The sequence below is a fragment of the Amblyomma americanum genome, chromosome 2 (genome assembly GCF_052857255.1).
Source record: "Amblyomma americanum isolate KBUSLIRL-KWMA chromosome 2, ASM5285725v1, whole genome shotgun sequence".
NCBI lineage: Eukaryota > Metazoa > Arthropoda > Arachnida > Ixodida > Ixodidae > Amblyomma > Amblyomma americanum.
The window spans coordinates 91,369,995-91,513,242 of record NC_135498.1 but is presented as its reverse complement, the minus strand read 5'-3'; the positions used below and the strand labels follow the sequence as shown (position 1 = coordinate 91,513,242).

The window sequence follows — 143,248 nt, the reverse complement described above, 5'->3', positions numbered from 1 at the left end:
CCCCCCCGCACACACACACACTAAAATGCTAACTAAAACGGTTTAAACTTCACTCAAAAATTAAACCAGTTTTTGGGTGAATCGTAAACGACGGTGCTTTTATGGATAAAACATTTCAGATAAACAGTAGAAGATTTCTATAAAAGTGAAAATAGTATAGCTCACAAAACGTACCGGCTATTTCCTAGGTATTGAAAGACCACTGTGAAGACAGAATGTTCTGTTCTTGCATAGGTCAGGGCAAATCCGCTCTGAAATCCACTTTATTGGCGTCGGTACCACCCTGAAAGACAACGCATGGCGCTTATGAAGGCAAACTCTTAAGCAGTAATGAGGTGGGAGTTGTAATGTGATGCACTACGGTTTCCTGTGTTTAAACTGATGTAACTCGCTCGGAGCCCAAATTCATCCCAGCGAAATGTTTGCAAACGAGGCATTAGATTCATTATTCTGTTCATCAGGAGTGCGGAATTCCGAAATTTTCGAATAGCGAATCGAGTGTCGTCCTATTCGATCCTCGGAACGACCGAAATAGTGAATCTTAAGAATAGTTCGAAAGAAACCGAATTTGTTCTCGAATATTTTTCGAATAAATGACACAAATTTCTAAAGAGAGACGCCGTAGGTATTTTTTTTTTGACGATTTACACAAAAATGGGGCCCACGCTGACGCCGAACAGCATCATGCAGCGAATGGCCCGCGCTGGACGTAGGGTTCAGCGCCGCGAAGCGGTCTATCCACGCGGCAGTGTTCGCAGTGCTCATACATGGCCTTCAAGACTGGGTGAGGCGGCAGACCTCAGGAAGGTTTAGTAAACCTTGCCTTGATGCTCCTCTTGGGGGCCATGGCTTATATCTCGCCCCTGTTATCTTCCGAGATGTGCTAGCTAATTGATTGTCGTCATGAGTAGCTAAAAGTAGCACACCACCATATCGTCCCTGCTAGCACCTTGCACTTTCGTACGATTAATTGCTTTGTACAAATAGCAGTAGTAGTGGTTATTAAATCGATGTGTTAGCTCCGCTACTGTCAAAACGACTGGGTTAGCGGGCCAGTCAAGTTGCCTTTGGGCAGCTTTTTCCGGAGCCCTTTCATGTATTTATACATGAAATAAATATTTGATTTGATTTGATTTGATGCAGAGAGTAAGAAAAAGATGTCGCCAGCCGCGGCGGCTGTTGTCTAGTATCTTAAGCACCCGAGCTGCGGCGGTTTGAAACAAGTAGTGAATAGTGAGACGTGCAGATATCAGCGAAAGCGAGGAAGGACAGTATGGAATATTCGCAGAAGTCTCAAATATCCATAAAAATATGCGATTTGTATTCTAGTCGATCCAGTGTTTCCTTCACTATTCGTATTCGATTCGGTTTTTAAAAAGTACTATCCGTACACCACTAAATCATATCGATTCGCAAACGCTATCGCATTTAATCGCAGATGATCATGTGAGTAAACATTCACTTGCGTACAAAATGGCTGCAGATATGCAATGGTGCAATGCACGAGTGTGCAAACTGATAGATAAGTAAGATTACGTTTCTACCTCCTACCTTAACAAAACTGATAAGACCACGTTACGACGTCGGTATTTTATCTGGCAACACAGTCATCCAAAAAGTGCTTTCTGAAAGATGCTAGAAACACTCACCATCTGTTCAGCGTTTTCGTGTTCAATTGTACAATGGACACGCTTGGTCAGAAAATTTGTCCTGATTATGGAAGTTTATTACGTCAGATGATATTTACACTGTGGGAAAATAAAACTGACCCTATTTCAATGACTGATGCTTTTTCTGATGACAGATAAACTTGTTTGGCGCAGACTTTGGGCTAGAAAGCAACGCTTTGGAGTTCGGCCATGTGTTTGCTTTGAAAAAAATCACTAGAGCTTGGCTTCTTTTCCACAGGGGCAAGGATGTAGCAGCCGTAGCTGTACCGCACTCTCTCTTCCCCTTTTTGCTGGCAAGGGTTCCCAGAGGTCCTTGATTATCAAAGTTGTGAAACTTCCCAAACAGGCAGGCTATCGAAATCTGGCGCTCTGACTGGACAGAAATTTAGACTCCAGCGTACTATCGCGCCGCCTTCGGTATTCAGATGAACTGCTGAGAGGTAAGTAAAACATGAATGCGAGAAACAAAAGTTGCGGCGAAATCCCAGTAGCTGGCTGCCCAGTTCATAAGCAGAGACGGCCTCCTACACAACGTCTAACATACAGGTCAACCCAGAACGGAAGGGGAACAGCCAGTTTGCGCACACACAAAAAAAAAAAACGAATGCTTCGGGTATTTCTCTACTAAAGCTGAAAAATAACCTTAGGTATTGTAAGTCAAATGCGAAACTAGTTAGCAGACAGAAGCTTGTTTGTCACGCACTGTTAAGTGATAATCATTAGGTGAATGCGCAGACTGCATATCCCTTCATATTGGGGGGTGGGGGTGGGGGGGGTGGGGAGGGGCTGTACCCCGGTGTAACACAAACTCGGTGTTACATGTAACGAGTCTTGTAGGCCCCTTTGAAAATGCTAGGCGTGTATGTATTGTGTGTGTGTTACGCTTGAACTTTATCGCCTGCATCTTAAGTAGGCTGCCGTGTAGATTACTAGGTTAGCATCATAAGTGATGAAAAAGGTCCTTAAGTGCCTAAATCTTTATTCCCTACATCAGGAGCATTGTTTTCAACTGTTTTTAAAACGTAACGAAATGATTAACATGCAGACATGACGTCGTTTTCCCTCTCACCATGAAGTACGCATGAAATCCAAGTCGCTGCCTCTGTTCAACAAGAATGAATATTTGGTGCACATCCGCTTCGTTCAAGTAAACCGCAGGAAAAGCCATGCCGAAGCTCCTCTACTAATGATGATAATTCCTTAGCACGATGAATGCCGACCGAGAAATCTATGCATAGACTGTATTTCGTAATTTCACAATGTTTTGGTGAGCAAGGTACAGATCGCCGAAAACTTAGCGCGTGGTAGAGGGAGCTGCAGGTAATGGTTACGTACGTTCAAGCACTGTGCGCCAGCCATTGCGTTCTTGCATAGTATAATTTTACCACAGGTGGCTGGTATCCAATACAAGCGTCAAGTAAAAACTTGGAGGAAGTCCATCTAATTTGTGGAAATGTGCTTAGGATAACAAGGCGCAATTCAGCGCTCAACAATACTTTACTGATCGACCAATAGCAGCGCTTCTGGACGTAGCAATGCAAATGGCTTAACTGAGCTTCATAAGTCACGGCAGAAACTTCTTTTCTTGCCAGCTCTCATTGGATGCTACAGCTGAAAGATGTTGAGAGCCTGGTTCTGAGACAGGGATGAATTGCTCCTCTCCGAAATAAGTTATTCGTCAGCCGATTCGAGGCCCCGCCGCGGTGGCTCAGTGGTTAGGGCGCTCGACTACTGATCCGGAGTTCCCGGGTTCGAACCCGACCGCGGCGGCTGCGTTTTTATGGAGGAAAAACGCTAAGGCGCCCGTGTGCTGTGCGATGTCAGTGCACGTTAAAGATCCCCAGGTGGTCGAAATTATGCCGGAGCCCTCCACTACGGCACCTATTCTTCCTTTCTTCTTTCACTCCCTCCTTTATCCCTTCCCTTACGGCGCGGTTCAGGTGTCCAAAGATATATGAGACAGATACTGCGCCATTTCCTTCCCCCCCCCCCCCCAAAAAAAAAGAAAAAAACAACCAACCAAACCAGCCGATTCGATACCAAAAGGCGGTGGCCTGCGTAACGTATTATTTGCACGAACCTTTGCTTGTCCACGCTTGAAGGTTTCTGCACGAGTTAGGGCCGGAGCTTGACACCGGGTAGTGTTCAGTAGTTTATAAAGATGGAATTGATTGAAGTACGCTAAAGTTCTTAGCTCTCTGCTCAGGGTTTACAAGTATTAGCATACTTGGAAGAAGGCTTATTTATTTATTTATTTATTTATGTATTTATTTATTTATTTATTTATTTATTTATTTATTTATTTATTTATTTATTTATTTATTTATTTATTTATTTATTTATTTATTTCAGAGTTCTGCCAAAGGCCCCAATAGCGAAGGTAATATAATATGACGCGTTTTTATAATTGGCGCTTTTGAATGAAACAAAACGCTGCTGAAGTGGGCAATGTGAACTGCTGCACACACAAGGCATAAGCGCACTATTAGGTGTTTTCTATTAGATTTTACTTGAAAAATATCGATCAAAAGTAAGCGCTACGCAATGGCGGTTTTCACAAAATAGGCGCCGCGTACATAAATCTACGAATATTGGCGCCCGCGGAACCGCGTATCTTACCTCGTAGTAGTAGTAAGTTGTTTTGTTAAAATAATAATAATACGAAGGTAAACATTTTTGCCAACCCCGGCATCTGCCATCGATACTGAAGCACCCAGCTGAGCTGGGGCAGCGGAAATAAAGGATAGCAGGCAGAATGGAGAAATGAAATGAAAGAGGTGAGGGAACAGGAAGAGAGGATAGGGGGAGATGTAATATAAACAAACTCTTTACACAATAAGAATTCCTTGCTTCGTTGCTTAAGTGGTTTTTCGGCACATTTAGACGTTACAGAGTTTTGCTGCAAAATATACCTTAAGGGATCTGTTACACGGACGTTTCCACGATAACGAGGTACAAAAGTAGCTAAGTGCAATTTCGTGAGTTTTCTGGTGCATATACAGGTATGCTAGCAATACGTAAAGAGCATGGGAATGGGAGGATTCCACATTGCAGTGAAACGCTCACAGGAGCTTGACAGCCCAGCTCTTGTCAGGCAATGAGCCTATATTTAGCTGATTGGCCCAAACTAGAACTGTTCATGTAAAAATGGGCGCATAGTAAGCGCGAAGAGTTTTGCCCATCACTGATTTTTAAATGCCCTTATTATTGCATGCGCGCATGGTGAAACGATGGTTTGTTATCCACGAAGAGCGGGTTGTGATAAGATCATTTCATTGTTTTCTTTTCCCTGTTCCCTATTGCTCTGTACCCTCACTGTGACTGGAACCAGTCAGTCAGACATGCGGATGGAAATAATAGGATAGAATCTGACAGAAAGGAATTATGTCATAAGTGCCTTACATTTATTACGTGCATTTCATCCAGTGGTTGTGAATAAACTGAAATCACAAGGTACGGTTGATTGATTGAATAATTGATTGATTGATTGATTAATTGATTGATTGATTGATTGATTGATTGATTGATTCAATTTTATTTCTCAGCATTCATACAAGGCATGCCTGTGAAAACATCTGGATCCCTAACTAAAAGCTAGTTGGGATCCATGCAATTCAGTTTCAAAGAAAATTGCAGGCATAACTAAAATTAATTACATACATATAAAAGTTCATGAAATTAGAAATACATAAATGGGTACATAGAGCAACAATATTCAGAGCACCAAGCCTCCTTTACAAACGCATACAAACACACAAAAATACATGAAAAGAAAAAACGCTGGCTTCACTCATTGTTTATACTATTTCTTCAATGACTCAGGAAGAGTTTTACTATGTTTGAGTTCACTTGGAAGCTTGTTCCACAGCTTAATACCAACATGGGCCATCCTTCTTTCTCCATAGACATTTTTCGTTTTCGGAAGAAGGAAATTTCTATGAGTGGCGTTGCGAGTGCATAGTGGTGGGATACAGAATAGCGATGAGTGTAACGGGTAATTGTCTTTAAGGCATCTGTGTATTGTCAAGACAGTCCTGTATTCAAGTAATGATTGTAGTGGCAGTATATTGTAACGGAAAACAGGGAGACAGGTCGCTAACCAGCAGAATACAGCAAGCAGCCAGCCAGCCAGCGCGAGACACTTCAACGTCTTCGAAGACACTTCAGCGCCACCTGAGAACACCAGGTGGCATTACTCCCCCTCCAAAAAAAGAAAAACAAAAGCGGGGTTGCAGTATGGGCAGTGGAAAGAGAAAAAAAACAGCACAAGCACACAAAAATGTACAAGGGAGGTGGGCGAAGGTGTCCCACGCGAAAACTAGCAGAACACTGAGCGTACTATCCATTACCGCGTGAAGTAGGGTTTCATGCGGACAACGTGCACAACCTCAGAGCGGGGTGGACGACGCTGAGGCTGCACAGTCCCGTCAGGAAGAACTTCGTAGGTCACTTCGGTGACGCGGCGCAAAACTCGGTACGGTCCAAAGTAACGGCACATCAGTTTTTCAGACAAGCCTGGGCGGCGTACCGGGGTCCACACCCAAACTTGGTCTCCCGGATGGTATTCGACGTGCCGATGACGGAGGTTGTAGCGGCGTGCATCCGTGCCCTGCTGCCGCTGAATGTGAAGACGGGCAAGTTGACGTGCTTCCTCGGCGCGCTGAGCGAACTGCTCGGCGTCTGGCGTGAGTGGGTGGTCATCAGTGCTGCATGGAAGCATTGCATCCAGCATCGTCTGAACGTCACGTCCGTAGACCAGACGAAATGGTGTAAATCGGGTCGTCTCCTGGGTGGCCGTGTTGTAAGCGTATGTGACGTACGGGAGAATCTCGTCCCAGGTTTTGTGCTGCGAGTCTATGTACATTGCGATCATGTCGGCGATCGTTCTGTTGAGTCTCTCTGTGAGCCCGTTCGTCTGTGGGTGATAGGCAGTAGTTTTGCGATGGTTCGTGTGACTGAGCTCGAACACGTCGCGCATGAGCTGTGCCGTAAACGCCGTACCTCGATCAGTGATTACGTGGGACGGTGCGCCATGACGCAGCACGATTTGTTGCATAAAAAACTGGGCGATCTCAGATGACGTACCGCGCTGCACCGCTTTAGTTTCCGCATACCTTGTTAAATAGTCGGTCGCGACTATGATCCATTTATGACCGGCCGATGACACAGGGAATGGGCCCAGAAGATCGATGCCGACTTGATCAAAAGGCGTCCGAGGGGGTTCAATAGGTTGGAGCAAGCCCGCTGGCTTGAGAGGAGGCGCCTTACGACGTTGGCAATCGCGGCAGCCTCTGACGTAACGCTGGACGGCGTGAGAAAGTTTGGGCCAATAATACGCCTGGCGCACGCGTGCAAGTGTGCGGGCAAAGCCCAAGTGGCCGGAGGTCGGCTCATCGTGACAAGCAAGAAGGATATCGGCGCGGAGATCTGCCGGAACGACGAGGAGGTGCGCTCGGTCAACAGTGCTGGAGTTTTTCTTAAACAAAATGCCGTTCCGGAGACAGAAGGCCGGCAGGTTTCTAGAAAATTGTCGGGGTACGACAGAAGCTCGGCCCTCCAGATAATCAATGATAGGTCGCAGGTCTGGGTCAGCTCGCTGGCGGGTCATTAGGTCTAAGGCGCTGACAACTCCAATAAAACCACTCTCGTCCTCTATGCTATCATCCGCTAACCCGACGGGCGCGCGAGAGAGTGCGTCAGCGTCTTCGTGCGTCTGGCCAGATTTGTGCACAATGGTGTAATCGAATTCTTGGAGGCGGAGGCTCCATCGGGCTAGGCGCCCCGATGGGTCGCGAAGATTTGCAAGCCAGCACAACGAATGGTGGTCGGTAACTACTTTGAACGGGCGGCCGTAGAGGTACGGACGAAATTTCATGGTTGCCCACATAACCGCAAGGCATTCTTTTTCTGTGGTCGAATAGTTTGTTTCAGCGCGAGAAAGCGTGCGGCTTGCATACGCGATGACCCTTTCCACGCCACCTTGGTGTTGGACGAGTACGGCGCCGAGGCCGACGTTGCTCGCGTCGGTGTGGACTTCGGTTTCAGCCTCTTCATCAAAGTGCGCAAGAACAGGGGATGTTAGCAGTCGTCTGCGCAGCTCGGCAAAAGCCTCCTGCTGCTCGGCAGCCCACACGAACTGTGTATCATTGCGCGTGAGGTGGTACAGGGGTGCGGCAATCTTTGAAAAGTCGGCGATGAAGCGGCGGTAATATGCGCACAGACCCAAAAAACGTTGCACACTTTTCTTTGTTGCAGGAACAGGAAAGTTGGCGACGGCAGCAGTTTTCTCGGGGTCGGGCTTAACGCCATCGGCACTCACGAGGTGACCGAGAAACTTCAACTCTTTGTACCCAAAGTGGCACTTCTCGGGCTTTAGCGTTAAGTCGGCCGATCGGAGGGCATCTAATACTGTCCTCAGGCGTTCAAGGTGTTCGGCAAAGGTTTCGGAAAATACGACGACATCATCGAGATAAACCAAACAAGTTTGCCATTTTAGTCCAGCGAGAACGGTATCCATCATCCGCTGGAAAGTTGCCGGCGCTGAACATAGCCCAAAAGGTAGCACTTTAAATTCGTACAGTCCGTCGGGTGTCACGAACGCCGTTTTTTCGCGGTCCCGCTCGTCGACCTCTATCTGCCCGTACCCACTCTTTAAATCAATGGAGGAGAAGTACTGGGCGCGACGAAGTCTGTCGAGCGAGTCGTCGATACGAGGCAGCGGGTAGACGTCTTTTTTGGTGATGTTGTTCAGTTTCCGATAATCCACGCAGAAGCGGAGTGTCCCATCCTTTTTCTTCACCAGCACGACAGGTGAAGACCAGGGGCTGCTGGAAGGTTGAATGATTCCATCTGAAAGCATCTCCTTCACCTGCGTTTGGATCGCCTCACGCTCCTTCGGTGAGATACGGTACGGCTGCTGATGGATGGGGCGGGCATCGTCGGGCGTAATGATGCGGTGCTTGAGAAGAGCCGTTTGCCGGACTTTCGACGAAGAAGCGAAACAGGAGGAGTATTCAAGTAGGAGGGCACGTAGTTCTCGCTGTTGAGTCACCGAAAGGTCCGGGCTGATGTCAAGGGATGGGCGCACAGGTCTAACAGCTTCGAACGCGAAACATTCAGAAACCTCCGCTAAGGGGTCGGCGAATGCGATGGCAGTAGCACGAAAAAGGTGCCGGGGCTCGTTAGAGAAGTTAGTCACCAGGAGCTCAGAGCAGCCGTCGCGGAGATGGATGAGACCTCGCGCTGAGCAGATGCCGTGGGTGAGCAAAAGGGACAGGTTGCCCTCTGCGACCGCTGTCCCTTCACGTAGTCCGTCGCAGTGAACACTCACAAAAACGCTGGCGCGTGGCGGAATCCAAACGCTCTCGGCGGATATTCTAAGGGCGGCGCGGCGTGGACAGTCCTCGGAGTAAACATCAGCTTTCTCGGTAGAAAATGTGACAGTGCGCTTTCGGAGGTCAATAATAGCTCCATACTCTCGGAGAAAATCAACGCCAAGGATACAGTCACGGGAGCAGTTCGGTAGAACTAGGCAGCTGACAACAAATGTGGAGCTGCGAATTTGGACTCTTGCTGTGCATAGGCCAAGCGGAGTTACGACATGTCCGCCAGCCGTGCGAATCTGCGTGCCGGACCATGGTGTCATTACTTTTTTAAGAAGCGCCGCTAGCTTTCCGCTTAAAATCGAGAAATCAGCGCCAGTGTCCACCAAAGCACTAACCTTATAGCCATCGAGAAGCACGGGTATATCCAACGAGAATCGATCTCCGAGTTCAGGTACTGCAGTCGTTGCCTTTAAATCGCGGTCGGTCGCTGTTCGCGTTGTCGGGGGGTCTTGTTCGTATCGATTGTATGTAACGGAAAACAGGGAGACAGGTCGCTAACCAGCAGAATACAGCAGGAAGGAAGGAAGGAAGGAAGGCCTCAGACGTTGCTGGCACATACCCACTACGGGGGAGTGGCCAAGACACAGGCGGTTAATTACTGGATACAGGAAATTTTTGACGGGAAAAACAGTGGAAATAGTATGTAGTCTGATAGATTGGAAGAGGGAAGGAAAGGGGTCCAGTTAACTTGGAGATCGAAGACGGGACAATTGCTTAATGTGCATAATAGTACACAATGCCTGTAATGTTGCATTGGCTTACTGACAGAGATCAGGAAAAAGAAATTAGAATGGGAGTCGCTGCGTTTCTTGAAGAAAATTTTGCACAGCAGAGCGCACACTCCTGTCGCTTCGTCCAAGCAAAGAAGCGCCAATGGAAAGAACAACCGCGGCAGACACAGGCAAGCCCAGTTGATGAAATGGAATTTGCAAAAGACGCTTCCTCAAATGAGAAAAGCGGCGGCAGAACAGCAGGAAGTGATCTATTGTCTCAGGTTCGGCACAAAAAGGGCACAGTGGGGAAGCTGCCAGGCCAGATCTGTGAAGGTAGAAATTTAGAAGGGGAACCCGGCAACGCAAGCGCGTGAAAGAGACCTCTAGTCTGCGTGAGCGCCAGTCTTTGCTACTCCAAGGATGCAGAAGATGCTGATATTCGGAAGACGATGTAAGAGCCGAGGCAGCAAATTCCTGAAATATTGTGTAGCTGCGAAACCTCACCGCCGCTGTATATGCACACCATGGTAGGACAGCAACAATTGGGCCGCTGAGAGAGGCTCTTGCTAAGGAATCTGCAACCTCATTTAAGTGAAAGCCCATGTGACCTGGTACCCAAAGCAACCTTACCGAATTTAGATGCAGCGGAATCAGGAACTTAAAGAGGCGTAACGGCCGAGAGTCAGTGGGCGAGGATAAGGAAGAGCAAATGGACAGAGAGTCTGTCATAACCACGACCTGGGAAACGGTAGATTCTAATTTTCGTAAGGCTAAGATTACTGCTAATAATTCAGCCAGAAAAATTGGAGTGAAGTCAGGAAGACGGAGAGAAAAAGACCAATCCAGTGAAGGTGAAAAAATTCCCACACCTGCCTTTTCGCGATCCTGCGAGGCATCGGTAGCAATAAGAACATGAGAGGGAAAGGACCTTAGGTGGTCCAGCAATAGACCCTGAAGAAGCGGGAAGGGCTGCAGCTTTGCATTCGATGGGAAAATGTCATCGAATTCAATCTGGACAGATGAGGAGTTGTTATATATTTGGCGGACATCAGTGAAATGGATATTTATGCGATCAAGGAGGGACTGCACGTAACATATCTGCGGGGTATGAAATCGAGACCAGGCAGCACTAAAAAAGGCGGAAGGTTGACTAAGAAATATTATACTGGAAGCGTGAAGAGGGGAGTCGCACAATTTTAAAAATGTTTGAACTGTTAAAAGGCGAAACCTAGCTGATAACGAAGGCATTCGCGCCTCAAGGTGCAGAACAGCATTGGCGACATATTTTGGAAGCCCCAGACAAAGGCGCAACGCCTCACGCTCCAAAAGCACAAGAGGGCGAAGTTTATAGGCAGGAGCTCCTGAGAATAAAACACACCCGAACTCCAAAATTGGGCGGACGTACATTTTATAAATCATCAGAAGCGTATGCCTTCTCATGCCTGACCTAGCACTACAAAGCCTGCGCAGGATGCCAATGGCCCGAACTCCTTTTGCAGAAACTTGCTCAATGTGTGGCCGCCAGGAGAGAGTAGAGTCGTATATTACACCGAGATACTTCACCGTCTGAACTTGAGGTATTATGTTATTTCTATAGACCAGGCAGATGTTTACAGGAACAGAAACTGGAAATACTAACAATGCGCATTTCTTCACATTAAGGGACAGATGAATTCTTCCTAGCCAGTTGTCAAGAACATTGAGGTAATTTTGCAGGGTTCGATAAAGAGTGTGAATGTCACCTGCTGATGCAAAAAATGCAATATCGTCAGCGTACACATAAGTTTTCACATTTTGAATGCATGGAATTGAGCTTAGAAAAATGTTAAAAAGAACAGGGGAGAGAACTGATCCTTGCGGAACACCTCTTGTCTGTGGAAATCTCCTTGAGGAAATACCATTTTGGGAGCAGTAAAATTCTCTATTTTCTAAAAAAACAGAAATCCAGGCTACAAAATAGCTTGGGAAGTTGAGTTCCTGTAATCTTAGTAATAGAGTCGAGTGCTCCACGCTGTCGTATGCTTTACTGATATCCAAGGTGACAAGCGCAGCAAACTGTTTTCTATTGCGAGCTAATTTAATACGACTCTCAAGATCAGTATGAGCACACCAAATTGAACAACCCGGCCTGAAACCAATTTGACATGGATTCAATACAGCATTTTCTGAAATGAATGACATGACACGGCCGAGAAGGACCCTTTCCACCAATTTCACTAGGTTCGATGTTAACGAAATAGGGCGTATATTGTCTAAAGTTAAGCCCTCCCCTTGCTTTTTAAGCAATGGAACTATTTCAGCAAGACGCCACTCATGCGGTATCCAAGGACCTTTAATAGAATGGTTAATTAGAGCCAACAGGTCTGCAGGAGATTCATTGAACAAAATTTTGATCATAGATGAAGTGACCTTATCGGGGCCAGGAGCCGCTGGGGATAAGCGCAGAACAATTTGCGACAGCTCAGGCATAGAGACCTCAGTGAAATCACTTGAGGTGCATGTGAATATAGTAGGAGAAGGTAAAGCAGATGTAAAGCGAAGCTCTAGGCCACACGCAATATCTTCTAAGGCCTTTGCGATGTCAGCAGGGGACTGAACGAGGGATTCAATGTTGGCAGTCGGAGGAATCACCTTGTTGCGCCTCATGAAACTAAACAAGGCTCGTTTACTTCCCGATTGGGAAAGGAAATCATAATGATTTGTATTCTACTCCTCCTTTGCACGGGCGACAGTGCGCTTAAATGTTGCTGCAACATACTTATAATCCAGCCAATTTTTTGGGCATTGATTGATGAGAAGTTTCTTCCAAGCTGCTTTCCGTCGTCTATATGCACGCGTGCACTCAGAATTCCACCAATTGTTCGCGATTGCACCCTTTGTTCTCTTAACCAAAAATTCAGACTTTTGCCTTGCATGGTCCAGTACTGAACATAGATGTGCAGCCTTGCTTTCGGCACTTATCTGAGCGCGAGTGTCTGAAGTGATTTGGAGGGCTGATTTTAGAGTGTCTTTAAAGCAATTGTAATTTATTAACGTGCGCTGATGTCGCTCAGGAAGAGTTAATTTACACGCAAACTTGAAACTAATCGGTAGATGATCACTGTTTGTTGCACAGTCAACAGGCGCCCAAGACATAACGGAGACTCCTGGGGAGGAAAAAGTTAAATCCAGGGCAGAGCGGCATTGACTGCGAACAAACGTAGGCAATCCGGAATTGTTGCAGATCAAGTTGTTGCCAGAAGCCCAATCAAATAGCCTGGAACCAAAGCTGTCTGTTTTAAACCCCCAAGTCACATGGTGCGAATTGAAGTCGCCAAGTAATAGAACCTGAGATCGGCTACTAGACATGAGTGAGTCAAGGGGCCGAGTGTCACGCACACCAGACGGGAAATATGCATTAGCTACCGTAAAGGGCTGTTGACCTGGGACACTGAGGTCAACCGCAAGGATTTCACATTCATTGTCCGCATATTGAAAAGAAATGCATGCCCTGTGGCAAAACTTTTTAGATACGAGCAATAACAACCCTCCCCCTCGTGATGACCGGTCAAGCCGGAACGGATGGTAATCCTTGAGATGATAATTGAAATTTGGAGTTAGCCATGTTTCCTGTAAAGCAACTAAATCTGGTAGAAGCTGATTGCATAGGCAGTTTAAATCAATTGAAGCTGAGAATATTGATCGACAATTCCACTGGAGGACACTTAAGAACCCTATCTTGGCGGAAGTGCCGCAGCCGCGACTGCCTTTTCTAGAATACTGGTCTTAGCGTTTTGACTTGTGTGACTTTTCTTTGTCTTTGACTGGGGGCAAGATGGACCTGCAATATTGAGAGGAGACCCACTTCGTTTCTGGGCGCGGAGATCACACTCCATATCAATACAATCCATAGAGGATGCGTCCATAACGCTATTCGAAGGAGAGGGCTGAGAGGTCTTTTGTTGCTCACATTGTTTTTGGCCCTGTGGAGCGGAATCGATTACTACAGAAGGAGGGGTAGCTTCCGAAGCCAAAGAAGACAAGAGCGGAGTGGTGGACGCCTGCAGAAGATTGGTCATCTGAGCAGCTATGACCTGCGAAATGCACGTGGACACGGTTTCCATAATGCGATCCATTGCATTTGCCACAGCTTTCTCAACTGCCGCTGTAATTGCCTGGGACAAACTAGAATCCATTATGGGTGGGCATTTGGCGGCCACACTAGAGTAGGCTGAGGCTCTCTCCTTGACTGCGGCAAAAGCCTCTCTCCGCGTGCATCTGCGCTTGTCTATAAGCTCGAGCACCTGAACTTCTTGTGCTCGTGCAGGACAGTCAGGCGAATCAGCAGGATGAGCACCGCTACACAAACAACACTTCTCTAGCTGGTCAGGACATTCCTCTCTGCAATGACGTTCCCCACAGGCACAGCAGCGTAAGGCCGATTTGCAGGCCTTGCCGCTGTGGCCAAATCGCCAGCAGTTTTGACATTGAAGGGGCCGAGAGTTAAAGGCACTTCAGCGCCACCTGAGAACACCAGGTGGCAATATCCATCTGTTTAAAAAGAGGAGCAGTGTGGGCGTTGTATCCTGAATGTGAAATGAATCCAATTGCCCTTTTTTGCAAGGCCCTAAGTGGTTCCAAATAAGATCGGTAGGTGTGGCCCCATGATTCAATGCAATATGATAACTGGCTTTGAAAAATTGAGAAATAAATAATTCTGAGTATGTCATTACCAAAATAGTCTCGGCATTTGTACAGTGCAAAGCATGCTGCAGCTAATTTTTTACAAAGCGCCTGAATGTATGGCTTCCAGTGTAGGTTCTCATCTAGAATTATTCCAAGAGAAGTGATGTTATTGACAAGTGCAATAGGTTTTCCAAGCCATTTCATGGAAGGCAGGTTTTCATGTATGATTTTTCTGGAGCTCCTACATATTATGCATTTTGTCTTATTAACATTTACAAGTTTATTTGAAATAAACCAGCTGCACAAAGTTTCCAATTCTCGGTTTGCGGTGCTAATAAGTTCCGCTGTAGATTCATGAGCACATAGAAGAGCAGTGTCGTCAGCATACATAAAAACAGAGAAGTGTTGTGTGAAATGCGGCAGGTCATTATTATACAAGGAAAAAAAATAGGACCAAGGACTGAACCCTGAGGCACACCAGCCGTAACTGTTTCAAAGTCAGATTTTACACCACTAAGTTGGATAATTTGCCGCCGATTATTGAGATAATTTATGAAGAATTCTAAACTGATACCCCTAAACCCGTAATGCACCAGCTTTTTCAGTAAACTTTCGTGATCAACAGTGTCAAATGCTTTTTTAATGTCCAAGAAAATTCCTAAGACTATTTTATTATCATTTAGGAAAGTGTTGATCGTGTCTGTTAGCGATATGACGGCCGTACCAGTTGATCTGTTTGGTCTAAAGTCGTGTTGTTGAGGAGATAGCAAGGCTACTTTCTCGAGAAATGTTTTCACTCTCTTTGCAACGAGTTTTTCCGAAAAGTGTGTTTATGCAGCTTAATATGGAAATTGGGCGGTAATTCTCAACGTGGTTACGGTCACCATTTTTGTGAATCGGTACTATTCTAGCTAGCTTAAGCAGATCGGGATAGGTGGAGGAATAGAAGGCAAAGTTGAAGATTTTTTCAAGTGGCTCGCATAAGATATCAATGCATTCCTTCAGCGCAATAGAGGCAACGCCATCACATCCAGTGGATAATTTCGATGGAGAATGAGTAGCTGTATATACAATCTCATCCACTGTAATATCATGGTATGCAAAGGTCACTACAATGTTTTGCGGAGGAGGGAGGTACTCTGTGCAGGGGCAAGTATTTCCTATACTAGCACCAATAGTGGAAAAATATACATTGAACATTGTAACTAGATTTTCAATGGAGATCCCCAAGATTTCTATGTCAGGCATAATAAAACGATTTGCTACGGGCTTAATAACAGAGCTAATGATCTGCCACGTAACTTTCGTACTGTGGGCATTTTTCAAAATTAATTGGGAGTAATACTCTTTCTTGCGGGACCTTATGGCAGCAGTAACTAAGTTTCTTGCTCTCCGAAACTTTACTAAGTAATATGAATTACCTCGCTTTTGTTTACATTTGGTATGCCAGTGATCTTTTTCGTTAATAAGTTTCATAATAGCTTGTGTCATCCAGGGACAGATAGGCGTGCTATGGTATCTTTTGATTTGAGGTGTAGAATATTGCAAAACTGCCGTGGTTAGCCTGTCATTAAATTCTTGGTATAGGTCATTTACATCAGCTGAGTTGATCAAGCTAAAATCTACCACTTGAAGACATTCCCTCAACTGAATAACATCGATGCTGCAGTTGGGGTCAGATGTTTTACCCGGGGCAGCTTGTTCCAGAGGAAAAAATATCGCAACAGGATAATGATCTGTAAGGGATCCTTTATATATGGAGCTAGATGATGTGTCGAAATTGCAGAGTATATGATCCAATGACGTCGAAGAAATGGGAGTCACACGTGTAGGGCCTATAACTACATTACTGAAGCCATATGACTGTAATAAGTTAGTATATACCACACTGTTATCACTTAAACAGTCAATATTTAAATCACCACAGATTAATACTTTGACTCTTAGATTAGATAAGTTCATGAGCAGCGATTCAAAATGGTCAAAGAAGAGTGATAGAGATCTACTTGGAGCACGATATACGACAGCAATTGTAAGGTTCATACACTGAACAACCAAAAAATCAAAGCCAGCAGAATATGAATTTGTCAACCCAGAAAGAAGCGAGGAATGCAACGATGTTTTCACGTATAGGCCAACTCCAGCGCCTCTCGTAGAAGTTTTTCTACTACAGGAAAAAAAATTGAACCCTTGGATATTGTGGAATTCCCCTTCATGTAGCCAAGTTTCAGAAACGGCTACGTAGTCAAACGTAAATGAGTGCTCAGCCATTAGACAGCAGACATTATGTATATTCTTATTCAAGCTTCGAACATTGCAATGAAGCAGAGAAGCACATGCATTTTCTTTCATAAATTGGTTTGCTAGATGCACACTGTCCATGATTTACGGTGGATTTTGGTTTAACAGATCAGAGCTATGTCTGCCTCGGAACGGATCTGAATCCCGTTCGAGTTCTCGGCCTTCCTAGCAAGGATCTTTCAATTAGTGACCCAGGTGAACTTCCAGCCCTTTTCTCAGTTTCGTGCAATTGCTTTTCCAAGCAATACCTTGTACTCAGGACAGAGGTGCTCATTAATATAGACTGTGTCTGTGCCTTCGTAGCCAAAGTCCACCGGAGACAAACTGATCTTTTTCACTGCGTGTAGAATTCTACTACGCACGGAACGAGATGTGAGCCTCACGATCACGTTTGGATTTTTCTTGTCCTTTCCGGGTACGCCATGAATCACATCAATATCAGAGCTGGATATTGGAACACCGCGCGTTTCACCAAACTGCATTAAGGCGTCAGCCAGTTTTTCGTCAGTTCTGAGGGGTAGTCCTTTGATTTCGATGTTCTGCTGCCTTGAATACTGCTTTAACTCTACGATCTCAGTTTTTGCACTGTCTGGGCTGCTCTAAGATTGTTGTTTTCTGTTTTCAGTGTCTGTTGTTCCCGCTTCATGTCTTCTACGGTGGACTTGAATTCTTCAAATTTTTCATTTATGAACGACAGCGACTGTTTGATGTCTTGCAGTTCTGACACAACGTTAGCTTTGTGGTCGTCAAACTTTGTGGAAAGTTCTGAGAGCATCTTTGCTACTTCTTTAATAGTTGATGGCTGTTTATCACCCATCTCAAGGCAAAAAAAAACACACACCGCAGGGCAGGTCAGGAGCGCGCTCGGGAAAAATGTACCTGCACAAAGAAATCAATTCGGTCAACGACGTAAGGTGCCGAGGCGCGTGTTCCTGAGCTGCCCGCAGTTGTGATGAGGTCCGGGAACGCAGCTTGCTTATGAAGGCTTGCCCCGGAAGTTCACGCCCGCTTGTTGTGACGTGGTTCCGTCCTGTTAATTGCCTCCGAGAAAAAAGAGAGACGAAAAAGGTGACGTTCTCGAAATTGTTCTCGATTTTCACCTATATACACGATTCTTAATCTAAATTCGTATTTAAATTTGCACGTGATCAATTAAATGTATGGGCACAAAAAAAAGAGCAAAAACGGCGCACAGATACTGGAAAACCTGAGGCAATTAATTCGTTCTAACTTCATTTCATTCTGATTTTTTTGTTTCAATTTCAATTTCTATTGCGATCCCCTCGCTGCCACTGGAGAAGGGCGGATTAGAAGAATCGATTATAATCGGGCGAAAATAAATCTATTTACGAACCCCGATTAATGATAGAACTCGAGAACACGTGGCTAGCTCAAGGGGGCTCCATCTAGCAACCTTGCCCTGCATCATTCAGACCATAAATGCGAAGTGTAGGTCAGACAGATCACGGTGATTGGAAAGGGTAGAGACAAGCTGGTGCGCGAGATTAAAGAGGCGTTGGCGATGCACCATGCTGGACAAACTTGTTTATGTACACCTTCTGTCAGTCTGACAACCAAAGAAAAAGAATTCTTGCGCAGAGCTTCGGAAGTTGTGCTTTATCGCATGTAAGGAAGAACATAACGAGGAAAAGAATATATGTTGTCTTTCCCGTCAATAAAGTTGTCGATAGTGTCAGCGTTGTGCTTCGTCTTTCATGTGTCTGTGTCTGTTCCCATGCGGACGCCACTCAAGCTACGTACCAACCAGCTCAGATACGACCGGTTTTGTATTTACAAACACGCGAGAGCACGAAGCCCGGTTAGACGCTTCGATAAGAGAGTGCACGGGGCCTCGTTGATCTCGCCTCTCAGCTGTAGATATGCATATTCATATCTTTAAAATATCACATCACGAGATTTGCGAGCACGAAAAACACAAAAATGCGCCGCTTTATCAGTTAAGACTCAAGCAACAGCGACTGTTAGCTCGCTTACTTCCAAGAAACCTGACAAACTGACAACCGCTGGGTCTTTTCTAACCAGCAGTAGTGCTGAATGGAGAAAATAGCGCTTCTAGTTTTGTCGCTCAGCCGTTGTACAAGCGCCTTCATCGAAGACGCCGTTGATTTTATATTCATCTCCAAAGCACGCGACGACCATCCACAGCTCTGCTTTCCTGCCATCAGTTTCCAGACGAACCGCGATTTCTTTTTTGTCTCTCTTCTGTTCCTTTTATATGCCCTCGAGAACAGAAAAAAAAACTGACTCGTACCAGATTGCCACTTTCGACAAACAGGCGCGAGGTCATTGTCAAATTTGAAAACAATCGCTATTCTGTCTTCGCTGACCACAGAAGCAGTCCTCCGTAACGCCGCCATAATCCAGGGATGAATTTAAGCGCCCCCTCTACGTCGCGAAAATCGCCGATAACACCCCCACCTTAAAAAAAAAAAAACAGGTGCTACAGCCATCGCATGCGCTCGAAGAGCTTGCTAATCCCTGGCGGAGGCTGCCGTCTCCAGGAATATGCTAAGGTATGTACGCGAAATTGCTGCCAGTAATATTGATAAGTGACTGACTGTAAATGGCGGCGCAGATTGGTTGGATAACTGTAAATAAAGCTCCCAGAGAACGTCCAGAACAAAAAATCTTCCTGACTTTTCCACCTTTTGCAGGCCTACAAGATAACGATAATTTCTAAGTAACCACAGTAACGATAACGCGGACTACGAGACCTCTTGACTGCTGTTCTTTCGGGGATGATCGAAGTAGCTGCCGTGTAACTCGTGTGCGAGTGACTGAAGAACAACATATTACAGAGAAAAAGTGACAAGAACAACGTAGGTTTTCTTTGGTAAAGTTTCAAGATGGGACGACTACAATCGGTGTACTGATCGGCAAGCAGATGCCATCGCTGACGCAGAGGTCTGTCAGACCTCGTATCATCGCAGTGCGGCAGGTTTTCAGGCTAGGGAAGCCGACAAAACCGGTCCGCGGAATGTCGCCCCAAGCCAGATCCTATATTCGGGAGACCCAAGGCAGATCGGAATAACCTTATGCGGATAACATCATACCCGATGACGCATCGGCGCCTGAATAGCTGGGCTTGTCTCCGCCGTATACGTATCAGAAAAAAAATAAAAACGAAACAAGCGGCGACATGTCATATCTTCAAACTTTAGCACAGACGAGTGTTGATCACTTTTTTTCCAGATTCTAAATCTCACCTGACGCAGGCTCGCCGTATCCTTCTGCGACGAGTATGCGCCTAGTGAGTCCGCAGGATTCAGTTGTGATATTTGGGCGATGGCCGATAGCGAATTCACAAGTATCAGCGAATGCAAATGGCCATCGAGTCTGGTTTTCGCCACCGTGACCTCAAATTGACGACTGCTTACATCACAGGGCGCATACCAAGAGCGGGAAATGAAGAGACCCGGTCTCAATGCACAAGGCAGCCGGCGCCACTCGTGGGCATCGTTTCAACTACAATGTAGGCGGTCACCGAACATATTCTTCCGGACGAAACTATTTAAAATCAACTATTGGTATCTAATGGCGAAGGCACATGCAGTTAGACGCAATTAGTTAGTTGCAATTAGATACAATTAACTCGGCTCAAGTGTTTAGCAGGAGGACATACCCAGTAATTATCGATAAAAGCATTTTAGAGCGGGAAGCCGTTTATGAAAGCATTTTTTTTTCTTATGCAAAATTTCAATATAACAATCAATATATCCGCAGATCGCCCGACAGCAGTCTAGTATTTTTTTTTTCTATTGCAGTTTTTGCTATCGTCAAAAGCGTTCCCCACTTGTTTTCTATGGCTGTCTTTTACTACTCGGTGCCAACGCAAGACAAACTTTAAAAACCACGTTTTTCTGCTCATCGGAAGATAATTTAGACCATCGTACATCAACATGGTCAGAACAGTATCTTTTTTTATAATATTCCACAGTTGCCTCACAATTAAAAGTGCCTTCAAAAACAGGTAGACTTGAAAGAACATAGCACAGGGGCGCAGTAGTGATAATTGGAGCATTTCAGTGGGTATTTCGAGCTCGCACGGCGAATGCTAAATATTGTATCGTTATCTTCACGCGCTCATTTAGCGAATGCACGAGTTCTTTGCGTACCAGAAAAAAAAAATTGGAAGGGGCAATTAAGCTCCGCCTTAAAGGCATGACGCGATAGAGTAATGGGTTCATTTCCATATATGCACAATGTCATTCTCTACTTTACATTCATACATACCTGGAAGTCTTCACAGCACTCCTCTCGCAGTGTCGTATCGGGTAAGCGATGCGGCAATGCCCTGCGATGGCAGGTGCTGCCACCGGTGGGCCTTGTGCGATTCGGATTCCTCTTCCCGAGCGACCAATTGTTAATTGATTCGCCGATCAGCCACCTGCCACGTTGCGCAGTATGCTGACAATATGCTGGGTAGGTTATGATGGCGCCGCAATGTCACGTGACCTAGGTGGCCCATATATGCCCAGTAGGTTGTTTCTGTGGGGATTTTTCACGGATTTTTCGCAGATTTCCCGCACACACTCAACGACGCCGACAAAGCCACATTTTCTGCCACACGAGCTCCTTAACGCCGTCGCGTTAAAACTGCGAGCAGCGCATATATTGCCTCGGCAGACGGAACGGTCCCCCATGCGCCAGCATACGTGGCGAAATAGGAGGAATTGCCTATTGGTCAGTGCAGACAGCGTAGCATTAGAGTCGCGTAGATCGACTTCATACTATGAGCTAAACCTGGCATCATTCAGGATGTGGCCGTCCTGGGAAAGGTGCGTTGTAGCGACCACAGAATGGTAAGGTCTAGAATTAGCTTAGACTTGAAGAGGGAACGGAAGAAGCTAGTGAAGAAGAAGACCATTAACGAGTTAGCCGTAAGAGGGAAAGCACCGGAGTTTAGGATAGCGCTGCAAAACAGATATTCGGCTTTAACTGAGGAAGATGGTCTTGATGTTCATTCAATGCACGATAATCTGACATCAATAATTACGGAGTGCGCAGTAGAGGTAGGCGGTAGGACAGTTCGAAAAGATACCGGAAAGCTATGTCAGGTGACGAAAGATCTGATTAAGAAGCGCCAAAACATGAGGGCATCTAACCCTACCGATAGAATAGAACTAACGGAGCTATCAAAGTTAATAAATAAGCGCAAGGTAGCCGACATAAGGAAGTTTAATATGGTGAGAATCGAGCATGCTATAAAGAACGGACGTAGCCTAAAAACAGTGAAGAGGAAACTAGGCATAGGTAAAAACCAGATGTATGCATTAAGAGACAAGCAGGGCAATGTCATTAGCAATATGGATAAGATAGTTAACGTAGCCGAAGAGTTCTACACAGACCTGTACAGTAGCCAACGTAATCAGAGCGTTAATGAGAAAGACAGCAGTGCACAGCAATGCGTCATCCCGCCAGTAACGAAAGATGAAGTAAAGAAAGCCTTAGAAGCAATGAAAAGGGGAAAAGCAGCTGGGGAGGATCAGGTAACAACAGATCTGTTGAAGGATGGAGGGGACATCGTGCTAGAAAAACTAGCCACCCTGTATACGCAATGCCTTATGACCTCGACTGTACCAGAAGCTTGGAAGAATGCAAACATTATCTTAGTTCATAAGAAGGGAGACGCCAAGGACTTGAAAAATTACAGGCCGATCAGCTTACTATCCGTTGCCTACAAAGTATTTACTAAGGTAATCGCTAATAGAGTCAGGGCAACGTTAGACTTTAATCAACCAAATGATCAGGCAGGCTTTCGTAAAGGATATTCCACAATAGATCATATTCACACTATCAATCAGGTGATAGAGAAATGCGCAGAATATAACCAACCTCTATATATAGCTTTCTTTGATTACGAGAAAGCATTCGACTCAGTGGAAACCTCAGCAGTCATACAGGCATTGCGTAATCAGGGGGTAGAAGAACCTTATGTCAAAATACTGGAAGATATATATAGCAACTGCACAGCTACTATAGTCATCCATAAAGTCAGCAATAAAATTCTAATAAGGAAGGGCGTCAGGCAAGGAGACACGATCTCGCCAATGCTGTTCACCGCATGTTTACAGGAGGTATTTCGAGGCCTGAATTGGGAACAGTTGGGAATAAGAATAAATGGAGAATACCTAAATAATCTGCGATTTGCTGATGACATTGCCTTGCTGCCACAACTTCAAGCAAAAAAAAAACTTGTTGCAGCACGATTCGTGGCCGGGAAACTGGACACAACAAATTCCGGCAACACATTGCCTAAGCGCACCTGCAACATTGTGCGCAACAAAGGATCGGTTTTATCACGTAGATGCAAAAATCTTGAGACAACTTGTTTCAGAAACAAATTAGAAAGACCCAAGCCACCCCTTTTGACCGGAAGGAACAGATCAGCTCGACTTGTTCGCTCCCGATTTGAGCTCCAAATAAAAACAGCAAACACTATATGCAGCTTCTGCACGTTTGTTCGGGTAATGAGCACGAACTGCAATACATACCAAGTTCTGGCTATTAAAAATACATTGCACACACTTGCGCGCGCGAAAACAGAAAGGTCATGCCCTTTCCATTCATCCGCTCTTTTCCTTGCACTCTGCGTTATCTCACCCCACAACTCCGTATTGCTTTTATAGTGCTCCAATGGTACCCCCAAGTACTTCACAGGGGAGGTCGCCCATTTAATGTCAGCAAACACGGCAGGTATGCTGTCCCAATCACCGTGCCAAAATTCAATGCACTTATCCCAGTTAATTTTGGACCCACTCTTTTTGCAATAGTCCCCCGCAACTTTCACAACTTCTTTAACGCTTTCGTGATCCGCGCAAAAAACAGCAATATCATCAGCGTAAGCAAGCACTTTTACTTGCACCGACTGAAGAGTGAAACCGCAGATCCCACCATTGGGTAACAGTGATAACAGAAAAGGCTCAAGGTAGATCGCAAAGAACAAAGGCGAGAGCGGGCAACCCTGCCTAACCGAAGAACACACAGGTACAGATTCACTCAGCTGTTTGTTCATTATAATTCGGATAACACAGTTCTTGTACGCCATCTGTACAAGTTGTATTATCAAAGAGCCTACATTGGCATATTCTATAATGGCGAAAGGAATTTCGTGCGACACTCGATCGAAGGCCTTTGCAAGGTCAAGCTGCATCATGGCAACTCGGCCCCCGAAGGCATCGTAACATTCAAGAGCAGTTCTAGCAATGTGCACATTTCTTACAATGGCGCGACTTTTAATACCGAACGTTTGGAGGGGTCCTACAAGGTCCTTTATAACCTTTTGCAGTCTATTGGCAAGAATCTTCATAAACACTTTATAGTGAACGTTGGTGAGGCTTATCGGCCGATAAGCCCCAATGGACAGCAGTTTAGCCTGGTCCTCACTCTTGGGTATTAAAACCACGTGTGCTGTTCTAAATGACGGTGGCATTTTCTTTGTTTCATAAATTTCGGTGAAGACGCAGTGGAGAGCTTGGGTGAGTTCGGCTTTGAACCTCTTATAAAAATCACTATCTAGGCCATCAGGACCGGGAGATTTTCCGGCACTCATCTCTTCGATTGCTCTTCCCACTTCGCTTACGCTGATTGGTACCTCCAGCTCTTGTTTTATTTCGTCTCCAAGCTTTGGCATACGAGACAAGAACGTGTTTGTAAACCCCTCTTCTTCAAGCCGTCGCTGCCCAAACAATTCCAGATACTGCTCAACAAACGCTAACTGAATCACTTCGCTATAATTCGTTAGCTCCTTTCTGTACCTGATTTGTCTTACTTCATTCTGAGTCGCGTACTTCTTTTCATCACTAAGCGAGCGTTTAGTAGGTACTTGGTCAAGCCAGAGACGTTCAGCACGGGCCCGTATCACGGCAGCTGTATACTTGTCTTTTTCTATAATCTTAAGTTTACTTTTTGTTTCTCTTATTTCTTTCTTATATCTTCCCGGCTGGGAACTTTCCAGGCTTACGAGAAAGTCAAGCTGGCAATGTAGTTATTTTTCTTTAACACGTTTATCGTGGCATATAATGCTTGCCCTTTAAATCGCGTTTATTTTCACTTGCTGTTTGAAATCTTCCCACCTAGTTACCCAGTTCTAAGGCTCTGCTGATAGCAATGCTTTAATGCATTCATTAACTTTAATGCCAAAGCGTTCATCCTCGAGTAACTGTGCGTTAAACTTCCACAGGTCCCACGAGAAACGAGATTTCTTGTCTTTTTTTCCCAGGGTAAACGTAACTAAGCTGTGGTCGGTAAATGACATGTGTTTCACATCGTAGCTGTTGCACAAAGGAATCAGATCAAGCGACACATACGCTCTGTCATGTCTCGCGTGAAATTCACCCTGGAAGTGAGTAAAATGCGGCGCTACCGAACGAACATCAGCAACATCATCTAAACCATTTTCTTGCACAATCGAATTCAACGATTCCGCACTTTTGTCACAGAGAAGTCTTTTTTGTAATTCTATCATCTGCTTCACACACGCAGTTTAAGTCACCCAAAAGCACAATTAACCGTTCACAGCACGCATTGTTCAAGGCGCTCAAAATATTCCTTGTGCTCGTTCTCCCTGTTAGAGGCGTACACGCATATGACCCTCCATAGCAAATTGCAATAAAAAAATCAACTACAACCAAACGGCCAGTTCGACGAACAGTTAAATTCTGCTCGACAATACCCAAAGAATTCCTAATAAATACAGCACAACCACCCGATGCGCCAGAAGAATGGCACACACATATATTGTAGCGTGTCGTAAAAGGCTGCACCATACGGTCCGCCTGTTCCTGTCTTTCGACTTTTGTCTCCTGTACGGATATTATGTCTAGGCCATTATCGAGGAACAGCCGGCTTAGTTGGTACTGACGCTTCTTGGAAGCCAGTCCCCTGACATTAATTGCTGCAATGCGCAACGCTCTAAGAGGTGTAGAAGCCATCTAGTTCAGGTACAGGAGCCATATGGTGCACACTTCGGGACACAAGGCGATGGTGCGGGTGACTTGCCTAGTCCAAGGTACTCGATGGGTACGGTGCCTGTAATCCAACGTCTCTTGCACAAGTGCCTCATGTGTATGGACTGGAAGATCAGCCCACGCAGTCCGTCACCGGAAAAGGCCATCTCACGTCCACAAAAACCACTCACAGCGCGCTCACTCCAACTAAGGCGGCGGCTTAGCCGCCGCTCGTTGATCGGCCTGTACATTCGGCCGCGATTTCAGCGTCGGTCGCCTCGCACCAACAGTCTTCTGCGGTAGCACGTCGCCTTCGCTCACTTTGGCCTCTCCATTCGCACTGTGCTGGTGCGGTCGCTTCCCTGCTTGGTTGCTGGTTGACGCATCTGACACTTCTATGCTGTCACCATGCTGGGGAACGACGGGAGCTGACGCCCCACTGCCCAAGACTTTGTCCGTTGACGCCTTAACTTCTGCAGGCTGCGCAACCTGTTGCTGCCGCTTACTGCTGGACTCCTCTACGCTTTTGGATGTTTCCGGAGGAGACACAGCTGGAGATTTTAACTTCTCCACCCCGTCCCCTGCCTCTGCTGCAGCGTCTTCCGCGTCAGCCTCGTCCATGACAAGTTCGGACAAGATGTCAGTGTTGACTGGGACGGCAGCACTCGCGTACGTGCGTACGCAGCTGCTTTCTTCGTGCCCGTAGCGACGACAGGCGCCGCATCGTGGAACCTTGCACTCACGGCGAATGTGCCCAGTACCGTGGCAGCGCAGACACAGCGGAGCTCTGCCCGGTACAACCACGAGAGCCAGCTCACCGCCTCGTGAGGGAGGTCTTCCAGCTTCACGCCAGGATTCATTTTCAATGAAACCAAGTGTGTCGTCGACCCCTTGCTGGCGACACCCTGGACGCGCCACCGCTCCTTGGTGACTTCGCTCACCTTGCCGTACGGAGCAAAGGCTACCCTCACGTCTTCGTCGGGCACGTTGTGCAGCAGCCAGTGCAGCTTGACGCGGACGTCCTGGTTTTCCGGGTCGATGACGAGACAGCGGCAGTCCTTGACTTTCAGTTCGCCGTCAGAAAGAATTTTCGTCACCGCCTCAGCACTCGCGAAAGTAAAAGCCCATACATGGCTCATGTGATAACCTTGGGGAACAGCATCAGCTGAGCCAGCGCATCCCTGAAATCTTCGACCCGATAAGGGCGGACCCGCACGTCAGTGCGCAAAAAAAGTATGTTTAACACAACACGTCCTGTAGGAAGGGTAGGCAGAATCACCGGATATTCCTCATCCAAAGCAAAAGCCCTGTTTCCGCGGCCAGACATAGCCGCCGTAACCGCTCCACTGGAGCCCTGCATGCTGCGTCCGTTCACTCGCGTGGCCGGAAGCAGAATCCTCGGCCATCCTGACAGAACACGGGTGCACTGAAATCGGTGCAGAGAAAAACCTTCCTTTTCGGACTTGTGTGCATAAAAAACGCGATGTCAAAAGTGGGATTCGAACCGACGCCCGGAAGACCGGACTGCGACCTGAACGCAGCGCCTTGGACCGCTCGGCCATCCTTTTTTTTTACTTTATTGCCTGACCGGCGAGACCACAATACACAAATGCACTTACACGGCACAATGAACAATACTTAACACTATCCGCCTGATGGGTTGTGCCTTCGTCATAATAAATGTCTCTAAGCGCCACCAAAAGCTCTACTCTTTCGAGCCACTCGGGAGCTTCGGGAGCGAGTTTCTGAATGCCAGTATACTTCTTCATACACTCCTGAAAATAGATCCGTGCTGGCCGTGCATCAGGATCGCAATGATATCCTGCCGTTCCCGAGCGCCAAATACAGTGCAGGCCCATTAGCATAATAAGGTCGAATGGCGTCCCATCCTCACTCTCTACAGGCAAGTACCGTATTCCATGAGAGTCTAGCGGAAATTCCTTTTTTAAAGTCCTCTGCTAGATGTCCCGGAAGTATACCCGCTCCCAACAATGCAAAAAAACGTGGTCTATAGTTTCCGGTTGTTTACAGATTATACAATGTGATCCCCAAGGTAGAAATAAATGCTTCCCCCTCCAAAAATTTCTTTACTGGTAGTGTTCCGGTATGTAACTTAAAGAAGAATGTTTTTGCACTTGGCGGCACCTCCACCTGCGTCGCGTCCCAGGCCTCCACCGTATACGGCCATGTACATAAGTTGTGGAAGAATTCATCGCACAAATAAATCTCTGTACAACTTCCTGCTAACAGACGACAAATACCCATACGTAAACCGAACAGATAGGAATTGAACACTCGCGACAACCTCTCTAAATTAACCAAAAATACGTCCCGATAAACTTTCGGTTGAGACAACAAAGTCCGGCAGTGCATTTCCGAGCCTTAATTGGCACACAGTGCGCAAGAACGGATAGCTTACATCACGCACAAAAAAAATCTGCTTACAATCTGCCGCAGAAATCACTGTCCCACACTCAGGCCACTGTCCTTGACCCGCATAAACAAATTCGTCCGGCTGCATCGTTCCCAGCCCGCAGCCCACCCAAAAACAGCAAAAATCCGCTGCAGTCTCTGTACGTTCATCCTTGCACAATGCAACACTTGCATCACGTACCACCTCTCCACCTTTTCACGCGTGGCTTGCGTCTGTTCTCTCCAGTACGGTTCGCTATCGCGATAACCGTCTAGTGGGACGCCCAAGTACTTTACTGGGGTCGTCACCCAGGACATGCTTGCAAAATTTTCGGGCTTCGTTGGCCATTCTTCGTGCCAAAGCCCCAGGTACTTAGACCAATTCACTTTACTGCCTGTGATTTTGGTGAATTCTTTTACGCATGCCACGGCCTCGATTACACCTTCCCGATTCACTGTGAATACCGCAACATCATCCGCATAGGCCAGCAGCTTAACTTTCAAACTTAGCCTTTTCCAATCCCAGTGCCCTTTTCGACGGCATCTCGCCGATGGCCCAACTTTCCGCGCTTCCCTGCACTAACGCTTCTCGGTATCTGTCCTCTTGCTACACTGCAATCTGTTCCTTTATTTTTCTAATATATTCTATCCATCTGTGGGGTGCCTTACATTCTTGCTCATGTAGTTTTTCCAGCAAAGCCTTTAGCTGGGTTTCTTCAATTTTCTCCTCATACCGCAGGAAACTGGGCCTATCAAAGGCTTTTATTTTGATCTGGTCCTTGCACATCTCCCACTGCTTCCAAATTTCGTGCAAAGTACCCCGAAATCAGTTTAATGAGTTCATTCCATAGAATACGTCTAAACGGCTCATCGTTAGCAATACGTTGTCATATTTCCATAACTGACAGCTAAACTCATCCGCCGTTTTTTAGTGCCGAGAAAACATGCATTTCACTGAACAATGATCTGTGAATGTAATACGCAACTTGGTGTTCATTGCATATGGGAATCAAATCCAGAAACACGTTAATTCTGTCAAGGCGCGTGGCTTGAACCCTGGAAGTGCGTGTATTGTAAGGCACGCGCACAGCCAAGGAAATTAGCCACATCTTCCATATTCCACTCGTTTCTTAACTGGCACTAGTGTTGACGGTAACCTGTTACAAGTAACGGCGTTACTGTTAACGCGTTACTTTTTTTCCGTAACTTAAAAACGGACTTGTTACCATTTCGGAACTGTAACGGGTAACGTACTTCCGTTAACATTTTTCGCTAACGTGAGCTGTCATGTTACTAGTTACCTATTATTCCAATTGTCCCGCCCCCATCTGCCTCCTTTTTTAGAGGAAAAATGCGAAGAGCACATAAAGCGATGTTGCAAATAAACAAAACGGACAGGTGCTATCAACGACCCTTGCTGCGGCTCGCATGCATGCCAGGAAACACTTGTCCTTGACGACGCACCGAACTAAAAGAAAAAGAATAGCCCCAAAGCACGAAACTCATGCGCGAACACGCATTCACACACTTGTCTTCACGCCGCGGTGACAATGGTTAGGGCGCTCGGCTACTGATCCGAATTTCCCGAGTTCGAACCCGACCGCGGCGGCTGCGTTTCGATGGAAGCGAAAATCCAAGGCGCCCCTGTGCTGTGCGATGTCAGTGCACGTTAAAGATCTCCAGGTGGCCGTAATTATTCCGGAGCCCTCCACTACGGCACCTCTTCCTTTCTTCTTTCAGTCCCCGTTTATCCCTTCCCTTACGGCGCGGGTTCGGTGTGCACCGATATTGTGAGACAGATACTGCGCCGTTTCCTTTCCCCCCGAATAAATCCAAGCCACACTTGCCTTCACCTCCCTCCCCTTCGCAATCCACTCACACAGAAAACTCGCTAAAGAGTGGAAGCATGCCGAGCATTTTGGAACATCACATTTTTCAGGATTACTGTAAATTTGTTAATAATTGGTTTTTGGGGAAAGGAAATGACGCAGTATCTGTCTCATATATCGTTGGACACCTGAACCGCGCCGTAAGGGAAGGAATAAAGGAGGGAGTGAAAGAAGAAAGGAAGAAGAGGTGCCGTAGTGGAGGGCTCCGGAATAATTTCGACCACCTGGGGATCTTTAACGTGCACTGACATCGCACAGCACACGGGCGCCTTAGCGTTTTTCCTCCATAAAAACGCAGCCGCCGCGGTCGGGTTCGAACCCGGGAACTCCGGATCTGTAGTCGAACGCCCTAACCACTGAGCCACCGCGGCGGGTCTGTAAATTTGTTTAGAAATTCAGTGATGATTTCTTTGTGAATTTAGAATTGATGATGGAGTGTCATTTTGTGTTTATAATGTCACATTCAGAAAATGGTTTCACCATGAGCCACAGAGTTATACGTAGGATAAAACTTTAAAAATAAAACAGCCGTTCGTAACAATGGGCCGCCGTCCTCTGCGTCCTGTTTGACTCCGCTAGCTGAACATTAAATGTTTGGCTATATCAAACAATTCGCGTTTCAAAAAGGCTCACAATTGTTTTCTTGTGATAAGCAACTTCTTTAAGTAAAGAGAAAAGTTTAAGCAGCGGGCTAATTTTTCGTCGTGGAGGAATTCTGTGTACGGCGGCTGAATGTGGGCGAAGCTTCACTGCAGACCTAATCCCTCACTGTAACATTGCTAAGCTCGTGCACATTTGTGCAAAGCATTCTCGTTAAATCGTTTTTTGCTCTAGAAGTTTTATGTGAAATATGAGCTTTATAAATTTGTTATCGTGAGGTGTTCTTGCAGCGAAGACGCACTGAATGAAATTTATGGCCATGGAGTAACGGTAACGCGTTACCTTTTTTTTTGTATCGCTAACGTAGGGCGGTAGCGGGTAACTTTTTTTGCGCAACGAGTAACGTATTTAGTTACTTTTTTGGGTAACGCCTACAACACTGACTGGCACAACACCTCAGTACTCTTTTCTCTGAAGCCGCGTGTGCTGGTTTTGTCCCGAGCATTCAGTACGCAGTAAAAATCACCCAGCATTACTACCTGCCTTTCGATACTTAAAGGGGCTGCTAAGGGGGCTCTAATAAAGTTGCGGCATGCCTGGGATGTTGAAGCACGCCGCTTCACGAATAGTGTCCAGCAAGGATTTTTTAAATGCGCTTTGTAGAAGTTGAGTTATCTGTAGTTAAAATCTAAATTTCAGCGTCTTCCCTCTACTCTCGTCATTTTTTTGCACGCTGGAAGGTAGGCGCTCCTTCGCCGACCTATGGTTGATCTATTACGCCCCCAATGATTAATCTACGTACGCCCCCAATGGTGATATACGGTTCATCTGTTACGAACCCAACGCCTCAACGTCGGGGACCGCACCAGCGTTGGCAAGGGCTTCGCGAAAATCCTTGACCCTCTATGGCCTAACTCGCACATCGCCGTGCAGAAAAGCGTGTTAAAAACTACGCGTCTAGTGGGCAAAGTTGGCAGAATAATCTGGTACTGGCTATCTTCGGTGTTCTCAAGCCTGTTTCCGCGGCGGGAAAGGGCCGAGGTCGCCGCTCCGATGGAGCACATGATTCTGCGACCGTTCACAGCGGTGGCCGGAAGTCGAATGACCGCTCGGCCATCGTGACAGAACACGGGACGGGGGCACTGAAATCGGTGCAGAGTATAACCTTCCTTTTTGGTGTTGTGCACAGAAAAGGAAATTATTGTCAGAAGTGGGATTCCAACCCACGCCCGAAAAACCGGACTGCGACCTGAACACAGTTTTTTTTTTTCATTAATGCCGGCTTGGCGAAAAACAAGATTACTGTGCATGAAATGTTAAATGACCTCCCGCATTGGGTGGAGCTTTCATTAAATGTGCTTGCAAGTTCGTCCATTATGCGAGTCCATTCTGGGGGGGGGGGGGGGGGGGGGGTCATTTTGGAACTTGATTGCATCTCTGACATATATAATGCTCTCAATAAAGTACTGCCTCGCAGGGCGAGTATCGATGCCTGCATTCCGGACTGCCATACGCACTTTCCACAGACATTGTAGGCCCAGTAGCATGACCATATTAGGGGTATGCTACCAAGATTTCGGACAGGTAGAAAACGGATGCCGCGAGGTGACAACGGGAGGTCTTTTTTTAAGGTTCTTTGAAGGATGTCCCAGAGGAATATGGCATCCCAACACTCGAGGAAGATATGTTCTGTTGTCTCTGGCCTTCTGCACAGTAGACAGCTTATAGACCACGGAACAAAGATTCCCTTTGCTTCAAGCCAGAGTTTTACCGGCAGTGTATTGCTGTGGAGCTGGAAGAAGAATGTTTTGGCTGAAGAACGAATTGTCATCTTAACTCTATTAAGACGTCTCCGCTTGGACCTGCACTGTATATGGAACGATACAAAGGCATGGGCACCATTAACTCACATATATCCTTGTACAGTTGCTTCTTAGAGACAGTATACAAAAATTCTAGAGAAAAAACGAGCTTTCAACATCTAGAAAGCAGCAACAACCTCAAACAGGAAACCGCGGACACATGGGCGTCGTACGTCACTCGTCGACACAACATAATTGGGAAGGAGTTCACGTAGCCTAACTTGTATAACGCTTCTTAAGAAAGGGCCACTTTGGTTCCGCAGAAACATAAATCTGGAAACGACCTGTCTCAAAAACAAATGGGCTAGCCCCACACCTCCCTCTCTCACCGACCGAAACTCATTCGCTCCCATGTAGAGCCCCACACAAAAACGGCGAGAACTCTGTGCAGTTTCTGTCCATTCACACGCATCATGCACATAACTTCAAGCACATGCCAAATTTTCGCCACTATAAGCATGTTGCATACTGTTGCCCGAGCAAACAGTGACAGCTCTCGTCCTCCCCAGTTTAGTGCTCTCTCGCGCGCTCTGTCAGTTTCGCGATTCCAGTGTTCAGTAGCGTCCTTGTAATGCTCAAAAGGTACCCCTAAATAGTTTCCCAGTTATTCAGTCCATTGCATGTTTTGGAACGATAAAGGTTTGGTCTCCCTTCTCCCGTGCCAAAAACTCAAGTATTTACCAAAATTGGCATTGCTTCTTGACATTCTCCAAAATTTGTTTACAATGCTCCCTGTTTCGTTGATGCTGTCCCTGTCTGTACAAAAATCTGCTATATCATCAGCGCAAGCTAAGAGTTTAACTTCACTCACCATTAGGCGGAAACACCTCACTTGTTCATTTTGAATAACCTTCAACAAAACTGTTCCAAGTATATTGCAGACACAGGACATAGTGGGCATCCTTGTCTCACTGATGTCAACACTTAAAAGGGTGTTATGACGCACTTGTTGACAATAAGGATCGTGAAGCTCTCGGCATATGACAATTTAACGCCTTCCAATATCACCGAACCTGCATTAACGCAGTTCTAATATGCTGAAGAGAATTTTATGCCCGACGCGATCAAATGCCTTTTGCAAATCAATCTGCATCATGGCGACACGTTCCCCACATGCATCACAACACTCCATGAATATTTTGGCCACAAGTATGTTTTTAAAAGTTAATCTTCCTTTAATCCCGCATGTCTGGTGGGGTCCAGCTATTTGTTTCATCACTCTCTCGAGTCTTTTCACCAAAGCCTTCGTGAAAAATTTATAATCCACGTTTGTCAGGCTGATGGGCCGATACGATGCTACTGAAAGCTGTTTCACGGGGTCGTCTGCTTTGGGTATAAGCACAACGTGCGTTCTCCGAAAAGACATGGACAGTCGCTTTTCGTCACAAGCCTGCTTCAGTACACGGTGCAGTGCAGCTGCTAGTTCGTCTATGAAGGACTTATAAGTGTCTATGCCGTCTGGTCCAGGCGTTTTGCCAAGGCTGAGTTCACCAATTGCTGTCCTTGTTTCTTCCATCGTGATTGGCTCTTCTAGCGCAGACGTCACATCCTGATCCAACTTCGGCATGAGGCTTATGGCATCCTCGATCACGCGCACCGGGGCGTCTAGGTGCGCACCTTCTATCGTCTATCAACTGCACCGGTACGCACCCGCCGTCTTCAATCACCGGAAACGCACCCTGCCGGGTCAGTTTTTCGTTGCCCCGAATCGCACCCGGAAAATCGACGGTTCGCAAGGGTGCAATTCCGGCAAGCATTGCGAGTTCCGTGCTGCGGAGAAGCCGCTTAGCCCGTTTTGTGTTGCTCGTGTCTGCGCGCAGTCCCACGCGATGGAGCAGAGAATACGGATGGTTGCCGCCATTGCTGTCAAGTTCGTCTGATAGCGAAGATGAAATCGAAAACGATGGGAGCGGAAGGCGCAGCTTGGCGAGGTAACAGACGTTGTGACAGGAGCACGTGTGACCGGTGTTTACAGTCAAATATGCGCGCCAAAAGAAAGGAGGCTTTAAAAAAAGCGCGCGCTCGGAGCGGCGGAGGGGGGTGCCCACATCGAGGCACCCTGAAGGCGGCGCTGCGTGCACGCGGGGTGCATCTTGTCCTCGATGTTGACCCTCGCCGGGGCGCCAACGCCGCCGTGCGCAGGGAACCGCGCTGGTTTCGGGGCGCACCCGGTGCGAGGTGATCGAGGATGCTCTCAGACATTCGTGTTCAAATCCATCGTCTACACTTCTCTTCCGACCGAGTAAATCACGGTAGCAATCTCTAAAAGCTTGCCGGATTAAATCTGGGCCGCTGGTCACAGAATCCCCTTGCCTTATCTGTTTGATTTCATTCTTTGCTGCGTATCTCTTTTCGTCTGATAGCGACCGCTTCGTTGGTGCCTCTCCTAAAAGCGTTCTCTTGGCACGTGCCCGCACAACGGCTCTCATGTACTTTTCTTGGCCGATAGCTTCTAATTTATTTTTGAGTTCTTTGATTTCCTTCGTATGCCTGCCTGAATGCGCGCTTTCCAAACTCAGGGCAAATTTTAGGTCACACTGCAAATATTTTTCTTTTTAGTAGCGAAAGCTACATTACGGTAGCATTTCGAGCCTTCATCGTGGCGGTGGCTGCACCGCCATCCCGTGGCTGCGCCGCCATGCTGTCATGTGGTTGGCCACGTGATGCGGAGCAGCTGCCGGCGGCGCGGCGCCGTGACTGATCACGTGGTTAGTCACGTGGTTGGTCACGTGACCAAGTTCCACTCGGCCAGCTGTAGCTATCGCGTCACTCCAGGTTTAACCAAAGCTAAACCACAGCCAGTTTTTTCCTTTGATAGTGCCGTAGGAAGCTACTTCTTTCAATGGCTTTTATCTTTATTTGTTCTTGAAGCTGTTCCCACATCTCGATTGATCTTTCTGGCTGAGCTTCCAGTAGAATTTGAATACTTTCCTTAACTTGGTTTAGAAAAATTCGCCTTGTAGCAGTTTGACATTCAATTACCATAATTCCCAGTTGAACAGTGACTTTGTTTGCTTCAATCCTATTGTGGCGCTTACTATACTGTGATCGCTGAAAGATACATGTCTGACTTCACATCGCGTGCACACTGGCAAAAAATAAGCGGCACATACAGTCTATCGAGTCTCGCATGGCTTGTCCGCTGGACGTGCGTGAACTCTGGTATATCACCACTCGATAAAGCGTGATCAATGTCGTCCAAGTCATTTTCAAGCATTAGTTCGCTCAATAATTGTGCACTGTTATCTCGTACGCGTTGCCTACTAACTCTGCCTTCGGCTCTGCATACACAGTTGAAGTTTCCAAGAAAAATAACGTATCTGTCAAATTTCAGATAAGGCCCTACGTTGCAAAAAACACTCTGCGTAATTCCTCCATATTTGGCGCATAAACGCAGATGCTACGCCACTCAACATTTGAAAAAGAAAAATCACATACAATAAATCTATCGTTTTCGCACACTCAATGCTTCAAACTGGACAGCCAAGGATTTGCGAACAAACAACCCACAACCTCCCAAAGCCCCAACAGCAATGGCACACACATACGTCGTATCTTTCTCTAAAACGCACGACCATGCGGTTCGTCTGCTCTTCACTTTCAACCTTCGTCTCCTGCACTGCTATTAAGCAATTGAATCTAAGTTTTTTTTAAAAAAAGCACGTCTCACTTGGTACTGCTTACGCCGCGCAGACAGCCCTCGCACGTTCAAAGTGGCTACACGCAGTGCTGTGATGGAATTTGCTGCCATGTTCGCAACGAGTGAAACGAGCCGTATGGCCTCACCTAGGGCTCGTCTGCGAATAAAGACGCCCCCTGTGCCGCAACATCGCTCCGAAGGTCTAGCAGCTGGCGCCTCGGCAACTGCTTAGGTGTCTCGGCCCGTCACCGACGCTACAGACCCCTCTTAGTTGTTGTTCTGTTGGGTTTAATGGCACATAGGCAGCTAAGGCCATCATGCGCCAAGCACAAGGTATATAAAAGTTTTCGACAGAATTGTATCAAAAATGTGAAAAGTGATCCGTGGTGTAGGTGGCCTAAAATGTGGGTTTTACTACATAGTGATGCCGAACACAAGACATTTTAAAAATGGGCATTAGTGAGGGCTGTACAGAAAGTCGGGTAACCTCTTGCCTGATCAAGGATGTCGAGGCTCCCAACAAATCTAGTAAAGACCTCAGCCGTCTTCTCAGGAATAAGAAATTGGCTTAGGTGTGGCTAAAAAGCCTCTACAATCTGCAATTTGTTTAAAACACCTGCTCTCATTAAAAGCTAAGAGCCTGTGGAATGTCAACGAGTGCATCTTCACTTAAAACTAATTTTGGATAGAATGGTATGTGTTCATTGTAAAACAAACTCAAAATGCTTTTTCCCTCAGTGTTTAGAGTTTCCTTCATGAAAATAAAACGTGGTTTATTGATAGCTCATCTTCGCATAATTCGCATTGCGGCTTCTCTTGTTTTGTCAATAGGAAGTTATGTGTGAGGTCTGTATGTCCTATACGAAGACGGCAGATAATCACTTCCTTGAAACGTTCTTGTTGGGTGCAGGACTTCCATTCTCCTAAAACTGGTTTTACAATGTGTAGTTTGTTGTTTGCTTCATTGCCCCATGTGGACTGCCATTTTTTTTTTTGTATTTCACAATGTGCCAATTTCAGGCAATCTTTAAATGGAATATTTACTTTTTTAATTTGCTTGCCACGAGCCGTCGCAACGCGCAAGTCTTCTCTCTCGTTGCCGCTAATTGCGACATGACTCGTCACCCAGCAAAGTTTATATTTTTTCCTTGAGCTATGACATTTGTTATGTAGCGTATGATGTTCTCCAGGGCGTAGAGCTGTAAGTATAAACAGAGGGAGCCTGTGTAAATAATACTCTTTCTGAGGTTCCCATTTAATATTTTCCTTACGGCTAGGCATACAGCATAACACTCAGCTGTGAAAATAGACGCACACTGTGGAAGTCTGAATCTTTCCGTTTCATCTCCTCGTACTACTGCGTTTCCTACGTAGGCATCCGTTTTTGAACCATCTGTGTAAAAGTCCGTGAAACCATTGTATTTTTCCTCGAGTGCTTGAAATTCTTGCAGTATATGTTGTTGTGGAGTATGCCTTTTGTGAAACTGTGCGAGTGTGAAATCGCATATCACAGGAAAATTGTACCATGGAGGCAGCGGATCTCGTCCATGTGCAATGTTAGGTAATGTATCGAGTAGGCCGAGACTATGGCACATCTCTTCAAAACGAAAGAGTAGCGGCCTGGTAGTTTGCGGTTTGTTTTGTTGTTAGAGTGTTCTCGATGGCCACTTTGTAACTATTTCGTAACAGATATGTTTTGGTAGGGAAAGGATTTTGAGAATATATGAGAATGTAAGCATGCTTTTTCTAGCTTTAAGTGATGGTTCGTTTGTTTCAACATAAAGACTGTTTACGGGTGACATCCTATATGCGCCAGTGGAAAGACGCAAGCAAAATTCACTATAGACACCAATGACTCTACGTCGCCCAGTACACGGGTGCCTTTTGCGTTGCCCCTCCATCGAACGCGGCCGCCGCGGTCAAATTCGATGGGGCGCGATTCAGGCGCCAACCGAGAAGTTACTTACTCGGCCCTTTGACTGTAACAAGGGAGACAATTATCCACCTAGAGCGAGACTGTCACCACACCTTTCCTTTCCTTGCAACCTCATCCTCCTCAAGCGAAATACCATCATATCGGCAATATCATCTGCTGGCAATATTGGCGTAGATCAGCGCAGCGCTTTCTTCACATTTAAACCGAAAGCTTTACTGGCCGCGACCTTGCGATTTCGCCATGGCGGCGCTCCGAGGACGCTCATGACGTCACAAGGCGCGCCTCGCCGCGGAGCCGAACAAGTCTGGCCGGGCCGGCGGCGGCTGGCGCACTCAGCGCGAAATAGACATGTTCCGAAGCCCTTCACTACAGCACCTCTTTCTTCCTTTATGTTTTCAATCCGTTCACTTACGGCGCAGTTAAGGCGTCCGCCGATATGTGAGACAGATACTGCGCCATTTCCTTTCCTCAACAGCCAATTCACTTAAAGCTGTAGACCGCCGGCGTTCATTGCCGTCCGCGTTCACAACGTTCTACACTCCGATGATTTTGAGGAAAGGAAGGCGGATAACTGGCTCCCTGGAGGTAATGGACGTCCCTATCGCGCTTTGAGGTACGTGGCAGTGGTGAGAGAGAGCGGTGTGGGCTAGCTGTATGCATTAGCGTTGACAACACTGTGGCAGACACGCGTCCCTGCAGCTATGGGCTGCAGCGTTCAGTGGGGGACCACCCTCTCGCGATCAACCATTAACTGCCACCTGCCATGGTGAGCGCACTGCCTGTAATTGTTTAATAATCGTTTTTTTTTTCTTGGGGGGGGAGGAAATGGCGCAGTATCTGTCTCACATATCGGCGGACACCTCAACCGCGCCGTAAGGGAAAAGGTAAAGGAGGGAGTGAAAGAAGGAAGGAAGAGGTGCCGTAGTGGAGGACTGGGGAATAATTTCGGCCCCCTGGGGATCTTTAGCATGCACTGACATCGCACAGCACGAGGGCGCCTTAGCGTTTTGCCTCCATAAAAACGCAGCCGCCGCGGTCGGGTTCGAACCCGGGAACTCCGGATCAGTAGCCGAGCGCTCTAACCACTGAGCCACCGCGGCGGGTCTTACTGCCTATCCAGCGTGCGGACCGCACTCAGCCTTACAGGCGCCAAGTAATAATAATAATAACTGGTTCTGGGGGGAAAGGAAATGGCGCAGTATCTGTCTCATATATCGTTGGACACCTGAACCGCGCCGTAAAAGGGATAAAGGAGGGAGTGAAAGAAGAAAGGAAGAGAGAGGTGCCATAGTGGAGGGCTCCGGAATAATTTCGACCACATGGGGATCTTTAACGTGCACTGACATCGCACAGCACACGGGCGCCTTAGCGTTTTTCCTCCATAAAAACGCAGCCGCCGCGGTCGGCTGCGTTTTATGGCCGCGAGTCTAGTTTCCCGATACACCACAGCTTTCGCTCTCCAACCAGGTTTAGCAGTGTTGAACCGCAGATAATTTTTTCTTCTTGTATACAGAGCTTTATTCCTTAATACTGACAGGTTTTCGCGGAATGAATAGACAGGTTTTTGAGATTAAGCATACTATTGTCCTCCGCACATAACGCAAGAATTTATGCTTGAAATTTATGGCAACCTAATTCATCTTCATGCGCTCAGCAGAGCAGTATTCAGAAAAGAACAACCATTGTCGGTCTTTCAGGCAGTAGACTCGGTGATTTATTCGGGCTTAAAATGCAACCAGGAAAGTGGTGGTTTTTGTTATGTAATATCCAATTCTCCGTTGCACATTGCTACAACGGCTATGTAATACCCAATTCTCCGTTGCACATTTTTAAAAACGGAAAAGAATACCTTCTCTATTCAATTGTTACAGGGTGTGACCTCCGGTCTTCTTCCCTTTTAATGCAAAGGAATACGTGTTCTATTCCCACTGCGGCGAAGGGGAAGCACAGTAAAAAAAAATTAATGTGGATTAGCTCAGCTAATCCAGGATATACAAAGCGAAAGATGGCGTTCTCAGTGTTCATTGGCGTTGGCGTTGACAATGTTCTAGACGGCGATGGCTTTGAGCAAGGGAAGGGCGCACAACTGGCTCCCTGGATATGCGGACGCCTCAATTGTGCTTTGATACATGTAGCGGTGGTGAGAGAGAGAGAGAGATAGATATGGCCTGAATGCATTAGCGCTGGCAATGTGATGGCTGACATGCGGCTCTGCAGCAATAGCTAGGCCTCAGCGTTCATCTGGTGATCAATCTCTCACGATCAACTATTAACTGCAAGCCACCTTCCAGGGTGACAGGTAGGACGCACTTCCTATCTAGTGTTCGGAACACAATCAAAGCAGGTTTTTGCAGTTGGACACCAACGCCACGTGCATGAAAGCGAGATTGAGGTCTCCAATGACCCACGGAGCTGGATGTGAGCCTTTCAATTCGTGAAAATGAACAGCCTTTGCAAAGTTGTCAACGCCAATGAACGCCGTCGGCTCAGTTCTTTGGGTTTTTGAGGAAAGAAAATGGCACAGTCACCGCCTCGCATATCTTGGAGGGCACCCGAACCGCGCCGTAAAGAAAGAGATAAAAAGGGGAAGGAAAGAAGAATGAGAAAACTGAAAATAGAAAGTTGGATTTCGAGGGCCCCGTCGCGGTGGCTCAGTGATTAGGTCGCTCGACTACTGATCCGGAGTTCCCGGGTTCGAACCCGACCGCGGCGGCTGCGTTTTTATGGAGGAAAAACGCTAAGGCGCCCGTGTGCTGTGCGATGTCAGTGCACGTTAAAGATCCCCAGGTGGTCGAAATTATTCCGGAGCCCTCCACTACGGCACCTCATTCTTCCTTTCTTCTTTCACTCCGTCCTTATCCCTTCCCTTGCGGCGCGGTTCAGGTGTCCAACGATATATGAGACAGATACTGCGCCATTTCCTTTCCCCCAAAACCAATTGTTATTATTATTATTATTTCGAGGAAAATCGCAGCGCTGCGCAGCGGCAGGACACCTGTGGCTCAGTGCTACTAGTGGCGCATGCACAGTATAGTGACTAGAGAGCGAGAGAGAAACAGGCGACGGAGTCGGCGGCGGCCACGTGCGCCGTGCGTGACGTCAATCGTGCTCCGACATACGCCGGCTCGCGCGAAGCGCGGTGTTGACGAGTGTAGTGAAGCTTTTCGCTTCAAAATAGTTTTTCAACTCATTGGAGAGCCATTTTACCTTACCTCAATGCGGTGGGTGCCCGGTCGCCATGAGGTATGAAATTGTGAGCTGCCGAGTGCTGACGTCACGTCCGCCGTGTTACCATAGCTAAATATTAACCTAATTAGGCGATATTGGTGTGTAACATGCTCTACTCATCGATCCCGTTAAGAATATGTCATTAGTAGGATTATGACGTCATCGGCTAATTGTAAGGAATTGAATCTATACCTAACCATAACAAAATATTAAAGGGGCTCTGAAACACCTTCCGAGGAAAGCACATCAACTAGCTTAATCACTGCATTGTGTTTTCATGAAAACCTGAGCCAAATAATACACTTCTACAGGCAGCAGAGGATCCACAATCCCGCGCGAAAGTTGGCGAGCCCTTCCCGGCGACTGTTTGATGGTCGCATCTACGTATACATGTTGACAGATGGCTAATTGCTTAGATTCTTTCAGACGCTAGGCAGCTACCGTGGCCGCTGCCGCGTAGTTCCGCGTAGTTCCGGTGGGTCAGGAAGCTCTCCCCCGGAGGTGGGGCCAGCGGAGGAGCGCCGACCTTCCAGGGTGCAAAAAGCGACGAGGAGAGGGGAATACGCGCGAAGACGCTGAAATTCAAATTTTGACTACAGATAAATCAGCTTCTACAAAGCGCATTAGAAAATTTATTGCTGGACAGTATTCGTGAAGAGGCGTACGTGCTTTAACATCCGAGCCATACTGGAACTTTATTAGAGCTCCTTTCAGAGCCCCTTTAACTTCATTAGTTAATACTGGTGTCTAACGTGTTCTACTCATGTAGAGAATTCCAAATATCTAATTCGTTTTATGATGACCTCATAATTGCTGATTTATTAGAGAGTAAACGTAGTCACGTGACTTGTTAATTATGACGTCACAAAATCAGTGACCTCACAAATCAATCACTAATTCTATTTGCTAATGACGTCACCAATCAATCACAAATTGCGTTGCTATATCGACTTACTATGGGGGCCGCTGTCTTGAATTGCTTGGACTTAGAAAGCCACACACCGAAGGGAGGTGGTAGCAGACACCAAGAAATCGAGAAACGTGATGAGTAGTACCTAACGGTCTTAAAAAGGCTGTGCGCTTAGAGACGGCTGATGACCGCACTCGGCCTTCGTGACGTCTCTGGGTAGGGGATAAATGAGCAGAGACGCGCTGCGGGCTCTTCGCCTGATCTCGATCTTCTTGACTTCATGAATTAAGTCAGGAGAGCGGGAGTACGGGGGTTACGGTCATCGTCCTGCGGCCGCCTTGGGTTATGGGAATGGGTGGCATGGGGAGCCTCGTAGTGCCCCGGGACAAGAACCCCGGGGATCCAGTGAAGCTTCACAGGTGGGCCTCGTTGTGCGAGCTCGGCTCCGGCGTGAATGTCGGCCTGAACAAGAGGCGAATTTTGAGACAGTTGCCTGAGGCTGTTCGTGAGATAGGGTGACCAGCGGGATGAGTTAGGGGGTAAGTCTAGAGGGTGGATAGGTTGATAGTCATCAGCAGATAGAGCAATGCCGCAGCCTCGGTCTGACTGGCTGTTCAAGCGTGCGATAGAAGGAACCCTGTAGTGTGTAAAGAGTTTAGACAGTGGAAGGCCCGCAGAACATTGGTCGAGATGTCTGCATATTACTCTTGCCCATAACTCTGCTTCAGTGAGGCTAGGGCTGCGAGATGGCGTTTAGCAATGGCTTGACAGCGATCGGTATGCTCCTGTTTGGAGAACAGACGCTGATCTGCAAGTGGCGTGATGTGCCAAGGGCGTGGAAGTGACATGATGGACACATCGGGATAATCAGTGACACCGATGCTTTCCAAGATGTGGCGCCCAGCAGAGCACGCTTGAAGCCGCGAGAGTTTAACCTGGTTGTGCGGCTCACATATGAGGCAAATGTGATGCTCAAGTAATGAAGCAAATGCTTGGCGCATATTAATTTGACGGTGGGTTGAGATTTGCGTGAAGGGGGAGTTTAGTGATCAGTCTTCGGTCTGCGCGTCATAACAGTATTCTAGGCTGGCAATGCTGGCAGGCAGAGTAAGTGTGATGTTCACATAAGGAAAGTACATGATTTTGGATGTGACGAGGGCTCTAATCATGATGCAAGGATTAGTCTCTGCAGGGTCATGTGTGCGGTATGGAGTGTCCGAAGTGCTAGTGAGCCCTTCGCTTACTCCTTTATGGCAATAAGCCACTCCGTGTTTCTGGCGGTGGCCTGGAGGAAAGCGCATAGAATACAGATGGTGTTTTCGGAAGCAATTATTCGGACTCCGAGTTGTAGTGAAAATGCATTTAGCCACTCGAGCTGCATGGAATCGACCAGAAGTGGTCGCTACGTACTCAGTTTAATCTGGCAAAGTCTGCATGTCGATCCCCTGGATGAAGTTTCGCACAGGATCGATGACTTCTTGAATGGAGCAGGTTTGGGTTGTAGTGGTTTGATGATCGTCTGCATATATACGTCGCAAACGGTAGTCCAGGGACGCGTTCCAGGAGGAGCAGAAGACGATGCACGGCAATGCTCAATAAGGTACACCGACATGCGGTTGTAGTGAGGTGTGCTCTTGTTGCCCACGCGGACTGGGTGTGCGATCCTTTAGCAAGTCTTTGACGAAGGCATACATTATAGTTCCGAGGGACAAACGTTCCTGAATTCTCCAAGCATGACGGCACATGGGATTTGATCAAAAGCTACCGCTACCATGGTAGCGATTAGTAGGTTAATGTGGGAGGGGATGTCATGTTTGATGGGGAGACTAATATTTGGGTACATAGATGGACGCGAAAGCCAGCCTACGTCCAGTGCAGGAGGTTTTGCTTTCAAGGTACCAGTTTAGACATTGAAGGGCCATTTGCTTCTACAATTTGTTCAGGTTCGAAGTCAAAGGGATGGGCCTCAGGGCGCCGATGCTACTAGGATGCTTGCAGTGGCTTTGAGAGAAGGATAGCTGTGGCATGTTTGCATATTGGGGGTAGATAATCCTGCTCCCAGTTCGAACTAATGCGGTCGAGGAGAGCTTGGAGATGGTATCTCGACAGGTTTCGGAGGACTTTAAAGGGACCCTGAAATGATTTCGATTGGGCACATTTTAGCGCAACAGATTTGTAGAAGTGGTTTTCGTAGGTATTCGAGTCAAATTTGAAATGTCTGCGTGGATGCTGCAATTTAGAAAAAAAATGTAAAAATCGCTGCTCACAGTAGCTCGCAAGCGATTAGGGCGACACACCTCAATGCGCGTCCCCTACCCCGATGGCGCCAGTTGGCATACGGGGCCAGACTTCAAGCACCATCCTGTCCTGTTTGTTCCTGGTCTTTTGTGTGCGTTTTATTAGTGCTGCCAATGTTTTCTGCATTGTAGGAGGAGGAGGGTATCGCGAGAGGGAAAAAATCCCTCACCGGAAAATGGTTACCGTGGAAGGATGAGGTATGGCGAGGGCACAGGAAGGCGCAATGGGAGGCTAGTTACCACGGGAATCTTCGGGAAGGTGGTTATCGTGGGAGGAGGATGTTGCGAGAGGCGGAGTAATCGCCAACCAGAGAATGGTTAATTATTGTCGAAGAAGGAGGGTATGGCGAGAGCATAAGAAAGCCGAAACGGAGGAATTAAGCTTAGCCATGGGTTGCATTCGCAGGGTGGTTTTGATCTCCTGTATCAGAGTCTTTCAGTTTAAATAGTTGACCTCCAAGCTGTAATTTACCTTCAGAGTTTTATTGTCCGTCCTGGCTGCACAGCTGAAACAGCTGGCAAAGTTTCACTTTTTCAAAAATTGGCTCTTAAGTTCAGGTTGGTTTACCAGTTAGAAATTTTATTGCAAATGAACGTCTGACTGTGGTTGTCCATGTGTGGATCAGATTTTGTGAGCATTAAAATTGGAATTTTGATTGCTCTTCAAGAATGTTATATGTGTGCCAGCTATGGTACCATGGTGAAGAAATTTAAGCAAGCCGGTGATCACACAATGGTTCTTATAGCTGCAGATGGCTTCCGAGTAAAAAACAAACGAGAACATTAGATTCCAATCGAAAGTCCTTTGGAAGCGAATGATTTCCTTGAATACGATTTGTATATTTCTATCTACAAACACAGAACAGTGAACTTCAGATTAATCCAATTATAGAGGTTAGCAAGTTAATTTGATGAAATTTTGATTATTTCCACTATCATTGTAGCCGGGAATAAATGAAATAACTTCACTCAACGGAGAACTGCCACTGGATCCAGTAGGAGGGTCCCACGAATGGGGTTTATAAGTAGGAAGATGAGTGTTTTATAGGTATAAGATTGACCCTATGTAAGAAGTGCGATTTTGTCCATAGCATGTGATGCATGCAAGTTTTTTTGGCTTGACTTCTGCGAAAGCATGACATTTTCATAATATCAATTCCCTTGTAAAATATAGTCCATCCCAATTCATTCAGTCGATGTAATTGGAGGCCATTTTCCAAATGAAAAGTCGCTTGTTTCCATTTCCGTGGTCTCCTCCGTTTCGCCGCTATCGAAACGCGGCCGCCGCATTTGATCTCGCGTGGAGGACTCCGAATTATTTCCTACCATAGGTTCGTTATTTTATTCTTAACTGATTAAAAATAAAGAAGCGAAAGGGAGAATTGCAAACGCGCCATGCGACTTCTTAATTTTTGCGAAACGTATACTGTCGCCATCAAAATATTGCAGGACGCCTGTTATCAGAAAAAAGTTTACTGCAGCTCTATCGTTATCCAGTCACGCGAACGATTTATAGCAGACCGGAGACTTATGCCAGTTCTACGGAAGGGAGCTGCCCAAGCGCAGTGAGAGCGCAACAGACGTATACGTAAAACCGGTATATGTATCCGCTACTATACGTACGTCTCCGGTATGCTAAATCTCTCCAGGAGATAGAGCACGCACGTCTACTTATACCCTGCCACATTTCAGGCCACTGCATTATGTGACTGCGCCGTAAAAAAAAAAAATTCCACACAGTCACGCTTGGCAAACTTTTGATCGCGATATAACACATATCCGTGATAAAAATACGGCTCAATCCAGCTCAACTAACACGAAGATGCAAGGTTGAGACATGGAATCCTTTTGTTCATTTTCGGGGTTATCTTCGTTTTTTCCATCAAGAATAAATAACTATTCGTCTAGCATTACCTTTGTTGCGAGGTTAGCGAAGATTTGATCCCAAATTGTTGCTCAGAAGTGTGTTTTGACCGCCGCACAAAAATTACGCGCGCGTTTTTACCTGACAGAGAGTTCGTTGCGAATGTAGTCGCATCCGCAACATACGCGGCTTTTGTGCCCGTCGGAAAATTGGAAAATTGTTTTTTTTGGAGGGGGAGGAAATGGCGCAGTATTTGTCTCACATATCGGCGGACACCTGAACCGCGCCGTTAGGGAAGGGATAAAGGAGGGACTGAGAGAAGAAAGGTGGCCGTAGAGGAGGGCTCCGGAATAATTTCGACCACCTGGAGATTTTTAACGTGCACTGACATCGCACAGCACACGGGCGCCTTAGCGTTTCGCCTCCATCGAAACGCGATCGCCGCTTTCGGGTTCGAACCCGGGCACCCCGGGTCAGTAGCCGAGCGCCGCAACCACTGAGCCACCGCTGCCGTCGGCCGCCTCCTCCGTATTCCCGCACCCCGCTTTCTCAATCAGCTCCCGGCAACATTCGCGGAAAGCAGAGCACGCAGAGGTCATGTGAGCACACAAATCCTTGCGCCGCTCACGCCATTTCGGAGGACGCGAGCTGCATTCGATTCCGCTGTGGTTCACTGCACCGGTTCATGGTGCGCTGCACCAAAGCCCTCGATACACAGCGCCCTCTGCACCACCATCCGCGATTGGTTTGGGTGCAGCCGTGGTGCCGCTTTGGTGCAAGGAACCACGGTACCAGCCGCCAAGGAGGTGCAAAAAAGTTGTGCACGTGCAGACGGCTTTCAGCAGACGACGAATGTTAGCCCGTAAATATTGAACGTGAATTGAAGGACGTCTTCGATGTCGTCGACGGGCTCGGTGTCATTCTGCGAGAAAATGGCGCTGAAACCTACCTGACGGCAGGCAGTTTTCTGCGTTTTCTGTGTGTTTTGTGCTGTAGCTGCCATGTTAATCCGCCTTTTTCATTTTCCTGTGCTGCCACCTCGCGTACAACGCTGGAAGCTCACTGGTAGGGTACTGCGCGCCCAACCCGGCCGGACTGAGTGCCGCTCCGGAGCACGTTTTGTTGGAACCTGTCGGCGATGGCGTGTCCTGGGCAGCACCCGGTACCTGGAGGATTTCTAGGATTGTCTGATGGCTGGGTGCTAAGTCCGAGGCATGCTGCTGAGCCCACCGAAGAGAAAATTCTTCAGTATCTCCGATCATCCTGCATGCGATGCGAACACCATGGAGCTGAGCAAGGGCCGCCGCTTCAGAGATGAAGGCTACATTCGGAACATAATGTTCAATGAAATATCCCCGATCAGTGAGGTTGACGTTTTCCGCTGTATATGCTTGCCATTCATGAAAGGTGGATACTACATCGTGCACGCCGCAGTACAGAAAACGACTGGGGACAACAGTGTTCACAAGCAATTGTGCTCAAGCGCTGCAGAATAGCTACACGAGCTATAAAACCACAAGCGTACTCGCAACAAAGCAGCCCTGCTAGCATTTCACTTTATTTTCCCACAGCACACCGCTGCATAGGTTAAACAAGCATGCGCGTCCATAAAGACGAGCGCGAGAGGCGCACATTGATCCATTCCGGCGATACCACGCAGAGCTCTTCATCATGGGTATGATGCGAACACAGGCATAACGCACCTTCTTCTACCTCTTAATACATGGCACATACTCACACGTGGGGATTCGCTAGGGTGTAGTGGAATAAACAAGGAAATTTCCATAGGAGATTACGACAAAATTTTAGCACCATGCGTGAATGCTCTCGTAGCTTCTTTTTCGTTGTCCGCTCCATCGCGTGTTGTAAGCGGCTCACAGCACTTGCCCATTTGACCTTCTTGCTTGAGAAAGCAAAAAGCGTCGGAACGAAGTCTGGGTGCCGCGGTGACATTCGAGGCCTTCCTGCCCATGAATAAAACACTTCGTGATAGATTGCACACGGATTTAAACCCAGTACCTCGTCCGCACCTGTCACAAAGTGATTCCCGAATAGCCTTTACATGCTTGACGGTGACCAAGGGCGGCCACGATCGTCGAGCCGGTGAACTGCTTTTATCCACGCTTCGCGTCGAAGGCGGTCCCGGGAAGCGTTCGGAAAGCGAAAAAATCCGAGTTTGCTTCTCTTTACATATTGGGCATTGCAGCCGTATGCAACACATGTCGTAGGCATCGCCAAATGCGTCGCGCTGGACGCCCGACGGCTGCAGCGACGCACCTCGCGTAGGAAGCCGGTTTGTTTACACTTCCACGGCCGGTCTCGAGTGGAGCGCGCGACACTTCCAATATGTTTCGCGACACCGGCGCCAGGGGATGGGAGCATGCGCCGTCGCGTCGTGAAAAAGGCGGATTGTGACAGGCCGTCCGTGTGCGTTCGTGTTCACACGAAACTTGCGGCGCAGCAACGGTGTGTGGGCTGTTCGCAAACTACGGGCAGGGCGAATCCGAGCGTGTTTTGCTACAACCGGCGCAGGTAAAGGGGCTGCGAAACACTGCTTGAACGGATGCCGGTTACACTTCAGATGGATTCTTTATGTCACACAGATGCTGAATCAAAAAGAATTACAAGAATCGATGCATATGAACGGGAAATATTCAACGAAGAAATTTCAAAATACAAGCAAACAAAACGCTGCCCTCAACTCGATTTCCGCGCAGCTTCCCATTCCCATTTCACTCTCCCAATGACTGCACTTTGTGCGACCAATCAAAACAGCCTATCTGAGCACGTGACAGAAGTTTGCGCTCCATGGTTGCCTGGTTTCTGTAACTCGTTCATGCTAAGGTTGGCAGCGTCGTTTCCTTGTTTACAACAATCACGTGGGCGCAGAGCTGACCCAGCGACGCTTCGTCGTGCCGAAGGGAACGTTGAACAATGACCTTTTCCGATTTATGCGAGCTCGAGCGCGAGATATTGCGACGGAGTGGCGACCTGCGCGCTATTCCTTATGGGGATACGCCAAGAAATGACGAAGTGACCCGCGCTAGCCCGTCATCCAGCACTCCACGCGGCATTGACGCCGCCGATCATCCAGGCACTCCGCCCGGTGACCCTCCACAAGCTGACGATGTGCACTGGTAAATGTGAAACGAATGGCTTTTTTCTTTTCATCCTTCCTTGGCATCGAAATGAAGTGCAATGCATGCAGTGGCTCGATCAGATCGATTCCGCCAAGCAGTTCTCAATACGTATGCGTGCCCCCGCGAACTTCGTACGATGTACATACGCGGACGGACGGAGATAGGGCTTAGAAAATTAATGCGTTGTGGCCATTGTCACACTCCGAAATGTGCCGATGGAGCCACGTTATGACATTACGTTCATTTTTAACCCAGAAAACGAAATTGGGTGGAGAAAAACACTACATTGTGAACATAAAGAAAATGCTACTGCATCCAGGTGTACATGCGGCCATTGTCAAGCTGCCGAGACCTCGCGCAGTGCGTAGCCCAGTTGGACGGCTGCATCTGCGAGGATGAATATTTTTTTTCATGCTCTGCTTGGATACAGAGGTGCTAAAAGTCGCCAGGAGCCGGACATGGATATCCACCAGTAGGTATTTCCCGTGCTGCATTATCTTAGAAAGGCATTAGCGGTAGTTTGCGCATTGTGCGCCCAACGTATTCCATTTTCTTTTATAATGAGGCCTCGTAACAAAGTATGGCGATACCGCATTTGTTTCAAAAACGAGTGCTGTGCACCAGAAGCAGACTGAACAGGTTTTCACATTATATGGGGCTTGATCACAGGCCCAGGGACTCCGGAACAGCGGGGGCAAGGGAGGCGGTTGCCCCATCCCCCCCACATTTCTGCACAAGGGGCAGCACCGCCCCCCCAAAAAACTTACAACTTCTTGGACTCAGACCAGATCCCTGACAAACGTTTCAATTTTAGGACGCTATAAATAAAGCAGAGTTGGCTGAGTTCGTTGGCTTCTAGCAAGCCTTATGTCCAATTTGAGTAACATAGATTTGTCCCAACAGAAATTGTTGACTGAGCTCTGTTCATGACCATGATTACTAGCATAGAAAGAGTATGGAAACTTTTAATGCAATCACTTCTCATGTGTACTACCTCTCTATATATAAAGTTGCCCATTTCAAGTTTTATATGCATTACAAATGCAGTTTTGAACAGTGAAGTAGGAAAATATGAACAAAAAGTAAATAAAACTGAATAAACATTTAAATAAAACATGGAATAAAAAACCTTAAAAACTCAGACTTGCCCCCCACTCGAAAAAACTTCAGGAGTCCCTGCACAGGCTGGACATTCGCCAACCTTAATAACGCCTAGCTGTTGCTTCACCATTTGCCGCCAGTTACCCGCCACTGGCTGGTCAGCGAGAGCAGCAAGCTGGACAGTTCACATGCAAATGTTGGCAGCTTCCGCAACTTTTTAAGCCTGCTATTTGTGCATGCCAATTAAAGCATACAGTATTTAATTGCTTTCACTGATGCAGTTTATTCATTTATAATCATTGCGTGCGTTCATGTACAAAGCACCATCAATAGTGCATGTATAACTGTTCTATTCTGGCCACTTCAGTAACGAATTGCATTCCTGTTGGAATAAAACTCAAAATTTCAAATTTTTGTAGGGAACATCGCCGAGAACACACAAGAAAATTCAACCCTCCCTGGAGATTAACTGCATAATTTTTGTCGGGTGCTAAATTTCTACGTCATGACTGCAGTGTGTTTACAGAATGCCAGTTGTACTTTTGACCCAATTGTCTAAAAAAATCGTTATGTAAAAAATAGGCCAATTTAGGGCTCTTCAAAATGCTAATCTGTGCAAAGAAGTGAATGGATACACGCACGTTCCAGAGCCACACCAGCATTCATGCAAAATGTAATGGTGACCATCTTAAAAACTGTCTTCTGCATTTGTATCGCATGCCTGGCTTCAAGCGGTTGTACATGACTTATTGCAACAGGTTCGAAATATAGCCTCTAGCCGTTTGCGGCACATTATGTCCCAGCAGCGACTAATGCAGATGCGAAACAGGTTGCGTACTAATTTGTGCACGCTGCAACTGAAATGTCTAGAACGAAATTCCACCATAAACAGCTATGGAGATAATTTACAGTGGCACATAACTGTCAATAGATTGTATGCTAGACATTATAGTCGAACCAATATGCGCTAGATCTGAGTAAATCCAGAGATAACAGTATGACATACGTCTTTATTCTTTTCATTCCAGAAGATATCGTTACATGGCGTACCACCATTTCACAAGATGGATATGCGGGCGGCTTGGAATTGGGCGTCGACAAGTCATCCCTTCGTGTGCTGTATATATCATAACAAAAATGTTCCTATTAGAATCATACACAGGCTTCAAGTATACAGAACTATGAAGGGACAAAATAAAAATGTGAATTTACATAAAATCTGAGCGATCAACTATCAAGCTTAATTCAGTTATACTTTGAATAACCTGCACCCCAGCATTGCTACATGTGGTACTGTAAGCCACGAAGCAAACAGTATTCCAGACATTGACAGAACATAAAGGAAAACATGCATGTGCTCTTGTTCTTTTTTTGCTCTTGCTCTTCTTCAGAGCCCATCACTTTTGGGTTTACACTTTTCAGAATTATGAGGCCAATTATGCATCCCCTGCCTTTTAGCGGAGTGAGAAGCCAGCCTCTCTTGCACCAGCAATGCACATTGTCCACTTTGGGAAGCCTCTTCTTGTGCCCCTGGCACTACGGGAACCCATTTCTGTGTGTTTCAAGGCTCAGTCATAACTTATATTGTTCTGACAGCAAGGTAAAAGTACTTCCGGCATTGCATTACTTTCTTCTTTAGCATGTCTAACTGCACAACTTCAACAGCATACCAAAGGAAAAGAGAGGTCTGTCTTCCTGATGTGTTCCAGGTACACCTAATCCTTGCTGCAGAGCCTACTGAAGCTAAAAACACCCGATTCAAGGCAGCAGTCAGTCTCTTAGTTGCAATGGCGATGGCTAAGAATGACTCCAGCACGTTAAGGCTACGCAGCACATGGCTGAAGTGCAGCCGATTCATACTGCTATGGGAGCACAGGTAAAGCACACAATGAGGTATTGGTGTGAAGCCACTACACGGCAACCTGCCAGCATGCCAAATCCCAGTGCAACACATGCAGCAAGATCAGGCATATAGCAGTAGTTCACTCAACCAAGGACACTTACAGAGATGAACATTACAAGCAAGCAGAATAAGCAAAAACAGATGAAGCAGCCTGTAAACAGTGTAAGAACAGTGTCCCGTAGTGGTGACGGCTGTCATAAAGACAGCGAAAAGGGCTTTTGAAAAGAAACTTTACTGGGCAGACCTGCGCCCACAAAGAACTAAATGACTAAGTGACGGCATACCAACAAGCATGCTCGGCGGTCGTCGAACAGAATACCCGCGCTCAGTTTAAAGCTGACAACGAAGTTTCGAGATACAGCTTGCAAAGTAGTTACAGCAGTCTGAAACAACTTAGAATCGGCTCCACCTTGGTACGGTCAATCGAGGTAAATATGTTCGTCTTGCATCGCAAACAGCACGATAACTCCGCGTGCTGGCAGCTTTGAAGAATGAACAAACGATTAGAAAGCTTTGCAGCGTTATCTCCTTCTTAAAGAAGCATCAACCTAAGCTTTACAACAAAGAGAAATGTGGGCAAAAATAAACACCGAGCGCAAAAAACAATCACTGAAAATGCAAGCACAGTGTCCATTAGCATGCGTAATAGGGCTTTAGCGCACATGTACAATTTCTTGGCGTGCATGGCGCTGCTGAGTCGCTGTTGCTCTGTAGGGGGATACTTCGTAGTCAAGCTCTCAAAGTCGAACAATCTTGTGCAAAAGCTTTTAACTCAGTCTGCGACGGCGAACGGACATCCATACCTATACATGGCCACCCGGATCATATTCCGCATAGTGTCAGCGTAGATTGTCGCGTTGGGTGTCGGTGTGTTGTTCGTCTACGCAGGCTGGCCAGTCGTAGTGCTTCTTCTATGCGCTGTAGGTAGAGGGCACCGTCGACACTTTCTTCAGCAACGTGTGGCAGCATGACATCGAGCGTGGTCGTGGCCTGCATGCCATGGACGAGCCTAAAAGGCGTCACCTGAGTGGTCTCCTGCACTGCCGTGTTGTAAGTGAAGATGATGTAAGGCAGGATTACGTGCCAAGTCTTGTGTTCGGCATTGACATACATGGCGAGCATGTCAGTGATGGTTCTGTTCAGACGTTCCGCAAGTCCATTAGTTTTCGGATAGTATGCAGGTGTCCTCTGGTCACTTGTTTGGCTGTAAAGCAGGATGGCTTGCGTCAGCTTCACCGTGAATGCTGTTCCTCTGTCCGTAATGGGCACTTGTGGGGGGCCGTGTCGCAGAAGAATGCACTGCACGAAAAATTGGTAACTTGTCCTGCTGTTCCGTTCAGTAGGACTTTTGCCTCAGCGTAGTGGGTCAGGTAGTCTGTCGCTACAATGCTCCACTTTGACTTTGGGAAAAGGCCAAGCAAGTCCATGCCAATCTGTTGGAGGGGTCTTGACGGAGGTTCAATAAGGTTCAGGAATCCTGCTTGTCGGAAGGGAGGAGCCTTCCGTCACTGACAATTTCTGCAGGCTTCCACATAACGTGCGACATCGGCAGATAACTGGGGTCAGTAATACCTGTCTTGAATGCTATGGATGGTGTGAGAAAACCCAAGATGTCCAGCTGTCAGCTCATCATGTAAAGCATGTAGAATTTCTTCACTAAGATTTCCAGGTACAATAAGGAGGTAAGCTGCTTTGTTCAGGGTGCAATTCTTCGCAAGGACAGCATTCTGTACGCCGAAAGACAAGTCTTCACTTCCGATGAGGTTGGGGTGAAGAAACTTTGCCTTCCAAGTACTCGATAAGGCATTGGAGCTTAGAGTCCGAGCACTGCTGCTGTGCAAAAGTGCTGCTGCTAGTAAGTCTTAGGAAGGCGTCGTCGTCATCCTTTAGTGGTGTGTCTACAGGCATTCGGTGTCAGAGTGCTTGCATCCAGACTTGTAAACGGTAACGTCAAACTCTTGGAGTCGTAAGCTCCATCGAGCGAGGCGGCAAGATGGGTCCTTCAAGTTGGCGAGCCAGCGCAGCACGTGATGATCAGTCACAACTTTGAAAAGCCTGCCGTACAAGTACATAATGTATGATGAGGCAGTTAGGACATGCGTGGACATGTGGGAGGCAAATGTTGCCATCAATATAGAAAGACACGTCATGCCGACGGTGAAAGAGAAAACGTCGTTTGTATCCCAATGGAGTCAAGTTTTCTCGAAGCTGGACCTGAATGAGGGTTATCACCGGCTAGACCTTGATGAGACATCACAACAGATAGTCACATTCGCCATGCACTGCGCACTGAGAAACTTCTCTCTTCTCTTGAGTATACGCAGCAGCAGAAATCTTCAATAACGCAATTGACAAGTTCTTCCTGACGAAGAGGGGTCCATCAACGTAAGTGACGACATTTTAGTGTCAGGGCGCCCTCTCAAAGAGCACGATCACCGCCGGCTTCACCTTGTGCTACTGTGATGTGCGCGCTATGGCTTACGCTTTGTAGCCTTGCCTCCGGCGGCAGTGTTCCGACCCGGCTGGCAAGCACCGTCGCTGCCTCTGACGCGCCTGCAGACTCCCCCCCCCCCCCCAGCACAGGTCAGCGCACTCAACGTAGGGAGCCGGCATGCGCCTCACGAGAATGGGACAGGCGTGACGACTTTGCCGGGGAAGCTGAGTGCGGCGCAATTCCCCGAACAGCGCATGCACCGTCGCTGCCCCTGACGCGCCTGCAGACTTCCCCCAACACAGGTCAGCGCACCCAACGTAGGGAGCCGGCATGCGCCTCACGAGAATGGGACAGGCGTGACGACTTTGCCGGGGAAGCTGAGTGCGGCGAAATTCCCCGAACAGCGCATGCACCGTCGCTGCCCCTGACGCGCCTGCAGACTTCCCCCCAACACAGGTCAGCGCACCCAACGTAGGGAGCCGGCATGCGCCTCACGAGAATGGGACAGGCGTGACGACTTTGCCGGGGAAGCTGCGTGCGGCGAAATTCCCCGAACAGCGCATGCACCGTCGCTGCCCCTGACGCGCCTGCAGACTTCCCCCCAACACAGGTCAGCGCACCTAACGTAGGGAGCCGGCATGCGCCTCACGAGAATGGGACAGGCGTGACGACTCTGCCGGGGAAGCTGCGTGCGGCGAAATTCCCCGAACAGCGCATGCACCGTCGCTGCCCCTGACGCGCCTGCAGACTTCCCCCCAACACAGGTCAGCGCACCTAACGTAGGGAGCCGGCATGCGCCTCACGAGAATGGGACAGGCGTGACGACTCTGCCGGGGAAGCTGAGTGCGGCGAAATTCCCCGAACAGCGCATGCACCGTCGCTGCCCCTGACGCGCCTGCAGACTTCCCCCCAACACAGGTCAGCGCACCTAACGTAGGAAGCCGGCATGCGCCTCACGAGAATGGGACAGGCGTGACGACTTTGCCGGGGAAGCTGAGTGCGGCGAAATTCCCCGAACAGCGCATGCACCGTCGCTGCCCCTGACGCGCCTGCAGACTTCCCCCCAACACAGGTCAGCGCACCTAACGTAGGGAGCCGGCATGCGCCTCACGAGAATGGGACAGGCGTGACGACTCTGCCGGGGAAGCTGCGTGCGGCGAAATTCCCCGAACAGCGCATGCACCGTCGCTGCCCCTGACGCGCCTGCAGACTTCCCCCCAACACAGGTCAGCGCACCTAACGTAGGGAGCCGGCATGCGCCTCACGAGAATGGGACAGGCGTGACGACTCTGCCGGGGAAGCTGCGTGCGGCGAAATTCCCCGAACAGCGCATGCACCGTCGCTGCCCCTGACGCGCCTGCAGACTTCCCCCCAACACAGGTCAGCGCACCTAACGTAGGGAGCCGGCATGCGCCTCACGAGAATGGGACAGGCGTGACGACTCTGCCGGGGAAGCTGAGTGCGGCGAAATTCCCCGAACAGCGCATGCACCGTCGCTGCCCCTGACGCGCCTGCAGACTTCCCCCCAACACAGGTCAGCGCACCCAACGTAGGGAGCCGGCATGCGCCTCACGAGAATGGGACAGGCGTGACGACTTTGCCGGGGAAGCTGCGTGCGGCGAAATTCCCCGAACAGCGCATGCACCGTCGCTGCCCCTGACGCGCCTGCAGACTTCCCCCCAACACAGGTCAGCGCACCTAACGTAGGGAGCCGGCATGCGCCTCACGAGAATGGGACAGGCGTGACGACTCTGCCGGGGAAGCTGAGTGCGGCGAAATTCCCCGAACAGCGCATGCACCGTCGCTGCCCCTGACGCGCCTGCAGACTTCCCCCCAACACAGGTCAGCGCACCTAACGTAGGGAGCCGGCATGCGCCTCACGAGAATGGGACAGGCGTGACGACTTTGCCGGGGAAGCTGCGTGCGGCGAAATTCCCCGAACAGCGCATGCACCGTCGCTGCCCCTGACGCGCCTGCAGACTTCCCCCCAACACAGGTCAGCGCACCTAACGTAGGGAGCCGGCATGCGCCTCACGAGAATGGGACAGGCGTGACGACTCTGCCGGGGAAGCTGCGTGCGGCGAAATTCCCCGAACAGCGCATGCACCGTCGCTGCCCCTGACGCGCCTGCAGACTTCCCCCCAACACAGGTCAGCGCACCTAACGTAGGGAGCCGGCATGCGCCTCACGAGAATGGGACAGGCGTGACGACTCTGCCGGGGAAGCTGCGTGCGGCGAAATTCCCCGAACAGCGCATGCACCGTCGCTGCCCCTGACGCGCCTGCAGACTTCCCCCCAACACAGGTCAGCGCACCTAACGTAGGGAGCCGGCATGCGCCTCACGAGAATGGGACAGGCGTGACGACTCTGCCGGGGAAGCTGAGTGCGGCGAAATTCCCCGAACAGCGCATTCCTGTGGACCGACGGAAGAAACACCGAGTGGCGGTGACGGCGGAAGGATGACAGCGCCAACCCACCGTCCGCATGCACCTGAGAGGCCCGCAGCAAGCCAAAGAATTCGCGACTGAAAGGCGCCGTGATCCCCCCTTGCCTGGGGGTGTTTCGGTGGTGTGTGCGCGGTCACGTGCTGAGGGCGGAGCCTAGGAAGAAGCCCAAGACTTTGGACTCGACCAGCGACCGGGGGTTCCCTGGCTAGGTGCCTAGGGAAGACGAACGGAACAAAAACCAGAGGGCAGTGGGAGGAGAGGAGAGTTCCGTCCGGGTGGCCGCGATCGACCCTGAGCTGCTGAGCGCTCCCATGGTCCCGTGGTGGAGCTGATGCCACCCCTCGACTCCACAAGAAGCCCCGTCTCGTCACCGGGTGAGCAGATCGCCGACCCCCTTCAGGCAACCACAGCTGACGATTAAATATTTTCCTTACCAGTCAGTTGTGATGTTGACTCGTTCAATCCCGCCCTCTGCACGAATCCCAGACGGCAACCCACCGGGTTGCGAATTGTGACCCCTCATTGGGGCCGTCACAAGTGGTGGCAGCGGGGGGATTCTGCTGAGGTTTTGGTACGAGCCCGTATACCCTCGTGCCGGGGAACGAACGAGTCAACATGACATCCCAGCAGTTACCTGACTCTCAGACTGGAGCATTAGGGGCTAATGCAATGATGCTGGGAGGAATTATTCCGCCATTCACCGGGGACGGTACAGGTCCGAATACCAAGGGCTTCCTCCAAATTTTAGAGCAGGTAGGCGCAATGGGAGGATGGCAGGCTAAACAACTGATCGGTATGGCACGGTGTAAAATGGTCGGTACTGCTCAGGCATTTGCGTGGAGGGACGAGGAGGTGAGCAACGCCGCCACCTATGAGGCATTCAAAGAACTGGCCCTGAAACGTTTCGACACGGTGCCAGCCAGTGTAAAGCTAGAACGGTTCATGAACGCCAGACAAGAGACAGGCGAGGATGCACGTGCTTTCGCAGCTCGTTTGCAGATGTTGGGCACGGACACGCTGGGGAATAATGCCACTGAGGACGCCGCAAAGAAGGAAGCGAGAAGCGAAGTTCTCAAAGAGCAGCTCCGTTCGCGCTTTCTAAATGGCCTGCGCGATCCCGTTAGGCGTTTCACCCTTTCACGCGATCCCAAGACGTTCGAGGAGGCCGTAGACGTAGGGGTTAAAGAGGAGGAGATCGAAAAGGTCACGCGGCCTCGGGGCATGGCTGTCAGACAGCTGGAAACAGACGAAGCAAATGAGTTAAGGACGCGACTGGACCGCCTCGAGAGGCTGCTAGAAGAGAATTTAAAGATTGTCGAGCAGCGTACACAAGACCAGCCGGATGGCAGGCCGCGGCGCTATAACACTGGTCGCTGTTTTTCGTGCGGGAAGTCGGGTCACTTCGCCCGTGCATGTAGCTTTCGGCAGGCGCCCAGCAGAAACCCCCGTCCGGAGAGCAGCCCACACGACCACACTCCGGCTGAGGACAAGGCGTATCCTAAGAGTTCGGGAAACTAGAGGTGGCCTCCGTCGAAAACCACAGCGACAGGGGGCCTTCAACGGCTGTACTAAGTCTACGTGGAGAAACAAGCCCTATTGTGGAGGGCGAATTGGCGGGCGTGTAGGTGCAGTGTATGGTAGATACAGGGTCCAAGGTGAGCCTTTTCAGGTTGGATGCTTTATCGCGGATCAGCAGTGAGTGGGAGCGGACGTTCGAGAGGCACGAGAGTAGTATGACGCTGGTGGGCATCACTGGGAGTCCATTACGCACTCTAGGCCGATTTCAGATTCCATTGTTGCTTGGGAGACGCGAACTCGCGGCGGGATTCTTTGTGTGCGAAGACGATGTAATGTTACCGGTTGACTGCTTGATCGGTCTGGATATCTTGGAGCGGGAGCGGGTGGACCTAATACTTACTCAGGGAGTGCTGAGGATGGGGGATGATTGCGTGCCTATAGTCAATTGGTCCCACAAAGAGAGCGCAGTACCCGATCTGGAAAGCAGCAATCCCTTGTTGGTCGCATTACCCGGAGAAGCAACGGTGCCTGCAATGACTGAGTGCGTTCTGTGGTGTAAATCACTGCGAGATCTGCCATCGGGGGGAACTAAAGTGGTGGAAGTGAACCGCCTCGAAACGAACGGCCTCGTAGGCGCACCGACATTGGTAACAATGCGCAAGGGCGCCAGTGTCCCAGTTAGGGTGGCGAACGTAACACTGCAAGATATCCCTCTCGGCAAGAACAAAGTCATTGGCACTTTGATTGACGTGGAACTCTCAGAACCAGTTCGAAAGGTAGACACGGCTGCCCTCGGGGTAAGCACCGAAAGCTTGCTTGAGATGTTCGACCTATCTCATGTGAACGGAGAACACAGGTCCAGAATTGAAGCCCTCATCGCGAGGAATAGCGCAGTGTTTTCTGCACACAGGACCGATCTCGGACACTGTCAGGCCATTAAACACAAAATATACACCGGCGACGCCCCTCCTGTCTACCGCCGGGCATATCGGATCCCCTTTGCTAAGAGGGAAGAAATGGAAACCCAGGTCGGCGACCTCCTGACCGCGGGTGTCATTAAGCATTCAACCTCGCCTTGGGGAGCACCGGCCTTATTAGTAGAGAAGCCCGACGGCAGCTACCGGTTCGTGGTAGACTACAGAGACCTGAACAAGGCGACACGAGTAGATCCTTACCCCCTGCCAAATATCCACGAAACCCTCTCCCAGCGTGGGAAAGCCAAGTACTTTACGGTTGTAGACATGGCTACTGGATATCGGCAGGTAGAGATGGACGCTAAAGATAGAGAAAAAACCGCTTTTAACACGCCCACGGGCCACTATGAGTGGAACAGGATGCCAATGGGGCTCGTGAACAGCGCGGCGGTCTGGCAAAGGACAGCCGATGTAATACTGGCAGGGTTGCTCGGTAAGCTGTGTCACGTATACCTCGACGACATTATTATATACAGCGAGTCTTTCGAGGAGCACCTACAGGACATTGAACGAGTGTTCAAGAGAGTAGGGGGAGCCTGCCTTAAGTTAAAACCATCGAAATGCCAATTTCTGAAGCCGGAAGTCAAATACCTGGGACACATTGTCTCAGCTAACGGCGTGCACCCCGACCCCGGAAAGGTAAAGTGCGTGGAGGAATTCCCAAACCCTACCAGTAAAACCGAAGTCCGCCAATTTCTGGGGCTGGTCACTTACTACTGTCGCCACATCTCAGACTTCGCTGAGATAGCTAAACCATTGACAAGGCTAACGAGCAAGGTGCCCTTTGAATGGACGCCAGAAACGGAGGCCGCTTTTAAAGCGTTGAAGAGAAAGCTAACTGAAGCCCCCATATTGCGGTTCCCCGACTTTGGTCAACCTTTCACACTCGCGACCGATGCTTCTAAGCACGCAGTCGGAGCCATCTTGTCCCAGATCCACGACGGGGTAGAATGCCCGGTCGCTTACGCGAGTAGGCAGCTGAATGCAGCTGAAAAAAATTACGGCGCGACAGAGCAAGAGTGCCTAGCGGTGGTGTGGGCAGTGCGTCATTTCCGCTGTTACCTATACGGCCGCCATTTCCAGATTGTGACAGACTGCCAGCCATTGAAATGACTCGTGAATGTGAGAGACCCCAGTTCGAGGTTAGCCCGTTGGAATCTGCTTCTGCAGGAGTACGATTTCGAGGTCATCCATCGCGCAGGAAAAACAAACCAAAATGCGGATGACCTCAGCCGTGCGACAGTAGCGGGCGTGTCTGATCTATTTCCCTCGATCGAGGAAGCTATACTTCAGGATGAACAAAGGAAGGACCACTTCTTATTCAAGAAGATAGAGGAGTGCAACAACTCCACAGGCGGGATTAGCGGTCGCTACCATACCGACCAGTACGGCACCCTTATACCCCTGACACACGGACACTGTAAAGGTACTTTGAACTAATGCTCCATTACTCTAAGGACGAACGCGCGCTGCCACACGGACGCGCCAAAGGACACCTAGCTCAAAGGAGCTTCGAAACAAGGCAGCTCGAGTTCGTCCTTTGAAGCTTCAAGGGAGTACTCTCTCTCCCAGCGAGTTAACAGCATAAATAAATTGAGAAAAGAAACGTTCAATTTTCGTTTTATAAATTCACTTCATAAGATTAGTGGTGTTTTAAAATATAAGATCATTTGTTTTGTGGCAGTCTCACAACGCCATACTCTCGTTCCAGATATACGAGCGAGTTGGGCTCAGTGTGGCCAGCACTGTGATGTTATGCTCTGTAGTAGGAAAATCATGTCATTATTGCAGTTAAAATTGCATTGCTTTAACATAATACGGTTATAAAACTAATTTACTAAAAAATGTGACATTTATGTATTTACATGTGCAGTGAGGTTTGCAATTTAAATAACGCTTTTCGCCGATGAGGGCGCTAAAACGTTCCTGCGAAGGTCGTTCCGCGACCGTGTAGCACGGACGAACTCCCTTGAAGTAGTGCTCCTTTGGGAGCGTAAAGGAGCATTAGTTCAAAGTGCCTTTAGAGTACCCGTGTGACAGGGGTATTAGGTTTCGGAACAAGAGAAGCTCAGAGGAAGGTCGCGTGGTCATACCACCGTCGATGAGAGGAGGGATTTTGAGGTTGCACCACGACTCGCCCTGGGCAGGGCACCTTGGCGTTCGAAAGACGCAGGAAAGGATCGCAAAGAACTACTTCTAGCATGGGATGAAAGAAGACATAGCATGCTACTGCAAACAGTGTAAATCATGCGCACTTCGCAGAGTCCCCAAAGGCAGGCCAGCAGCGCCGTTGCAGATCTTTCCAGACGTTCACCGGCCGTTTGAGCGAACCGCAATGGATATTGTGGGGCCGCTACCGTGCACAACCTCTGGCAGGCGGTACATTCTAGTGTTCCTGGACCATCTGACTCGATACGCCGAAACGTTCGCTTTAGAGAATCAGACAGCCGAGACGGTGGCGAGGGCGTTCACCGCCGAGGGGGTAGTATTGTGACATGGAGCACCTAAACAGCTGCTAACCGATCAAGGGGCTAACTTCACGGGGCGGCTTATGAAAGACGTGTACGATCTCCTCGGTGTCAAGAAGCTCCAGACGACCGCTTATCACCCAGAGTGCAATGGCGCGGTGGAAAGGTTGAACCAGACCCTAATGCAGATTTTGTCTCACTATGTTGAAAATGACCAGCGCGACTGGGACCTCTGGCTTCCTTACGCGACCTTTGCCTACAACTCGGCCGTCCACGAGGGAACGCGAAAGAGCCCGTTTTCACTTTTGTATGGCAGGGATCCAGTGATCCCAGGGGCGGCTTCTGAGGGACCGAGGGGCCATTATGGCACGCTGCAGGACTATCGCAAAGAACTTGTACAGAGGCTAAGCTCCGCCCGCGAGGTCGCGTCGAAGGCGCTACGCAGCGCGGCAGAAGCACGCAAAAGACGGCAGGGGGTTGTCAGTAAAAACTCTGACCTCCAGGTGGGTGATCAAGTTTACCTGCAAGTAAATGTCACCCCGCGCGGCCTTTCGAGGAAACTGCATGCGAAATGGACAGGTCCTTTTGAGGTAATCGAAAAATTGTCTGACGTTACGGTTCGTCTCCGGCACACGAGAACGCGCAAAGAAAAATTTGTGCACGTGAATAAACTCCGTCTGGCCGAGGACAGCGAGATCACTGACGCCCAGCAACACTCGCTGCCGGCATCGTCGCCAACAGGGCCGGACGCTCCGCCAGCACCCGCATACTAGACCCTCGATGCAGGCATCCCGCCTGAGGCTTTTCTCGATTTGGAAATTCCAGAGCAGGCAGCTACCGTCGACGAACGGGCGCAGGGCCACGATTACGCGTTGCGAAGCCGAGGGCCACTTCCCGTCCCTCCTTATTAAGCTTATCGGCATGGCAGGCCGACCGGAAGGCACCTGGCTATGCTACGGGGTACCGTTTCGTAAATACGTACTTATTGCTCCAGTTTCCAAGTCTGAGAGGCGCTTACATGCCTCCGGACATGCTCTGGTACAGCGCGGGTAACTGCATTGTGATGTGTTCCTGGCTGCTAACTTAATTTCCCGCTAGAGTGGTTTTGCCCCTAGGGAGGCGACGGTCTGCACGAGAGACTGATGTGTGATGTCGACGACCGAACGGCCCCTAAGAAGTTTCCAGATGTGACGTGTAGTGGTGGTGACGAACGCCCGTTAATAAGTAGTCAGTGCTTGGAAGTAAACAGAATGTGCCTGACTGAATGCGGTCCTTATCAAGAATTTTGCCTCTGGAAAATTCTTCTTCCAAGAAGAGGGGTTTATGATGTGCGCGCTATGGCTTACGCTTTGTAGCCTTGCCTCCGGCGGCAGTGTTCCGACCCGGCTGGCAAGCACCGTCGCTGCCTCTGACGCGCCTGCAGACTCCCCCCCCCCCCCCTCCAGCACAGGTCAGCGCACCCAACGTAGGGAGCCGGCATGCGCCTCACGAGAATGGGACAGGCGTGACGACTTTGCCGGGGAAGCTGAGTGCGGCGCAATTCCCCGAACAGAGCACGCACCGTCGCTGCCCCTGACGCGCCTGCAGACATCCCCCAACACAGGTCAGCGCACCCAACGTAGGGAGCCGGCATGCGCCTCACGAGAATGGGACAGGCGTGACGACGTTGCCGGGGAAGCTGAGTGCGGCGCAATTCCCCGAACCGCGCATGTACCGTCGCTGCCCCTGACGCGCCTGCAGACTTCCCCCCAACACAGGTCAGCGCACCCAACGTAGGGAGCCGGCATGCGCCTCACGAGAATGGGACAGGCGTGACGACTTTGCCGGGGAAGCTGAGTGCGGCGCAACTCCCCGAACAGAGCATGCACCGTCGCTGCCCCTGACGCGCCTGCAGACATCCCCCAACACAGGTCAGCGCACCCAACGTAGGGAGCCGGCATGCGCCTCACGAGAATGGGACAGGCGTGACGACGTTGCCGGGGAAGCTGAGTGCGGCGAAATTCCTCGAACAGCGCATGCACCATCGCTGCCCCTGACGCGCCTGCAGACTTCCCCCCAACACAGGTCAGCGCACCCAACGTAGGGAGCCGGCATGCGCCTCACGAGAATGGGACAGGCGTGACGACTTTGCCGGGGAAGCTGAGTGCGGCGCAATTCCCGAACAGCGCATTCCTGTGGACCGACGGAAGAAACACCGAGTGGTGGCGACGGCGGAAGGATGACGGCGCCAACCCACCGCCCGCATGCACCTGAGAGGCCCGCGGCAAGCCAAAGAATTCGCGACTGAAAGGCGCCATGATCCCCCCCTTGCCTGGGGGTGTTTCGGTGGTGTGTGCGCGGTCACGTGCTGAGGGCGGAGCCTAGGAAGAAGCCCAAGACTTTGGACTCGACCAGCGACCGGGGGTTCCCTGGCTAGGTGCCTAGGGAAGACGAACGGAACAAAAACCAGAGGGCAGTGGGAGGAGACGAGAGTTCCGTCCTGGTGGCCGCGATCGACCCTGAGCTGCTGAGCCCTCCCATGGTGCCGTGGTGGAACTGATGCCACCCCTCGACTCCACAAGAAGCCCCGTCTCGTCACCGGGTGAGCAGATCGCCGACCCCCTTCAGGCAACCACAGCTGACGATTAAATATTTTCCTTACCAGTCAGTTGTGATGTTGACTCGTTCAATCCCGCCCTCTGCACGAATCCCAGACGGCAACCCACCGGGTTGCGAATTGTGACCCCTCATTGGGGCCGTCACACTACGAACACTGCAAGAGGCCAAACTTACCCTGAACATCAAGGAGTGAGTGATTGGGACAAGAGTAAAGTTCTTAGGACACATATTGTCCAAACTGGGTATCACAGCAAATCACGACAACGTGGAGGCAATCAAGCACATGACTCATCCAGGGACTCGCTCAGAAGTTTGAAGCTTGCTGAGGATCATTTAACTACTGCGGTTGCTTCAGCCCATTCTTGGCACAGACTGACGAACAGCTCCATGCGCTTACTTGAGAAAAGAACACATTTCAATGGACCAGCAAAGAACAATTCTATAACGTTAACAAAGAACTGGCTGTCCGCCACTACTACGACGACAGGAAAAACTGCCTCATCACAGATGCAGGACCAGCAGGAACAGGTGCAGTGTTGATAGAAGAAAAGGACAAAAGCTATACATTGTGTACAATAGTCAAACACCGACTCCTACAGAGAAGCGCTATCCTCAAATAGATAAGGAAGTGCTGACGTTATAATCAACAGCAGGACATTTCAGTGTACTTGGTTGGTGGAAGCTTTGTAAATGAGACTGACTACAAACCGCTTGTCTACATCATAACTGGAGTTCAGAACTGTCACCCCGATTAGAGTGTCAGCCTATGACTCCAATAGTATGACTGCTAAGTGAAACACACATCAGGAAAAGAGAACCCGGCAGACTATCTATCAAGACATGCAAAAGATGCCCGCCTGGAAACCATAGGTCAACCCACTCAAGAATATGTACTGTGTGTCAGTATGTTAGCAATCCCCAAACCCATGACAATGCCCGAAGTGGAAAAAGTCTACGAGGATGATCCACTGATGCAGCAGCTAAAGGAGGCCATCCATGAACAAAACAAGACATCGGAAATGCGGTGAAGGCTACTTTGAAGCCTTTTGTCCTGACTTGTCACGAACTTACCGTCGCCAACAATAATGAAACTTCATGCCTGAGCAATAGAAATTGTGAAGGTCTCCTTCCAAGTGGGAAATACGTCTTGATTATGGTAGATGAATATTCCAGATTTCCTAGGGTTTCTGCGCTTCCATTGCTGCACATCCAAGAAGTAACATCCAAAATGCTAGAAATATCGTCACTCATGGTGTGCCAGTGAAAATCAACATTGACAACGGCCTACCATTTTTCACCTCTAAGTTCGCACTTTACGACAGCCAACAGAATTAAGCACCACAGAGTAACTCCACTATGGCCTCACGCCAATGGAGGAGAGATATTCACCAAGAACGTCAAGAGTGTAGCAAGGACAGCCATTGCAGAGGGGAGAGAATGTGAAACGGAGGTAGAGGATTACTTGCTGAACTATGCAGCAGCACTAAAGGCTGCAACTGGGTTGTCCCCACCTGAGCTTTTATATGGATGAAAAACCAGCCAAACTTCCTCAGGCTACCCATGAAGAGAATGACAAACTCCTATGATGAAGAGGCAAGATCAGGAAAGAATACATGAAGACGTATGCAGATAAGAGGCGCCTCGCCACCCCGCATTCTCTTCAAAAAGGAGACTTGGTTCTCACGAAACATCGAGCGGCAATGACTTAAAACACTGGCGAGTCGTTTCGGTGAACTCTGTCATCGCATCCTCTGTGAACTAAAGGTCAATTTTTCCTGAGTGCTTAGTGTTGCAGGGTGAATGTCAGCACAACGGAGTTGGCAGGGTTTGATACTGATTCCATTTCTCGAGACTATGTGACGCACTAGTCGCCGCACATAGAACACCCTATGGTTTTAAGTGAGTGAGGTCATTCTCCAAGTACCATGTCGAGACGCCCTTAATAAGTGTTCACACAGCCCTAAGGCAACTGGGCTTTCACTCTTATGTCTCCAATTTGACAGCACTGCAAAATGATGTCGACCTGTTCGTCTGTGCAGATATCCAGGCGAAGAACCCCTTGTGTTGAGAATCAGCTACAAAGCAGTGCTGATCCCAGCAATACTAAAGAGCCGTGAAGAGCATTGCTGGAATCCTTGCCATTTTTTGCTTCTAATGACCATTCACTTTGAAACACTCGCTGTCCACATCGGCCATATCATCAACTACCTCATCACAATCCACGATCGTTGAGTCATCTTAATTGATGACGGTGCATTGGTTAGGTGGTCATCCCATGGTCTGGAAGCCGCGTGCAAAGTGAAGCCATGGCCACCTCTTCTGCACTGGCCTCTTTCGATTGGTGCCGTCCACTTAGAAATGCTGGCGCTGAAGCAACTGTACCCTTATTGTAGGAAAAAGTACTGCCTTGAAGACGTCGTCTTCCGATACTGCAAATACAAGTCAAAACATGACAGCTGATGTGACAGCGGGTCGAACAAAGTCTTCATCCTCGTCCTCCCTCGCAACCAACCTCCTGTGCCAAGAGTCAAGGACCTCTGGGCAAAGCTTTCAAGGGACGAGTAGTTCACAAGGCTTGAATTGAAAAACACCAGTGGGTAGAGCTTGACACCGAAGCACAGAGGCTTGTCACAATCAACATGCCCCAAAACACCTGTGCAAACATTGGTCATTAGTGTGAGTGTATAACAGCGGCAACATGGGCCAAGGTGTCAGCAGGAAAACTGCGGTTTTGAGGTGGCCGATCAACTGACGTTGCTAGTTGCCCGACAACAAATGCGGCCAAGTCCAGAAATGGCGAGTCAGGAGATGACTCAGAAAAAAAATACGTAGGGTTTTAACGTAGTTACACCCAGTACACATTTGAAACTCTGTGTTTAGCTTGGCTGCCTCATGGTTTTGCTTTGCTGGGTCGTCGGTGCATCTTGTGACGATAATAGTCTAACAGTAGTATTAGTTGATGAAGACGACGATGTGCAATGCACAGCATGAGAGTTCGTTGCAGTTTAACACCAGGCGTGATCGGCTGCGGTGATAGCATAGTGCTCTTGTGCAGTGGCAAGCAAGGTTGATCTGTTCGGGCTGCCGCGGGTTCGAATCTCAGTCGCGGCAATATTTCTTTAACTCAACATGGCTTATACCCCTGTCACACGGGCACTCTAAAGGCACTTTGAACTAATGCTCCTTTACGCTCCCAAAGGAGCACTATTTCAAGGGAGTTCGTCCGTGCTACGCGGTCGCGGAACGACCTTCGCAAGAAGCTTTTAGCGCCCTCATCAGCGAAAAGCGTTAAAATTGCAAACCTCACTGCACATGTAAATACAGAAATGTCAATTTTTTTAGTAAATTAGTTTTATAACCGTATTATGTTAAAGCAACTCAATTTTAACTGCAATAATGATATGATTTTCCAAGTACAGAGGATAACATCACAGTGCTGGCCACACTGAGCCCAACTCGCTCAGTCTTACTCAGGCCCAGCTTCGTTCTTCGGTTGTTCCCTTAGGTTCCTAGAATATCCTACTAGTGTGTCGAGCGCAGCGCTTTCCCAATGGGAGAGGGTTGCAGCGCGCGCGATGCCTTCCAACTTTGGCCGCAAGGGGCGCTGCTCGTCGTAAAGGTGCCGTTGCTGCCGGACATACCGCAGTCGCTGCGATTGCATTGGTCGTGCGCGCTGTGGATTACAGCATTTTGGCCGCATCTAAGCTTTTTTCTGTTGTTTTGTCCGTGCTGTTCCACGTGAGGGAAAACCACAGCGCCTAATGATGGTAAAGTCGAAGCATCGAGGCCGAGAAAAAAACATGTTTCGTGCCGCTCTGTCGGAGTGGCTACCGGTCGAATCCGGGCAAGGCTTCCATGTTCCGTGTGTCCTCGGACCCAACACGGCTTGCGGAGTGGGAGCGGCTGATCAAAAGACAAGACCGCAAGTTGACTCCAGCGTGTTTTGTCTGCGAGAAACGTTTTGAAGACTGCCACATCGAGAGACGGTGTCGTCAACAAGCTCGCCAGAGATAGACCACATGCATCTCATGCCCGATGTCATGCCAGCAGTATTCGACAACTATCCGAAATACCTTCTGCCTAAGAAGACATCGAAAAGAAAAGTGAGGAACCTGTGTGACCATCCTGCCGCTAAAGGGCAAACGCGCAGTGCCGGTGCAGGCGTCAGCCATGGACCGTCAAGCACGGTCGACGATGTTTCCGACGAGCCGGCAGCAACAGAGGAGTCGAGTGAGAACTCATGCCCGCAGCAGCAGATGGGCTGTATTGCTGTTGAAGATCAGCATCCGTTGGACTCAATTTGTATCCATGCAACCTGGACCAAAATATCTGAAGCTCGTACCTGCTGGCTCTGTAGCCTACGCACATTATGGAGCGGAGAAAAACAACTTTGCCACTTTGTATAAAGAAAGAATGGTATAACATTTGGAAGCTTGATGCCGGAACGCAGCCTTGTGGTCGTGTATTTTCTCGGCAAAGAACAAAGCAAGCACGCGCTTACAACAAGCTCTGCTTTGATCTGTTTTTACTGTATTCCAGATTTGTAAATAAAAATCAATATGGTACAATCACCGTTTTATTTTGTTCTCTTACAAAGGGAAGCGCAAGCTCATACACACCTGCATAAGTTGATCAAGCAAGCTGTGATTTGCAAATAAAACACATAAATAGTGAGATCCATTCCAACTGCTTGTGTTGATCGTCGCATGCGATCTTTGAAGACGGAACCCGTGGTGGGAAAGAGCGAGAGTGCCCTGCTTTTCTTTTACCTATATGCGACGCCATTCCGGGTTAGATGTTCTGCTCGCCATTGAGAATTAATGGGGGCCACGACTCGGTCTTTCACCTGGACAGAGCTAGCCGAGCGCTCACTCAGCATGATGGTGTATACGATGTCCTTCACCCACGAACGCGATGCGTGGATCGCAATCGACTGGCCCCTAGTCGAATAAAATCTCGATCGGAAGTTTCCATGTAGCAACAATGAGTCCGGACCATACTCGATCGTTCAATCACAACAACGTAATGCGGCCAACGCATAAACTTTCGTTGCTTATTTCAAGTTGGGTACCTCGCTGAACATTAGGCAGTCGATATGACTTCCGCGGTTCAACCACAAACGGATAAAAATTTAGCAAACTGGACCTGGTGGTACGTGTCAAACGCTTCGGCGAGCGCTGTTTCAGTCCAGGATTTTCTCCTGGTAATGCCAGGCCGGTAAGATTGTCTGCAGCCAGTAGTGTTTTTATGCTAACAGTGCTCTCAAAGCGTTCAGAGACAGGCTTCCTAGTGAAAAGCGCAGCGTACCTACGCAGCCTCGGCAGAGAACGCGGCGTGGTGGCACGGATGGATGGATGGATGGATGGATACGGCTGAACCCTTTACATCGGGCGGTGGCTCAAGCCACCTAGCCATGTCTTGTGAAATTTTACTCCTGTCTTGCTTTTAGCCACCAATCAGATAACCTTCGCTTGGTTACTTCTAACCTCTTAAAATCCACTTTCCCTTCACCGTCCCTAAACCCCAATGCCTTGGGTAAGTCAGCCCTGCTGCCTTCCACTGTAGGGTGAAGCCCTTTACAGGAGAGTATCAAGTGTTCAGCCGTTTCCTCCTCCTCTCCGCACGCAATGCACAAAGTGTCTATCTCCTGGTACCTGACTCTATACGTCTTAGTCCGCAAAACTCCAGTCCTGGCCTCAAACAACAATGAACTTCCCCTACAATTATCATAGATACTTTCTTTGACAGTTTCCTGTTTAAAGGTCCGGTATGTTTCCAGTGCCGATTTCGTCAGCATCCCTGTTTTCCACAAAGCTCTCTCTATTTCTTTAACCTTTTTCTTCACCGATAATTGCTGATTTGCCCCCTTACTGCTGTCCAGATATTTGCTTGTCAATTTTCTAGTTCGCCTTCTCCATTTCGTGTCAACATTCTTTATATACAGGTATCTGAAAACTTTCCTAGCCCACCGCTTTTCCTCCACCTTTCTCAATCGTCCCTCAAATGCTATCTTACTGCTAGCCTCTCTGCTCTCGAAAGACGCCCATCCCATATCACCCTGTGCCCCCTGATTTGGTGTATTGCCATGTGCTCCCAAACCTAACATCCCTACTCCCCGTTGCCTAATTTCCAGCCTTGCTTGAACATCTGGCCTCATACACAGGACCGCATTACCGAAGGTCAGGCTAGGGACCATCACCCCTTTCCAGATCCCTCTTACCACCTCATACCTATTGTAATTCCACAGTGCCTTATTTTTTATGACAGCTCCTGTATTCTATGCTCGCCGCCCTCTTCATTAAATATCATGACTGCAGATTTTTCCTTACTATACTTGAAGCCTAATCTATCCCCCTCTGTACTGCATATGTCTAACAACTTTTGCAGGTCTTCCTTGTTGTCAGCCATTATCACTATATCGTCCGCGTATATTAGTCCCGGTAATGTCTGTTTAATCAATTCCCCTTGCTTGAAAAAAGATAGGTTGAAGCCTAGTCCGCTCCCCTCTAGCTTGGTCTCCAACCCTTGCAGGTACAACATGAACAACAAAGGGGACAGAGGACATCCTTGTCTAAGCCCCCGCTGTATCTCTACAGGCCCTGATACATTTTTTTCCCATTTTATGAGCACTCTGTTACCTCTATATATATATATATATCTTTTAAAAGCTTAATTACCCCATTTTCCACATCCAATGTGCCCAGTATGTCCCACAAATGCTCCTGAGTAACGTTGTCATAGGCTTCCCTAATATCCAGAAATGCTAGCCATAAGGGCCTATGTTCCTTTTCCGCAATTTATATACACTGTGTCAATGAAATTATATTGTCCTCCAACCTCTTTTGTTTCCGGAACCCATTCTGTAGTTCCCCTAACACCCCCTCGTTCTCCACCCAAGCCTGCAGTCTATCCTTTATAATTTGCATCGCCACCCTGTAAACCACAGATGTCACTGTTATGGGGCGATAGTTACTTACGTCTGCTTTGTCCCCCTTTCCCTTATATATCATGTTCATTCTACTTAATCGCCATTCAACGGGGACTTTCTTATTTACTATCATTTTGTTCACTACCTGTATTAATGTTTGCTTGGACTTTGGTCCTAACTTCTTTATCAACATTATCGGGATACCATCTGGTCCTGTTGATGTGCCACTAGGAACCTTTTTTGCCCTTTTTCACTCTCCTTGCTCAAGTGAAGCTATTGCTGTAACCAGTCTATCCTCCTCCGATAAATTATGTACCACGTGCTTTGCTGAAAATTTTTCCGTCATCCTTTTTCCTATGTGTTTTGTTGCTTCATCCCCTTCTAGTCGAATACCCTTATCTGTAACAATAAACCTTTGCTCTAGCCTAGTTGTATTACTCATTGCATTTAGATGTTTCCAGAATTTTTGGGCTGCTTTTCTATCCTTTTTTACTTTTGACATCCATTGGGCACCCTTTCTTCTAATTTTCTCATTAATCAAATAGTATGCGCCCCTTCTACGCTTAATAAAGGTATCCCATTTTCTGTCTACTTCGGGTTTTGGTTCCCCCCTCTTCTTGGAATATCTGTGTTCCCTGGACGCTTCCTTGCGCTTTTCTATTGCCCTCTTGACCTCCTCATCCCACCAACTCTTGGGTTTGCATCTTTTCCCTTTTAGCTTTACTCGCACCTTAGCTAGCTCTAGCAATCGAGTTAATTTGGTATAAGTCCATTCTGTTTCACTATCCTCAAAAACTACTTTCTCGATTTGTTTGGCTGCTGCTTCCAATTGCTTTCGGATGGATGGATGGATGGATGGATGGATATGGCTGAACCCTTTAGATCGGGCGGTGGCTCAAGCCACCTAGCCATGTCTTGTGAGATTTTACTCCTGTCTTAATTTTAGCCACCAATCAGATAACCTTCGCTTGGTTACTTCTAACCTCTTAAAATCCGCTTTCCCTTCACTATCCCTAAACCCCAATGCCTTGGGTAAGTCAGCCCCGCTGCCTTCCACTGTAGAGTGAAGCCCTTTTCAGGAGAGTATCAAGTGTTCAGCCGTTTCCTCCTCCTCTCCGCACGCAATGCACAAAGTGTCTATCTCCTGGTACCTGACTCTATAAGTCTTAGTCCGCAAAACTCCAGTCCTGGCCTCAAACAACAAAGAACTTCCCCTACAATTATCATAGATATTTTCTTTGACAATTTCCTGTTTAAAGGTCCGGTATGTTTCCAGTGCCGATTTCGTCAGCATCCCTGTTTTCCACAAAGCTCTCTCTATTTCTTTAACCTTTTTCTTCACCGATAATTGCTGATTTGCCCCCTTACTGCTGTCCAGATATTTGCTTGTCGATTTTCTAGTTCGCTTTCTCCATTTCGTGTCAACATTCTTTATATACAGGTATCTGAAAACTTTCCTAGCCCACCGCGTTTCCTCCACCTTTCTCAATCGTCCCTCAAATGCTATCTTACTGCTAGCCTCTCTGCTCTCGAAAGACGCCCATCCCATATCACCCTGTGCCCCCTGATTTGGTGTATTGCCATGTGCTCTCAAAGCTAACCTCCCTACTCCCCATTGCCTAATTTCCAGCCTTGCTTGAACATCTGGCCTCATACACAGGACCGCATTCCCGAAGGTCAGGCTAGGGACCATCACCCCTTTCCAGATCCCTCTTACCACCTCATACCTATTGTAATTCCACAGTGCCCTATTTTTCATGACAGCTGCATTCCTACTAGCTTTATTCATTACATATTTTTCATGCTCTGTCAGATACTCAACACTGTTATTTATCCACACCCCAAGATACTTGTACTCATTCACTACTTTTAGCACGAACTCCTGTATTCTATGCTCACCGCCCACTTCATTAAATATGACTGCAGATTTTTCCTTACTATACTTGAAGCCTAATCTATCTCCCTCTGTACTGCATATGTCTAACAACTTCTGCAGGTCTTCCTTGTTGTTGTCAGCCATTCACTATATCGTCCGCGTATATTAGTCCCGCTAATGTCTGTTTAATCAATTCCCCTTGCTTGAAAAAAGATAGGTTGAAGCCTAATCCGCTCCCCTCTAGCTTGGCCTTAGCGACTGGCAGCGCCACCACGCGGTGGCCGTAGGAAGGCATCACTGCAGCGGCCACGCGAGCGCGCGCCCTCGGCACACTAGCACGTATATTCTAGGCACTATACCCCTGCGATCGTTGTTTTTGTGGTCACGTTTTTCTGGTGTGCCTTGTTCGGCGGTCTCCATCAAAATGAGTGACGATCCACGTGACGACGCGAGAAAACACGGCCGACATGGCGGCATATTGACCTTGTCTACCGTGACGCGCGTATATCTGGAACGAGAGTATGGCGTCGTGAGACTGCCACAAAACAAATGATCTTGTATTTTAAAACACCAGTAATCTTATGAAGTGAATTTATAAAATGAAAATTGAACGTTTTCCCAATTTATTTATGGTGTTAATTCACTAGGAGAGAGTACTCCCTTGAAGCATCAAAGGACGAACTCGAGCTGCCTTGTTTCGAAGCTCCTTTGAGCTAGGTGTCCTTTGGCGCGTCCATTTGTTCAAAGTACCTTTACAGTGTTCGTGTGACAGGGGTATTAGCCATGGCATTGGCAGAAACCAAACTGGACAGGATTCTTGGCCGGTGTTTGTGAGCGTATGAGTGCTTTTGCACTAAAATGCTGCAATTCCTCAGTAGGCGAAGAGCGCAGCATTTGGTGCAGCCAAACCAGCCTTTTACGTGCAGGGCTTACATTTGGGTCAGAGGGATAGCCAACGCTGCCCAGGAACAGCAGCAGTGCTGAAGTTGCGAGGGCCAATGTTGTAAGCGTGGATTTAAAACAGTGCTGCCATGACAACAGAAATCAGTTCTCAAAAGCTACTTGAGCACGCCCTGCTTGTTGAGGGAGCAGGATCCAGTCCAGAAATAGCTGCGCCCATTGCGAAGCGTTACTGGCGTGCAGGAATGAGCTCCTGCTTTGTGTGCCGTGGCGTGCAAAGTTCACTCATTGAAGGGTTCTGGCTGCTGCTCCTGCTGCTCTCATTCCGTGCCTGTCTGAAAGAAGGCCAGGAGATGCAACGGTCGACCTCTTGCACGAGTGCTGGAACATACCCTGAAAAAGAAAACAGTGTTACGTAATGTTTATCTAAACTTGATTTACACACCATAGGTTGTTGCAGTCTTGACTGGGCACACAACTTCTCCTTTTCTGGCCCTCAGTTGCTTCCTTTTCCATTTTTGCTTGCCATCCTTGGTGACTGCTTGAGCACGGCCAGTGTTTTCAATGTGATGGAGGATGGCTAGCTGAGTCATAATCTTATAACAAAATATGTAAGGGGAAACGTACAAAAGCACAGTTAGGCTTATTCTTCAATACAAATATTCAAAGCAGCCACTTGTGAAGGATGTACCTTGCCCGCACAATGTCAGTTGAAAATGACACAGACTTTGGGGCAAACTTGATCAACACGCCGTGGAAAGAGTCGAGGTTGTATGTCTGTATAGATGCCGAAAGTTTCTCAATGTCTTTCAGAAGCAGCCTTTCGGATGCAAGGGCAACAAGTCGAGCATAAGCTGGTGTGCCTGAAAATTTTCAGTTTTGAGTGGATGCAACTGCAGGCGCAAAACATGACTGTACCTGGTGAGAGCCATTTTCCATTCGGTGTGCTGTCATGTAGGGACCTTGGGTATGGGTCACCATGCACAGACTGTACGTTGGCAACATGGTTCAGCATGCCTAGAAAAAACAGATTCACAAACACAGTGATGCAATTTAGTGCTAGCAACATTTTTACTTCATAATGAGACCAATGCACTAGGTCAGATGGCAGTTGTCATCAAAAATATATTAGAGAAAACAGCTAGCTTTCACAAGTCACCTTGAAATAAGGTCACAAGTGGCATAGGTGTGAAGGGAGTTATCTCCTGCAACACATGCTACCCAATTTCGACAAACCTGATTTGAGCAGACTTCTACAAATAAAAATCAGATATAGGCTGGGGGACAAGTCAAGCTTAATCATAGAAGACAATCTGACTATAGCAGAACACTCCCTTTTCAACTTCAGGATCATTTTTTCAGTTTGCACATCTAATTAGCATGCCAAACCAGCATGGCTCATGAGGGTTTTACTGCTAATCTCTTTAATCAGCAAGTGCAGAAATATTACTGACTGTGGTTCACAAATGAAAACTTCCAGGCTCTTAAAATTGCCTTATCGTAATGGAATGACATTGCAAGCTTACTTTTCCATATGGCCACCAGCAGTTTTCCATCACCTGCGCTCACAGCCACGCACCGATATAGGTGGTTGACCACTGGTTGGACCCAGTGACAGTCACCGCAGCCTGTCTTCTTGCTCGCTGCAACCAGCCTTTTCTTTATCGCTGCAATTGAGATGCTGGTTACGGCTCAGTTTATTATTTTTTTCACACACAAATATGTGCTTCACAAATGTATCGCTTACTGACAAAGCATGCACAACATGAAATACGCAGTAGGAAGGGACAAGGACTGAAAGAAAGCACACAGACAAAGCATTCTTTCTGTCCTTGTCTGTGCTACATATTTCAAGTTGCAACTGCACCAACACAAAAGTATCTACTGTTGAAAAAGCATGCGTTCACCTATAGTATGACTGCCTGGAGAGCAGCAAATAGGTGACAAGTGCAAATACATTTATTGGAGTGAAAATGTGCCATCCCAGTGCAGTTTATGCCTATATAAATTACAATATGATGATACATTTTGAACATAGTATTGAACTGTTTTTTACCCATCACACGGTCATTTTGTAGGCTCTCAAACCTACTGTTTAAACACTCAAAGGCCAACTGAGTGTTGTGACCCGGGCAGCTCCGATGGCCATCGCTTGAATAACCTATCAACTCAACCGAACGGCAAGGAACTCTACTGAGATTTTGAGGGCCTTCAAGCAGTGGTTGTGCGCACTCTCGACACAGGGCTCACAGCACAACGCTTGGCAATAAAATTAAAGCACTATCATAGTGAAGTTCAAAATATAAAACTTCGGTGGCAGAATAAAAAGAGATGTCAGATGACAAAGTGCAGCAGCATAGTATCATTGTTGGCAGCGGTAAGAAAACAACGAACACCAGTTTCCTCAAAGGTGCATGAATGCTACTACAACTTGTCCGAGACAATAGACTTCATTTCAAGAGCTATGTAACTGTACCAAATAAGCGTTTTATTTTCAACCTTCCAGGTTAAATTTGTTGGTTCATTGGCAGCAATGGTGGTGGCACAAAACGCGGTGTGTGATGATGCAATCTCTCGAACTTGAGTTAGCTCTGTAACAGCACAAAAACTCCTTCAGGTTTAATAGCTATTGAGAATCTCGAAGGTTCTCCACTCAATAGCCTTTAAAGGGGCCCCGAAACACATAATCAGTGCACTGTTTTGCCTCTTGGTTGCATAGAATGAGTTATATTGATGCTAATAGCATCAGTCGTACAGCGCATACTCCGGTTTTTAATATTTTAATTAGCTCGCAAAAACAAATTCATGGCGCTGACAGTGTCACCATAGTGTGGCGGTTTTTAGCAGTGGATATGACATCACTTAGTGGGAGCTTTATGATTGGACAAACAGTGAATATACTTCAAATTGGGTTAATATCTAGAGATACGTTTCATGAAGTTTTTGTGTTTTATATTACATCCACAAAACCAACTTGTTTCCCTTAGATAAAAGCGTAGTAAAGCAAGTAAAACAAAAATACACCACCAGAGGCTCTGGCTACTTTTGCATCGGACTTTGCGTTTCTCTGTAAACATCCTACGACATAGCACACACTTATAGCTACTCTCTATGTATCTGAGAACGCCTTTGCGGAATCGATCTGATCGAGCCATTCCACAACGTTCGTTTCGGTCCCAAGGAAGGATGCAAAGAAAAAAGCCGTTCGTTTCACATTTAGCAGTGGATATCGCCAGCTTGTGGAGGATCACCGGGCGACGGCGCCAGATGGTGCCACGTTCCTGTCAACAGCGCACGCTCCTTGCTTGCCGTGACCAACCAGCGCGCTAGGAGCGAGGGGCAATTAGGCGGTAAGCAGTAGCGGTACACACTATGCTAAATGTGTCTGATATCTTGCGCAGGCTGTCACACCGTCGCAGTATCTCGCGCTCGAGTTCGGATCCAGTTCAGATCGCGTTCGGATCCTAAAGCCAGGGAACGTCACTTATCAGTGTTCTTTTCAGCGCCATCGGCGTGACGAAGCATCGCTGGGCGTTCACATGGTTGTAACCGTGCAAACGGCGCTGCCAGCCTTGGCAAGAACGAGTTACAGAGAACAGGCAACCAAGGAGTACAAACCTCCACCATGTGCTCAGATAGGCTGTTTTGATTGGTTGCACTAAGTGTCGTCATTGGGAGAGTGAAATGGGAATGGGAAGCTGCGCTAAAATCGAGTTGAGGGCAGCATTTTGTTTGCTTGTTTAAGTGCGAAGCAATACTACTTTAGGTCGCACTTCAGCCCGTTCCATGGCGAGGCGGTGGTAGGCGCCATTGACCTTTAGCGTGACCTCGCTGCGTGATGTCACACCACGTGACCTAGAGTGACGCCACACCAGCTGTGTAAAAACGGGGCCCCATCTCACGCCGTCGCGAGGCGAGGCGGTAGCCACCAACGGCGGCCTAACTCCTGCTCCTCTCACCAGGGGCGCTACGGTCGGTGTGACGTCACACCAGCTGTGTAAAAACGGGGCCCCATCTCACGCCGTCGCGAGGCGAGGCGGTAGCCACCAACGGCGGCCTAACTCCCGCTCCTCTCACCAGGGGCACTACGGTCAGAGTGACGTCACACCAGCTGTATAAAACAGTTCCGCTCCTCTCGCCAAGGCAGCCATACAGCCAGATGTTACGATGGTGCCAACGAACAAGGCAGCTCGGCAGAATGCAAAGAGGAAGCATCAGCGAGCTATGGAGACGGAAGAAGAACGAGAAGAACGACTTTCTAAGCAGCGTACCCAGTATGCAGCTCGGCGACAACGTGCAACCTCCTCTGTGGAAACAGCTGAAGCAAAGGAAGAAATTATGAGTTTGCCCGACAGTGAGTCTCCTTCTACTAGCTCAGAATGCTGGAACGCGACTAAACGGCAGAGGCGTGTCCAAGAAACCCCGGAACAGCGGCAGCAGCGCTCGAGAAGGAACGTGCGTTTCGAGAGAAGGAAAACGAAAAGCGAAGAAAACAGCGTGCAGAAGAAACACCCCAGCAGAGACAAGAGCGTTCGAAGAAAAGACAGGAGAAATCTCTCACCAAGGCTGGCCCTGCTTCGCAATCACCAGGCTTAACGAAGCTAAGCCACGGCTGTTTTTTTTTAATTTCTTCATTGAATATCTCCTGTTCCTATGCATCGGTTCTTGTCATTCTTTTTGATTCAGCATCTGTGTGACATAAAGAATCCATCTGAAGTGTAACCGACATCCGTTCAAGCAGTGTTTCGCAGCCCCTTTAAAAGTGCCTGCATGACAGAGGTATTAGCTGCTGTAACAAGTGATTGTGGCCACACCTAAATGCAATACAAGATAAGCAGAGAGACAGCTGGCATGCTTGTGGTCCCTGTTCATGTTGCCAGAAAAAGGTGCACATTTTGACATATTTAGATATTAACGATTTTTCATAGGAAGGTTTGCAATTCTCAGAGGCACAAAATGCTGTCAATGCATTACATTGATCACTTACTCTTAGCAACATGCCACGTATCAAACTTTTGGTCAACACATGGTTCATGCACTTGGGTCAGTTGTTAGTGATGCAACAGCCACACCCTGGAATCTCAGCTCTTTCATGCCTTTCACAAGCCTGTATTTCTCCATTGCTTGTTAATACTTCCCTACTCCGAAAATGTGATGCAATGCATCCCAGAATTATACAACCAGTACAAAACTGGCAGCTGGCTGGCACATTCAAAGAGGCCAGACAGAAACATGACACCCACCTCTCCCAGCTGCACTTGGACAAATGAATGACTTTGCTGGAAGCTGTGTCCATGAAGCTGTAGGTCAAGTATTTGGCCGAGAAACCCGGCGAGTCACATTGCCCATCACCAGCCAAGTGAAGCGGACCATCTAGTGCCTTCAGCACATTTTGCTGTTCATCTTCCCACATCTGGTAAATGAAAGCGTGTAGCATGAGCTTGAGAGCAATGCACAAAGAAATGCTTCACATGCGGCCTCTTGGATACCATGTCGAACTATGGAATGCATTGTTGTCACTTTCAACCTTTTCACAATCTACTGTTTCCAGAACAGGAAAAGCTTGTTTACTAAATGAAGTCAAATTAATTCTGATTTGATTTGATTATGCTACATCAATGCAACATGTTCTGCACTGAATGCTGCTGACAGGAAAAATATAGGTCAAGAAAAATGTGCATGCCCCATACATTATGCGCAGAAGTATCAGGCATTAAAGAGCAACTTTCAGATGCAGTAGCACTTGTTAGATGTGTGTCTGATAGCTGGCTGCGAGATGAATGCTTGATACATATAATACAAGCGGCTTGAGGCACACAGATGCCCGCTTTTTGAAGTAGCCACAGCACCTTTTCTGGGCTGGCTCCAGAAAAACAGATGCCAGCAGACAGCAGTGCATTTCCAGCTGCCTTTTTGTTAAACATAGGCTGGCTCATCCATGTCAATCTATGCTGCTCTATACCTACTGCTGTGACTTGCAGTGCAGAGCCAGTGACTTTTGTGGATACTTTGCAAGGTGCCTGGCACTGTCTGCACACTTTAAACAATTCCAACAAGTTTTCCTCAAATATGATGAATTTTCTCTGAGAGTGTGCTGATGCACTGAGTCTCAGAACCTCTGTAAAAATATAAATAATTTCTGGTGTAATAAATCCCCAGGAACAGTCACAATTACTATTACAAAAAAAACTGAATACTCTTCAGAGATAATCACTGCAGGAATGAAGGGTTCAGGCTAAAGTGAAATTAAAAAAACACTCACAAAATGGACTTGTCACGTGACGGCTCATAGGTGTCATCACAAGGGAACTTCACAGGGGATGGCTCAACTGCTGAGAGTGACAATGCATGTTGATGATTCAGTGATGTTGAGCACCTTATGATGGAACCTTCTGCAACAAACTCCAATGATGTGTTCAAGGAATCTTCAGATGTGCCATCTGCTTGGCATTTTGTGGTGCTTGCTTCAGGGAGCAACACAGACTCTGTCTGCATACATTCATCTTCCATGGCTTTGATCTGGAAGCTGGCCTGTACACCTGAGAGAAAAGAGGCATTTGCAATAACACTAGGCATGATGGCACTTAATTCAGTAATGCAAATCCAAGCAACTTGTCAAGGCCCTGATAAACAACGACCAAATAAGCTGCGCACACACACTGCATCGCTCTAGTGCTAAATATCCGACTTCTCAACCAGAATTAAACTCCTATAAATGGCACTGAAGTCATTCTTGCAAACAGAAAGTTACCTATAGACTTCTTTTTATCCATAGCAGTGATATGGGTCTGTGTGGAAGCAGTGACCAGCCTGCAGTAGCCGTGGTCAATTCTGGGACTTGATAGCTGCAAAGAAATGTTTGGGTGAAAATGAAACACTCAGGCATCAACATACAATCTGGTCACTCAGCAAATGTTTTCACATACTTTCTCTACAATGTTCAAAGTAGGGCCTGATAAGCCAATTTGAACAGGTGAAGGAACACCAATTTCCACATTTGCGCCAATTCCAAGGAGAAATGAAGTCTGGTCTGTAGGCATCTAGGTAAGAAGTAAATTTTATAGCACAATTGCTTTTTCATACCAGACTATACACATAAAAGTTTAAAACCTCACGTTTAAGCTTGAAGCAGATGGTATCCATGGTGCAGAAACATCAGTAGGTTCAGCTTCTTCAGGTTTGGTTAGGTGCCCCTGAAATATGCAGTGATGAACTCCTTCAACTCATATTACCTGTATATCATCATTTCACCAGCAGCTTTCATAACCTGTTATCAGCAAAGCACAGCTTGAGATCAGTGGCACCCTCTGCCAACATGCAGAGGTCACACCCTGCCACACTACCTGTTGCAACCACTGTGAACATATGAAGAAAGACTCCTACGAGAAATGAATCACTTTTTTATCGCTCTATATCGGTTTAGTGGACTACTGACAGGTTTACGCTCTTATGACAGTGTTCATACTTTGCAGCCACAACAAGAAATCAAAAGGTTCACATTCCAGACAATGCTTCGCGCACTGATGAAATTTATTTCGTCTTTTTTTGTTTTATTTTCGGCCGTTTCGGGTGCGCGGTTAAGTCGTAGGAATGAAAAAGGGAGAGCTTGAAAGCGCGTTTCATTTGCTTTGTCTTGTCAACAGACGGGGCGGCGAGAAAAATGGGAACGCGCGCCGCAGTGATGTTCCGTTTACCTGTTCTAATTCCCTTCGTTTTTCTTTTTTTTTGCTAACAGATAATGTGGCAGGGCGCGGAGCAGGCTGCTCTCCCGCTGAAGAAAACTTCGTCCGACTCTCACCGACCTCCCGCCTTCTTTTCACTCGCTCTCATTCATTCATTCATTCAGCCCCGCTCGAGCCGTCAACGTGCGCACATAAGCCCAACAGGCTGATCCCCGTCGGCCGACAGGCGAGAGCACAGCGAGCGGCTGCTGGGCCATTACCACGGTGTAAGAATTCTTGCACCGTGCTCGTGACGCTGGCTCCTTGAGAAAGAACAGCGGTAAAAGCATCATAACCTCATTGATGTATTAACTTAGGCACTTGAACTATAACGTGGGCACCGCAACGAACTTTCATTGTTCGGCCAATGCGTAGGTAATGAAGTAACGGTACTTACTTCTACCGATGTTCTTCCTTGGGCGCCTGCCACCGTCGGCACGGCGTCGCATCGTAGCCGTCGCTTCTTGTAGCCAGCGGATGCACGAGCTTGTGGTGACCCTTCGAAGGCGTCTCGGGTGAAATGCGCCGAGCACACCGGCCGATTCGATTGCTCCGGAACCCCCAGAGCTTGCGTCCACATTCTTTTCCGCTCATTCTGAGCAGGGAATTGGTGGAAGGACACTCCAGGAGCGCCTGCGATGCTCGAGCAGCCTGGGACTGCGCAGCGTTTCTTGCTCTTGCTCATAGCAGCGCGAAACACAAAGCAGTTTCACCAACTGAAGAGAAGCGATCTTGACAAGAAAGCACAAGCAGCACAAGGCTACGAAGAACCACGAGGCACACACAGGTGACGCAGCAGCCCAGAAGGACTGGAGTTACCATGTTCCCATCATCGCCGTTGGAAACCAATATGCCCCCCCTTATGTAATGCCTTCGGGCCTTTAAGGGATCAATAAATGAAATGAAATGAAATAAATGAAATATTGTGCGTTGCGTGCAGAGAGGTGGTGGAAACGGCAAGGTAGATGTACACTGGTAGCGAAGGCTCCATAGACGCCTATTGGTCCAAAAAATGGCGGCTCGTGGGCACTCCAGCGCCCCCTGAATTTTAGGGGGCAAACTACGCAAACGTGACGTAGAATGACGTCACGCATACGTATGCTTTTGGCGCGAATTATAAAGCGGTGTTTCTGTAGAATCCGCGTTTTCGAGCCCGTACCTCTCGAAGGTTGCTGCCTTTCAGCGCGCCCCAACCTGTGCCAGTCAAATGTGCTCGAGTTCCTGCTAGTTATGGCCTTGTTAATGTGCAATTGGGAACGCAATGAAAGTGACTGGTAAAGGAGGGGCAGCATAGAAAGGCAGCAACACTTCCAGACACTGGCGAAGCATGCATGATTCGTAGTGCAAATACTGGTTTGAGAGCTTTTGAGTACAGCAAGGTATGATGCAAGGTATGATGCACAAAGCACTGGCTCAAGTGCACAGTTCGCAATACAGTGCACGGCAAGTATGGTTTTCATAGTTTCATATTCATTGTTTATTGCAGCAACCAAACAAATACAGTCACAAAGCACACCCTTGGCACACAAACAAAAAATACATGTCACAGGCAGCACAAGAAGTATTGTTTAAGTTGGCTAATCATCTCAATAGTCACAGTGCAGAAGGAAAAAGCCCTGAAGTGCCACGAACGTTGTCAGTTAGGAAATTGAAAAGTATAGAAAACAATGCTACGACAGCTTCAATTGAAGCAAACATAACATGACATAAGTAGGCGCATCAACACAGACCATAGAGCACACTGGGATTATTCTCCACATTTAATTTCTTCAGCTGAAAGAATATAGCAGGTGCGTTTACATCTGCAAGACAATGTTAAAGCCAGCTTTAGCACCCTCAAACGTGCTCAACGTAGGAGCAAATACCATACATTGAGCCGGCGTACCATCTCCAGAGTACTTCTAGTCGTTAGCCGGATCAATTTGAAGTAATTTTACGTCAACAAAAGTACACATGAAGTACAGCGTACAGTGAAGTGCAAGGACATTCGCGGGGCAGTAAAGCATGTAATCAGTGTACTGTACGCTACAATATAGCCAGATAAAAGTCCAGCGCTGTTCTGTTCGTTGCGCTGACAAAGATCCTACTAAAAACTCTGAGATGCAACTAGCCTGCTAAAAGGTGGCCTGGTAGCCAGTGGTGCCGAGTGGTAGTTATGATGACAATGGTTGATTTCATTATACCTGCCAGCACGGAACTGCAGGGGGGGCGAGCAGGTGGAAAAATTAATCCCAGCGCCACGGAAACTAGGTTAATCCATTGCCTAGAAAGTCTCCTTTCAGAGGCATTCGCTTTATCGGTATGGCGTTTTATCTGACAATATTGCACAAGTACATAGGTGACACTTGAACAGGCTGTACATGGCATAAAAGTACCCTAAAAGAGTGACATAGTGGAATGAACGATGAAAGATGCTACATTGTTAAACCATTGCCCCTGTGAGCAACCACGTCACATCCTAGCAAATCAAAATACACAAGTAAAAAATAAAAAAATAAAACCAGGCTGTGAACCAGAAAAAAACCCTTTGCAACCGTTAAACCAGACTCAGCTGATTTGTTGCACAGGCTGCATAATAGCCTGCAACTTCACAAAATATTCAGCCAACAGCTCGGGAATTGCATCCTTTTCATTTGCTTAGCCTCAGTGCTTGCTTCGTGGCTTTCCGCCTTTGCGGCTCAGCAGTCTATGGACGATGCAAAACACTTTTTATTGTCGCTGCACCCAGCAATGTCAAGGGTGCCACAGCAAATGCAAAGCCATCTGAGGATGGAATTGCTACACATAGTCTCAGACTATGCTAGAGGTGTATATGCTGCAAACCTGCTTGTTGCAGGTTCACAAATTGTGGATTAAGATTAGAGAGCTTTAGAATAGGAGGACTCAACCGGTTGTAGGGATAAGGAAATAGCAGTGAGCCAGTGCGCATGTGGAGAACAATTGCGGCCCTCGGTTGTTCTGCACATGCACACTGGCGCTCAGCTGTTCCCCTATCCACTTAACCATTTGTGGCCTCCTATCCTAAAACTCCCTATTTGCTTGAACGAAATGTGTACTGTGATAACTATGTGTTTATGTATTATTTGCCATTTATTGTTTCTTCTCCTTTTATATGTATGTATGGCATGTGTTTTTGGTACAGTTGTTGCTGTCTGTTTTTGTGGTTCATTGTTGCAGTTTTTTTAATCATGTTTTTTCGTGCCCATGGCAATTCACTTGTACTTCTTTTTTCTTTCTCTTTCATTGCAATACCCTCCCTCCCACTGTGATGCCATTTAAGATGCTGTGGGTGCTGTGATAAATAAATTATTTATAAAATGAGCTAGTGTGCCATTATATCAAGCAAACATGCCATTATATGAAGCAGTAAGGTGTTTCTTTGTAACACACATGCTTGCCCGGTATGTCTGCTTATCTGCCTACCCACCCACAAGCAATGTATGCTTAGGTGCAGTAGGAAATGTATAGAAAAAAGAGAACAGCTATAAACAATTTTATTATAAAAATCAAGCACAAGGCTAATTATAGCTGTACGTCAGGGCAATCTTAGCAGAAGCGTTTTCATGGTGAAACATTAATAAATAGTGAAGAAATATAATGCACAGTAAAATGAATTATATACGGATAACTTTTATGCAGTCAAAAATGAGGATTATTTCACTGTGATATCATATGATATGATTTATTTTCCGTCAAAGCGGTAGGGGCTCGAACAAAAGTGAAAAATAGTTCACTTGATGAGGTTCAAGCCCCTCTTTACAAGGCGTACAACGGTTGCACAACGTATTTACATATGTAGTGATTTATTTTCCGGACACTCGTTACACAAAAAATAGATGTGCAAAACCACTGCACGAACTGAAGCTAAAGTAACAAAGTAAGAGTATTGCATTTTCATGTCGGAAGATAGCATAAGCACAATACATATATCATCATCATCATCATCAGCCTTACTACACCCACTGCAGGGCAAAGGATCATGTCTAACTAATTGATCATATACAGAGTAGAAAAAAAAAGATACATCATCATTATGCAATTCTTAATGAAGGTACCATCTCTATTATGATGAAAACAGAGGACAAAGAAGGGTACAAAACATAGGAATTGTTTCAAGTGAATTATGCACTAATTGCGCAGGCCAGCATATGTTCGCTGCCACGGCACAGCACCACAAGGGCTTGAAAAATAACAAGAAAACAAATCCCTGGTTTCTGCAGCTGTCCGGCTGTAGTTGTGTCCACATGGTGGCTGAAGATCAAGCATACTTGATCCGCCATCTGAACACAATTGAACATTGGCTGCATCTTGAGGTTCGTCATCAGAAGTTGCAGACATGTACACGACATCGTCTCGAAGAAAGTTGTGAAGCACACAACATGCCATCACAACATTGTCGACATTGCTTGGTAGAAGGTTGATGCTGCGTTGAAAGACGCGAAACCGCGACACCATAACACCAAAGGTATTTTCCACGCACCTCCTGAAAATGAAATGGGAAATGATAACTTCACACCTGAGTATAAAAAGGACATTGCAGAGTCGCCACAATCACCTTGCTCTGCTGAGTCTGTAGTTGAAGATTCTTTTTTCTTCACTCTGGCTCCTGCCAGAATAAGGCCGGAGAAAATCCGGCCGAAGCTGAAATGCTTCATCTCTCACAAATACATGGGGTGCTGCTGTTTGTGTGCCTGGCAGGTGTTCTGGTCCAGGCAACCCAAGACCACCTCCTTCAAGACATTTGCCAAATCGAGACATGCTGAGAGTGCCCCCATCACTTTGCCGACCGTAAGCACCCACATCAATCATTACATACTTTAAGTTACTATCGGCAACCGCCAGCAACACAATGGAGTAGGTTCCCTGTAATGAGAATGTATTGCAAACACAGTCAAGTCTTAATATGACGCACTGCTACCAAGAACGACATACTTTGTAGTTGTAGTAGAGGCTGCCTGAGTGTGGAGGGGCCTGGATTTGAATGTGTTTGCCGTCTACTGCTCCGACACAATTTGGGAAGTTGCACTTCTCCTTGAAACCCCTGGCAACTTCCTCCCATTTTTCAGTTGTTGCCACCTGAAATGGAAGCTCTTTAAATTAGATACTTTTCAAAATTCAAGCACCAAACTGCTTGTTGGGACTATAGTGGAGATAAGCGGTGAAATCTGCATTCCTGCATGCAGAACTCGATCTTCAAACGCACAAAAATCTAGTTTGGCTTACTTGTGCTTAAAAATGTAGATACAATATATACCTTGAGATACAAAGGCTGCAATGTTGTCCACAGCAGTCTGCATGTCGAATGCACTGTAGCGGATACTGTAGATATCCCCACACGGAATTCCAAGGCCACATCCTGCATGTACATACCTGAAACCAGGTATCTGAAAAAAAAAGACAATTACGAGGCTTTCACTGAAATTTATTTCCTAGATGTTAATGTTTTTAATCATTGTGCAAATTGGGGCCTAAAAGGAATCTACATCTGGGAAGAGCATAAAATTAAAAGAACACTGGAAAAGAGCAGCAAACAAAAAGAATGACATATTAAAGCAAAATAATTTCAACGTACTGATATGTTTGTGTACGTACCTGAGCGTTATTGCCAGCCGTGCTCGCGACGGCAGTGGCTCACGCACAACATAAGGCTTTGTTAGATGCTCCTCAAGGAGCGAGTGCAACCCCTCAAACTTCTCAGGCGTCATTCTATAATATTTCTTGAAGTAATCGGGGTCGCCAGACCCAGAAATTCTAGTATGAGAACAGAAATTCTAGTATGAGAACACAAGCAAGAGAGGAATAGCCACAAAATGAATTTTGACAGTATGAACTCACCACTGTGTAGAACACTGACTCTTCCTTGCGGTTTTGTCATATCGGCCGCGTCCACCACCGCCTGGGCACAGGAGCGCTCAATAGAATCTTTTTCTTCTCCAGAAGGAGATACTCTTCCATTAGCAAAAGCTGCTGCGGGCTGAAATATGGTGGTAGAGCGCCCGCTCGGTCGTCTGCTAGAACCGAAACTCTCCCTGGCGTACCGCTCAGCAACAGCTTTTTCTTTTCGAGGAGGTAGTACTCCTCGAGAAGCAAAGTACTTTGCGCTACTGACAGGTCCATACCGAAAGAAACGGAGAACGGTCCCTCTAGGGTGTCAACGGTTGAATGCTCGGTCACTCAGTGCTTAGCGCGCCGGAAGTCGACCCGCGCGCAACACTTCGCGCGCCAGCTTTGCGGCCAGATGCGCGCAGTCGCGTATCTGGTAACAAAGGCGAAAAAGAAAATCTCGAAAACGTTCTTTTTTCAACATAATAATACATTACAACTCAATATTACTACTCATGATTACGAAATCAACGCCTGGCACGATGTTTGACATTTATTGCAGCTGAAGAATCTTCAGCAACTCAAAAGGCCGCACCGACACGAGGGCGCTAGGGTGCCGACGGCACCGACAGAAATCGTTTTCATGTGAAACGGCGGCTGCGATTACCGTCGCAAGGACAGTGCGACCGGGCCGTAATTTTTCGTTCGCGTCGCACCATGTGAAACCGCCTTGCTCGTCCTTGCTGCTTCGTAACCTTGTATAAGTTGTTGCAGTAGAGCGCACGTCTATGCTCTGCTGTGTGAACCCAAGTTATATATAGCGCACGTCCGCGTGAAGCCAAGATGTATACCTACAGTACATTCCCTATTTCATTCCCTGACCGATGCCAAAAAATCGCTGGCGGAATTGGCATGATAGACCGTTATCATTTGAAATGGCCATGTCTGCCAAGGCACGCACGCGCGTGTCGAAGCCACATTACGAACTAATGCTTGATTTCACGGAGCAGCACCCGGCGCTAGCTCACGCTGTCTCACCCCTTTCCGTGGGTTACACGGCGGCTCGCAGGCGCGAGCTGTGGCAGGAGGTTGCGAACCTGCTCAACGCCGTGGGCCCCGTTGTCAAAAGTGTGCCCCTCTGGCGCCACACGTGGCAGGTGTGGTGCACCCGGTGCAATAGGGAGGAGGCACAGTTTTTGGCAGCGGGAAGGTGAGCGTGTCAACAACGGTCTGTCGAATGGCCCTTGAATATGGCTCCGCATCCTGTCGCAGGGGCACTGGAGGCGGCAGGCGGCCGGGGCTGCCAGGCCGTGTGTGCAAGCTGCGGGCGCCAGACCTCGTGCAAGGCGTCGCAGATCCCATGTTTTCTTCCTCCAGCCAGGCATGTGGTAAGCCGCGGTGACGTTACTAATAAGGAAGGGGGAATGGCAGTGGAGGCTAATGAAGAATAATGAATGTCAACCTCGGGGCCATGTGCTGTGAGCAATTCACACAGAATGAACTTCGAGACACTCGTGCATGAACGTGGGGCGCTGTGCCCCTTGCAGAACCAGCCCCGTGTGTCCGTGGGGGAGGTACCAGGGACGAGCGGCCTGCAGCAGGCAGAGGCGCGCTCTCCATCTGGTAAGTGACTTTTTAGTCATTTGATATGTACACCTAACAACTTGTGCACATTGTTGACCTCATTGTGGTTTTTCTTTTAGTTAGGAAGGGATGCGAATGCTGAGGTAACGTATGCAACCTCGAGTTATGTACCTTGTACTATCTTGCCCTCTTGGTACGGCTGCTTTTCTTCTTGTGTCTCAGTACCTAGTAACCTTGTGTTTTGCGCCAATACATGCTCTGCTGAAACTGTCCACTAAGCAGTGGTGTCTTGTGGAATGAATTCACATAGATACGGATGTAGAGGAGCTGGAAGAGCTGGAGGAGGATGACATGCCTTGTGACACAGCCTGTGAGTTGTTGTTCCAATATCAGACTCCACATTATCCATTTTACAAACTACCTAACATTAACACCATTTGCAGGAGGAGACTATCAGTATCACTTTACAATACCCACGGAAGTTTGGTTTGGTTTATGGGAATTTAACGCCCCAAAGCGACTCAGGCTAGGAGAGACGACGTAGGGAAGGGCTCCGTGAATTTCGACCCCCTGGGGTTCTTTAATGTGCACTGACATCGCACAGTACACGGGCCTCTAGAATTTCGCCTCCATCGAAATTCAACCGCCGCGGCCAATATTGAACCCGCGTCTTTCGGGCCAGCAGCCGAGCGCCATAACCACTCGGCCACCGCGGCGGCCACCCACAAAAGTGTCTTTCATATGCAGCACTGGTACCTTGTGCAAGCTTTTTTCCTCTTACAACAGAAACTGTGGTGTCTGCGATGGTTACACAAATGTGCACATTGAAACAATCCTGTTTTTGTCATACCGCTGATTATGAATGCTTTTATGGACTGCTCCCCAGTATGCATGTCAACAGCACTCTGAGATATTGCACCAAACAGTCAGGTTATTGCACATCGTGCTCCGCTATATGACAAGTGTACATTCAATCACTTTCTCCTTTTGACAGATACACAGGAGCAGCCAGCTGTGGTGCCGGGCCGTCCCAGGCAGCAGCAGCAGAGCTCGCGGGTGGAGGAGGTGTGCCAGCTGCTAGCGGAGACCCGGCGCACCGACCTCTTCGTAGCCCGCAATGTTGAGGACGTCGCGTTTCACGCACGCCTCCTGGAGGTATGTGCAGACAGCACCCACCACATTTAGTGAAGGAGAAGCAGTGGCATGCAACATGTTGTATCTACATTCACAGTTCGAAACCTATGCCTGATCTCTAGACACATTTCAGTAGGTCATCTTTATGTGAAACGAGCCCTCCATTCCATGTCTGTTAAGTGTGCAAATGAAGCTCCTTTTATGTGCCGCACCAAAGCCAGACAGCGGCAGAATTCCGCAGCCTCACGGCGGCTGACTGCTGCCGTGACACAAACTGGGGTGCGGATGGTGCGGACTGCAGATGCAGCAAGGGCTGACTCAGTGCTCCTCACGCAGCAAGTGGTACTTGCAGTGGCATTGATTATGCGTGTCTTGCAGAATCAGGTACAGCCACTGCAGTAACTGTTCGGTGTGGCTTTCTTTTCCTTTTTTACCTGTTTCTTCCGTTTTTTTCCCTTCTGCAAGGCGCACAATATTTTTTAATTCCCTGCCAGGTGCAGACGTTAAGCATATATTTGTTTTCCTTCTGCAAGGTGCAGGAAGTGTTTGTACATTTTTTTTTTCTCTGGGAGGTGCAGAACAGTCATGCATTTCTTCTTTCCTTTTTTCTGCAGGATGCAGTAAGTGTGCATATGACTGGTTTTGTTTGTCTTCTGCAACGTGCAGGGTGTCTACACATTTGTTTTTTAATTCCTGCTAGCTGCAGGGGGCTTATAAAAATTTTGAACTTCTGTGAAGTGTACAGGCTGTGCAATATTCGTTGTCCACTTTAGTTTCGTGTTTCAGTGTGGAAGCATTGCTAGCCCCATTACGAGAAAACTTGACGGCATGTATGAGCGCTCGCAGACGGTATAGAAAATCCCAGTCATGTCAAGATAAATATGCGGTCATCAAGTGGTCGCATGGCGCACACAGCAAGCTGAGGGCTGCCTTTCCAGACGGTCATATACATGACATTCGCCTTATACACCTCCCACTGGCTGAGTTCAATATGACGGCACTTTTCCCTGCTACATTCGCGTCAAAATTGCGACCAACCATTTCTCGTCCAGCGTTCCAGGTGGTGTCATACGCACGTGCTTTCGCATTCGCACACATAAGCAGTGTGTGTCAATTTTTTGTGATGTTACCTTGCAACCCTTTGCAAGACGCACAGCTGGGTAGCGGCAGCGGGCAAACTTGCAGTGAATGTGCGTGTCCATTGCTTTTGTTCCAGCTTGCCGGCGACGACCCAAAATGACTCGCGTATTCGCGTTTCGCGGTCTGTACTACATACGTGCGTTACGATTTATTTACTTTGTGAAAGTCGGAAGTTGTATGCATTTCTCACTGTAAGCAGTGTCAGCTCAGCATCAGCGACAACACCCAGCGACGAAACGGCCCGCAGCCTGCGATTACGAACATGCTGCAAATGAGTGCATGTGAGCGTTTCTTCTGACGTATTTTTGGTGAAGCTTGCACCCGGTGTCAGGAGGCGTCTTCGTTGGCGGGCTAACTTGGAAAGCTTAGGGCACAGCACAAGTGGCGCCTATGCTGTGAAGAACAATCGAGAAAGAATAAAAGGGGAAACAGCTTATCAGAGACCGAGCACGATTTTTACTGCTGCGTGAAGCGCACCTTACATGGAATTGTTTGCAGATAGTTGCACTGAGTGACAGCGGACTATACGAGCGACTGCTCTGACAAATGAGGGCGGCTGCACTGTCGCTGTGTGATGATCGCTTGTGCCTGCTGTCAGCAGCCGCGCCGAATGCACAGCTGTCATGCTAGCAATGGGAATATTGCCCGTATAGCATGGCAGGTGCAGAAAATGGTTCCTGACCCCCCCCCCCTTATTTAAAGAAACAAACAGGCTCAATTCCTAAGACTTAGATTTGCTACTGCTTTTGCTTGGGTACCAACAGCACCATCTTATTGTTGAGGCCAACCATAGCACAACTGCCACATCGTTGTGGTAATGTTGCATACAAAAGTAAATAGGCTGTGGTGATACACTCGACAGGTACAGATGTGAGCCGGCTTGTCTAGAGCGCTCGAGCTGTGGTGCGAAAGATTGAAAATTTTAACCAGGCAGCAGTTTTTACTGGTAATCCTTGCAGTCAAGTGCTGCTGCATAGCTACACGAATGATAGCGAACAAGTACAGTGCCTGCAACAAAAGGGCTGCAATAAGATATTGTCTTATTTGTAGCGCATCACACTTCTCCAACCCTCTAGACAAGCATGCTCACCTCTGTACATTTGACTACATCGTGTGGCTCGTTATGTATGCATCCCCAGGATTCAAATTCTTCTGAAGGAAAGAGGGACTCTAGTCCTCCCCATGGCGAAGGTTAGGACTTCCATCGATGCTGCAAGAGCTCCATTACACGGCTTAGAAGCAAATTCTCTTGAGCTGTAAACTTTTGACAAAGGTTGTACGCTACTGTTCATGTATTCTTGTGATCCTCCTGTCTCCCATGGTGCAGAGAGTTCAGTTCGCAGTAGAATGTGGAATCCAATGTACATTGCATTTACAGAAGATGCTAGGCTTGTGCAGTTTGATTTATGTATATATTTTATTTACAGTATATTGCAAACCATAAAATAGGTCCAAGCAGGAGAGGTAGGAATGCATAAAAGAAAGCATAGCAAATAATATCGCAGAAAACAAAGATGATTAATTATAGTACATAGCATGAAGCAAGAAACAACTTATCAACTTTCAGTAAGCAGTCATATCGATGGAATCATTGCTGTTTAGTACTTCAGGGGGAGTTCATTCCATTCAGTTATTGTGCGTTAAAAAAGTGAGAATTTAAAAACATCGGTTCTAGCACTGACCTTTGTTAGTGATTCCGCATGATGATGCCTAGTTAGTTGCGCAGAAACACCAACTCTTGGACCATATTTAGATTTACTGTGACAGTGAAGGTACAGTAATTTGAAAGTGCATTTGCCACATTTAAATTGAATCGAAGGAATTAACCCCATATGGTCTGACAACTTAAAATAGCAAAAAGAAATTCTCAGTCATTCATACAAGTTATCCGTTTACTCTCCCGCTATTTCTGTCATTCCCCTTCTCCTAGCTTATTCTGAACATGTCACAGACATTCTTATACCACAGTTTAGTTCTTGTCACATGGTTTTGTTGAATGACAACTGGCCTGCATGTGCAAGATCGGGTGCAGAGCATGGTTGAATATAATTATGTTTTTCTCTTGATTTCCATCTTGCACTGTTTGTACTTGTGCCTGTGATTCAGTGCATGCCTGGTACATGTTCGTAAGAAAGCCCTTGAAATATCTTTGCACCGCTGGAATACTTGCAAAGTGCGTGCATTAACCAAACTGACACTTGCACTGCCAGCAACTCCTCTTCCAATTCCTGAAACAGGCACAGTGCGGAGTTCTCAAGGGCTCCTGGCTTGGCCTGTGTCCATTTCACAGTATCTTCTAAAAACGCAAAGAACAGCTTTTTCAGAATCTGCAGAAGTGTTGCAGGAGATGAGCAGTTTCATCTCTGCAAGCGCTGTTTACTTTTTGAGTGCATATTTTTTTAGACAGCACTGCCTACAAGCTGTCGGTGCGTTCATGGCACCTGCATTGCTTCTTATGCTCTGCTCATGGTGTATTTTGCTCTGCCAATGCAGAGCACCTGTGCCAAGTAGCGACTGTGGCCGTGTGCTGGGTTAATGAAAGCGCACCCAAATTGATGGTCGAACTGGATAAAACTAAAGAGCAGGCTAACTCTTAACGTCTGGTCAAGAAGGTCAGTGTTGTAGCTAGCTCAGAAACAGAGCCTCAGAAAGGTGAACCTTTCAGAACTCTCTGGCATTGAAGCCTCTCTACAAACACCTGCTCTTGGTGTTTAACATTGTACTGATGTGCACATCACTGTTTCAGGGGGGAGGGGGGGGGGGGGAAATGGGGCCAGTAGGGAGTGCTTGTGTGGGGCAATTGTAAAGCTGACATTCTCCGGATCAAAGGCAATGTACACATCATTTGAATGTTTGAACCACTATGGTCCTTGATGGTGGCTACTTAAAAGGGGACACTGGTCTCAGGCCTACTTTCCTTATTTTTAGTCCAATCCTAAAGAAACTGTGTCAACTTGCTCAGTTTTTTATACTGATTTCAAATATGAAATTACTTTCTTAATTAATTTGTTGGTTGTTGAGATGAATAATTTTAATTAGTCATTTATTAGTACCTTGGTACAAAAAAAATGGCTCAATAAAAATAATTTTTAACCCATGGCTACATAGTATGGTGAGTAAAGAGTGCAGTAATCAACGCAGTTTTCTCATTTTGCCCTCATTAGTAATTTTACAGCACTTCGAATAGCAGCATTCAAACCGTGAATATCATGCATAGATAAACTTTGCAAAATTACAAATTCTTGAGGTGTGATTGAACAGTTGTGCTTCAATTATTGCATACATTGTGCCTTCAGCTTCCCTTAGCAAACGATATGACATGTCTATCTGTCCTAGACGTTGAGATATTGACGTACTAAGACTGCCAGGTGTCCAAAATTTTCATGGTGTTAAATCGCCTGCTCCTGCATAAATTGAGCCCACACAATGATCTAAATTTAATATTATGGTCAAAATACAGATTTCCTGCAGGAGAAAACGGGTAAAGTAAAAATAGTATCTATAGGCTCCAAAAATGTCATTTCTAAAAAATTGATTTTTGGGTCATTTTTTGGTTACAAAGACCAGTGTCCCCCCTTAACACTTTCCTGCCCATGGGAAAAGTAGTGGTTTTTGGGTGGTATAGGAAATATTTTTGTTCCTTCAACAAAACATGCTTGATACTCAAGGAAATAGTATCATTGTTGAGAAGAGGAAATTGTCTTTTTAATGGTGTTAGTCTCAATGAACATGTTAATTGGAGAAAATTTTGAAAAACAAAATTGCACAAAAATTTCAAACAACACTGGACAAAATATACAAAAACATCAACATTTTTTTACACACACAAAATATAAAAAAATTTCAGTATATACATTTTGTTGAGGATACATCTGTACAATGTTTCACAAAATTTCAGCTTTCTATGTCCAGAACTTATTGAGGCGGAAAAAAAAACGTTAGGCATGGTGCGTGTCATGCCAACGGGCAAAACAGTTTCTCGACGTAGTGAAACACAAATTGATAGCACAGGTCTCACAGAAGACATTTGTTTTCTGTTCAACTTTTCTGTCTTCATAGCACAACTTACAGTTCCTATAACGCTCCATTTTTTTTGGCTTGTGCTGAAGACCTTGGGGTGCACCACCTGGTGGAACAACTGGAGGAACGGCGGGGTTTACAGAAGGTCGCTCATCAAATCCCAGCAGCTGCTCAGTCAGTTCTAGTCTGAAGGCGAACTGGTCGAAGCGCGAGATTCTTGACAGTTCTGCCACCTCTGGATGCTGTCGGCGGTGCTCATCAAACAGTATAAAACTGTTGACTACAGCAATGTCTATACAATGGAAGAACAGGGTCTTCCACCAGCGCACGCACTTCATGAGGACGTTGTAGGATCCGATAAGCTGGTCAGATTTGTCGACTCCCAGCATGCCCACATTGTAGTCTATGAGTTGCGGCTTTCTGATTGAGACTTCGGTCCATTTGTTCTCGACTTTTTTTCTTCGCTTCGCAATAACATAGTCGTTAGCGGTGTGGGCTGTCGACATCATGTGGACAACCCGCTTATCCTTCCATTGCAGATACAATACGTCCTTGTCCCGCAGCCATCGAACATCTCCTCTTCCTGCTTTTTTTTCCCATTTTGTGTCCTTTAGTTCGCTGGGAAAACCGCGGCGGTCTTTTCGGGTCGTTCCGCAAGCTAGTGTCTTGAATTCCAGTAGATGGATGAACAAAGATGTTGATGTGTAAAAGTTGTCCAAAAAAATTAAGTATCCCTGATCAAGGTAGTTCTCACACAGCCGCGTCACAACATCAAATGCCAAACCACGTGCACTGGGCGCTTCTCGCTTTCCGGTATACACATTGAATTGAACCGTGTAGCCAGTTTTTGAATCAGCCAGAACCCACAATTTATACCCCCATTTTATTACTTTATCCCTCATATACTGCCGAATTCCAGAACGACCTTTCGACTTCACCATCCTCTCGTCAACGGACAGGTACCGATGCGGCTGAAAGAACTGCGGAGACGAAACGTTCATGTGTTTTAGCAGAGAAGATACGCGGTGAAGCTTCCCGTGGGTTGCGGCAGTGGTCTTCTCTGGGTCCGTCACACTCAAGAATGCCAGTAATGCCTTGAATCGCCTTCTCGGCATCACTTTCGGTGGTACAAGGCCTGCGAACAATCTCCCCGTGTTCCAATATGAGTGCAGACGTGGGACTTGCACGATACCCATGTAGATTAGCAGTCCGATGAACTTCTGCATTTCATCCGGTGTCACTTCTCTCCAGGACCCATCTCTCTCACCGTAAGTTGGTTTTTCAAGAATATGCATCCAGGCATATTTATTTGTATTGTCGCATATCTCTCGGATGATTTCACCAGTGAAAAAAAGAAAAAAGAAATCAACGGCTCTGGAGAACCGCCTAGCGCCACTCCGGAGCGCGATGCCGAGGTCGAGGCCTGGCCGTCGTGCAGGAGAAAACACGACACCCTGCGCAGCCGCCGGCAAATGGTCCCTCCCGAAAGACGTTGCCACCCTGCAGATAAGAAATCTGACCTTCAGCACACGGAGGATATCTACAGATCAGCGTGGGAGCGCAGCGAAACGATTCAGAGAAACCGAAACTTACCGACGGATGCCTGCGGCCGTTCCGGGCTGGATCAACGCACTTTCGCTTTCAGTACTAAAATCCGACGAACTGAAGTTGTCCTCCGAGTCGCTGCTGCTTTCATCTTCAAAAACATCGCTCGCAGATGCATCGGGATCGATGGAAGCGCGACGTTTGCGCGGAGCAGAAGCGCGCGATGTCGACGCCATCACGGACACAACGAGGGAGCGTCACCTAACTTCGAAGTGTCGTTTAAAACCCCCGCGCGGCGAAAACCTGAAACAAAAAACCGAAACTGAAAGAATAGTTCCTTTATTACTTACTAGATGGCGCAGCATGTCCGTAAACGCTTCGAAAGCGCGTAAATACGAACTTGCAACCATCGATAGCGGGCTATCGATGGGCATAGGCGTGGGCAGGAAAGAGTTAAGCATTTATGACAGAGTAAAGCCAAGTTTTGCGACTGAAACCTTCTCTGGTTTCTTTTCTGAGTCACTGCCCCCTCATGGATGAGTTCCTGTCATTCTCCTAGAGGTGTGGACAATTGTCTGATTTTGCAAAAATAGAAAATCATTCCAAAAACAAAAAAATGTTCATCACTTGGTGGTGGGCTGTCTTCTTCTTGGCAGCTTACAGTATGGCTAAAGCTGAGGGAAGGCCTTAGCACTGTCTTAACCTGTAATAGACAGAAAAGCTTTCATTTCAGTCTTTAGCATGGGGCCTCAACATCTCAAACCGCGTGCTAGTGTGGCAGTAACAACAGCTTGGGTAGATGAACAGCAGTGGAAATTAGAAGTGCAGGCTAGACTGAAAGAGCATAACAGGGTTTTAACATTTTGCTAACTTCCAAGACACCGTGAAAGTTAGAAAGCCTGATGTGCCTACGTATAGCATGACAGGTCCTCTGAACAACCTGTTGAGCAACCTTTAGTGGTGATAAGAGCCTGCCAGACACAAACATCACGGTGCTCAATAAGTCACAAGGCAGATCCCTATCACTTATTCCTTTTGGTGCTGTCCATTATTGTGCTGGTGCTGCTATCACTGCTATATTGGCTGTCGAAACTGCTGTTCATAAAGTAAGGCAAGTACATTATCTGGCAGATAGATTCTTTTAGGCTGATAATCATCAGTGGTTTGGTCAGCACAGGGCTGCTTATGTTGCATAGCTTCATATACAGTGGAACCCCGTTCATACGTTTTTCACCGGACCGCGAAAAAAAAACGTAACAGCCGGGAAAACGCAACAGTGAGGAAAGGTCCGAAAATTAATGAAAACAGTGCAGCTTTGCCTTGAAACAATTTATTTTGACATCAAGTGAGCTTAGGTCTTAAAAAAATCGAGAATGGTCGATTGCCGTTTTTTCCGCTCGCTGGAAAGCACCACACGTTTCTCGATGGCCTGGAAAGCCGCATTGCTCTCAGCGTCGCTTTGAGGTGCGACGTACCTGCGGAGGAGGTCCAGAGCCGCGACGGCTTCTCCAAAGCTCGGGTCCGCCAACTCCCCGGAATCATGCGGCTCGTGCTTCTCGTCGTCATCACAGTCTGAGGCTTCACTCGCGACCGAGTCTGCAACGATCTCGGCGATACTCTGACACTCGGACGTCACGACAGCAGCATCCACGGCGACGTAGTCGTCATACGTGACTCCCGTGGCACCCAACGCATTCAAAGCTTCACTCAGCTCTTGATCATGAGAGGCTGCTTCCGTCTCTTCAGCTTCCGTGGCAGTTTCCTCTCCACCGTCCATGCGAAAGCCACACCGCGCGAAGCAGTGCTGTGCAGTTGACGCGCTCACTGCAGTCCACGCTGAAGCGGCATTCCCTTGTATCTCGGCACGCTTCGAGACGATGCTGTTAAGCGTCGAGGGTGGCAGACCAAGATCCTTGGCGATGTCGACTCTTTTCTGCGCTGGCTGCCTGTCGACTGCGTTGAGAACATTCAGCTTTTCCTCGAGGGAAAGCGCCTTGCGCTTGCGCGACGCCATCAAAGGACGACAAATCGCTTGCGGTGTTAGCGAGGCCCGACGAGGCGTAGGCAGCGTAGGTGTTGACGGGAGGACACGGACGACTCGGATGGGCTGAACTGCACAAACAAGAAAGACTGGATTAGCGAGGCCTGACGAGGCATAGGCAGCGTAGGTGTTGACGGGAGGACACGGACGACTCGGATGGGTTGAACCGCACAAACAAGGAAGACTGGATTGCTGCAGGCCCGCGGGTTTTACTCACTTCGGCTGACGAGGCAGTGGCCATCTAGTGGCAATCTCTCCAACTCGCGTGCGGCTTTTTATGGCCTCTGAGATTACCCACGCATGTGAAAGAGGGTGATCTCGGAGGCCATGGTCTTGTAGCCAATTCCGTAGCCAAGCCTGGCCAAGACTCGTCAAAATGGCGGTTGGTGCGCGTTGCCCGGCCGGGTTTGGGGTGCCAGGTTGCGACGTATCATGCGGGAACGTTTTCACAGCTACAATGTAACAGCGGGGTACCCAATACATTGGATCCTATGGGAGCTATGCCGGTACCGGACGAAAACGACGTAACAGCCGGGAAAACGCAGCAGTGAGGAACGTAACAGCGGGGTTCTACTGTAATTTGGATCTTTCCAGATTAGCCTGCAGAAAAAAAATCTATTTCTGTGCATTCAGACAAAGCAGGTCAGTGAAAAGCACAGAAGCATGAGGTGACATGTGCGCTCAACCCACTGCAAAGTAAACCAGTTGACCAGCTAGGGAGGCAAAGCAGCAATCAATTTTTTCCGCAAATCGGCATCCCGGATACTTTTGTTCATGACTGTACATTGCTGGCACCTGGCTGCACTGCTGAGTTTAAAATGGGAGAAAAAAAGTGTTGTTGAAAGAGGGGGTATTGAAATTTATCATGTATGCACAGCTTGCATGCGTCTTACACTCTATTAAGCTGGCTTTTCCTTGTTTATTTCTAGCAGACAGAAATGTAGCTTGATCTGGATGTTAGTTTTGCAGTTTGTGTTTTAATTCGAGGGCTGCCGTTGCACTACAGAGTGCCACAGCACTGCTGTCTGTAATGCTGAGTTGGTAGCCATGGTGTAATGTGAACATCAACTTACTCCTGGATTTGCTGTGTGAAACAATGAATATCCTTGTGGGCATCAAAAATGCCTATGCTGTCTCTTCACGGCTGTCCAGCAGTGTATATAAGAATGCCACTTAACGTTAAAATGCTGCAGGCAGCGAGCTGTTTAGGCCAGTGAAGTCGTTATTTCTTGTTTGATAAATTTTTTGGTGTTGCCTTAAAGGAATGACATCAACCTCTTGTAGACTTACTGTTGCCAATAACCATTCAGCATGTCATGTGAAATATATCAAGTTACATTTGAATTGAATAGATAATAGAGACATTTAGAATAAAGTGATTCTGTTGGTTAGGGGCACAGGGGAATAACGAGGCACCAGTGCACAGGCGCAGAACAGTACTGCCCCTCCGCTTATTGTACTGCGCTTGCGCACTGGCGCCCCGCTATTCCCTTATGCTCCAAACTGAGGGGTCACCCTATTCTAAAGGTCTCTAATATGCATGACAAATCATTAACAACAACACGGTGTCGTCTGTACTCGCCTTGTGCCGACTTAAGTTTGTTTGCAATTTCTGGCAAAGGGTGTTTTGAAATGAATTTGTAGCTTTTCCACAAAAGAGAGAAATGAAGCTGCACTGCAAAATGGCCCTACAAAATGCCCCTTTTTTATTTCCAATGTTTTTATTGCCTGTGTTTTTGTGCAGTGGCATTTAGTACTGGTTCTGTCCTTGCGGAACAAGATGAAGTAATTGGACTGTGTGCTCATGCAAAGGAGCAATTTTGCACTTTATGCAGAAGTAGACCAAGTGACATTTGCAACATTACATTTCATGAGCAAAGCTCCTGGTAGTGCTTTGCTTATGAAAGCACTGATGCTGCTGCTTTTTTTCTGGTTACTGGCTTTCAGAGGGTGGTGTATGCCTCTAACAATTGCGCTTGCGATGTTTAGTGTTCACTTTTTAGCTGTGCAGTTTCTATGCTGCAAATTACGGCAACTGGTCAGAAGAGGTGAGATCCTGAAGGACCTGTAGAGAGATTAGGGTAAATTGAGTGAACAGGTACATTGTGTTGAACGTATGCTGCAGGTCTTCTTGGCCTAATATTGATGCGGCATGCTTTGCTAGTTGCCTATGAATTTGAATGAAAAGACCTGATAGGGTCTCTGGTGGCAACACCAACCTTTGTTTCTTGATGGTGGGAGTCAGCTTTGACGTGGTAGCCGTAGCATGCCGCCATTGGCCGAAAAACTTCTCCAGGACTGTGTTCTAACAAACATATTGGACTTGAAGCTGTTTCAGATGAGTGTGGATAGTTGTGCTGGAGCAGCAGAGCAATACGGAACTAAAAAGAGTGAGTGAGAAGATACAGGCCTGCATCTGTTATAAAGGCTTGCAGAAGTCGGGCGTGTTACAGCGAGTTCCTATCAACAGTGAAATACCGTGCTTAATTGCAACTTTAATGGCAGTGTTGATATGATGGATGGTTTTTGCCCTTCACTGTCCTTCCTCTTTTGTTGTCCTGCCTCTGCGTGATGTATAGGACAAGGTGTGAAGGTTTTGAACAGGGAAAAGGTGAGCTCTAAGGAGAGGCAGCATCTGGGAAAAAGGAGTGGAATTCAGTTCGTTAAAGCCCCTTCGCTCCTCCACATCATAAAAAATTGCATTTCTGAGTCCACTGCCTTGACACCAGCTAACGAAACTTTCAATTAAGCGCAACTTAGGAGCTTGTTCATTGCTTGATGGCATTAAGAATGCCTGTGCCATGATTGTAGTGTGCCCTTCCGCCTTTGTCATCCCAACCTTGCAGATGAAGAGGACGAGGAGGAAGTGGAAGACCCTGTGCATCCTCAAGCAGCAGGCGACAGTGCAGACGGGGGGATATGCAGTGAAGACGCGCCTGACTGGGCTGATGCGCTGACACGAAAGGCCATGCAGATCCGGTTGGCAACCGGCCAGCGAGGCTACGCAACCATGCTCCAGATGTGCCCCGGGTTCCCCTCTGAGCAGCAGCTGCGGCAGTGTGCCGAGGCCCTGCCATTTGGACCAGGTGAGGTTGACAATGCACGGAAAGGGATTGTGCGTCCTTTAGGTTCTGGGTTCGAGGTGGCCCATGCATGGACGCTGCACAGTCATCGTCACCATCACCACCACCATAACTATAATCTCTTTATAATCAAGATCATCATCATCATCGGAATTAACTCTGCAGCAGGGCAGGGGGCTCTACCAGTGATGATCACTTATTACCCATTTCTTGTGCCAGCCACAGCCACTGTGTTTCAGCAAATCTTCTAACCTCATCACTTGACCCGAATATGCACCAAAGCCAGCTGCATTCCCCTTCTCTTGGTATCCCTTAGTCTCTTTTCGAGACCACTGGTGATCTGTTCTATGCATTATTTATTCTACCATGGCTTAGTAGTACTTGTGGCTTGCCTAATTGTTCCATTGCTGTAATGATAACTGTGCAAACAACACGAAACTGACAGGCTTGTACATGCATATCCTGAAAGCCATTGTTTCCCGAGTTTGTCTTTTATATTTGCACGGTTATTTCTTTATCCTGCTAGTTATTTTCTTCACCTAAACTTCAGCTAGAATATTGACAGCTGAGCCTTGTTCTTTAACCCACCCAGCAGCCTTTCTGTCTCCTCAATGCAATGCTTATCATTTTCCTATCCACTGCTTTGCCACATTGTCCTTACGCTCATTCCAAGATTTTTCATTAGCCTACAAATTCCAGCCCTCATTTTGGCAGGGCTGGAAGTGTTAAGGAAGTTATAAATTTTAAGGGGATATCCAAAGGCGTGTGGCAAAAAAAAGGAATTTTAAGCAGTACCTGTATAGGAGACTCTCTCTAGAGGTAAGCAGTCTTGTCATTGTTGTTCAAAGCTTTCACATCGATGCGTTAGACTCTGAGAATGATATTCACATGAGCTGTAAGTAGCATGTTCCAGGTTGGCCTGGCCTATGTGGACTTTGACTACATTCCTCAAATGGGATTGGTGAATTTGTGCCTGAGTGGGCCTACCGCCTCAGACAGTGCAGCACAACTCCCTGCTTAAACACCCTGATGAATAAGCTTTTCATGTTTTCATGGCGTTTGGTGGCCTTTTGTTTTTTGTTTTTGAGGGCCAAATCACAAAGCTAAACTAATGTCCAGGCATTAAAACATCGGATAAAAGTTATAAACGTCCAGGATTTCATCAGCAATAGCCCTTCATTGCAGATATGTAAAAAACTGGGAGATTCATTAAGTAAAAGGTCATTACAGCATGACTAAGTCTAGCTAATTTTGATAATTTCTGAATGTCAAAGAACGGTAAACCTGGGGCAAAGAGATAGGCAAATACAGTAAACCAAGAGCAGAATTAAAAACTGCTCCTTCTTCAGTTAATGCAGCATTATGACCATAGAAGTTTTAGGCTGTTCTGCCCTGCAGAGCCCCTGCACCTCAGGAAGCTAATGATTTGATAAGCATGCTAGAGAAGACTACAAAAAAGGATATTCACATTTTCAGACTTCGTTTCTTGGGTGATATACAATGGGCATTGCCAGGTTAGAACATGCGTATTTGCCGAATGCAGGGTCCGTATTCCGAGTTTGTGTCATCTATTCTCCAAGTTTTTTACATATCTGCAATGAAGGGATCGCTGATGATGAAATCCTGGCAGCGTGTAACTTCTATCCAAAGTTTTAATGCTTGAACTTTAGTTTAGCGTTATGATTTGACCCTCAAAAGCAAAAGGGCACCAAAAGCCATGAAAAGCTTATTCATCAGGGTGTTTGAGCGACGAGTTGGACTGCATTGTCTGAGGCGGTAGGCACACTCAGGCACAAATTCACCAATCCCATTTGGGGAATGTAGTCTAGGTCAACATAGGCCAGGCCAGCCTGGAACATGCTACTTACAGCTCATGTGAATATCGTGCTCAGAGTCTAACGCATCGATGTGAAAGCTTTCAGCAACAATGACGAGACCGTTTACCTAGAGAAAGTCCCCTGTACAGGTACTGCTTTAAATTCCATTTTTATTTCCACACACCTTTGGAGATTCCCTCAAAATTTTTAACTTCCTTAACACTTGCAGCCCTGCCAAAGCGAGGGCTGAAACTTCTAGGCTAATGAAAATCTTGGAATGAGTGTAAGGACAATGTGGCAAAGCAGTGGATAGGAAAATGATAAGCATTGCATTGGGGAGACAGAAAGGCTGCTGGGTGGGTTAAAGAACAAGGCTCAGCTGTCAATATCCTAGCTGAAGTTTAGATGAAGAAAATAACTGGCAGGATAAAGAAATAACCGTGCATACATAAAAGACAAACTCAGGAAACAATGGCTGACAGGACATGCATGTACAACCCTGTCAGTTGCCTGTCGTTTGCGCAGTTATTTATCATTACAGCAATGGAACAATTAGGCCAGCCACAAGTACTGCTAAGCCACGGCAGAATGCATAATGCATAGAACAGATCACCAGTGGTCTCGAAAAGAGACTAAGGGGATACCAAGAGAAGGGGAATGCAGCTGGCTGCCAACTACCATATTTACTCGCGTAATCCTCGCACTTTTTTTTCCTGGAAATCAACGCGAAGTTTGGGGTTGCGATAATTATGCGGGGAAAATTTTCAAGCAAATGTTTCGGAGTGTTAAATGCAAAGATGAATGGGTGCAAGATCAGGATTGTCAGGTCCGCAATTGTAAATATAACGAAAACATTACTGGCAAGCGTAATTTACCTTTGTTATGAATGTACAGGGTGAACGTAAGCTCAAGCTGCTAAAGCACTTTATTTGCCGTGCGCAACCTCCCCGTCACTACTCGCGTTGCATACGTCCTGCAGGCAATTCTACTCTTCATCAGAGTCCGTGTCGACACTGGAATCGATGGTTTCTTCATCTTCCGATGCTTCTTCGCCGTCCCACACCAGGTGGTCCTCGGTCGCATCCAGGGTGTTCGAAATTCCTGTTGTCTTGAAGCTTCTGGCCACCATGTTTACATCAATCATCCCCCATGCCTCTGATACCCAGCTGCACAGCAGCTGCACGGACAGTCTTCACCTTCGGCCATCCATTCTGCGTACAGCCTCCGGACGTTATCTTTAAATGGCTTGTTCAAAGATACGTCAAGAGGCTGTAGCATTGATGTGAGGCCGCCGGGTATAACAGCCAGGTCCGTGCGCAGTTCCTTGAACTTCGCCCGAACTGACTCTTGAAGGTGGCCCCGAAAGCTATCAAGCACGAGGAGCGACGGAAAAAGAAGCGCTCCCGGTCGCCGCCCCCACACAGTCTTCACCCAGTCCACCATAAGGTCCGCGGTCATCCACCCCTTTTCTTGGACGCGCACGTGTATACCAGGGGGGAGCTTTCCTTTCGGGAGGGTCTTCCGCTTGAAAATGACGTACGGTGGGAGCTTCCGCCCGTCCGCCGTCACGCCTAGCATGACCGTGCACCTCTGTTTTTCGGCACCTGTAGTCCTGACGTGCACAGTCCGAGCGCCTGTCTGTTCGACTGTCCTGCTGCTGGGCATATCGAAATTCAGCGGAGTTTGGTCTGCGTTCCCTATCTGGGAGAGCAAGAAGTTTTCCTCCTGCCGGATCCCGATAACGAATCGATGGAAGTCCACTATTTTCTCTTCATAGGCTGCGGGCAGGTGCTGGCAAAGCGTTGTTCGCCTCCTGAGCGAGAGTCCATTGCGCCGCATAAATCGTATGGCCCACCCGTTACTAGCGCGGAAGTCTTGCACCGGGATGCCCTCCTTTCTTGCGATTATGAGCGCCTGGTTCCGTATCAAATCAATTGACACAGCACACCCATCCGCTCATCGAGCCTTAATATATTCCAGTAAAGAGGATTCGACGGCAGGAAATTTCCCAGTCTTCGGTCCACGGAAGGCCTGGCGCGTCTTACTAGTCGTCTTGAGTTCGTCGTGCTGCCGTCTCCAATACCAGGCGCAAAACTCGTTGACGCCGAAGTGTCTGCTGGCGGCGCGGTTGCCATGTTCCAACGCATACTCAATAGCTTTTAGCTTAAAAGCAGCTGTGTAGCTTGCGTAGCGTCCCATGGCGAAGCGGCACAAAGAGCACGGTGCAACACGCAAACAAGGCAAACGAGGCCTATGATACACCGGAGAGCTGGAGACACCTTCGCAAAATGGCGTGGCGGTGGTGAGTGGATGAGCGGTAGCGGCGGTGGCAGCGGATGATAGCACAGTATTGCCGCCTAGTAGCACGCGCGCCCAACCATGGCAGTTAGTTGTGGCCGCAGTCAATAGATGGCGATCGCTACGACAAGCAGACGGCTCGTGGCAGTAATTTTGTGGGTGCGATGATTATGCAGGGAAGAAAAATTTTTCAATTTTTGATAGCCAATGGGGGGGTGCGAGCATTATGCGAGTAAATACGGTATATGTGCGAAGTCTGACCCCTATCAGGCCTGAGCAGATTTCTTTTTGGCTCTTTCATTTGCTGAAACAAATAAGTTTGGGCTCCAAAAGGGCTGTTCAGGCCAGCTTCCAGCCTTCCTACAAAGTTGAGCCTTTATGCTCCGGAGTGCTGAGAGAGGAAGGTTTTTAGTCTGGGGGACGGTGGGATTGTTCATCCTTTGTGAGGAGGTTTGCTGAAGGTCACAATGGGGGAGTTGTTTTTGAAGTGGCAGTGTGGCTGGAGCTTTGTTTTCTGGCCAGACAGAGAAAGCTGCTGAGGTAGCAGCTACCCATTTAGGCCCACCAGTTGTAGAAGTCTCTAGCTTGGCCAGCGGTGTTGTGCAGAGAGAAAAGTGTGGCACTGGTGAGCGTAGGCAAGCATGCTGCAGTTCTAAGAAATGCTCTACGAATGCATACTAGCACACACACACAGAAACGATACCACTTTTAATAAACACTTGTAACTGTAGGTTGATTGCAGACTGAAAGTACCTGGCTGTCTGAACTGGTTTTGGGTTGTGCATGTACCTATTTGTGAACCATTTCTATTTTTATTTTTGGAAAGCATTTTAGCACCCTTTGCAGAATAATGCCTACAGGCAACAGTCTGGCTGAATTTGTTGCTTGAAGTAGAAGCTTGAAGTAGCAGTCAAGGGAAATAGGACAGCTGTTATTTTTTGTAGTTGGTGTAGGTTACATCCAACTACATGCGCTGCACCTGTGTAGCCACTGTAGCAAGGCTCTGCTTTTTTTTTGTCAGTGTTCAAAAAAGTCTAGCTCCACCCACATACACGAATGCATTTCTTTTACTTGTAGTGTAGCGTAAGAACTACGCTTTCTTCACTGCCTTTTGAGGTGTAGAGACCTTAAAGAGACTATGCAATAAATTAATTGAGATTATGTAAAGCAGACGAGGGATAGGCATTTCATCACTCGTCACCCCAACGCAAGAATTTGTAAGCTAGCATCAATAACAACGAAGATATAGACGATTAAAAATTACGCTCCTCCTCTCCCCCCTCAACTCGTACACGCGGGGCACCAGAAAAAAATAAAGAAAACAGGTCTGGGACTGGGCCCGCCTTTGAATACGTCATCAGATGACGTTCGCTTTGCAACTTCCGGTTGTCGCTCCTAGCACCCCAGCAGCAGCGTCGGCGGCGCGGCAGCAACTCTCCGGTCTCTCTTCGCCTTCCTGGATTGCGGCGCGCGTCGGGTTTCTTTGCTTGTCGTGTATTGTAGTTAGCAGTAATAAACCCGGACCTCGAGGCGCGACTGCTTGCTCTTACGGCCGTGATGGTGCCCATGGAGAGCCGTGCGAGTGGCTCTGGAACTCCCGACAGAAGGAGGTGGCAGAGGAAAATTGAAACCATATGCGCGAAGGCAATGCCCTGGCCCGTGCTTGCCCGAGAGGGTCACGCGGCGGCACGAGCAGACGATTTTCACGGCTACCGGAAGTGTGCCCGTGACGTCATGGCTGCCGTGGCTCCAGCGAATGACAGCGTGTGGTGGCCTGGCGACGTCATGGGTTGTGTGACGTCTTTGTTCCACGATTTTAGTTCCAAAATGGGTCACTACGAGCACACCAATCGGCCCGCGAATTTTAAAAAACACGTTTTTTTTTAATTTAGAATAAATTGCCGTTTCAATTTCAAACTTATACTTGATGTGAATGCTCATTAGCATCATTTCTAAACATAGAAAACATTTACAAGCGACTTTGAATTCTTTGCATAGTCCCTTTAAGAAGGCAGGCATTTAAAAGATGCAACGTCCTTTTCTAGCAGCAGACACCACGATTGGTTGCAGTACTGCTAAACAAGTCAGCAAATTTTTGTTTGCCTGGATGTCTGCAGCGACGTGGCGATCCATTTATGCATCAGAGAGAACTGCAACCTTACCTTCGGTTAAGATGAAATTGCTTACATCACTGGTAGTGCATATTGCAGGTTCCTGAACACTACTTCACGTTAAGATGTGCTGCGTTCAGTTTGATCTGTGCTAAGTGACCCGCATAAAATGAGCATTTCAGTGCGTACATTGTCATCTGGTGAAATATGTGACCCAAGGCCTCCTCCACTGACAGATGTGCCTTCGACGCTTGCCTATGGCATAGTGCAGTAGTGTTTTTAAGTTCTGGGTGAGCTTGCACCCCATACTTCAAGAGTTTTAACATAAAGTGGAACCCGGTTCCTCATCACTAGCGGGATCGAATGCTTCATACTTCAAAGTGAGGAACCCATGGTCAGGTCAATAGTCTTGTGCAGGAAATTTATTTGCGGTCGTTTAGATCTGCTCCATGTACCGACTGAGCAGATGATGCAAGCTGGTGCGGCACGCTCTGCGTGAAGAATAGAGTGCTCTTTGAATTTACAGTACACTCCCATTAAGAAGAATTCGATTGAGACGAATTCTGAGAGCACATGGGCTTCAGTTAAGACAAACTTTTGCAGCGACCGCAAATGACGGCAGCCCTGCACAACAGCACTCAACAGGGCATCTGCGTGGCACTGTCAAGTGAGGAAAAAACATAAAATGCGTCTACACAAGAAAGCACATCCCCAAGATGGCTTCTGGGCACTGCCGTGCAATCTGAGGAGAACCCGTGTGGCAGAAGCACGCTTTCTTGTGGCGGAGCTTTCTTTCCGGTGCAGTAACGGCAGGGCACATTCGTGCTAGTGCTGACACAGAGATATAACGTAGTGATATCTGGGCGCTGTGTGGCATTGTGTGTATTACGTGCATCATGCATCACATGCTACGCATTGCCTTTCGCAGACTAAAAGGCACATATGTGCAAAGTGCACCGGCCGGCTCATTGAAACACGGGGCCACATGTCCAACCGAGGCGGCATCGCAGCATGTTGGTGTGCCTGCTTGTGGAGTTAGTAACAACTATGCTGCAAAACAAGTCCGATAAGAGTGAGACACACGGCTACCCTGCTGGGCACCTTCAATGTACATGGAGCAGAATGGAAAACAAAAATCAGAAAAAAAAATGCAAACACAAATAGCCGCTGCTGTGAGATACAGTGAGAAAAATGAGACTGTGAAAAAAGAATACTAGACCAATACCATATTCAAGTATGGTAATGCAAGCTTGTTTCGTGCTCTTTGTTTGCAGTTTACCGTTTTCCGAATGGTTATTTTATTCATTGTTGTCATGTGTGCAGTAAAACCTCACTGCAAGAAACACTCAAGGGACCCGAGAAAGATGTCTCTTGTAGCAAAAAATTCTGAAAATGCTGAGGAGTCGGACTAGATCAGTTTATTGCACATCAGGGTATAAAAGTATTTAAACACATTCACACACATTAACATTATTAACAGGAAATTGTTAATGTGACTTCCCATGACTTCTCTTCAACATGACTTTTTGACATTTGAGTCTATGTCTGATGCGAAACTATAGCGGATAGATCGTCAAACAGAAGTGTCTCGTGTAAACGTGGCGACAACTCTGAAGTCCGACCAGTCTGGCTACCAGTGTACAAAGTGACCGGCACTGCGGAAGCTGAGACTGAAATCCAACTCAACGTAAATTGAACTCAACAGTCGATGCAGGAGCGAGACTGCAATTATAGAAGCAGAATGACGGAAATTTTGGTGCAGCGAGACATTAATCGCAACCATGTGACGTGTGACATACAGCTGCGGAACGGAGCAGAATCGACGAAAGGGAATGAAAAGTGCAGTACATATGAGGTGGTACGACGTTGGCCGCATTGCGTGAGCATATCTGGGTTGTGTCTGTTCTAAATAGTGAAGAATTTGCTTTAGGGACCTAAAAAAGTTGTTGTTAGTAACCAATTGTCTCTTGTAACCATGTTTCTTGTATGCAGTGCTGTTAACATGGTGAACATAAGAAACCCAACCAAACCACTTTCAGATGTCTCTTATAACCGAGTGCCTCCTGTAACCAGGTCTCTTGTAACGAGAGTTTACTGTATGGACACACCTAGCATACTCAGATAACTTTCTTGAGGTGCACTTCTGTTAAGACGAACAAATTTTCTGGTTGCATCAAGTTTGCATTAAAGGTAGTCTGCTGCATTTATCTTTATACACTGTGCCAAACCATTCTTTAGCTGTGCGTTGCGGTGTTGCGGTGATTTTCAACTGCTTGCAAAGCAGTTTGAAAACATCCTGTAGTGCATGTACTCTTTGTCACCATTGGTACTGCTGCTCTCTGAACTACTTAAACCACCATCTGAATTAATCAGGGCAAGAAGCATGGCTGCTCATTTTGCTAATACAGCATGGAGGTAACAGTAATGTAAGCAGCACTCTGGCTTATCATCCTACATTTCAAACTGTGCTGAAAGCAGGCTAATTTGGCCTGACCATTCTGGAAGAGACTGCACCGCACCTTTGGAGTTTGTGAAATTTGCCTCTGCTCTGCGGATCAGGAGAGAGTGCTCCATCGCAGAGTCGCAGAGTGAGTTGCTCCGAAATGACCATTGGAGCTTGCCAACCCAATTGAGCCTGATCAGTGGTACATGCGTTCTCCACCACGGAGCAAGGAAAGCTCCTCCAGATCAACCACAGGAATTCGTCATAAATGTAGTCACTCTAGTTACAAGGTTAAAGCCATTCGGCAAGCACCAGCTAGACCAGCTATTGTCTTTAGATGTCTTAACATCTAGGTTAGAGCTGCTTCTTTTTCCATGCATATTGCCAGACGCCATCTCCTACTTGTTCTTTTAACTTCTTCATTTGGGTGCACCAGCTCAACCCGGCAGTTGTCCCTATTCCCAACCCTAACCCCACCCTTGCTGTGTAGCTCATACCTGGACGACCAGCACAGGCTGGTGTAGTGGGCCAAACTGACACCAGCTGCTGCAGGAGCCCTGGACCGAGGGCTCCTCCTGCGTGGTGCAAACTTCTCTTTATTGGACCGAATAAATGCACTTTGTCATCATCGTGTTCTTCAACTTTGGAATGTGGTGTTCCCTACGTTCAAAAATGTGAAGTTTGAGGACTGTTCCACTCCCGGCTGCTGTTCGCAGGACTGCTGTACGGCCTGCTTCCTGTGCTGCAGTGCAAGGTGTCCACCATGGGGCCAGAGGAGAGGCATGCTGCCATCTGGCTGGAGAGGGTGGCAGTGCAGCCGGGTTTGGGACCCACCCTGAGCACAGCTGCGAAGGGGCCATCGGGGGATGCCCTTGTCTTCATCGTAGCAGGGCTGGCCTCCCGCTGGAAGCAAACACTGGGCTACCACCTGTTGCCAAAGCCTGCTTCTGCGAGCTCCGCAGGTGAGGATCTCGTTTGCTGATCTATCATGCGACCATACTACCACACACACTGTCCTTTGCTTCCCGATGCACACGCGCAATACTTGGTTTCATATTTATCGTGCGAGCTGACTACCAAGTGTGACCAGGATGTGAACATTAACCAGCATGTGTTATACTCGCACCCATTCTCTCTCTCTGTCTTGACCATCTCCTGCTGTGGACATTTCTCTCCCGCATCTTCAGCCCTCCGCATAGAATGGCAGGCTACAGCTTTGCTAGCAGAGAACTTTCTGTGGCACTGCAGTAGCAGGTACGGGCACAAGCTTGCAGCTTTCTGCTTCCAGTCTCCTTGTTGTCAGGTTTGCTGGCGCCGACTACCACGAGAAAGTGACATCCCATGTAGAAAAATTACATTTTATTCTGTTCTCCCATCGTTCTCATCACCAGAGTCATGTATTCGTTTATTTCGGTAAAAGGAGAATTCAGTTGCTGGAACACAACTATGGTCAATAAAAGTCAGTTGGCTGTCCCTTTAATTCTGCTTTTCAACAGCAGCTATCTGCATTCAGAGCATTATTGATGTTCATCTCTCATTACTTTCCCATTGGCATTACACTGTGGATTGTGATGGGTTCCTCACAAACAGCCAGCACCCTTGTTTTTTGTGAGAAAGCTCATACTGCAGCACTTGTTGCCCCAAAAGGGAATGATGATTGAAACTCATTAATGATCTTAAACTATCACATCACTAGGGCTTGGCACAAGCCCAACACTGTCTGTAGCAGACAGCACTGCATTGTGTGAAGGTCTTATACTTGTGAAATACTGAGGAATTTGGCTTCAGGAGCATTAGTGTGCATTATATTTTTCACAATGCCTTATAAAGGAGGAACATGGAAACAGACGCAGCCTGAATAGCTTGATGTGTTGGCAGTTTCAGTAATGTATCTTTTTTTTTTGCTTCTAAAGGAAAGTGCTCATTCTAAAGATTAAAGCAGTCCAGTTTGGATGTCGGCCGACTTAGAGTGGTCTTAGGTGCAGGCCAATTGAATCCAAGACGAGGAATGACCTCAGTATGTTTTTAATTTGTATTTTTATTTGACACTCGCGTGGTGGTCACACAAGAAGCCATTCAACAAATTTTGTTGTACCAGGCTTCAATTTATAACAATGGAAAATGTCCAAATTATTGTAATGCAATGAAAACTCTACTCATTCAGTTCAGAGGACCTTTGGAAAAGCAGTTGTGCTGAGACTGCATCACTATAACAGGGGGTGGTTCTGAACATGTGACATTTCATGCATTACTATTTGCAATTTCAGTAACCTTTTTGCTGCGCGCATGTTACAGTTCTACGAGTTGCGTGTGCAGTAAGGAGAGAGATGCCTATCTCTTATAGCCTCTGAGCCATCAAAGATCGAAATACTGCTTTGCTTTTGGCTCTAAGTTGCACCACATTTTTTCTTTTTTCCCTGTACAGGAAGCCCCGAGTTTGCCGACTTGATCAAGGACATCACTTTCTGTGCTATCAGAAAGTGCGAAGCCCTTGGCCTGACTGTTCATGCTCTTGTGACGGACCTGAGCACCGTCAGTCTTTTTGTCTGGAGACAATGCGGTGTTTCGACCCGACCTGTCAGGCGACCCGTGTTCTCGACACTTCACCCCTGCGCCACTGAGCAAGAGGTGAACGACCGGCGGTTGCTGATCCTTGCCGATGTACCGCATGTCACGAAGAGCATCGTGAACACTCTCATTGAAAATGAGGCCATTCTTCTGCCCCGAGATGTGGTCGAGAAGCGTGGTCTGCCCTCAGAAAAGGTGTGTTTCAACTACATTCGGTCACTGTTTGCGAAAGATGCTGCCGAGAATTTGGGATTTGTGAGTGGCGTCAGCGTGGACTGCCTCGGGTCGGAGTGCATGCAGAAGGACGTGAGCATTGCCACAGCAGTTGTGAGTCGGGGCACGGTGACGGGGCTTCGTTGCCTACGCATGGTCAATCTTCTTCCAGTGGAGGCCGAGGCAACAGCCTGGTTTGTGGAACAGCTAGATCGTTGGTGATCACTGATGACATCGCCATCGCTAGGTGCAACAGAAGAGCAGTGCAAGGAGGCAATGGCATTTATGCATGAATTCAAGGACACATTGTCACGCATATCCTTGCCCTTGCAGACGCGAGAGGAAGTGCAGCTGTGGTCAGCCAAGATCGGGCTGTGCATCTCAACACTGGCTACACTGCAGCTGCGCGAAACATTTGCAGCTGGAGGTAACTTTAAAAACTGTGTGTTCCTCGGTAGACGAACCTCAGCCTTGTTGGAGAATGTGCTTGGGGCCATTGGTTCAGTGAGCTGTGTGCCGAGCCTGTCGGACTTTCGATTGTCGTTACATGGAATGGCCCTTGCGCAGCTGTTTCTTCACATCCAAAATGGGAGCCTCTCGGTTGATGATAGTGCTGATGTTGCCGAATTCATCAGTTTGAAGCCAAGCGAAGATGCAGATGATGGCAGTGTCTTTGTTGGGAGTGAGAAGAGCATTGAGAGCACTGTCAGTTGAGACTGCAACCTTGCTGGTGACCACCGAATATCCTATGCATATCTGCACCAAGGCTGTAGACGTTCCATTGGGTCTAGAGCTTGTCCTGTAGACATATGACATAAAATTGTCTCGCCTCCACAGCCTGCAGAGTTCTCTGGGCTCTCCAAGGGGTTTGTAAAGGGTACCTCATTGGAACAAATAGCAGCTTTTATTGTGCTTACTAGAGTTAATTTATTTGCCGAATACTCATACTGTACTAACAATTTATTGACAGAGCATTTATAGTGTTACTGTGAACATTTGCTGGTAAATCCAACAGCAGCACAGTTGCTTCGGTGCTCCGAAATAACATTTAAGGCGATGTCATTTTCTGTGCTTTGGGCATCGTGCCTGCTATTTACATATCGCTGCATTCCTTCAGCATTGCTATAATGTAATGCAAATGCTAATCTGTATGAAGACAACATTCAGAAAAGAATGTTTGTGATACAGTCGAACACGGATATATCGAACCCACATATATTGAATTATTGTGCGTATCGAACTCGTAAATTATCCCCTTGAAAATTTTGTGTAAAAGTATAGAAGTTCGTAAGTTTATATCGAATGATATTTTTACCCGGCATTGGATATATAGAACGCTGCGCGATCTCGGCACTCGCTGCACCCGCGAGCTCCGCGCCTCCCCCGAAAGGCTCGAAAAATGTGAGAGCGAGGGGGAGGGAGGCTCGGACTGTACTCCCGCTGCGCACGCTCTCCGACTTGCGGAACAGCTTTTTTTTTCTCTCTCTCCCAATGTCTCTCATCCTTCCCCCGCGTAACCATAGTGATCGGCTCGAAAAAGGTAGCCAGGAACGAAGGCGCCGGCGGCCTCCTCCTTTTGCCTTTTTTTTCTTGTTGCTTTTTCACGAGTTTTGCTCAGCCGACCACAGCTCGTGCCTTTCGTACGTCGCTGTCGCCCTCGGAGGTGGCCATCTTGAGTGCTTTGTTGGCAGAGGCTGCGCACGTGAATTCTTGTGTTTTGTGCGCGTTCTTGTGTTTCGTGTTCATTATTGTTTTGCGTGCGTCTCACGACACGTGTGACTGGATCGTGGTGAGCTGATGCGGAAGCAATGGCCGCAGCAAGCACAGGCAGTGTCAAGAAGCGCAAGAACCTTGACTTTGCGACAAAGCTGAAAGCCATTCAGCGTGTTGAGGCGGGCGAGAAAAGTGCAACGGTGGCAGACGACTTCGGGATTCCTTGGAGCACTCTAAGCACTTTGTTAAAAAGCGAGGCGGACATAAAGTCGAGAGCGGCGGAGCAACGAACGCCGGGAGCTTGTCGTGTGCGCGCTCCTGCCCACGAGAAAGTTGAAAAGGCTCTCTATGCGTGGTTTTTAGAGGTGCGGGCTAAGAACATTCCGGTGGATGGCCCAATGCTAATGGCTAAAGCCAAATGGTTTGCCGCTGCACTCGGTGATGACAACTTCGCCGACAACACAGGGTGGCTGCAGAGGTTTAAGAACCGCCATAAGATAGTTGGCAAAACCATTTCTGGGGAAAGCGGAGCCGTCATCAGCCAGGACATCCAGCAGTGGATTTCGAAGGAATGGCTGGAAATTTGCGCTAAGTTTTCACCCGCGGAAATCTTCAACACCGACGAGACCGGGTTGTTTTGGCAGATGCTGCCCAGCAAGACGCTCGACGTCCGGGGCAGCACGTGTCACGGGGGCAAGATGAGCAAAGTCCGCGTGAGCGTTCTGCTCGCTGCCAACATGGATGGCTCTCAAAAGCTCCAGCCCTTTGTGATCGGCAAAGCAAGGGCACCGCGCTGCTTCAAAAACTGTAAGCAGCTCCCCGTTCGCTACGCCTTCAATAAGAAGGCGTGGATGACGCGTCAGCTGTTTACAGAATGGCTGCAAGCGTGGGACGCCGAACTGGGCAAGTCGGGGCGGCACGCTTGCCTTCTCGTCGATAATTGCTCGGCCCATCACACCACCTGCGAACTCGAAAACATCGCGCTCAAGTTGCTGCCGGCGAACACGACAGCGAAGTTGCAGCCGCTCGACCAGGGCATCATTAAGTCGTTCAAAGTCGGCTACAGGAGGCGACTCATTGATAGGCTTTTGGTGAACCTCCGCATGGGCACGGAGCTTAAGGTTGACCTGCTGGGGGCCATTCAAATGATGACGGGCGCCTGAAGATACGTGAAGCAGGATACCGTGGCCAACTGCTTCCGGAAGGCAGGCCTCGTGACGGCCAAACTTCCCGAAACCTGTGAAGAGGCGACGGCGACAACGAGCGCTTGGACGACGCGTTTCGCGAGTTGTCGTTCCTTTTCCCGGCTGCCGTTCCAGCCGAAGTGTCTGCTGACGATCTTGTGAACGTTGACAGCAATGTTCAGGCTGTTGCGAGCCTCGCCGATGAGGACATTGTAGCTGCAGTCGCAGGGACCCAGGCCGACAGCTCGAGTGGCGACGAAGATCGTCCGGACGAGGGGGCGGCTACACGCTCGTACTCTGCCGCTGAAGTGGCGGCCACGTTCAGCTTGATTCGCCGTTGTTGCGGCGACATGGAAGGAACCGGGCTTTCGCACCTGAACAGCCTCGATAAGATCGAGGTTGGCGTCTTTAATTTCATTTGCACGGCGAAGAAGCAGACCAACATAAGCGATTTTTTTTCACGCAAATAAAGCATTACGTTGCGTCGTGTGTGCGGAAATAGTTGCCATTCTTGAATGCTCCAATCGGTAGGTCATCGTCCGCCACAGGTAAAGTCTCTGGGCCTGTATTTTTTTATATCGAATTTTTTATATATCGAATTAATTCGCGATCTCCTTCCAGTTCGATATATCCGTGTTCGACTGTATAGGCAATATTGGGGTTGATGTTTAATGAAGTTTTACCTGTAAAAGCAAGACTGAGGGCAAAAGGGCTTGACATAAAGAAGGGCACGATGTGAATTCATGCCATCTGGGGTGCACCATAATTTCAGTACACTTATGCTTTTTGCGTTTCATCTTCATGTAAATTCAATCGCAGCGGTCAATTGTGCTTAGCGGCTGAATGCCGTAGGCACTGATACTCCATGGCAAGTTGATGTGCAGAGTTTAGTAACTCTATGGCCATACTCCTAAATTGCATTTTCGAATTCCAAAGGAACTCCCAGGTGAATATTTTCACCCTTGTGCAGGGCTCTGAATATAGTTTGACAACTTCTAGTTCCTTAGCATGTGGCTGAGATCTTTGTTTTCAGCTTATTGAAGCCTTCCATGCACTGATTGTACAGATAACACTTCATGGGATTTCATTTCACTATGTTGTTTCAGTAACTATATCCCACCACCTCACTTTCTTCATGTTTCTAAGTACAGCAGTAGTAGAGACCATTTAAAAAATACTGCTGGAGTGGAGGCCACCTAGGCCTACCCATGGGCAGCGATGAAGCCATGCCACACGTTGTGGCCATGTTGCTATGGGCAAGAAACGGGAGCTGCAGTGTGCCCGCGGCTCCAGCTTTGATGCCTCCCTGTGGTTTTTACAGGTAACGGCCGGCCCTAAGGGGAAAGTGATGAATGATAAGGTGCCAAAACACTGATGACATTGCAATCTACTTTATTTCCGTGGCCATTCTTGCGAGCATGTGCACTGGCGTAGGCTCTGTCTCGCTGGTTCCTAAAATAATGCACCTTGTAAGAGCAGCCCTCACTTTTCCAGCTCTAATTTCCCTGTTTCTTTCTTCATGGAATGGAGCCTGAAGCTTATGTAGAGCTCATCCACTTTCTTGCATAGGATATAAATGTGATTGTCGAGAGCATCAGAGTCAAGGATGTGCCCACCCAGGCTTGAAAACCACTTCTCCTTTGTCGACAAAACCAGATGCTTCGGCTTTGTGTGCAAATTCTTTAAATTTTGGCATTCAGCTTGTAGTTGTTGTGGCACCTTCTCGGCAGCAGTGCAAATTGAGATCACATATCACACCCTGCGAAGGAAAAACACGCCCACCTCTGCTGTTCTGCCGCAAGGGGCGGTGGTTTGTCTGCTTGCAGGGCCGCCACATCTTCCTCACAACCGTTCATCCTGGCCGCCTTCCTGGCAGCCAAGCTTGCAATATATGGCACTGCAGATCTAATGAAAGATGACAGGCTCTCGGGGTAGTCTACTCGCTGTGTGTAGTCGTGGTCTACTGGCTGGATAATTGGAGACCGCCTCGCTGCAGTCACAGCCATGCCCATTCTTTCTTGAAGAGCTGCTGTGCCACTCAAAATGGGAATGATGTCCTGTGTGTACTTGCCATTGCTTGGAGACCTGTCTTCTGTTTGCACCAGGAGTCGCTTGCACAAGACCATGAACTATGCTGTGGTTGGGTTATTATTGTACCCACTTTGTCCTTGAATGCAACTGAAGGAGGTTTCCTCATGGTCTTGACTCATTTTGTGGATCACGATGTACTTGAGATCCCGTTTGACCAGCTTATCAAATATGGGTTGCAGTTTTGGGCCTTTCACAGCCGTTATTTAGGCTCTTCCCATGTGAAAGAACACCTTCCAGCAAGCTTCATGTCTCCTTCTCAACGGTGCCTTGAACCACTTGGGCAGACAGTTTCTTGAGTTGAGCATGTCAGACAGCTGGCCAGAAATCCTAATGAATTTTGCTGTAGCACTTGCACCTTTGAATTTGGGCAACTTCAGATCAGTCTCGTAAATCTCCAGAGGATGAGCAACTTATGCACTTAGTGCCTGGACTGCAAGGCTGACCTTCATGTTCTACTTTTCTCATTCATTTGGGCGTTTGCCAGCTCATTGCCCTCCTTTCATTGCAGTGCTTCCAGGGTCTTTATGTAGGCCCACTTCACATAGTTGCTGTCATTGATATGTAGGCCCACTTCACATAGTTGCTGTCATTGCCAAACAAATGACTGATGGTTGCTAAGGGATTGCAGTTGAGCTTTAACCTTTTCTAGTCAGGTGTAGTTTCCCCACTGACTATTTTCCAGTCAGCATTCCTTTGGGCCCTCTAGTCCCTCTTAAGGAAAGGCGTACCATGTCATAATGTGGTTATGAACAGTTATTTACAGAATTTTTTCTGCTTTGCTATGTCTTCCACGGAACTTGTTCGGTGTGTGGTATTTCTCAAACCATTCTTTAGTACAGTCAAACCTGGTTCTAACCAGCAGTGTACTTCAACGTGATTTGTTCGTTATATGAAGTATTTCGTTATAACCAAACCCGCTTTAAACGAACCTCAGTACCAAATTCGTTATAGATGATGTCCTGAATGGCAGAGCGAAAATGCGCTAACAAAAGAAAAAATTTATCACTCACCATGAGTAAGTTACTCACAGAAATTGATTGCAGAGGAATGCACACTTACTTGCAGTAGGCAGTGATTTTTGCCTGAACACTGCGTTTAGCCACATCAGTGAGAATTGCATTTTAGACATGCGGCATCATTTCCACGAACTCCACTCTGCTTCCCTGTATTCCGGAGCAGTATCGGCGTAGTACATTGCTAGCAGCGAGGGCTTCGCGCAACGTCGGGCGGGGCCGATCGTCTTCCGGCGGCGGCTCCTCGGTCTCCTCGTTGGGGCCAGGCGCCAGCAAGTTAGAAACAATTTCAGAGTCCAACAGGCTCGCTGTCACTGCTACGTTGTCGTCAACAGCCAAAAAATCCTCGAGGTCAACTTTGGCGGGCACCACGTCCGGAACGTCAGCAAGTTCTCCCCACAGCGTGGCAATGTCACTGTCATCTTGCGCAGCGTGCACTGCACTGACAACTTCTGCATCCTGTCGACACAGTCCAGCATGGTGGAAGCAGTTGCGGATTGTGAATTGCATCACGTTTTGCCAGGCATGACTAATGATTTCTATTGCTGCCAGCAAGCAAATTAATCTTGAACTCTTCATTAACCCGCAATTTCACCAACAGCCGCTCAACGACGCGCTTCCTGTAGCCCAGCTTGAAAGCACGGATGATCCCTTGATCGAGTGGCTGCAAAACTGCTGTCGCGTTTGGTGGCAGGAAACAAAGCTCGATGTCCTTGAGCGAGACGCCACAGTGGTGCGCGGAACAATTATCGAGGAGGAGGCAAATTTTGCGCCTGCTCGTTGCAAGTTCCTCATCCCAGTCACACTGCCAGGCCTCGAAGAATGCCCTAGTCACTCAGGCCTTGGAGTTGGAGTTGTACATGACGACTGGGAGTGAGGTGCACCCTCGCAGGCACTTAGGAAATTTGAACTGGCCAATGACAAGTGGTCGGAGTTTCGATGATCCATCCACGTTTGTCGTGAGAAGAACGGTGACTCGGGCCTTGTTCAATTTACCGCCAAGACACCTCTGATATTTTAGCGCCAAGGTTCTGCTCGGCAGCAGCTGCCAAAACAAGGCAGTCTTGTCAATGTTAAAAATGTTGCGCGGCTTGTATTTCTCTGTCACAGTACGCCACACGTCTTGCACCCACTTCTCAGCGCTTTTTGCATCCACTACTTGGCTCTCACCTGCAACTACCTTTCCGGTGATGGAGTAGCAGTCCTTAAAGCACTGAGGCCAACCACTGCCCGCCATAAACCCCTCGACATCCAGGATGCAGGCGAAATCTTTTGCCTTGTGTTGCAGCATGGGGCCAGAGACAGGCAGATTTTGCGCGCGAGCATCCAAGAGCCACTGGTACAGCGCCTTTTCCTCTACTTGGCCATAAACTGGCTTGCGGAGGCGACAGCCGTCAGTGTTTTGGCGCCCCTGCGCATTGCCTCTAATGGCCGACTTTTTTTCAAAATGGTGTTTAACGTGCTCCTCGGAATCTTGAAATGCGCGGCAACGTCAGCCTTCTTTTTGCCGCACCCAACGCGGCGAATTATCTCAAGTTTGTCAGAAAGTGGCAGGGCACGCCGCTGCTTCGTCGTCATCTTGCAGGATGTAGCGCCGGAATGTAAGTCAGTAGCAATGTAGGGACGTCCGGAATCGAGCAGCACTACTTGCAAATGCGAACAAAGAAAGCAGAGAAGATGCGGGAAAGCGTCGCGGAACCACGCATGCGCAGTGGAGGGAGCCCCCCCTGGAAGCTACTGCAGAAAGAGCCTCCCCATTGCCCCTGCATTTCACGGAAGCATGGCACGGGGACAGGCAGCGTGGCGCCTGAAGACAACCTGGAAAGGCCATGACCTGGAACAGGCGCAGTAGCGCGTTGGTGTTCGTTTGACGACCGATTTTACGTGCTATGATTATTGCGGCCCGGCAATGGCTGCCCAGAGATGCTGGGTGCGGGTACAAAGGCGTGTTGGCGGGCGTTTGGCGAGTGATCGCACACGCTGAGAGTTTGCTATATCCAATGTGTAGTTCGTTATAAAGAATACATTTTACATGGATAATGATATCACAACTTCGAGTGTTCGACATAAGGAATAATCCGCTCTATCCGAGTTTGTTATATTCGGGTTTGACTGTATGTCTTCATCGCTGCAGGTTGCACTACTGTACTCCTCAGTTTCTCTGTCGCAATCTACTATTGATGTTAACTTTTGCGTTTTACAGCTTTTTGTGAAACACCAGTTATATATGGAGTTACCCAGCAAACACAGAACCTCCTCGAAATCTCCTAAAAATAACCCATCGGCACATTTGGCATCTCCTGTGTTTTTCCCAAACACATCCAAAAAATGTCCCCACAACCAGCAGTGTCCAAAAAGTTGTGTGTCACAGGGAAAGCCCCTGTCAGCCAAGAAGTGGCCGTATTCTTGATTAAAAGCAAACTGGTTTATTTGAGGTTAAGGATACAAGGGTAAAACGAACTGGTTCATAAATACGTAGTAGGTTCGAAGGATCTGCAGAGCTGGGAGGACCGTGCTGACGTGTCTCAATTCGTCGCCATCCCTCGTTCCTCTCTCTCGGAAAATGCTCTCGCTCGAAGCTTGGAGTCTTGCAGCACGCCTGTTGACGGCTCGCGTTACGTTGTTGTTCTTCGCTTGCGTGATGCCGAAGCTTGGGAGATATAGGAGTACGGATGCAGGCGCGGGCAGGCCTTGTGATCGCATGGTTTTTGTGGCACGGAGTCAAATGTCTTGGGTCACAGGGTCTGTGTTTTGACAGGTTTCAGAATGGATGTGCAGCGATCCTCAGTCAGCGTGACTCGAAAGCAGTCCCCACCACCAGCGTTGTTTTGCTCGGCACTCACCTCGTGAGTCGGAAAGAGAGCCGGGTGAAGGTCGCCTCGTGGTCGCTGTGCAGGGGCGTTATGTGTCTTGTGCTGGCATGTTGGGTCCGTGTGGCGTGTAAATAATGCAATCGCTAACACCCCAAAAGGTTAATAGTCGAATTCTTGGCTTTGGTTCTGTAAAACTTGTGGGCTCTTCCTTAAATGCCTCTGCGCAAGGGGTCAGTACATAGCCCAAGTGTGGGCTTCCTTACTTGTCCCGGGGGGCGTGCGAAGAGAGAGACCCACTGCGTGGTTCGAGCACCGAGCCGAAAGGGGTCCGGTCTGCTCTTGCCACGCTCATGCGCTCTCAATCCAGGAGAACTAGCACGTTCACAGTACCCATATTTATTGTACAGAAAACACAAACACAAGCACTGTATGGTACTCCTTCAACTACTGCGCACCTGGCGCGCACGGACACGGGTTGGCGCGCGCAGACCGGTGTGGCGGGAAAACTCTGGTGCGAGCCACGGCAGCCTCAGGTCAGCGGCGGCTGTTACTCGGCGGGCTTCGCCGGGCACTCACAGGTTCCGCAAAGGCGGTGCGCGAGGCTCTCGGCGTGTGATGTTAGGGGCCTGTACGACAAGGCACGCGAATGAATGTCGGCAAAGGCCTCGGGGGCAGCGAATAACGGTCGTTCACGTACCTTGCCGCTTGTGTCTGGCCCGTGTTCTCAACTCTCCCTCAGCCCCCGCGAACGGCCCCGGAGCAAGCACAGCTTTGCGCCTACGTCACGCCCCTGCAGCCCAATCAGAGGAGAAGGTAGCACGACACCGCGGAGCGCAGCCGGGATCCCCGCGCGGCAGGAGGGCCCAGCGGGGGTAAAGCGGCATCCAGAGCCGTACCAGGCCTTCGTTAGCGGACGGGGTTTCTCAGGAGTCGAAAAGGAACAGCACAGGCTGCCCTCGGGACAGCGCGAATCCCCACAAACTTTTCCTCCTTTTTCATGCAGCCTTCAGGTTTCTAAGCGCACATAATGTGCTAAAATTCAGGCACATATGTTACAGATAGTGTAATACACCTGTTCACTGGTGTGAATGCGTGCTGTCTTGGCTGTTTTGCACTTACCTGTTTACGTGAAATGTCCAAGCATTTTATACACAAAAGAAATATTAATTTAAAAAGTTGCCCGATCCTTCCCATATAAGAGCAAATAGCAGCGCCATACAGAAGTCATTTCTGTTTACTAGCTGTGTTCTTTACATTTAAATGAATACAAACAGGAGACACATATGTATGTAGCAATCAGTACATAATTTTATTTATTAATTTATTTATTACAGATACCTCAAGGGCCCTTGGGTGAGGGCTTTACATGAGGGGTATGTATGTATTATGTATGTATGTAGCATTACGGCATCAGCATATAATGATGGTCACTTTTTTCTCTAGCTCTGAGAAATATGAAAAATGAAGCAAGAAAAACTTGGTCCAGGCTGAAAATTGATGCACCTTGAACAAACATTCTAAGGGCAACAAAAGCATATGTGCACATGCAAAAGCAAGCACATGTAAAAAGCAACTTGGGTGACCAAAAAAAAAGATGATAGGCGTATGCTGTAGACACGGTTTCAGGCCATGGATTTTATGCAAGTTGAAAGCGCCCTCGCGCTTAAAGACTTGCATGAACCTCGGAGCAAGCTGCAGGGACGTGTTATCAAAACAGAAAAATAAAATCATTTTAGTTCTACTAGGCGAAAATAAAAAAAATGTATCTAATCCAACATACCTTGACGACGTTGCCAAAGGAAACCCAGGGATGAAATAGAAGGCTGCAAAAGCTGCAACCATTAATTGAACACAGCCTTCTGTCCTGCGCCTTCTCACAGCACAGCGAACGCTCAAACATATGTGATCCTGTGAGTTCTAGTAACGATCTTGTGAGTTTTATTTTCTTGTGACTAAGTGTGGCTGTGAGACTGCTTAGAGCCAGATGGGAGGGGGGGGACGCTTAGAGGTATCCGTAACGCGCTACACTGATGGTGCAACAGACCATGCGGGCGGCACAGTCCGGCGTGGGAGGTAGAGCAGGCTAATCCATGGGCACTCTTAGCAAGAGGGTGGTGGGTGTCCGAAGGTCCTTCCCGCTTAACAACATGCTGCAGTCGTCAGACGGTGAGGAATGCAGGGTGCATGCTAGGAGTTGTCGATTACCACGAACTCCACCACTGCGAACAGCGGCATCAGTGGGGCTGTGAAGCTGCGCAAAGGACTTGTGATGCGCCCCCGCGGCATCAGTTCCAAAAGGAATGGTGTGGCCATGCCGAGATGCGCAGGAAAGCTGCTGTGAATGCATAGCTACGAAGTGCACGACAGCCCAGTGATGAGAGCAAGAGCTGCCGTGCGCTGGGGCTTGCGTGCTAATGGTTGGGGGCTACGTGAATAAGAGTGTGCAAGGTGGCTTCTGTCCAGCGAGGAAGCCGGGTGAGCGACAGGAAGGCCATTACTGCACTTCTGCTATACAGCGGCGCAGTGAGGAGTGCTGATAGTCAGAGATGCATGCAGGGACTGCCGCTACAGTGGCCTAGAAGGGGCAGTGCAGCGGGCGCCACTCTCCAGACGACCCTTGCAGCATTGGCGGTAGCGGCGGTGCTGTGGTCAAACTATCTTCCAAGCTAGCAGGCGAAACTACTGTGGCGAATGCCTCGCGTTTCATGGAGGTGCTCGTATGATCTTATCGCACGTAAGTGCTTTTCTTCAAAATTACTATTTGTAAGAGTTTATTTCTTGTTCTTTGGTTACAGCGAAGAAATTAAATGCAAAGTGCATACGGTAGATACAAAGCACCCGCTGAAACGAACTTGGTGTCTCTGTATCCACCACTGAAATGTGGCTGGGGTAATAGCGAGCTTCCTGAAGTTTAGTACAACTTTTCACAAGGATATTGGGGAACTCAAAACTGTGCAAATTATTACCACCCTGAAGAACTGGATGGTAGGACAGAAAGAAGCTAATTACTCACCTTGGATGTCAAATTCATGCAATAATATTTGTGCAGATTGAATCCATCCATGGAATAAACAAATATGAGTCCTGCAATACGCCCACACAAGCAACTTATTTTCAAGAGCTTGAATCAGCTGCAGAAATTAACCAACACAAACACTGAAGCAGAAGGCGAAGAGGTAAACTTCAAGCAAATGGCAAAACAACTGCTTTAGTTTAAGAGACCACGCAAAGGAGGGGTGTTTACAAGGTTATGTTGCAAGAAAGAAACCCAAGGACACAGTTTGGCCACATGCATGTATGTTAACAATCTGTGTAGGTAAACCCTCCACATATGTCAACCTTGAGCTTGAGGTGCTTGGTGGAGTTACATTTCTTCACGTGATTTGATTTGTGGATGCCTTTCACAAAAAAATGAAGCCTCATGGTGATATAAAAGCCTACAGTTCGCGGCATTAGGCTATTTACGTGGTCTTCGCATCCAACCTGTAGTGGAGCAGCTTTATGAATCGGCTGCAGAACATCCATAATGCTTTCACAGTGCAGTTTTCATGCGCTAAAGCAGTTCGTAAAGATGTCTTCTATGTGTGTGATGAGCCTGAACAGTTCGAATGAGGGGTACACCAAGCCACCACAGTCGTGCTTTATATATTCCGTTGCAGCAAAGCGGCATCCTTCCTATGCCGGGACCAAAAGACGGTTGGTGCAAGACGGACACTTGGTTGGCAATACACACTTCTTTGCCACATAACCAGCAATGTGGCATATAAGCCTTGAGTCACTCCTCCTCACGGTGTAGGGATGGACCACAGGTTCTCCTGAAGCAGATGACGGTGCTGTCTTGTCTGTGTAAGATTTTACAATGTCCACCAGTTTCTGTTTTGCAGTTTTATTTTTGTTTGCAACGCTGAGGAGAGAACTGATAGTATCTCCCTCGACATTGACACCTGTAACACCGCGGGCGAGGTTCTAAATGATAAGCAGTTATCTGGGAGCAGAAACTGCTGTGGCGTTGGGTGCACGTTGCTACCTAACGACATCCTTACTATGCCGAAAAAATTCTCAATCTTGTCTTGGCTGAGCCGGGGTGTGAGAACATAGCGTAGCCGAGAAGCTCAAGTGTGCTAGTAAGAGTCACCCTTAGCCCACCTGGAATGGACACACTTAGGAGCTGCTGCTTGTCGGCATGTGCCTCCCACAGATTTAGGAAATCGAGCATTTCTTTTATGCTTCCACGTTAGTAGAGGCTGGCCGTAAAGCTTCTGCGGCATATCTGCTAGTCATAACGGCTATAAACGATTTCATTTGTGTAAAAAATTTGTGTAGCTGGAATGTTGCTAGAGTGTCTCTCAACGCGAGTGTGGTAAAAAAAAAATGCCTGCAGTGGACCGTGTCAGAATAGCTGAAAGGCATAACTCGCTCTCATTTTCTCAAAATTGTTGGGAGCTAAGTGAACAGTGGTTATGCATGGCATCGCTTTCGGGGTTACAGAATTGCTGTCCAGTTTGAGGCTTCTTTCACAAACTCCAATGAAACTAGCCCCCTCAGGAGTGTTCAGTGAGGTTGTCAAAAGTCGTTTGCGAACGTTTTTCACGATATTAGGAAAATCAGGAAGGAAGTAAAGAAAGCGGCTGCTGTCAACAGGGTGCACAGTTTTGCAGACTACTTCCTTCGATGAAACATATATGCTGAATTTTCATCACATCACTCTGTTCCATGAAGCTCCATCACAGGTTAAGTAGTGCACGAATAGGCCAGCCTTCTCTGCCAAAATTGTAGCCTCCAGCACAATTTTGGCTAACAGGTCGCCTCTGACATTCTCATGACTACCGAATGTTCCAAGCACCTGTGTCCAGCTGCCCACAAGTGGCACAAACAAGACGACAAGCCCGTGATTGCAGGGCAGTGATTCTTGGCCCTTAGGCGTATACTGCGCAAAATCTACAAAGCCTTCAATCTTGCCTTCAATGCTCACAGTCAAGTGCTCAGAAAGCCTCATTTCGTCGATGATGACACCTCCATTCTGGTGCATATTGTCAAGTTGGGCTACTTTGGTTTTCAGTGCGCTCAGCATCTTTTGATTGAAGCCATAGCCAGTTCTGTAGCGAGCAGTGTACTTGCGTATTGTGGTTTCGCTTAGAAGTGCAAGGATGTTTTGCTTCCTCATGTACTGATACAACTTTGGGCTTCTTATTTTGAGCAAAATGCACTCCAGCATTTTCATTGCCGTATTGCATTCCACATAAACTCTTTTTTGCTGCTTCAAAGCACTATGTGATGGCAAGCTGCTGTTTTGGAGGTAGTGGTTCTATCTTTGATGCTAATGCTTCTTCAGTACTAGCAGAAGATTCATTTTTTCAGTCTCTGAATGTGTTCTTCAAGGCTTCCCAGCCTCAACAAGAGCCTCTTGTTTCTGCGCTTGCCTTCTCTCAGCTTCCGCTCGGCACTTCCACAGGTGTTAGCCGTTGTTTTCCTGCGCTTCTTCAGTCGTGACTGCCGCGTGAGAAGGGCCTTTTTTAAATACTTGCAGCTGATGCAAGGCATTCCCTCCTTCTTTGCGTTTCCTAGGCACTTAATGCAGAAAACAGACCCACACTTTAACTGTATTTGGCTTTGTAAGTTTGTAGTCAGGTTGCTCAACAAGGAATCTGGATGAGCAGCTGCTCCTTTACACAAGTGCAGTGGGCACGCTTGACCCAGAACGGTTTCCACATCCTGCATTGTAATTACTGCCACCTCTCCTATGAACTTCCCGAGCACAAACGTTCTCGTGTTGAAAACACCATCGCTGTTTACAGTGAAAAACACTGATTTTTCTACGCTGTCGTTCTCTGTGCCGGCGTTCAGGGAGCAAGGCGTAAAACATGCACCCTCAGCGTTATGTAGCTCATGAAACATCCAGTACTTGTCAGGCAGTCTCACTCCTTTCAAGGAGGCAACTGTTACAACGGTGCCTTAGCTTGTCGTGGGCTTGTCCAAGACATCAAGCTCGTTTGTAGTAGGCAGTCGTGGCTTTTTCCTGGGCACAGCATCCTCTGCAGATTTCCTGTTCCTTTCATTAAGTATGAGGCAACATTCAGTAGAATGGTTGGAACAGCATCCTGTGTGAGTGTCGGGATCCTGCGCGGAATTCGCACCTCTGTGCCATTAATATAAGGAACATAGTCCCTGATGATGAAATGCTTTCAAAATGCAGCTCACAAACAGCATAATCAGGTGTGGGTCTCCTGCCGTCTCTGCGAGGGTTGTGCTGCCGCACGCTTCTTCACTCCAGTGCGGCGGTGCTTTGAATAACGAGAGTTTGGCCGTTTGCTTGATCCAAGAGTATCCTGTGTTGCACCCCGCTGTTGCGAAACAATGGTTCAGGAATTGCTTCTGAGCCATTCGGGCGTTTTAGTAGCCAACATTCACAAAATAAAAACGAGAAACACCGCCTAACAAGCACAGCGGACTTCCACTCCCATTTGCAGAACAGCAATCACATTCAAGATTGGTCGACTGCAGCGCTGCCGCTTCGTTCGCCACCAGCAGTGTCAAGCTCCTCAATGCACCGCCGCCTCCGCCAGCTGCACTGCCCCTTCTACCTTCTAGGCCACTGTACCGCCGCATCATGTTGATGTTGGGCAGCAGCAGGGGAACCACTAGAAGACGGGCACTCTGGTGACCGCCGCTTCCGGCGGCGCGAAGAAAAGGCAGACCGTCGCCTGCCTGCAGCAGAGAGCTGATGGCCCACGTGCATGAGAAACGCATGCGCCGAGAGAGATGCGGGGTTAACTGCTTCCTTTGGCTGTTCGGACGAAACTGTTGTTTGATCTCTCAAAATGATGAGTGCAAGAGTGAAACCTCCTCACTCTGCAGCTTGTGGCATGAGGGAGAGAGAGCGAGCAGTCGATTTTTATTTTTTGTTGAAAATCATTGGTCCAGAAAACATACTCGTGTACCTTTCTGGGACCAAAATGGTGCGATTCGTTTTTGTTACTGCTTTTAACACTTTTAAAGAAACGTTTCTAGACCCTTGGTGGGAGCACTTCCTTTTTGCTTGTGTTTCTATGTCCTGCATCTGTGGTCTAGAAACGTTGTTGGACTGTTTTTTGTTGGAACGTTTTTTTGTTGGACTGGGACATTCTATCCTTTTTGGGTGCACATAGGGAGGTACGTTGCTTGCTGGGTATATATGGAAGCCATGCCGTGATGTCTTAACGCCATTTCAACACCTCCAAAGTCAAATGGTCAAAATGTATTTGCATCAGTATGATGCTGCCATCCATTGGGAAGAAAAAGAAATAGCTTGTCTACAGGCTGCACCTATTCCGATCTAATGGCGCTGTTTTCACTACAGAAATGGCAGGCAAAATGTCAGGTTGGGCAATGTTTGATTGTTGACCATATGCTCACTTTTCCACTGTCGGGTAGCACCAGACAGATGACTGGAAAGCGGTGGAGTGAATTTTCCTTTCTGATTCTTCTTGACGATTCAAAGAAGTAGCAACTTGCACTGTAGGTGTGTCCTGTCCGAGACAGTGATGAAGGACAACAAATTATAAATAACGACACTTAGTGAGAAAACAAAAAAATTTACTGAAGTTTATATACAGAACTTAAAATATCTGCAGCAAGGTAGAACAAAAATGATACGTGGATCTGGGTAGCTAGGCATAACCGAATACCTACACCTCAAGCCGTATTCTCTTGCTGCATGCAAGGGAACCTTCAGGAGTCGTTCCGCAGGCCTGCACAAAAGGCATTGCCATCTCTGAAGATCCGCTGGCCGCCAGTCACCCTGCTATGCTTGTCATTTCCACAGCTTCCTTCGATGCCGTGCAGCGCAAGGCCCACCAATGCTTCTATGCCACTGGGCTCCTTTCTACTAATGGAATTATTGCGACCGAGCGCTGACATCTGAACAGTCTGTCTGACACATGTCGCGTGCGTACGCCGACCTTTACAATTAACATGTTTTATGTATTCAAGATTATGTACACTTTCTTGTTAAGGTCGCAAAGATTCTCAAAACATGTTGAAAAGTGCTCAGATCTTGGTCATAGGTCTGCACATAGGAACTTCACCATGGTGATGTTTGATGAGGCGCCGTCAAGCGTCAGTGAAACAATGTCAGTGCTTATTGGCGTTAGCTTTTTAGTACTGTTTCACTTGCCTGGCCCTCTCTGCTTCTTTTAGTGAATCAACTAAAGAGATACCCAACTGGCAATTAAGCTGCAACTTCAAGCTGTGATGCATGCAAACACATGCATTCTTGGCTTCAGGCAGGCTGTCATCATACATTCCGGTCCCAAGGTCCACATATCCAACCACTTTATTGTCCACAAGCTCATCATATTTTCTGATTGCCATGTCATCGACAATCAAGGTATAGTCGGTGTCTTCGTGCGGGCTTGGACAAGCTTCTCCGAGGAAGATAACAATTCAGTTATGAAGTGATTATGGTGACTATGGATTTTTATGGCGCAAGGGCGTCTATGGCCAAAGAGCGCCATGGCAAAAGGTATTTTTCGATTACTCAATGTGGAGTCAAAGACCCATTTAGAAGCATTTCAGCCCTTACTAGCCGAGCACCAGGCCAGGGGAAAGCTTCCATCCATTGTACTGTATCACCGGTGGCTGCCTGGCATTGGGGATCGAACCCTGCAGCTCCTGCATGCGAGGCGGATGATCAACTACTCGGCCACCGCTGCGGTGAGTTATGAAGTTGGGGTCCCATTGTTGAAATGTACCACTCTTGCATAGCGTGCTCTGCTGGCAGGGCTCTATTGAGCTTCAATCCTACATACTCGTAAGCTGATGGAGAATAGAAGTGCAGCATTGACGTAGAAGCACGCAGTCCAGAGGGGTATGTGCTTTTCTGGTCTTTTAACTCCCTGTTGAATCAAATTCTTTAGATGAGGCCAGTTGGGAAAGAGCACAAACTCACCATGGTGACAGAGTAGGCCCCTCTTGCATCTCACACAGCAGTAGTCCTACAGCCGTATTAGGATTTCTCCTTCTGAATTCACCGACTTCTCTGTGTTGAACGGTGCAAGCAACCGATTTTTGCATAAATTGCATTTTGCATAAAGGCCATGAAGCAGCTAAAGAACAGATAGTTCAGTACTATTTACTGGTAAAAATAAAAGCCGTGATAATACGTACCTACACAGGAATGAGATGAGTTATGGCTAGTAGACGTGCTGTCAATATATGTCTAGTACCTGAGTAAAAAAAAAAACATAGGTGACGTCTCACATAGGTGACGTAGGTGACACATAGGTGATGTGTTTACTGGAGTAAAACCTCGTTACTATGTAGTTGGCAGGGATGCAGAAAAAGTACGCACTATCCAGTAGTACACCTCAACCCACTACTACAAATTCGCAATTGTTCACCCTCTGAAAGTGAAGAAAAATTCAGGCACAGTGAATTTCTCATGAATATGCATGCATGCAGTTTATTCATCTCCTGCCGACCCTTGAATGCCAGCGTTCTGTTGGGCAGAAGTAAGCAGAAAAGCGCCGACTCACAAAATTGAAAACATCCGCGTCGTAGTTGGCTAACCCTTGTTGCAGCTGCCCATACTGCCATTATTCAGCACCCTTTTTGTCTTAGTGCACAGCCTTTCTGCACACCACCCTCGCAGTTATATTGTAGCATGCTTTAAACCTAGCCACCTAACCGTTACTTCTAGAAAAATCTTTGCATTTCGGCTGGGCTGTAAATGAAAGGTTTCTGGTTTTTTGGTGTGTAGGGGTCCAATGACCGGCAGGAATTGTGATCTAGCATTAAGCCACAACCTCGAAGCTTTTTTCATGTTGGGAAAGGCAGATACCCCCAAGCGGCATCTAGATATTCCTTGCAGTCCCGCTTTCAGCTTCCCCCTAACATTCCAGGTGCTGCACACTGCTGTTAAGGGCAGCTCTCATGCACACGCTATTGCAGTCTTCGTAGTTCCATTTTCAATGTGATGAGTGACGTCCACCTTCACTGTCAGCACGCGATACTTCGGTCGAGTAGGTTTTGTCATAGTGCCGCCCGTTTGCACACACACTGGCACAACAACTGCTTTGCATAGCATCATAGTCTACAACAAAAGATGCCACCACCTTACTATGGTGCCACAAAACGTGCTTTGCACCACGCCACACAATGGCTTAAGGCCGCAACACATCAACAACGCAACTGCACATGCAGTCTAATACCCCTGTCACACGGGCAGTCTAAAGGCACTTTGAACTAATGCTCCTTTACGCTCCCAAAGGAGCACTACTTCAAGGGAGTTCGTCCGTGCTACACGGTCGCGGAACGACCTTCGCAAGAAGTTTTTAGCGCCCTCTTCGGCGAAAAGCGTTATTAAAATTGCAAACCTCACTGCACATGTAAATACAGAAATGTCACATTTGTTTTAGTAAATTAATTTTATAACCATATTATGTTAAAGCAACGCAATTTTAACTGCAATAATGACATGATTTTCCAAGTACAGAGCACAACATCACAGTGCTGGCCACACTGAGCCCAACTTGCTCAGTCTGGCTCAGGCTCAGCTTCGTTCTTCGGTTGTTCCTTTTGGTTCTTTTGCCCCTGCGATCGTTGTTTTTGTGGTCACGTTTTTCTGGTGTGCCTTGTGTTCGGCGGTCTCCATCAAAATGAGTGATGATCCACGGGACGACGAGAGAAAATTTGAAATTGCGCTTGCAATGAGTGTGATTTTGTCGTCGTACATGGACCTTGCGCTATCAAGACGCTTTGCTTATAGCACTAGCCTCGTCTTGGCGCACAGTGCGGCGGCAAGTGTGGGCATACCCCCGTAACGAACGGTGGTTTGAAGACACGCTGCCTGGTTTAGGTAGCCGACACTTCTGGCAATCTTTTCGCGTGTCGGAGACAAGTTTTCGCTACCTTGTCGATGTTTGCCGACCAGCAATGGAGCGACAAGTCACAAACATGCGTGAGCCCATCTCCGTAGAGAAACGCGTCGCAGTCGCTTTGTACAAGCTCTGCTCGTGCGCAGAGGACAGAGCCGTCACTGACGTCTTTGGCATTGGGTGGTCAACAGTCAACGAGCTCTACAGAGAATTCTGTGAGACTGTCGTAGCTACGCTGGAACATGAGTGGGTGAAAATGCCCACTGCCGTCGACATGCGTGCTCACGTAAGAGAATTTGAAGCTATGTGTAGGTTCCCGCTAGCCGTTGGAGCGCTGGACGGATGTCACATCGCAGTGTCGCCACCGGAGGAGCATGCCAGTGACTGTTATAACTACAAAGGATGGTAAGTAGTCAACGAGTTCTGATATTATTGAAAGAACCATGCAGGAGACGTCCACTATATTTGCATGTACAGTCATAAAATTTATGAGCGTGAACACGGGAAAGCGTGCCGAACTGTACAATCAGCGCAGTCTAGCGCACGCTGGCAGTAACTTCGCGAACGAGATATTCGCGGCTAAGGCTGTTAGATCAGCAGATGCACTCCCAGCCAGCTCCCGCTCACTGTCTACTTCGCACAGCGATAACGGATAACTGATAACAAAGGCGCGGGCACTAAGCGGCTGTCACTTTCCCATGCATGCGCAAAGCGATAATCTGATGCGGGTTCCCAGCCGCTAAAGCAACCTGTGTTCCTTTCCAAAAGGAGTGCCTGGATCTTGGGCGTGCGAATTTGTAACCAATGGCAAGGAAACCTATGCATATGGTCATTTTGATGTTATTACCATTTCATCGCCGCTCAGATATTCTCAACAGTGGAGTACGGTACCGTATAATCGCAGATCGACTTTCCGGGTGCGAAAAGAAAATAATAAAATTACGTTTTAAAATAACCTTTACCAGTGGTTTCATCGAGGTGGCGCCTTCAACAGTCATGCACTACTACAACTAAAGATACGTTTTGACATCTCGAGGAATGCCATTGCTGCTTCTCTCAATATTTCGCATTGTAGTGGCCTCAGTTTTGTGAAAAATTGACCATAAGCTAAGTCTGCAAAGACGCTCACGTTTTTCGTTCTCTTATGTGTGAATATATTTTATATATACAGATATGTTTTCAAGTAAAACACTACTGACTGTAGTTTGCGTGCATATATGTCAAAGACAAAACACAAGCACTGCACAGTTTGCGGTTTGGAGAATCATTTTATTGAGAGTGGAGGAGAAAGAAGAATTTAGCAAAAATCAACTGCTACTCGCACTACAGTGAGAACTGTGGAAAGCATCCTGCACTTAAGGTAACTGTGAACATTTTCGCCTGCTTCTAGTAGCGAGTAGCACAGCCTTTTAGGCGAATGACATCAGCCATCCTCTTCGGTAAAGAAGAGTAGAGGGAGGCAACAAATGCGCCATCTTCACGGAGCCGCTCCCATTCTTCTTGCACTGCTTGCCAAAGGCAGTCAGCATTCGTAGTACTTTGAAGTGGACGCCGCACCAAGCGTTGCTTCATCCGCCCCCAAACATTCTCTATAATATTCAGGTCAGGACTTTTTGGAGCCCACTGCAGGACCTCTACACTTTCGTCTTCCAGCAGCTCCTTGACACGGCGAGACGTGTGTATAGGGGAAAGGTCCTGTTGAAAGATGAAACTGCCGTTGGGAAAGGGTCCTTGGCGAGCGTAAGGCAGCATAACGTCCTTTAGAAGTTTGCTGTAATGGGCGGATGTCAAGTGGCCCTCGATACGGACCAGCGGTCCCAGTCCGAGATGCGAGAGGGCTCCCCAGGTATTTACTGTTGTGCGGCCGCTTGCGGCTACGCTTTGAATATTGGTCGGATGGTGCCTGCAAATAAAGAGTGCGCGCACGGACAATAAGCACAAATGTGCAAAGAGGATATAAAGCTTCTTGAATGAGACTGGCGAACACTAAACTCATTCTAGCATTTGCAGCCGAAGATTTCAATTTCGAGCTGCAGTCGACATCGTTAATTAAGAAGCCATTGATTGCGTGAAGCTTTTCTCCTCTTCCTCCTCCTACATTTAGGATAATTCTATTGAGACTACTCAACGGGCAATAAAATACAAATGCAAGCATCACCTCTCGTTTTCTAGCCGCCAGACTCTCTTCCTTTGGGCTTGTTTGGTGGAAAAGGTGGATTCATCTGTAAATATTACTCTTTTCCACTCCTCAGACGTCCAGGACGCGTGTTGTTCTGCAAACTGGAGTCGCTTGGTCTTGTGCGTACTGTTGAGGAAGGGCTTCAGTGCGGCGACGCGACTGTGCAAGCCCGCTTCTTTCAGCCGGTTCCGCACAGTGGCTGGGTGGGCATTGACTCCGGTATTTTCCATGATTTCATTCGCTGTCTGAAAAGGATCGTCTGCCACAGCCGCAATGATCAATTGATCCTCCTCTTCCGTCGTTGCTCTTGGTCGGCGCCGGTGTGGAGCATCGCCGATTCTTCCTTCTGTCTTATAGGCTTGACATATTCTGTTGACAGCCTTGAGCGGTCGGCCGGTCATGGCCGCAATAGACCGTTGGCTGTATTCTTTCAACGCTAGGTCAATGATGTGCCGTCGCTCTTCGTCGGGTACACGCGCCATGGTGTGGCTCCCGAAGAAGTGACAGAAAACCGCTCAAGGAATGTTTTTATACGGAAAACTGTATCAGCGTTATCAAAGCATGTGTGTTTTATTTTATGATCAAGAAATTCAACCAATCACAAACGTCTCAACCAGCGAGCGACGCAGAGCTCTTCTTTCGGCCGTTTTTAGCTGCACGGGCCCTTTCGCTCGGTTACACCGGGAACGCCGACGGCGGCGCGGTTAAACCAAAGGACGGGCGCATAAGAGCTGCGCTGTAAACAAAAGCACAAAAACTCCAGAGTTGGACAGCACGTCAGTATTCTTATCGTTACGCGCTCGGCATGTAGGATTCATATCAGTGCGCCTTTCTTGACCTGTTATCACCACGTGTTGCAGATAGCTAACGCAGCAGATTGCGGGTCTAGAAGGGACAACAGACCGCATTGGTGGCAGGGAGTGCATCCGCTAATCTAACAGCCTTAGCCGCGAATATCTCGTTCGCGAAATTACTGCCAGCGTGCGCTAGACTGCGCTGATTGTACAGTTCGGCACGCTTTCCCGTGTTCACGCTCATAAATTTTATGACTGTACTGTGCTGCTTGACACCAGCACAATTAACCTGTAGCAGTCGTACATTGGAGACGCCGCGTTTTTATTTCTCACATACTATGCTCATTGCCGCTTGTAAAAAAAAAAAAACTCATAGCATTTGTAAACCAAATGTCCATCTTTTCATAGTTACATATATTGTGCGCTTCGTCTGTAAAACAATATATAGCCATTGTAAATGGGAGTTTCCGAGCATATGTGTTGAGGTAATTGTTTGATGGTCAAGATAGGATAGAACAAACATATGAACTACTGATGTGGAAACATATGAAACAAAGGCAGGAATGCATCTTTTGACATTAGCAAGCAATTTGAAGCACTCCATGTGTGCATCGTGTTACTTCTTTTTATAATATTCCTCCTTCATTGCTGCCCTCAGAGTACATATTTGATGACTCTTTCTGAATGCAGTTTGTTGTATGGTCATGAAATATTGTGCTTTACAGGTACAGTGTCATTCTACTGGGCCTTGTTGACCACAAGTACCATTTCCGGTTCGTGAGCGCTGGTTCACCGGGGCGGTGCCATGACTCATATGTATACCTGAACTCCACGTTGGCCACGTTGGTTGAGTCACCGATATTCAGTGCGCCAACTGCCACCATCAACTGAGTGATTGTGCCACCCTTGATCCTGTGTGATCAAGCACTTCCACTGACACCAAACTTAGTGAAGCCATTCAGAAGCCTGGATACCTGAAATGGGCACAGGAGCTACAACTACCACCTGTCCAAGTGTAGAAGGGTTGTGGAAAGCGCATTTGGGAGGCTGAAAGCAAGGTTCAGGTTCATTTCAAAAATTGATGCCAACGTCAAGAATGTGGCACGAATAATAAGGGCGTATTGCGTACTCCACAACATTTGTGAGCATTTTAATGACTCTGTGGCACAGCAGTGGTTGCACGAGGTAGAAATTGATGACGCTGTGCATGTGCAGCCTGCAAATTCCTCTGATGTTGTAACTGCAAATGGTGCAGATGTTAGGGAAGCACTTGTCGCGTACTACCGGCAGTTTGAACAACACTAGAAATAATTGTTTTGGTACACATGCCTGCGGAAAGAATGTGTCATTCTTTGTGTTGTTTGAATAATGTAGTCTTTAACAGATTTTTGTCCTATGCCCATTTGCCCCCACAGTGGCCTTATGCCTTCATCTCATAATAAGGGATTTTCAATTAATCTCTGCCTAGTGCCTAATAATAGACCTACTGATGGAGAGTTGGGCTAAACAACACGCACGTTTAGTATTACTGTTCCATGTCCATTTGTCCCACAGCTTTTTTAAATCATTTGTACTTGGTGTCTGCTTAACATAGGCTGTGAAGAGCAGAGGCTGGGCAATCCAAGTTTGTTCTGAAGCATGTTGCTGGTGCTGTGGGCCATGATTTTGTAATTTTTCCTTTGTCGTGGCACATTGCGGTGCTTTGTGAATTGCTGCCTATTCAGGCTGCAAATCCATGTGTACTGCACATTGAGGTCCAATTTGTACTTTGTCTACAGTGCCATTCGAGTCCTAGAATATGTACTACACGACTTGAATACTGTTAATGGAAACAAAGACTATATGCACCTAATTTTATTTGCATGTTCTCTTTCAAATGATGGGTTATACATTTCAATACATCTGTCATGGTGTGGTTTATTGCCTTCAGCTGCTAAATAACTTTAAATTCAATTTGAACTTGATGCTGTTTTGATTTCATCAACCGAGCGATGGCTGTGATGTGTGTATGGTATGTCACGGGGCACAAAAAAAAATGTGCGATATAATCGCTGACACGCAATTACAATTCATTGGAACATTTGACCAGCATTCTTCAAGAACGGGAATAATGACAAACTACGTAGCAGCAGTTATATTGAAGTTTTTTCATGCATCACGTGGCCTAAACACAAACTGCACATCGCAGCCATTGTTCGGTTGATGAAACCGAAACAGTGTCAAGAAGAAATTGAATTATAAATGATTTAGCAGTTTTAGGCAAATACCACGGGGTGATCCATGTAATGCTTAAAGCATCATTTGAAAGAACAAAAATAAAGCGAGCAAACATTAGGTGCGCCTACTCCTTCTAAGCTTTATTAAAAAACTTTCCCATGAAATCCACAAGCTTTTCTTGTGCATTCACGTGACGCTCCATTAATTGAGCTTCCTTCTCTGAGGCAGCTGCCAGCGCAATTCGAAGCTGGCGTTGCTCTTCAAGCAGCTGCTGCTGGAAGCTTGAGCTATCAGCTTTCCTCTTGCGTGAGCGCTGCCTCTGGTTGCTTGCTGGCTCCTGATTTTCAGCATTGCGCAGCTGTATGCGGTAAAACTGGGGCATCCCAATCCTCAGTTGTGCTCATAGAGGGGCTTGTGCCGCCTTCCATGCTGGCGATGAGCTGAAAAAATGAATGTGAGACAATTAACATGTGGTTTTCATATTCCATGTATTGGTGGCAATGAAAGCAGCAAAACGTTCTCGACGTAACCACTTTTGTGCAGACTTCTTCAAAAAATGACTTTCTTAGGAGTTGCACTGAATTGCAATTGAAAATTATTGCACTGTACCGTACCATACAAACAGCCTTTTGTATGGAACAGTAATCGTATAACATTTTCAGCAGTGAACAAGTTCACATTCACATGCGGAATTCCTATCATTAATGAATTTCATTTTTGGAGAAAGCAGTGAATGTATGAGTCTGGAAATGTATGTAAGAGACCATGGAAGTGCTCTGTGCCTATTAATGTATGGTGTCATTTCTGTGCTGCTATACAACCAATAATGTGCACAAGGTTTGATGTAAAAGTGAGTGTAGTGGCATGCACTCCATTTTCGTTCACTTGGGTATTAATTGCAAGCATTAATGCAGTGCCGAAAAAAAATGCTGCCCACCTGTTCTACTGTCATACTCTCTTCAACCAATCAATGGTCATTGGTTGGCAGGCTGCCCAGAAACCTGTGATTTTCTGCGAAATAAATCCATGCAACTGGCGCTGAGCCCGTTGTCCTTTGTTTGGCACAGTTCCTGAAACAGTTTCACTCATTTGTTATTTGCACATAAGCACCAGAATAAGCAGGAAATGGTGAGTGGTAAGAGCCCGCTGCATGCAAAAAGATCAAGGTACAAAAAGTAATTGTTTATGATGAAAAGGCAATCTCGGAAGCGCAGCGTAATATAGCTCGCGGGTTGGGGGTCAGGACATTAAATGCAGCTACACATTAATTTATAACTGACTGTGATGTCGCTTCCAATAAAACCTTTCATCCCGCCTTCTCGGCGACTACAATGCGCCTTTGTCCTTTATGAACTCACTTCGGAAACTTTCACGAAACCGTGCAGCACCTCCACATTGATTCCTGTAAACGCACTAGCAACCAGCTCGGTACACCAAAGTCTAGACCAACAAATGCCTTACCTGTATGCTTGGGTGAGGTTGTCGATCTTCGATTGCACTTGTTTGCGTGATTTATTATCCCGCTTCGGGCGAGGCCTTGCGTGATGGCCTCATATACTTTGGCGTTTCTCTTCTCTGCCCTGAGGCTATCTAAATGCTCTTCCCATATTACGATGAGAGCCCAAGTCTCCCGTTCGGTCCACGTGGTGCGCAGTTTTATCGGTTTGGCACTGCCAGATGCCGCAGGTTCACCGCCACTCATTTTGTCGACGCACACACACACACACAAAACAAGCACGAAACTGTATCAGTCTCTACGTGTGATAATCGTGGGCTAGCAGTGGCGACCTGAGTCTAGTGGCAACAGCGATGTGATGAGCTGCTCTCCGTCGCTACTCGCTACAAACAACAAACAACATGGCCGACATGGCGGCATATTTACCGCGGCTACCGTGACGCTCGTATATCTGGAACGAGAGTATGGCGTGGTGAGACTGCCACAAAACAAATCATCTTATATTTTAAAACACCACTACTCTTATGAAGTGAATTTATAAAATGAAAATTGAACGTTTCTTTTCTCAATTTATGCTGTTAACTCGCTGGGAGAGAGAGTACTCCCTTGAAGCCTCAAAGGATTAACTCGAGCTGCCTTGTTTCGAAGCTCCTTTGAGCTAGGTGTCCTTTGGCGCGTCCGTGTGGCAGCACGCGTTCGTCCTTAGAGTAATGGAGCATTAGTTCAAAGTACCTTTGCAGTGTCCGTGTGACAGGGGTATAAGGTCACATGAGCTTGGTGGGGTGATGGTGATGGGAGAAAATCTTTGCAAATCATGGTTGCAGAGTCACATAACTCAGCAGTGACTTGTAGTCGTATGTCATGTCTACACAGATTCTGCGTTTGTTCTTGCCCCTGCTTGCAAGGATTACATGCGTGTGATCTTCCTTATTTATTTATTTATACAAAATACCCCTTAATGCCCCCAATTTGAGGGTATTGCATAGGGGGCGGTACAGGCAAGCAATCAAAAGAAAAATAAATAATCCAAAAATTCAAGAAACTACAAACAAAAACAGATAAAAGCATGCGGATTCTTGGAATAAAACTACAAAACTGACATAATTAAACATTGAAGCATAAATGGCAAGAAACAGAAACATTAACACAGCAGCAGACAGTAAAGTTAATACAAGTTATACAATGTCTATCCACAACGGCATAAAAAAAACGAGAATCATCAATAACTGAAATAAAAGACAAAAACCTAATGCACTGGTAAGTTAACAATGTACTAAAAGATGTTACACAGAAGTAGTGGCAGATAGTTTATAAAATTTCTCTGAATCAGTGGTGGTAGCAACATCTGAAGGGAGAGCGTTCCAGTTGGTTATAGTGCGTGGAATGAATGAATATGCATAGTTAGATGTATGGCATGTACTTGTTCTTTTTGTATTGTTTCTCTGACGTCTGCTCCTAGCAGCGCGCTAGGAAGCCAGCTTATTTCGGCCACTTTAGCACCTTGTTCGAGTTTACTGAACTTACCTGCAGCAATGAAAAATGGTTGATCGATCCAACCACCGCTAAGCGGGTAGGTACCTTTAGATTCGCCGCTTCCAAATCGAGCAAATGTTTTTTGTGTGTGCATGTGCTGGGTGGTGGTGGTTTATTTAGAACAAATAAATAAAAAAGGAAGGAAAAGGATGTTGCTGGCCACGGAAATTGTTAGCTGATATTTTAAGCACCGGAACTGCAGCCGGCAGAGGTGAAAGAGAAAAGGAGAGGATAGCGAGAATTATAGAGGAGTCCTGCAAAGTCGGCCGCTGATGCCTGCCAAGGTCTTGATGGGTGATCAGCCGTGTTCAGCAGGGGTTCTCTCCGCTGAGTCAGTGCTCTGGCACACATGGCAGGTCGTTATGGCAGCAACTTCTGCTTTTTTGCCTAATCCAGGAAATCAGTAGTTCTTTTCGCTCATGAGCCGCTTTGTTCCGACCATACCTTTTGTGCACGATTTCTCTGTGCACGATTCTCTGTGCACACTCTGAGTGAGAACGATTTAGCCAAGAAGAGGAGGAGGGTCTTGAGAAGGCATGACGTACACCACTTGTGCGCTAGACATGCCGTTCAAGCGCAAGGTGGCTTGAAAGGTACCCAGAATGTTCTAGTGGTAGCTTCCAGGGCCTTTAAGCTCACCTTCTGGCTTTCGAAGCTTTTTCGGTATACCGGGGAATGAACTTGACACCACTGTCACTTCTGCTGCTGAGCCCACCTTGAAGTTCATGTCGTAGTCATTGGCAGCCACCTGGACAAACTTAAACTTGGCCCTGGCACAACTGGATGCTACAGCATAGAGCTCAACGGTACCCATCTTCTTCTCACAGACGATCTTTAAGTGCCCAGTCTTTTTACACCACCGGCACTTCGCACGTTTTGCTGGACACTTTGCATGAGGATGACAATTCCATCTGCAGTACCTGCAGGTTCTTGCAGCGTTGCTTGTGCGGGACAGAAGCTTTGTGCTTTTTTTGTTGGCCTTTGATGCATCTGAAGTGAGCCGTTGCTTGGAGAAGCCTTTTTGAACCTTGGCTTCGGTGACCACTCTTTCGGGGTTTGGTTCTCCCTGGAAGACCACTGTGCGGGCTTTCACGGCATCTTTATGAAGACGAGCCTGAAGCCTGGTTTTTTCTAGTGATAGTCTCGAAATGCAGCATAGCTTGTCCACGAGGTTGGTGTCTAATAGGCTGACGACAAATCTGTCTCCGATTAGACGTTCTTCTACTTCTGCTG

General features: G+C 47.6%; 5 protein-coding genes across 15 annotated transcripts in view; 3 read left to right on the top strand and 2 right to left on the bottom strand.

The window, feature by feature from the left end:
- Positions 1-847, bottom strand: part of LOC144119872 (uncharacterized) — a 5,653-nt gene extending 4,806 nt beyond the window's left edge. The window contains exon 1 of the mRNA XM_077652391.1: positions 824-847. Coding sequence (XP_077508517.1) covers positions 824-847 — 24 coding nt within the window. The remainder of the gene's footprint in view (positions 1-823) is intronic.
- Positions 848-74,417: 73,570 nt separating this feature from the next.
- On the bottom strand, positions 74,418-83,170 carry LOC144121595 (uncharacterized). 9 transcript variants are annotated; one of them, XM_077654889.1, is made up of 11 exons: positions 82,747-83,170; positions 81,744-81,821; positions 81,380-81,473; positions 80,891-81,167; positions 79,872-80,041; positions 79,190-79,317; positions 76,155-76,295; positions 75,547-75,645; positions 75,320-75,491; positions 75,074-75,212; positions 74,418-75,021 (listed from the first exon to the last, which is right to left on the bottom strand). In XM_077654889.1, the coding sequence occupies exons 1-5, from the start codon at positions 83,032-83,034 to the stop codon at positions 80,011-80,013; spliced, it is 768 nt and encodes a 255-aa protein (XP_077511015.1). In that variant the 5' UTR covers positions 83,035-83,170; the 3' UTR covers positions 74,418-75,021; positions 75,074-75,212; positions 75,320-75,491; positions 75,547-75,645; positions 76,155-76,295; positions 79,190-79,317; positions 79,872-80,010. The 9 variants fall into 9 exon arrangements, with proteins under 9 accessions (XP_077511015.1, XP_077511019.1, XP_077511018.1 ...); XM_077654885.1 differs by lacking the exon at positions 79,190-79,317 and having other exon boundaries at positions 74,423-75,021; positions 82,747-83,164; XM_077654886.1 differs by lacking the exon at positions 79,190-79,317 and having other exon boundaries at positions 74,423-75,021; positions 75,074-75,208; positions 82,747-83,164.
- Positions 83,171-88,820: 5,650 nt separating this feature from the next.
- On the top strand, positions 88,821-90,881 carry LOC144121593 (uncharacterized). The gene is made up of 4 exons (XM_077654883.1): positions 88,821-89,382; positions 89,445-89,560; positions 89,720-89,795; positions 90,751-90,881. Coding segments are annotated over exons 1-4 (519 nt in total). The 5' UTR covers positions 88,821-89,056; the 3' UTR covers positions 90,752-90,881.
- Positions 90,778-126,767, top strand: LOC144121591 (uncharacterized). Of its 3 annotated transcripts, none has more exons than XM_077654880.1 (5): positions 90,778-90,911; positions 102,483-102,722; positions 112,105-112,350; positions 113,814-114,151; positions 126,643-126,767. In XM_077654880.1, the coding sequence occupies exons 2-5, from the start codon at positions 102,605-102,607 to the stop codon at positions 126,748-126,750; spliced, it is 810 nt and encodes a 269-aa protein (XP_077511006.1). In that variant the 5' UTR covers positions 90,778-90,911; positions 102,483-102,604; the 3' UTR covers positions 126,751-126,767. The 3 variants fall into 3 exon arrangements, with proteins under 3 accessions (XP_077511006.1, XP_077511007.1, XP_077511005.1); XM_077654881.1 differs by lacking the exon at positions 126,643-126,767 and adding an exon at positions 124,318-126,635; XM_077654879.1 differs by lacking the exon at positions 126,643-126,767 and adding an exon at positions 114,503-115,072.
- Positions 126,768-133,894: 7,127 nt separating this feature from the next.
- LOC144121594 (uncharacterized) lies at positions 133,895-140,750 on the top strand. Its single transcript, XM_077654884.1, has 2 exons — positions 133,895-134,241; positions 137,535-140,750. Exons 1-2 carry the CDS (start codon positions 133,895-133,897, stop codon positions 137,698-137,700), a joined length of 513 nt encoding a protein of 170 aa, XP_077511010.1. The 3' UTR covers positions 137,701-140,750.
- The last annotated feature ends 2,498 nt before the right edge of the window (positions 140,751-143,248 follow it).

What these genes read in the sequence shown, in the direction of transcription:
- LOC144121595 (XM_077654889.1), bottom strand. Translation starts at nt 83,034, where the DNA reads ATGAGCAAGAGCAAGAAACGCTGCGCAGTCCCAGGCTGCTCGAGCATC. An exon ending in CATCTGCTTCAAGCTTAAAC is followed by an intron (nt 81,474 to 81,743) that starts GTGAGGTTTTAA and finishes ATTTCTTTGCAG; the next exon opens with CTATCAAGTCCCAGAATTGA. An exon ending in TCACGTGACAAGTCCATTTT is followed by an intron (nt 80,042 to 80,890) that starts GTGAGTGTTTTT and finishes TTCATTTACCAG; the next exon opens with ATGTGGGAAGATGAACAGCA.
- LOC144121591 (XM_077654879.1), top strand. Translation starts at nt 102,605, where the DNA reads ATGCAGATCCGGTTGGCAACCGGCCAGCGAGGCTACGCAACCATGCTC. An exon ending in GGCCCTGCCATTTGGACCAG is followed by an intron (nt 102,723 to 112,104) that starts GTGAGGTTGACA and finishes TGCTGTTCGCAG; the next exon opens with GACTGCTGTACGGCCTGCTT. An exon ending in TGCTTCTGCGAGCTCCGCAG is followed by an intron (nt 112,351 to 113,813) that starts GTGAGGATCTCG and finishes TTCCCTGTACAG; the next exon opens with GAAGCCCCGAGTTTGCCGAC.
- LOC144121593 (XM_077654883.1), top strand. Translation starts at nt 89,057, where the DNA reads ATGCCAAAAAATCGCTGGCGGAATTGGCATGATAGACCGTTATCATTT. An exon ending in CAGTTTTTGGCAGCGGGAAG is followed by an intron (nt 89,383 to 89,444) that starts GTGAGCGTGTCA and finishes ATCCTGTCGCAG; the next exon opens with GGGCACTGGAGGCGGCAGGC. An exon ending in TTCCTCCAGCCAGGCATGTG is followed by an intron (nt 89,561 to 89,719) that starts GTAAGCCGCGGT and finishes TGCCCCTTGCAG; the next exon opens with AACCAGCCCCGTGTGTCCGT.
- LOC144121594 (XM_077654884.1), top strand. Translation starts at nt 133,895, where the DNA reads ATGGAGCGACAAGTCACAAACATGCGTGAGCCCATCTCCGTAGAGAAA. An exon ending in TGTTATAACTACAAAGGATG is followed by an intron (nt 134,242 to 137,534) that starts GTAAGTAGTCAA and finishes TGTGCTTTACAG; the next exon opens with GTACAGTGTCATTCTACTGG.